The sequence below is a fragment of the Equus caballus genome, chromosome 2, assembly GCF_041296265.1.
Source record: "Equus caballus isolate H_3958 breed thoroughbred chromosome 2, TB-T2T, whole genome shotgun sequence".
NCBI lineage: Eukaryota > Metazoa > Chordata > Mammalia > Perissodactyla > Equidae > Equus > Equus caballus.
This window is the reverse complement of record NC_091685.1, coordinates 6,425,637-6,539,818: the sequence shown is the minus strand read 5'-3', so window position 1 is coordinate 6,539,818 and position 114,182 is coordinate 6,425,637. Positions and strand designations below refer to the sequence as shown.

Sequence of the window (114,182 nt, the reverse complement as noted above, 5' to 3'; positions counted from 1 at the left end):
GCAGCATTAGTATTTAGAGGCTATAGAAGTATTAATGAATGGGCACTGCAAATATCACCGTTTCACTAATACATAAACATGAGATTAGATGTGTTAGGGTTATAGGATTCTTACAAGTAGTTTTTTTATAATTTTGATAATAATTATTAGTTTTTCTTAATGTTTTATTGTCTGTCGAATAATTCACTTAGTAGTAACATGGTGTTACTATGAGCCGAACATACTGAGCAAGATAAATACCTCTGGGTCATATTTAACCAAACAAGTTGTCGAGCTGTGTTGTCTATAGCCATCACTTCAAAGAGAAAAAATGAGAGGCCTTCCTCCATTCTTCCCCCTCCCCCACCCTTTCTCATTTTCTGTTTTTATTATGTAGATTGGCCCAGTCTCTCTTGGTTAAATTCTTCCTTTCCTCCCGATTACCCTTCCATCTCCCGTTCCCCACTCTTAATCTGCATCAGAAGAGTCCAATGAACTGGTGTGACTAACTGCTTAACTCCTCAAATTGAGAGGAGGGGGGCAAATGACAGAAAACAGGAGCACTCATGTTAATCATTTTTATCTCTTGTAACTTAAGATTTTAATGCAGTCTCAAAATTCAGCTTTTACACAGGCTCCTATGAAAGAGCAAGTCACAGGATGGGCGTACCCCCACTGAATTCTTGGCTTCCAGAAGTCAGCCTTTGGATCAGGTTTGGGGAAATGACATCACTGGCCATATATTGCAGATGAATGGCTTACTCCCATGCATTCAGTAGGACATCTGTTTAAAATTGTCTTGCAGGAGCCAGCTGGGTGGCATAATGGTTAAGTTCACCTGCTCTGCTTCAGCAACCCAGGGTTCCCAGGTTTGGATCCCTGGCATGGCCCTAGGCACAACTCATTAAGCCATGCTATGGCAGCATCCCACATACAAAATAGAGGAAGACTGGCATAGATGTTAGCTCAGAGCCAATCTTCCTCACAAAAATAAAATGAAAGAAAAAAATGGATTAAAATTGTCTTGCAATGACTCAGTCAAGACCCAAGGACCGTCTCTAATGACTGAGTGTATCTCCTAGACTGGGATGTGAATATAAGAGCTAAGAACAAAAACCTTAGCTCTCCTGTCACTTTACATCAATACACATTATAAGAGGGACCATTTTCAATCACAGACCTGGAATGTGATTGTCATATTTGAATATGGAGATTCAGGAGTTACCAAACACATTTTCTGCCTGATTATCCTCTCATCAATTCAGTCTTAAAGCCCTTCAAAACTGCAAATATGAAGAATGAACCAAGTATTTTGTTCAATCTAACCTTCAAACACCTTGTAAGGGAAGATAATTATCCCCTATTTGACAGAGGAGGGGAAGCCTAATGAGGTCGGATGACTTGCCTCAAACCACACAGATAGTAAATAGAGGAATTTGTGGAGTAAACCTAGACACTGCTTTGACGCCAGCATCCCCACTCTTTGTACAACCTTTGCTGCTTTGTACAATCTCAGTAGTGATGTCTTTGAACCTGAAGACAAAGATATAATCAAAAGCCCTCCAAAACTGGCTCATGAAATAAATCACATTACTATTGTTTGTGGATACTAGCAGCGGATTTAAAGAGTCTTCTCCCTTAAAGACCTAGGGAAATAGATCAACTATAGTTTAGGATTTGGGGTCAATCAATTAGTGCTATGTGCCAAGTACTGTTGTAAGGGGTCTATAATTTCAACTACTGAAGCCAGGACCTAAAGGTTACTGTAGATATTCAATAAGAACAAGATTGCCTTTCAACATAGACCTAGATGAATCTGGTCAATTTGCTGTTTTCTTGTTTAATTTGAGGGGTCACTCAGGCGACTGGAGGATTCGTGAACTTATTTTGCAGAAGAAAGAGAATGCCTTTGGGGAGGTTGTGATCATCAGATGGCCAGCCCCCAGCAGCCGTTGAAGCCCAAAAGTCAGATCGATCAGGGGCTTATTGACCCTTTTGTTTCTCCAAAGCTCCTCCTGCCAGGCCCCTTAGCTCTATAAAAGTGCCTATTTTGGGGGCCAGCCCCGTGGCCGAGTGGTTAAGATTGTGCACCCTGCTTCGGTGGCCCAGGGTTTTGCAGGTTCAAATCCTGGGCACAGACACGGCACCGCTCATCAGGCCACGCTGAGGCGGCGTCGCACATGCCACAACTAAAAGGACTCAAAACTAAAAATACACAACTATGTACCGGGGGGCTTTGGGGAGAATAAGGAAAAATAAAATCTTTAAAAAACAAACAAAAAACCCCTGTTTTCTGCTCTGCTTAAGGTAGATTTGAGCAAACTCATGCTCCCACCTTCTTGTATTGGCCAATCCGAATAAACCTTTCTCCATCTTCAAGCACCCATGTCTCAGTGTTTGGCTTACTGCACATCAGGCACACAAATTTGAGATTAAGAGGTTTGGTATCAATACCACTCATTATTTGGTAGATTCCAATGGTTGACTTGGAATCCCAATGTAGCTGGAAAGTATATCAAGGCAAGCACTATGCTAAGCCGTTTTAAAGTTTATTTTTTCAGCTAAGCCTTGCAACAACCTTGAAAAGAAGATGATTATTCCACCTCATGGATAAGGAAATTTTGAGGTGTTAAATAACTTTGCTAAGGTCACAAGCTTTAGGCAGGTGTTAGAGTCACACAGAAGACTCAGGTCTGTTGGGCCTTGAAATCTATGCTCTTAATCCCTGTGCTATAAGGGAGAGAAGTCCAATCTAACCATTGCAGCCAAGCTCAAATCCGATTTAACCATTAAGGCCATTCCTATGCACCCTTTTGGCCTGTCTCAAAGAATTGAGCCCTCTGACAGCTTTCCAAGTTTATGATTGTCAACCTCACTAGCCCTCGGTGTTGTTATTGTAGTGGCTCCTACACTAAAACATGAGATTTTACACATTTGGGGAGAAAATTTCATCCCCAAAATATGGGGCTAAAGAGACCAACAACCCACCAAACTGATGTAGAGATTACTTCAATGTGAAAGCATCTGAGTTACAGAAGAAACAGAGAGAAACCTTATCTAAACATCCCTCATCCGACTATAATAGAGCTTTAAGAGAGCCAGCTGGCGCAAACCCTACCTCCAGGGAGGTCTCCAGCCAGGGAGACACTGACCTTGGGCACTAGAACATCTCTTATCCATGGTTTCACTTTCTGCAGTTTCAGTTACTTGCAGTCAACTGAGGTCTGAAAATATTAAATGGGAAATTTCAGAAATAAATTTTTTTTTTTTTGAGGAAGATTAGCCCTGAGCTAACTGCTACTAATCCTCCTCTTTCTGCTGAGGAAGACTGGCCCTGAGCTAACATCTGTGCCCATCTTCCTCTGCTTTATACATGAGACGCCTATCACAGCATGGGGCTTGCCAAGCGGTGACATGTCTGCACCTGGGATCTGAACTGGCGAACCCTGGGCTGCTGAAGCGGAACGTGCGAACTTAACCACTGCGCCATCGGGCCAGCCCCACTTAGCAGCCATCTTGATTATCAGATCCACTGTTGTGGTATCACAGGGCTCGTGTTCAGGTAACCCTTATTCTACTTAATAATGGCCCCCAAACACAAGTGTAGTTGTTACCAGTGCATTCCATAAGCAGCTGGAAGGCAGTTTAAAGGTGCTTCACATTCCCTCAAGAGTTTTTTTCAGAGCTCTGTCGGGAAGAGCTACCAGCATCAACCAGCCCGAACCAGATGGAGCCCCACTGCAAGAGCAGCATCTGCACAGACGACCTGAAGATGACCAGAAAATGCCTTTCGTCTCATCTTAATTCTGTAATCTCCGCCCTAGGAGCCTAGGACTTATTAGTATGACATGCAGTGTGTGTGAGAGCCTGTTTTCAGACTGCACCTGCACCAGCTAATACCCGCCTCTGCATGTGATGACAAAACTTCCCTTTTAAATATTCATTCCCCACCTGAAATAAAAGGACCTGCTTCCCTTTGTTCAGGGAGAGCCACGACTTTGGAAATGATTCCCCATGGTCTCCTATTTACTGCAAATATACTCTGGTTTATGTGACAACTATTTCTGGTAGAGAGCCTGATTTTAACTCACCAGGGAGTGAACTCATTTTATTTTGGTAGCAAAGTGATGCTGGCAATTCAGATATGCCAAAGAGAAGTTATTGTTGTTAATCTCTTATTGTGCCTAATTCATAAATAAACTTTATCATATGTATGTATGCGTTGGAAAAATCATCGTATACACAGGGTTCAGTACTATCGACAGTTTCAGGCATCCACTGGGGGCCTTGGAATGTATCCCCTGTGGCTAAGGGGGAACTACGGTATAAGCAACACTCAGCGGAACCTTCCATCCTTTGAAGCTCCCAAACACCTCTCTACCTTATTAAGTCAGTATATAAACCTTTATCCCCAGATGTTTTGGGAGCTACTCTCTCTATAGGATACTCCCATATATGTAATACATTTTTCTCCTGTTTATCTTCTGTCAGTTAATCCACAGTTAATTCACCAATTCCCCATCACTCCCACCAATTAGACCTAAGTTGGTAGTGGAGAAAGTTCATTAAAAAAAATTGTTAGGGGCTGGCCCCATGGCCTAGTGGTTAAGTTCAGTGCACTCCACTTTGGAGGCCCGGGTTTGGTTCCTGGGCGTGGACCTACACCACTCATCAGTGGCCATGTTGTGACAGCGACACACATATGAAATAGGGGGAGATTGGCAACAGCTGTTAGCTCAGGGCGAATCTTCCGCAGGTAAAAAAGAATGTTAACACCAATAAATAGGAAGACATAGTGTCAGAATAAAGGATAGTCCTTTAAATGGATGCATTTAGTTTTATAGGTATCTGCCCTTATTTTACTCATTTTCTGTCTACCTGTGATAACTTAAAAAAAGGAGAGCAAGAGTCTATGGATCAGCCTTAGAGAACCATTTCCCTAGTTAATTTGGGTCCCCAGGAGCAGTTTCTTTTTCTTCAATTTCACTACTTCAGTGCATCACCTCTTACTAATAATCTTCCAGGGAGACCTCTTAACTCCAGGCTGATCCTTTCCTGTTTAGGGCTGCTGACACTTTGTACTCCTCCTTTCTTTACTTCCTGGGGTGGTTCTTTCCATAATAAATATTTTACTGCCAATCACTACAATGAGAGAAATAAACCAAAGCTAATAGACATAGATATGTGTAAATCACAAATCTTAATAGCTGGTTTTTGTGTTTTTGATGCCCATGAAGAGATAAAGACTTGCTCAAAGTCACAGAGCATCACATGACTCTCCCTTAGAAAGCATCCTATCTTTTTGAGAAGAGAGAACTAACACATAGGGTGTTAGAAAATCTTGTAGTTTTTGAAATTCTGCCAGTTTGGTATTTATTTATCTCATTTTCCATAAAAGGAAAGTGAAGCTCGTAGGTTAAGCAACTGGCCAAAGGAGAGGTGGAGATGGAATTTGAATTCAGGCTTTTTTGACATCAAAGCTCGTGATCTTTCCCCTATTCTTCACAGTGACAAAACCTAAGAAATTTTACAAAGTTCTTAAAGAAATCCAAACATAATTTAAAGAGATCTTGACTATGGTTTTCTAATTTCATTTCAGAAGTTTAATTTCTTGAAACTTCTCAATTTATCTGTATCTGGACTATCTCTCCCCTACCCGTTCTTCAGAGTTCAAGGAAGGCAGGCGGTGTCCATGAAGGATTTCTAGAACAAGTGACATTTAAGTCAGATCTGAAGGATTAATAGGAATTACTTAGTAGGGGGAGGCAGAGTGAATGAGAATGAATGTGCAAAAGCACATTTCTAAAACTGAAACAATTTCAGTACATAATGGCCCAAGGAGAGGCTATAATGGGAATACTGATGGTTTAAATTAGAGAGGTAACCAGGAGCCGGGTCATGGAGGGCCATCTAAAACCATCCTAAGAAGTTTGGACTCCATTCTGAGGACAATGGGGAGCCATGGAAATGTTTTAAACTGGAGGGGAAAGTGATCAGATGTGTATTTTAGGTAGGGTGCTTACTGTAAGGGGATAAAGAACTGGAAAGGATGAGTCTGGTAACAGACCAATTGGGAGCATGGACTAAATCATCAGAAACTGTTAAATTGAAGAAGAAAACTGAAGAATAGGTAGGGATAGGCGTACAGGAGATCAGGGGAGGCCGGAGGAGAGGAGCAGTTATCACAAACTCGTCCCTCCGCAAACAGATGCCACCTTGCCTCTGATTTCAGAGAAACTTCCCTCTACAGCTACAACTCATTTTTTGCAGGTAGCCATTTCATGTATTTTTTCCAACAAATCTGGACTACCTTCTATAAGTTAGGCACTGTTCTAGGCCTACGGATACAAGAAAACAAAGTCCTTGCCCTCATGTGGCTTACATTTGTTCCTAGTAGGAGGAAGCGGAAAATAACAAAAATAAAAGACATACATAGCATGACAAATAGCGTTAAGTATGAAAGTAGAACGAAAGGGCCGAGAAGTTTGGGGAGGGTGTGGTGACAATGGTAAGGATTGCTATTTAATGTGGCACAGTTAGGGAAGTCTTAGTGATCAGGCAACATTTGAGCAAAAGCTTGAAGAAAGAGACTCAGCCGTGAGGGTAGCCAAGGTGAGAGAGACAGCCATGAGAACAGCAAGGTGGCCACTGGTGCTGGAGGGGAACACGCAAAGGGGAGAAAATGAGGTGAGAGAAGGGCATGGAGAGAATAGATTATGTAGAACCTTCTAGAGTACTACCCTTAAGATTTTTAAAATTCTGTGTGAGACGGGAAGCCACTGGAGGAAGTGGGGCAGAAAGGCGACATGACTGTTTAAAATGATCACTCTAGCTGCTGTGTTGAGAACAGATTTTAACGGAGCAAGGATGAAAGCTGGGAAAGCAGATAGGAGGACGTTGTAAAAATCCAAATGGGTTATGACAGGGGCTTGGACCAGTGTAGCAGTGGTGGAAGAGCTAAGACAGTTTGTTGATACATTTTGAAGATAGAGCCGACGAGATTTCCTAATGGGTAAGATATGGGATATAAGTATAAAGGAGGAGTTAAGAATGATTCCAAGTTTTTGTCATAAGCAACTGAAAGGAAGGAGTTACCATATACTTGTAGGGGAGGAAGACATTTCCTCTTCCCAAATGTGGGTTCGTCTGGCCTGAGAACGAATTAAATTCACATGAGACAGAACAGCAAGAGAAAATTAAACAAAGCTTTATGAGGAACCATGGCTTGGGGCCTTTCTTCTCGAAGGAAGAAAGGACACCGAAGAAGTGGGGTGCACATAGTGGTTATATACCCCCAAACGGGGTGTTTCACATGTGATTGAAATGTCCCTCCCACGATAGTCACAAGATTGCCCTGTCGGCACATTGCTTGATGGACACAGCAGGTAATGGTCTGCTATCTTGGTGGGCGTAGCAGGAGGCAAGTCTATTGTCTGGAGCTGGGCGGTCACAGGTGAGTGCAGCAATCAGTTCCTTCCCTAAGGAAAGATGCTTAATCCTTAAAGAAATGCCAACGTTGGGAGGGGGAGGGAAGTCAGTTACAGGAGGTTACCAGACTAGCATAATAAAATGCAGACTTAAGTCCTTGCCTTTGGTATTGACTAAGAGTTTCTAGAGAGAAGGTTATCGCCTTTCTTCTTCCTGGTACAGAGAGGGAGGCACCTTTACAGATAGAGATTTACCTTACAAACATAAATGTGTCCTAACAAAGGGCACGTTCCATTCCTCAGAGCCTCCTTCCCTGTCCCAGTTTATCAAAAGCAATCAGCCTCAAATAATGCTGATTCCAAAGAGACATATCTTGGGGTGGCCAATTCCAGGTCCCCACATACTGAAATGGGGAAGACCGATAGGAAACGCAGGTTAAAGAGAGGATATCAGGAGTTTGCTTTTGGACATGTTGAGGTGCATCCTGGAAGCCAAATGAAGAAAGTATTTTATTTTATTTTATTTTTAAAAATTTATTTATTTTAAAGATTGGCACCTGAGCTAATAACTGTTGCCAATCTTTCTTTTTTTTCTGCTTTTTCTCCCCAAATCCCCCAGTATATAGTTGTATATTTTAGTTGTGGGTCCTTCTAGTTGTAGTACGTGGGACGCTGCCTCAATGTGGCCTGATTGATGAGGATTTTAGGCTGGTTATTTTTAAAACTACAGATGAGAAGCAGGCTCTGAGGACTGGAATTTTGCTTGCCCTTTTGAGAGACATTTGCATTTGTGAAGGAAGGGGGGGATGAGCTCGTAGGGACATGAAATTGGCCACCCCAAGGTATGACTCTTTGGCATGGGGATTGTTTTGGGCTGATTGCTTTTGATGGGCTGGGACAGGGAAGGAGGCTCTGGGGAATGGAACCTGCCCTTGTTGGGACACATTTAAATCTCTATCTGTAAAAGGTGCCTCCCTCTCTGTACCAGGAAGAAAAAGAGAGATGACCTTATCCCTAGAAACTCTTAATGGGGAAGGCAAGAACTTAAGTTGGTTGCTGTCTGGCAATCTCATGTAACTGATTTAGGGTGGTGGCTTCTGACCTTTACTTAATCCGATTTGATTCTTGTCTAAAAGTCATGGGATCACCCAATGACCAGACCCCACCTGCACTGATACCATTTTAACTTTTTTTTGTTCTTTCCTTTGTCTTCGTAAAGAGATGACTCACATACCTATGCCTTAAATTTAGCCCTAACCCTCAACTTGGGGCAGCAGCAGAAGCAGCAGCAGCAGGAGCTCTGACTGCCCGTGGGTCTTGTCCCCAAGCACCAGCTCTGCCTGCCCATGGGTCCTGTCCCCATGCTATTCCACACTATTCTCTAAATAAAAGAGCACTCCTGCCAGATCTTGAGAGTCTAAGAAATCTTTCTTTCGACTCCTCGGCTCACCGACCCCGCATCATGATGAGCGGTGCCATGTCTGCACCCAGGATCCGAACCAGCGAAACCCTGGGCCGCCATAGTGGAGCACGCGAACTTAACCACTTGGCCACAGGGCCGGCCCCTAGAAAGAATTTTAGGGTAGAAGAAATTATCACTTGGGTCAAATGCTGTTAAACAGTCAAGATGAGGAATGAGAAGTGACCATTGAATTTAGCAACTTGGAACTTGACAAGAACGGTTTAGCGGAGTGGTAGGGGTGAAATAAGATGACAGGAGAAAAATAGGAGAAGCAAGGACAGACCATACGCTAGAGAGGTTTTACTGTAAAGGGTAGAAGAGATATAGCGGCAATACCTGCAGAGAGAAATTAGGTCAGAAGAAGCATTTTTGTTGTTGTTGTTGGTTTGTTTGTTTTTGAGGAAGATTAGTCCTGAACTAACATCTGCTGTGAATTCTCCTCTTTTTGCTGAGGAAGACTGGCCCTGAACTAACATCTGTGCCCATCTTCCTCTACTTTATATGCAGGACACCTGCCACATCATGGCGTGCCAAGCAGTGCCATGGCTGCACCAGGATCAGAACCGGCGAAGCCCAGGCCACCGAAGCGGAACGTGTAAACTTCACCACTGCGCCACCAGGCCAGCCCCAGTACTTTTTGTTTTTAATTATGGGAAAAGTATCAGCTTGTTTATGTGCTGTAGCAGTGATCTAAGAAAAAGGGAAACAATGAAAATACAAGAGGAAGAAGGGACTTTGCTGGATGATGTCTTTGAATAAACAAGAGGGAATGAGATCTAGTGCACAAGTGTAGGTGTTGGCCTTTTTTTCTTTTGGTGAGGAAGACTGGCCATAAGCTAACATCTGTTGCCAATCTTCCTCTTTTTGCTGAGGAAGATTGTTGCTGAGCTAACATCTGTGCCCATCTTCCTCCATTTTGTATGTGGGATATGGCCACAGCATGGCCTGATGAACGCTGCGTCTGTCTGCACCTGGGATTCAAACACACCAACCCCTGGCTACCCAAGCAGAGCACACAAACTTGACCCCTATGCCACTGATGAGGATCCAGGCCGCCCCAGGGAGAGAAGCCCAAGGCGTCCTGCCCTACCTAGCCATCTGTATCATCCTCTGGGAAGCATCAGACGTCCTGACCTGAGCCGACCTGATTGGTATTCAAAGTTATAGAACCACCCAGTAACCAGACCCCACCTGCGCTGATACCATTCTAACGACTTTTTTACATAACCTTTCCTTTGTCTTGTAAAGAAATAACTCACATACCTATGCCTTATAAATTTAGCCCTACTCTCAACCTATGTTTGCAGCCCTTCACTGCCCATGGGTCCTGTCCCCATGCTTTTCTCTGAATAAAGGAGCACTACAACCAGAACTTGAGAGTCCAAGAAATCTTTCTTTTGACTCCTTGGCTCGCCAAACCCTCGTCACCACTGCAAAGCGCCCCCACCACGCCCCCCAGGGCATGTTCTTTTCTCATTGCTTTTCTTTTCCCAGTGAAAGAGGAAGCTGAGAGTGTGGTTGGGGGAGGAGCTGTTGGACGTTTGAGGATAGAGAAGATAGGAAATCGTCCACTTAAAAAAAGAAGGATCTTGATCGGACATGGAGTCAGAAAGTTTGATTTTGACTCCCAGGTTTTCCACTCCTCAGGTGCGTAAAACTTAGCTTGTCTATCTAACCTCTCAGGTGTTCAGTTTCCTTTTGAGTAAAATGGAGATGATACCTACTGCTCAGGACCCTTTTTTTTTTTTTTGGTACGAGGATTAAATAAAAGAATAAATGTGAAAGGAAAGCATTTTGAAAGTTATTTGTACTTGAAAAATAATTTTAACATTTGAATCCACTTATCAAGTACTTGCTCTGTGCGGAGCATTGTGACATGCTTTACATACACTGTCTTACTTGATCCTTACATTAACCTTATGCGGAAACGCATTCTCATCCCATTTCACTGAGAGGAAGTCGAGCTTCCGAGAAATTAAGCATCTTGCCCCAAGGATCACAAGTTAGCAGATGGCTGAGCCGGGCTTCCTGGCCAGGACGTCATCCACGGCTCACACTCCCGAGAACTATCCTTTCCCAGGACCTATTTTCTCTTAAATTAACTCGTGTCCTAAGTTACTGCTCTCTCACGGCTTCTTTCTGGGCGCAGGTTATAAGGGTCTTGGCACTTTTTAGGTCACCGGAAAGCTGAGTTCATCTTGTGTAGTCGGGAGGTCAGAAGCGGTTTTGATCGACGTTTGATTCATTCCACGTCAGCGGGGGTTGAAACAGAGAGGACCGACACGAGAGGGGCCGTCGCGGGAGTTCTAGGAGAAAGGTCTTTTACTCGATTTCCCGACCCCACAGAGCTGGGCTGCGAGCCCGCCTCCGAGGGGCGACAGGAACGGGGTCGGTCCCCGAGGCGTGGGCCTGAGGGAGGCTGGTCTGGGGGCGGCGGCTGGGCAGGCGAAGGCGGGTCTCTGGGGCCCAGGGGGCGCCGAAGGACGACGGTTAGGTCCCGACGGGCGGAGGAGGGGTCGGCGGGGCGGGGCGGGGCGGGGCGGGGGCGGGGGCGGGCGCGTGCGCGTCGCCACGCCGGGCGTTTCAAAAGCTTCGCGGCGTGCGGTGCGAGCGCTGCGTGCGCGACCCGGTGCCCCGACGGCTGGCTCGGCTGAGTCTCGGCCCCACCTCTCGCGGGATCCGGGCTCCCGCTCAACGCCGGCTCTGTGCTCGACGCGCGGCCGGCGGGGGGTCGCCATGGTTCACTTCTTGCACCCGGCCTTGGCGCCCCGCAACATCGCCCTTCCCGACGCTGAGAAGGATGCCCAGGGCAGCTGCGTGGTGCAGGTGAGCCCCGGGGTGGCGTCGGGCGCGCGAACCCCGGCGGGACGTCCCGGCCCGGGCCGGCGCAGGCGGTCGTCGCGGGCTGTTTGGTCGCCGCGGGGGTAAAGTCTGGAGAGGCTGAGCCCCTGCCTGGCGCCCGTCGTCGCTGGGGAGGTGCCCGCCGGAGGAGAGTTTGCTGCCCCGGGTGGGACGCCCGGGGCCGAGCGCGCCGACCTCGCACCCGCGCCCGCCCGGGTCTCGGGTTCTGGCCTGCGCGTGGCGCGGGCGGCGGCTGCCTGGCAGGCGGCGTGGGTTAGGACGGGAGCGCCGGGCGCGACGCTAGCCGGGCCGGTGGTAGCCGTGGTGAACCCGAACGCCCCGGACCTCGAGCGTCCCCCGCGTGCGTCGCGGACGGGGTGCTCCCCGGAGGCCGCGACTCCCCGGGGCATTGGGCCGGGGGACCCTAACGGAGAGACCGCCCGGAGCCCGATTGTGGCAGCTGGAACCCCGAAGCCGGAAGTCCTGCAGTTGCACGTGTTGGTGACCCCCCTCCCCCCGCCATGCCAGTTAAACTAAACTGAGCAAAAGGCAAAGGTGCGTGTTGGCGCCTACTGTGTGTCGAGTAGAGCATCTCTAAGGTAATCCGCTCGTCTCGTCTTTCGCAGGCGTTGGTCATCTCCGTGTTTCTGGCGTGTAGTGAAGTTGAGAACTCTGCAAGTTAGTTAATTTGCCCGTGGACTTGACTTCGGGCGTTCTGGTGTCAGGCCGCGTTCCACGGCCCCCCAAGGGGCTGGCTCTTGGAACTCAGAATCTAGTGAAGGCTCAACCCGAAAGTAGTAAGGAGGACAGGCGGTGCTGACGGAGGCTGTGCTGCACAGACGAACGCCTCGTCGGGAGGCTTTTGTGCCCTGCAGAGATCTAGCCCGGACTCCTCCTACTCTTTCGGGCTCCCTTTTAAAAGCTGCTCTATAATTTGTAAATTTGTTTGTGAGCCGGGTTTTGAGTTATGTGCTATCACAGTGTCTCAAGCGCATTTTTTGTTGCCGTTGATTGGAATCGAAACAAGATTTTCTTAAGAAGAGTGATCACATCAGTCCATTCTGTCAGACTCCGCCGTGTACTATGCACACTCATTTTCCTTGTAAGATTTTGTTTCAATTAGTTGTTAAAATTACACGATGCATGAATACATTTTCCCCTATGATAGTTATTTTTACATTTATTTATGCTGTCTTTAATTTTACTTAGCAGTGTTTTGTAGTTTTTGGTGTAAAGATCTTATACGTATTTTGTTGAATTTATCCCTGTTTTTGATACTACTGTGAATATTTTTTAAAACTTCGTGTAAACTTTTTTCCTGGTATATTGATCTTGTATCCTACAGCCTTGCTAAAGTCACATATTTTCTCTAGTAGGTTTTATTTTTTTTGAAGATTTCTTAAGATTTTGTCATCTTGTCATCTGCAAGTATTTTTATATCCTTTTTTTCTTTTTCCATTTTGACCCAATGTTTGTCGTCCTTTTACAACATGTCATTTTTGGTTTAGAAACTGCTTGTGTTGTGATTAGTTTTCCAACGTTAACTCAAAAGCGTGTGAAATAAAATCCACCTACTCTATATAAACACCCAGTAACTGGCCCTTCACCCTCCCCCCACGTTGGGTAGGGGGAGGAAGGGAGGGCTTGGGCAACATTGAGGGACATGCAGGTGCTTTACGTGGGGAGTGGCCTAGCTCCTCGGTTCACACCCACACGGGTCCCCTGCGCTGTCCCCAACTACAACAGAAATGGTGTAGACCCAAGGCTGTATCCTTTTAGGTTGCGTTTTTTAGGGCCTTTTGTAGATTGTTAAAGAGAAGCGGTGAGAGTAGAAATCTTTATATTTTAGATCTTTCACCTTTAAGTGTGATACTGGCTGTAGGTTTTTCCATAGATGCCTTTATCAAATTAAGGGAGTTTTATTCTATTCTTAGTTTGCTGAGAGTTTTCTTTCTTTTTTTTTTTTTTTTAAAGATTTTATTCCCCCCCCCCCGCCCTTTTTCTCCCCAAAGCCGCCTGATACATAGCTGTATATTTTTAGTTGTGGATCCTTTTAGTTGTGGCATGTGGGATGCTGCCTTGGCATGGCTTGGTAAGCAGTGCCATGTCCGCGTCCAGGATCCGAACCAGCGAAACCCTGGGCCACTCAAGCAGAGCACATGAACTCAACCACTTGGCCAGGGGGCCAGCCCTGAGAGTTTTCTTTTTAAAATCATAAATGTGTATTGAATTTTGTGAAATGCTTTTTCAGCATTTATTAAGATTGTATGTTTTTATTCTGTTAATGTGGTGGATTTTATTGATTGCAAATTTAACTTTACATTTTGGGAATAAACCCCATTGGTCATGATGTATTATTATTATTATTATTTTCTTAAAGATTTTATTTTTATTTGTTTTCCTTTTTCTCCCAAAGCCCCCCAGTACACGGTTGTATATTCTTAGTTGTGGGTCCTTCTAGTTGTGGCGTGTGGGACACCACCTCAACGTGGCATGATGGGCAGTGCTGTGTCCCCACCCAGGAGGCAAACCGGTGAAACCCTGTGCCGCCGAAGCAGAGCGAGGGAACTTAACCACTCGGCCACGGGGCCGGCCTCCGTGATGTATTATTTTTATGTCTCGCAGGAGTCTATTTGCTAATATTTTGTTAAATATTTTTATGTCCATGTTTTATGAGGGAAATTACTCTCTAGAAATATTTTATCTAATTTTAGTATCCGGATAACGCTAACGTCAAAAAATGAATAGGAAAGTGAATTCCCTCAAAAAGTGAATAGGGAACACTTCTCTATTGAATTTTTTGAGTTTGTGGAGGATTGGTATTATTTCTTTATTAGATCTTTAGTGTAACTCACCAGTAAAGCCATTGAGACTTTAATTTCTTTGGGGAAGAGTTTTTATATGTTTCTTGGGTGAGGAATTTAATTATATAGAGCTGTTCATATATTTTATTTTATAGTTATAAAAGGGTCAGTTCGTCAAGAAGACATAACATCCCTAAATGTGTATGCACTTACTAACAGATTGTCAGTTTTTATAGTTTGTCATTCTAGGATTTGCCTATTTCATCTGAATTATCAAATTTATTGATGGTGGAAGTGGGCACACTTGTCTTGTTCCTGTTCTGAGAGGGATGGGTTTCAGTTTTTGTCCGTTGAGTATGATGTTGGCTGTGGGTTTGTCATATACGGCCTTTATTATGTTGAGGTACTTTCCTTCTATACCTATTTTATTGAGGGTTTTTATCATAAATGGATGTTGGATCTTGTCGAATGCTTTCTCTGCATCTATTGAGATGATCATGTGTTTTTTGTTTCTCATATTGTTAATGTAGTGTATCACGTTGATTGACTTGAGGACGTTGAACCATCCCTGTGTCCCTGGTATAAATCCCATTTGATGATGGTGTATAATCTTTTTGATATATTGCTGTATTCAGTTTGCCAAAATTTTGTTGAGGATTTTTGCATCTGTGTTCATCAGTGATATTGGCCTGTAGTTTTCCTTCTTTGTGTTGTCCTTGTCAGGTTTGGGGATCAGGGTGATGTTGGCTTCATAGAATGTATTACGGAGTGCTCCATCTTCCTCTATTTTCTGGAACAGTTTGGGAAGGATAGGTATTAAATCTTCTTTGAATGTTTGGTAGAATTCTCCAGAGAAGCCGTCTGGTCCTGGACTGTTATTTTTGGGGAGGTTTTTGATTGCTGTTTCTATTTCTTTGCTTGTGATTGTTCTATTCAGATTCTCTATTTCTTCCTGATTCAGTTTGGGTAGGTTGTGTGAGTCTAGGAATTTATTCATTTCATCTAGGTTGTTCAATTTGTTGGCATATAGTTTTTCATAGTATTCTCTTATGATCCTTTGTATTTCTTCAGTATCTGTTGTGATTTCTCCTCTCTCGTTTCTAATTTTATTTATTTGAGACTTCTCTCTTTTTTTTTTTAGTGAGTCTTGCTAAGGGTTTGTCAATTTTGTTAATTTTTTCGAAGAACCAACTCTTTGTTTCATTGATCCTTTCTACTGTCTTTTTTGTTTCAATATCATTTATTTCTGCTCTAATTCTTATTATTTCCCTCCTTCTGCTGACTGTGGGCTTTGTTTGTTCTTCTTTTTCTAATTCCGTTAGGTGTCGTTTGAGGTTGTTTATGTAAGATTTTTCTTGCTTATTGAGGTGAGCCTGTATTTCAATGAATTTTCCTCTTAGGACTGCCTTTGCTGAGTCCCAAATAATTTGGTACGGTGTGTTTTCATTTTTTTTTTATTATTTTTTTTATTGAGTTATTGATAGGTTACAATCTTGTGAAATTTCAGTTGTACATTAATGTTTGTCAGTCATGTTGTAGGTGCACCACTTCACCCTTTGTGCCCACGCCCCACCCCACCTTTCCCCTGGTATCCACTAGAGATGGCAAGACATTCCATGTACATGGATTGGAAGAATAAACATAGTTAAAATGTCCATTCTACCTAAAGCAGTCTACAGATTCAGCGCCATCCCAATCAGAATCCCAATGACATTCTTTACAGAATTAGAACAAAGAATCCTAAAATTCATATGGGGCAACAAAAGACCCGGAATTTCTAAAGCAGTCCTGAGAAAAAAGAACAAAACGGGAGGCATCACAATCCCTGACTTCAAAACATACTACAAAGCTACAGTAATCAAAACAGCATGGTACTGGTACAAAAACAGGTGCACAGATCAATGGAACAGAATTGAAAGCCCAGAAATAAAACCGCACATCTATGGACAGCTTATCTTTGACAAAGGAGCTGAGGGCATACAATGGAGAAAAGAAAGTCTTTTCAACAAATGGTGCTGGGAAAACTGGAAAGCCACATGTAAAAGAATGAAAATTGACCATTCTTTTTCACCATTCACCAAAATAAACTCAAAATGGGTCAAAGACCTAAAGGTGAGACCTGAAACCATAAGGCTTCTGGAAGAAAACGTAGGCAGTACACTCTTTGACATCGGTGTGTTTTCATTTTCATTTGTCTCCCGATAATATTTGATTTCGTCTTTAATTTCTTCAATAATCCATTGTTTGTTCAGTAGCATGTTGTTTAGTCTCCACATTTTTGGCCCTTTCCCAGCTTTATTCTTGTAGTTGATTTCTAGTTTCATAGCATTGTGATCAGAAAAGATGATTGATATTATTTCAACCCTCTTGAACTTATTGATGCTTGCTTTGTTTCCCAAGATATGGCCTGTCCTTGAGAATGTTCCATGCATGCTTGAGAAGTATGTGTAACCTGCTGTTTTTGGATGAAGTGTTCTATATATATCTATTAGGTCCATCTGATCTAATTTTTCATTTAATTCTGTAATTTTCTTGTTGATTTTCTGTCTGGATGACCTGTCCATTGGTGTTAATGGGGTGTTGAGGTCCCCTACTATTATTGTATTACTGTTGATGTCTCCTTTTAGTTTTGTTAAGAGTTTCTTCACGAATTTTGGTGCTCCTGTGTTAGGTGCGTATATATTTATGACTGTTATGTCATCTTGGTGGAGCGTCCCTTTTATCATTATATACTGCCCCTTTTTGTCTTTCGTTACCTGTTTTGCTTTGAAGTCTACTTTGTCTAATATAAGTATGGCAACACCTGCTTTCCTTTGTTCATTATTAGCTTGGAGTATTGTCTTCCACCCCTTCACTCTGAGTCTGTGTTTGTCTTTGGGGCTGAGGTGTGTTTCCTGGAGGCAGCATATTGTTGGATCTTGTTGTTTGATCCATCCTGCCACTCTGTGCCTTTTGATTGGAGAGTTCAATCCATTCACGTTTAGTGTGATTATTGAAACGTGGGGGCCTACTGTTGCCATTTTATCACTTGCTTTCCGGTTCTTTTGCATTTTGTCCTGATGGAGAGTTGTTACTTTGTGTTATTGTCCTTCTGCTTATCTCCTATGTTCTGGATTTTGTAACCCCTTTCCTTTTTTTGATTTTTCAAGAATGAGCTTCTTCCTGAGCAATTCTTGAAGAGGAGGTTTTGTGGTGATGAACTCCCTTAACTTTTGTTTATCTGGGAAAGTTGTTACTTCTCCATCGTATTTGAAGGATATTTTTGCTGGGTAGAGTATTCTTGGCTGCAAGTTTTTATCCTTCAGAGTTTTGAATATTTCATTCCAATCTCTTCTAGCCTGTAAGGTCTCTCCTGAGAAATCTGCTGATAGCCTTATGGGGTTTCCTTTGTAAGTTATTTTCTTCTGCCTGGCTGCCCTTAGTATTTTCTCTTTGTCATTGAGTTTTGCTAGTTTCACTACTATATGTCTTGGGGTTGGTCTTCTTGTGTTAATAAAGTTTGGAGATCTGTTGGCTTCTGTGACATGAGGTTCCATCTCTCTTCCCAAGTTTGGAAAGTTCTCAGCTATTACTTCTTTGAACAGGCCTTCTGCCCCCTTCTCCTTCTCTTCTCCCTCTGGTATACCTATAATCCTTATGTTGCATCTAATTGAGTCGGATAATTCTCGGAGAGTTTCTTTATTTCTTTTTAGTCTTAGTTCTCTCTCCTCCTCTGCCTGCAGCATTTCTATATTCCTATTCTCCAAGTTGCTAATTCTGTCCTCCATATTATCGACCCTACTGTTCAGAGAGTCTAGATTTTTCTTAATCTCCTCCATTGTGTTCTTCTTCTCCAGTATTTCTAATTGGTTCTTCTTTATGGTGTCAAGCTCTTTTGTGACATAGCTCCTGAACTCATTGAGTTGTCTATCTGAATTCTCTTTTAGGTCGTTGAGTTTTTTCATAATGGCAGTTTTGAAATCGTCATCATTTAGGTTGTAGATTTCATTGTCTTTGGGATTGTTTTCTGGATGCTTATCATTTTCCTTCTGTTCTGGAGATTTAATATATTTTTTCATACTGCTTGATGGCGTGGGTTTGTGCCTCCGCATACAGATAGAGTTTAGTTGCTGCTTCTACTTGTTGCAGTTGGTATGTGTGTGGGGGCAGCTGTTTAGACTGCCCCAACCAGGAACCCTGTCAGCTGTTACTGACTGGGTCTGGACCCCTCCTCTTAGTCACAGTGGTCCTGTGGGGTCCCTCGTTGGTTGTGCGGGCTGTCGCAAGGGGACCTAAGGCTGCTGGTGCCTACTGCTGCAACCCACCTAGACGCACTCCCTCCTTGTGGTCTGCAGCAGTGTTGTGGGCTTTCCCATCAGCCAGGAGCAGGATCACCTATAATCTCCGATTTGTCCCTAACAGAGCCCACCAGATCACACTTGTCCACTATAGGTCCCAGCAGAGCTATGGGTATATTCTGCAGTCTGTCATTAGCTCACTTAGCTGTGCTGCTTTTGCCCCAGGGCCTTCCCGCCTTGCGATTGCCAGTCGGGACCTCTCCACTAGTGCTGTACAGAGGCTTTCACTGAGGCTGCTGTAAGAACCTGAAGTTCCCCCCTGGGCTACGTAGTCGTTTCACCGGAGCTCTACTCTGCCCCACTTTACTCTCACAGGATCTCTGGGAGCCACTTGCCTCGGCTGGGACACGGCCAGAGTCCGTAGGCCTGGTGGTGGCTTGTAAGCTGCTGCCTTGTGGGGAATTCTGCTCTAGGGAGCTTCCTGGTGTTCCAAATGCTGTGCGGAGCCTCCCTGCCAATGGCAAGCAGAGGCCCTCCCTGCTGGGGGGCTGTGGGACCCTGGAGCCTCAGCATGGCTTGCCAGGCGGTGCCATGTCTGCACCCAGGATCCTAACCAGCGAACCATGGGCTGCCAAAGCAAAATGTGCACACTTAACCACTGCACCACCAGGCCGGTCCCTGGACATTTTTTTTTTAAGAAAGCCCTAAAATTTGTTTTATTATTGTTTCTACCCAGTGAATTAACTTTGTAATTCAGTAAATATTAAATTACAAAACAATTTCCTGTAATCCAAGTATAGCATATTGTCCTTGTCGACCATTGTTTCTTTCTTTTAAATTTTAAATTATTAGTTTTTTTTTGAGGAAGATTAGCCCTGAGCTAACATGTGCTGCCAGTCCTCTTTTTTGTTGCTGAGGAAGACTGGTCCTAAGCTAACATCTGTGCCCACCTTCCTCTACTTTTGTATATGGGACGCCTGCCACAGCATGGCTTGCCAAGCAGTGCCATGTCCACACCCGGGATCCAAACTGGTGAATCCCCCGCCGAAGCAGAGCATGCGAACTTAACTGCTGTGCCACCAGGCTGCTCAGACCATTGTTTCTTAAAATATTTTTTCTCCCCAATATCTCCTCTCTTCTGGAGGGTTTTTTTTCATTTTTTAAAGATGTTACTTTTTTCTTTTTCTTCCCAAAGCGCCCCGGTACATAGTTGTGTATTCTTCGTTGTGGGTCCTTCTAGTTGTGGCATGTGAGATGCCACCTCAGCGTGGTTTGTTGAGTAGTGCCATGTCCGCGCCCAGGATTCGAACAGACGAAACACTGGGCTGCCTGCAGGGGAGCACATGAACTTAACCACTTGGCCACGGGGCCAGCCCCTGGAGGTTTAATTACACATTTATATTAGACTGCTTAAGATTGTCCCTTGGGACTCTATTCTTCATTTTTTTTCCCAGCCTTTTTCTGCTGTAGTTTTTATTGCACTATCTTCAATTTCACTGATCTCTAATTTTATAGTGTCTAGTCTGTTGATACTCTTCTCTAATGTATTATTTATTTATTAAAGATTTTACTTTTCTTTTTTCTCCCCAAAGCCCCCTGGTACATAGTCGTACATTTTTAGTTGTGGGTCCTTCTAGCTGTGGCATGTGGGACACCGCCTCAGCATTGCCTGATGAGTGCTGCCATGTCTGTGCCCAGGGTCCGAACTGGGGAAACTCTGGGCCGCCAAAGCAGAGTGCACAAACTTAACCACTGGGCCACGGGGCTGGCCCCGTATTATTTATTTTTCCACTCTAGAAGTTCCCTTTGCAGCTTGTTCAGATCTTCCATTTCTCTGTTGAGATTCCATATTTATTCTATCATTATGTTTATGTTTTGCTTTATATCAATGAATTGTAATATCTGTTTTAAAGTCTTTGCTAATTATGTCATTTCAATTATTTCTGGATTTGTTTCTACTATTATTTTTTTTCTCTTGCTGCTTACCATGTCTGATATGTTATTGTAAGGTGGACTTTATGGATGCTACTTTGAGTACCTAGATTTTTGTTATCTTCTTGGGTAGGGCCTATATTTGATGTTTTTAAAAGGCTATTGTAAATTTTTAAAATTTAGTTTTCCAGTTATTGGTTGCGTATAGAAATACAGTTTTTTGTTTATTTTGCTTTTTTACTTTGTACGCATTAAAACATGTTAGGAGAGTTATATAGTACAGTTTATATTTTAGAAATGATGAGTCTAGACTCCAAGTAGAGATGGGTTAGAAAAGGATTAGGAGCAAAGTGGAGAAGCTTATTTGGAGTTTTTCAGTGTTCTTAGTTGGATGGTAGTGACTTGTGTTAGAAATTGGTCATGGAGCTAGAAAGAAGAGGATGAACTAGATATTTATTTGGGAGATTTAACATCATACTGGCAGCAGGAAGAGATGACACACTCAGAATAGGGGTACGTCAATAAGAGTGTCATTAAAGGAGTACTTCCAAAGATAGTAAGAGTGAGGTGTGGAAAACCACAATAATGCACTGCTCTGTGTCTAGTAACAGCAGCTGTTGCCACCCCTCGCCCTGTGGACCTCCTAAAAGGAGTGGCTTAGTCCATTTGGGTTTCTGTAACAAAAATAGCATAGACTTGGGTGATTTATGAATGACAGAAATTTGTTTCTCACAGTTCTGGAGGCTAGGAGGTCCAAGATCAAGGTGCTGGCAGATTTGGTGTCTGGTGAGAGCCCGCTTCCTGGTTCATAGACATCTTTTTGCTGTGTTCTCACATGGCAGAAGGGGCAAGGGGGCTTTCTGGGCTCTCTTTTACAAGGGTGCTGATTCCATTCATGAGGGCTCTACCATGTGGTCTGATCACTTCCCAAAGGTTCATACTTCCAAATACCATAAAATTGGGGTTAAATTTTGACATAAGAATTTTGGAGGAACACAAGCATTCAGTCTATAGCGAGGAGAGAGAGCTGATTTTCAAGGAGTGATTGGGGGGATACAGCCAGTCCAAGGCAACCTTAAAGTGAGCTGGGGAAATAATCTGTAGTGGGTTGAATTATGTTCCCGTAAAACTTGTCTAAGTCCTGACCCCTGGAACCTGTGAATTTGACCTTATTTGGAGATAGGGTCTTTGCAAGTATAGGTAAGTGGATGATATTGAGATCATCTGGATTTAGGGTCCACCTAAAATTTAGGGTGGACTGTTGCTGTTGTTGCCTCATCCTTTCATGTTTTTGTTTTAGAACTTTGGTCTCATATTAGTGAAGTTTTACAGAAATATATATACACTATAAATATATAATATATGTTATTATATATTATATATGTATTGACTCAGGGTCCAGCCTAGATAAAGAGACAGGGAGGGAGATTTGAGACATAGAGACACAGGGAACAAGGCCATGTGAAGATGGAGGCAGAGATTAGGGTTAGGCTGCCACAAGCTGAGGAAAGCCAGGAGCCACCAGAAGCTGGTAAGGAATTCTTCTCTGGAGCCTTCAGAGGGCGAATGGCCCTGCTTCCGTCTTAATTTTTGGACTTCTGTACTCCAGAACTGTGAGAGAATGAATTTCTGTTGTATTTAGCCACCAATTTTGTGGTAATTTGTTATAGCAACTCTAAGAAACTAATACACATTCTATTGTAACTTCATTCTCCTCCCTCCCGACTTTTTTGAGAGCTTCATGTTGTCAGAACTAAACTGACAACGAGAGGGCAAGGGGGCCTATTCATAGGATCCACACAGTTCATCTCCAGGAGTAGAGAGCAGGGTGGAGAAGGTTAAAGAGTGGATCCGGGTGGGGGGTAGGTGACAAATGTGTGTTTGTGTGGGGTGTTGCTTAATGACAAGGAAGTGTCAGTAAAGATTAAGCAACTGAATAGATGTGATGCCATTTACTGAGTGGGGAAACACTGGGGAAGTACAGTTTTGTACCTGGTGAGTTTGAGGTGTTTGTGACACAGTTAAATAGATATGTCAGGGAGGCACGTGAATGAATATCTAAGACGATGGCTTAAAGAGAGATCTGACCTGGAGATAATAATCCAGAATTCCCTGGGGTTATAGTTGATACTTAGAGTCACATAATCAGTAGACAAATATTAACGAGGCAGAGTCATTACTGGTCTTTGTTGGGGTTGGAAACCAGATAGAGTGATTTGAAGAATGAATGGCATAGGATAGATCTCTAAAACATACTACTGATTCATAAAACAAAAACAAGTAGCAGAATATTACAGTAAAATTTATATAAAGTTCAGAAACATGCATAACTAATCAATATTTAGGATAACGGTAATCTCTGGGTGAAGGGATGAGAAATAGCGTCAGGGCGGGGTACATAAGGGATTCCAAAATATGGGTATATTCATCAAGCGGTGTGGTTAATACAGAGTATTTTTAAAATGTTTATATTTCATATTCTATTATTTAAATATTTTGCGCGTTTTAAATATCTTTTATGTGAATTTAATCTTTAATATGCTATATGTTTTAAACGGGGCGACTATGTCCAATGATATGGCAAATAATATAAAGTCTTCAAACTATTCTGGATAAAATGTAACAAACACTTTCACACGCAAAGTAAAGGAGATCTCTAGCACTCCCACCCAATTCAGAGAAGCTGGAAGTCAGCTCTGTGTTCAGGCCCTGAAGCTTTGACAAAAACCAGTGTTAACCAGGGATTAGAGCCTGGGTAGCTGCCAAAACCAGGTGGGGAGTTTGAATGGAGACTACGAACTTTATCTCTATATAAAATATATCACTAATACGGGTGAACAAAGGCTGACTATACTTCAGTGAAATGATAGATCTAAAAAAATCTGCTTCTGAGAAAGGGAAACAGAAACAGGGAAGCTTGTCAGTTTTGGCTTGGATTTTGAGTGAGAAAAATATATTCTAAAAATTTGCTATCACAGGCCTGTCCTCACACAAATTTAGAGTTTTAACTGACATTTCTTGCTTGGTTCAGGAAATCTATAGCTGGGAAATTATCAAAGTGATCCCAGTAATGCTCCTGGGGTAACTAGCATTTAGCAGAGTCTCTCTGATGTAGCATGTCTTCTACCCAGGCCTCACAGCAGTCTTACAAATAAAATCTCACTAAAGACCAGCTCACAATTTTAATTCACAAAACATGGGCCTTCATCAGTAGGAATCAACAGAATCAACAACTAACAGAATTAGATTTCCAGACACTTCAGGAAATGGAATTATTGATGCATTATAAAATAAATATATTTAAAATTTACATCAAATAAATTACAGATAGGGGGTCACCCTGTGTCTGAGTGGTTTAAGTTCATGTGCTCTGTTTTGGTGGCCTGGGGTTCACCAGTTTGGATCCTGGGCGTGGACCTAGGCTCCACTCATCAAGCCATGCTGTGGCGACATCCCACATAGAGGAACTAAAATGACCTATAGCTAGTATATACAACTATATACTGGGGCTTTGGGGAGAAAAAAAAATGAAAGATTGGCAACAGATAGTAGCTCAGGGCCAATCTTCCTCACCAAAAAAAAAAAAAAAAAAGAGAGAGAGAGAGAAATTAAAGATAAAATAAAAAATGAAAAAATTACAGTGTACAATTAGACTGTGAAGAAGCAAACAGCACTGAATAGAGAAATAGTGACCTGGAAGATACATCTATAGAAATTACCCACAGGAACCATAATCTCCATTTTCCCAGGGGCGTATGAACCAATTCTGGCTTTTGAGACCCAAGTAGAAGTCTGCTGAGACTGTTTCAGGGAATTCTTTTGCTTCCCTGCCTCTTTTATGACATGAATTCTGACGTGGTGAGGATTTGGAGCAACTGAAACTCTCCTGAATTCTTCTGGGAATGCAGAATGGTACAGCCACTTTCCAAGAACAGGCTGGCACTTTCTTACGTAAAGTTAAACACATACATATAGGAGGTATGGAATTCCAGGGACCCAGGAGTCCCGTTCCTAGGTAACTGCCCAAGAAGAATAAGAACTATGTTCACACAAACCGTTACATGAATATTTATAGCAGCTTTATTTCACATTGTCAGAAACTTTAAACACTCAAAATGCCCTTCACTTGGTGAATAAAGCAGCTGTAGCGCATGCAGTGGAGCGCTTCTCAGGTGCACAGGGGAGTGAACGACAGAAACAGGCAGCAGCGTGCGATCTGAGGTGCACTGTGTGAAGGGAAAGCAGCCAGATTTGAAAGGCCTGCATACTGTATGACTCTATATGACATTTTGGAAAAGGCAGGACTCTGGGGACTGAACACAGAGAGGTGGTTGTGTAGGGTTAGTGGGAGCAGTTCTCTACAAAGGGACACTAGGGGATTTTTGAGTCATGAAACTGTTTACAATGGTGGTGGTACACGACTATGCATTCATCGAAACTCGTACAACTTAGTATACACCAAAATAATTTTTTTCTGCTACTGTAATGTAAGTTATACTTCAATTAAAAACAAAAATGAAGAGGAGGAAAGTGATTATTACAGCATGTAGAGTAAACATCAGAGAAGTTTAGTTATGAAGAGTAATTGAAGAGGATGTGGGGGTCAACAGAGAGTTTCTTTAAGGCAAATAATTGAGCATGAATTGTTTGTTAAGAATGACACATTTGAGAGGGCCAGCCCCCTGGCTGAGTCATTAAGTTCGAGCATTCTGCTGCGGTGGACAGGGTTTCACTGGCTCGAATCCTGGGCGCGGACATGGCACCGCTGATCAAGCCACGCTGAGGCGGCATCCCACATGCCACAACTAGAAGGACCCGTGACGAAAAATACACAACTATGTACTGTGGGGCTTTGGGGAGAAAAAGGAAAAATAAAATCTTTAAAACAAAAACAAAAGCAAAAGAGAATGACACTTTTGAGAAGGAAAGTTTGAAGATGTATATATGAATGAAGAAATAACAGGAGAGAGGCCAAGGCAAGAGGGATGAAATCCAGCCAGCACATATGGAAGTGTTGGTCCTTGCAAGGAGATACACATTTTCCACATAAGAGAATAAGGGAAAGATGCATGCAGTTTCCAGCTAAATTTGCTGGTGACTTGGCTTCGTTTTTCTCAGTGAAGTGAGATCAGCATAAAATGGGTCTGAAGAACAAGTAGACTGCGTGAAGTAATTCTTGCCCAGTGGTGGAGAGTGCCCTGTCTGAAGAGACGTGACAGGATTTCCAGCTACTCAGGGCTCATTTGAAGTTCCTGATTATGAATTTGCCGTGACATGCTATGTTGGGTGAATCCTCCCCCTCTCCATAGATGATTAGCTGCTGGGTGTTGACACAAAAAATGTGGATAGTGAAGTTCTTCCAGAAATGGAGTTTTGTCTCGAGAGTGTCAGGGAGGAGGGAACAAGGAGTTGAGGGTATTTGCAGAGGAGTAATTTATACTTTATTTTCTACAGTAAATTATACTGAGCCATCCCTGGTGGTCTAGCGCTTAAGATATTGGCGTGCTCATCATGGTGGCCATACCACCATCTCTCAGTCGTCATACTGTGGTGGCTGTGTGTTGCTGTGATGCTGAAAGCTGTCCCACCAGTATTTCAAATACCATCAGGGTCACCCATGGTGGACAGGTTTCACCGGAATTTCCAGCCTAGGCAAACTCGGAAGGACCTGGCCACCCACTTCTGAAAAAAAAACTGGCTATGAAAACCCTATGAATAGCAGTGGAGTCTTGTCTGATGTGGCACTGGAAGGTGAGAGAATGGAGCAAAAAGACTGGGCAGGGTTCCACTCTCCGGTGCACAGGGGTGCTAGGAGTCAGGATTGACTTGAAAGTACTAACAATAAAATTTACACTTGGGACCGTGGAGGGAATTTAATCAATTGAAAGTAATGTGGAGGTCAATGAATTAATTGCATGTTGAAGCATTTGACAAAGATAGCAATCAGTCTCTGGCTTATCACTTTCTATTCATGTCTAATATGGTGCCATGCCTTTCAAATATCTGTTGAATGAACAAATGCCAGTCCCTCTTAGAGGAGAAATAGGCCTTTACAGTCTCACCTCCCTGTCACTTCCTACTCTTCCGCAGTGCTCTGGGTGTGGCAACCCTTTACCTCCTGAATGCTTTGAAGGTGAGAGTAGGCAGGCCTTATCCTCTGGCACACAGTAATCACTGAAGAGATGTTTGTTGAATGATTGACCATTGATCTCTGCTTGAACAGTTCTTTGTGTTGTATTGAAATTGTCAGATTTCTTGGTTGTATTCCCCACTAAGCTGTTAACTCCAAAAGGATTAAAACTGTATCTTACTCATCCCTGTACTTTTAGTGGCTGGCACAGAACAGGCGATAAGTGAGGGATTGGAATAACTTAAATTTCTTCAAAATACAACAGAAGCTACAACAGATCAAATCTTCCCTTCAGGTAACAGTTGGAATAAGGTGGTTTATTACGTGTGAATCATTAGTTGAGTGAGGAGAATGTACCTTCAGGCGGCCTCATCAAGTAGTTTGATATATGGCATGCCCACTTTTATGTTGAGTTTTTGTAGATATATGCTAACTAAGTTTATTTGGGGGTTTGTTTGCTAGGAGGAGGCATCTCCCTACTCTTTGGTCAACATCTGCCTGGACTTCCTGATTGCTAACCTGGAGAAATTGTGTTCTGAAAGGTCTGATGGGACCCTGTGCCTTCCGGAGCATTGGAGTTTCCCTCAGGAAGTAGCTGATCGATTCCTTGGAGTGATGACGTGGCAAGGTAATGATAAGGCTCCTTTATAGCATACTCTTATAACACGTTACTATCTGAAAAGCCCTTTCACATACAATTCCTGTTTTGCTCCTCACAATAACTTGGTGGGAAATATAGAAATTATTCCCTTTTTTGTTTTTAAGGAAGATTAGCCCTTAGCTAACATCTGCTGCCAATCCTCCTCCTTTTGCTGAGGAAGACTGGCCCTGAGCTAACATCCATGCCCATCTTCCCCTACTTTATATGTGGGACGCCTACCACAGCATGGCTTGCCAAGCAGTGTGTAGGTCTGCACCCGCGATCTGAACCAGCAAACCCCGGGCCACCAAAGTGGAATATGCGAACTTAACTGCTGCAGCACTGGGCCGGCCCCAAAATTCTTCTCATTTTATTTGTGTGGAGGTTGAATCTCAGAGTTCTTCTGGGATCTGTTGATGGTAACTGTCTTGCTTCTAGGCTTGCCCTGCTGTTGGCTTAGCAGAGTGACCATAGTGGAGAACTAAGTCAAGCTATCGCTCATCTATCTGCTGTCTAGCTTCTGAAATGCTGTTGGCTGTAGTCTCATCTCCCATTCTTTTCGTTGTGAATATAAAGCTTTAACATTTTTTCTTTTACCTCCCATTGAGGTTTAAGGGTCTAGCTTCATTCTTTCGCATGTGGCTCTTTAGTTGTCCAAGTGCTATTTGTTGAAAAGGCTCTTCTTTCCCCACTGAGTGGTCTTGGCACTCTTGTTGAAAATCAGTTGACTGTAGATTCGTGGGTTTATTTCTTTACTCTCAGTTCTGTTGTATTGATTGATATGTCTGTCCTTATGTCAGTACCACAGTGTCTTGATTACTGTTGTCTTGTAGTGAGTTTTGAAATTGGAAAGTGTGAGTCTTCCAGCTTTATTCTTTTTCGGGATTGTTTTGGCTACTCTGGATTCCTTACATTTCCATATGAATTTTCAAATCAACTTGGCAGTTTCTGCAAAGAATCCAGCTGGGATTCCAATGGGGATTGCATCAAATATGTGTATCAATTTGGGGGAATATTGCCGTATTCTCAGAATTAAGTCTTCTGACCCATGATCATGATGTCTTTCTGTTTATTTGGATCATCTTTAATTATTTTCACCAATGTTTTGCCATCTTATCAGTCTGGAATCTTTCATTCATAAGCGTGGGATGTCTTTCTCTTTATTTAAAATAGACCTTTAATTTCTTTCAACAATGTTTTCTAGTTTATAAGTTTGACACTTTTGTTTATTTCTAAGTGTTTTCTTTTGGTATTATTATACATAGAATTGCTTTCTTTTTTTTTTTCAGGAAGATTAGCCCTGAGCTAACTACTGCCAGTCCTCCTCTTTTTGCTGGGGAAGACTGGCCCTGAGCTAACATCCATGCCCATCTTCCTCTACTTTATATGTGGGACACCTACCACAGCATGCCTTGCCAAGCAGTGCCATGTCGGCACCCAGGATCCGAACCGGCGAACCCTGGCTGCCAAAGCAGAGCTCGTGAACTTAACCACTATGCCACTGGGCCAGCCCCTAGGATTGATTTTTTTTGATGGTCATATATCCTAAAAAACTTTCTGAACTCATTTTTTACTTCTAATAATTGTTTAGTGGATTCTTTAGAATTTTCTATATACAATATCATGTCATCTGCAAATGGGGATAGTTTTACTTCTTCCTTTCCACTTCGGAGGCCTTTTATTTCATTTTCTTGTGCAGTTTCGCTGGTTAGAACCTCCAATCCAGTATTGAGGTATTGAACACTGAAGTTGAAGTATTGAAGCAGACGTCCTTGTGTTTTCCTGATCTTAGGGGGAAAGCCTCTAGTCTTTCACCATTCAGTGATGTTAGCTTTGGGTTTTTTGTAGCGGCCTTTAATAGGCTGAGGAGGTTCCCTTCTATTTCACTTTGTTGAGTGTTTTCATCAGGAAAAGGGTGTTGGATTGTTCTGCCTCTGTTGAAATGCTCCTGTGGGTTTTATTTTTTATTCATTAATATGGTGTGGATTACATTGCTTTTTGGATGTTAATCCAACATTGTTTTCCTGGGATAAATCTCACTTGGTCGTGGTGTGTAATTCTTTTCATATGTTGCTAGGTTAGATTTGCTGGTATTTTGATAAGAACTTACGCATCCATTATTTTAAGGGATATCAGGGTAATACTGGCCTCAAGGAGTTGGGAGGTGTTTCCTCTTTTCTGTTTTTTCGAAGAGTTTATGAAAAATTGGTGTATATTCTTTAAATGTTTGGTAGAATTCACTAGTGCAGCCCTCTTGGCTTCTTTGGGTAGTGTTTTGGTGGTGAGTTCAGTCTGTTTACTAGTTATAGGTCTATTCATATCGTCTATTTCTTCTTGGGTAGTTTTGGTAGTTTGTTATTCTTTTTTTTTTTTTTAATTTTTTTTTTTTTAAATTATTCCTTTTTCTCCCCAAAGCCCCCCGGTACATAGTTGTGTATTTTTAGTTGTGGGCCCTTCCAGTTGTGGCATGTGGGATGCTGCCTCAGCATGGCTTGATGAGCGGTGCTGTGTCCGCGCCCAGGATTCAAACTGGCGAAAGCCTGGGCCGCCAGAAGTGGAGCGTTCCAACTTAACCACTCGGCCACGGGTCCGGCCCCATGTGTTGTTCTATAAATTTGTGCATTTCATTTACATTATGTAGTTTATCAGCATACAGTTGTTCATAGTATCCCTTTATAATCCATTTTATTTCTGCAAGATCAGTAGTTGTATCTCTTCTTTCATTTCTCATCCTAGTAATTTGAGTTCTTGCTTTTTTTCTTCGTCAGTGGAGCCAAAGGTTTGTCAAAGGTTTGTTGAGCTTTTGAAAGAACCAGCGTTTGGTTTCATTGATCTCCGTCCTCCCCCCCACTTTATTGTCTTGTCTTTCTGCCGTTTCATTTATTTCTACTCTAGTCTTCATCATTTCCTTCTTCCTGCTCACTTCGTTTCGTTTGGTTTTGTTTTTCCTGTGTCTTAAGGTAGAAGTTTAGGTTATTGATTTGAGATTTTCTTTTTTCTTTTCGTTCTTTTTTTTTTTTTTTGAGGAAGATTAGCCCTGAGCTAACATCTGCTGCCAATCCTCCTCCTTTTGCTGAGGAAGACTGGCCCTGAGCTAACATCCATGCCCATCTTCCTCTACTTTATATGTGGGCCGCCTACCACAGCATGGCTTGCCAAGCAGTGCCATGTCCGCACCCGGGATCCGAACTGGCGAAAGCCAGGCTGCCAAAGTGGAACGTGCGAACTTAACCACTGTGCCACCGGGCCAGCCCCAAGATTTTCTTTTTTAAATATTTGCAATCAGAGCTATAAATGTCCCTCAAGCACTGCTTGAGCTGCATCCCATAAGTTTTTGTATGTTTTCATTTTTCATTCATCTCAAATTATTTTCCAGTTTCCCTTTTGATTTCTTTGACCCATTGTTTTTTTAGGAGTGTATTGTTTAATTTCCACATACTTGTGATGTTCCCAAATTTCTTCGTTATTAATTTTTCATTTCATTTCATTGTAGTTGGAGAACATACTTTATTTTAATTCTTTGAAATTTATTGGGATCTGTTTTGTGGGCTAATATATAGGGCCTTCTGTAGAGAATGTTCATGTGCTCTCGAGGAGAATGTATATTCTGCTGTTATTCGATGACTTCTGTAGATTTCTGTTGGATCTAGTTGGCTTATGCTAATCCGCTTCCTTATCGATTTTTTGCCTAGTTCTATATTGAAAGAGTTTTTGAATCCTCTTTGTTGTTCATGCTAAATAGGATATAGCTGTACTCTTAAGAAATTTAACAGGAAAGAAGAGAAAAAGGAGGTGGTAACTTTTTATGAAGGTGCTGGTGGGGGAAGGGATAGCACGGACCCTTCTGAATGTATGGAGAAAGGGAAAAGCCAATGAGGAGGGAAACATTAAAAATATAAGAGCTTGGGGCCGGCCCAGTGGCGCAGTGGTTAAGTGCGCACATTCCACTTTGGCAGCCTGGAGTTTGCCGGTTCGGATCCTGGGTGCGGACATGGCACCGCTTGGCAAGCCATGCTGTCGTAGGCGGCCCACATATAAAGTAGAGGAAGATGGGTACGGATGTTACCTCAGGGCCAGCCTTCCTCAGCAAAAAGAGGAGGATTGGCAGCAGATGTTAGCTCAGGGCTAATCTTCCTCAAAAAAAAAAAAAGGAGCTGAAAATTGATGACCCAAAGTACTGGAGGTAACTGAAGGAGTAGAATCATAAGCCTGGTTGAATAGGATTTGCCTCAGAAGGAAGAAATGACAGATAACTGAACAAAAACAGGAAAGAAAGTAGTGAGGGTGGGAGAAGAGCTGTCTTTGGTGTTGGTGGGGAGGAAAGTCATTCTGAAGGATTCTGGGTTATTTGCTGTCTGAGTGGAGGTGATAAAGAGAAGGAAATGAGATTTATTTTTTCCAGTTGGGGTTGGAGATAAGTACTTTGCAGAGTCAATGTTTATTGACTCAAGAGTTGATTTGTGGCAGAGGCAGAGTAGGTTTGGTGTTTGAGAGTCCTTAGGATAACCTCACAGGGGTGAAGCTCCTGGAGATTTGGTGACTGAGGCTGAGATTGGGAACTTTTGCTCTGTGGTTTAGTTGATAGGTAACTAAGAACAAAAACCTAAGAAAACATCAATTTTTCCCGGTTGAGGAGAGGAGCAATGTCTCAGTCATATGTTATTTAAGTTTCTATAATTATAAGGCCATTGAAGTTATAATGGCTAACAATTTGGCAGACACTGTACCAAGAGCTTTACATACATATTATCCCTTTCTACAGATGAAGACACTGAGGATCAGAGAAATTAAGTAAATTTTTGTCCGAGATCATGTATCTCAGAAGTGACAGGCTTTGCACCCAGGCACTCTGGCTCTAGAGACTTGTTTTTAACCGCCATGCTGTGCTTTAATATGTTCACTTAATGTGCTGAATTGTTTAGCCAGAATTTTGTGGGCTATTTGATAACCTTTTATGAGACCTATGGCAAATTTCTTAGAAATAGCTATCGGCTTGTGGGTGTTTTCATTTCTTATTTGTCAGGTCTCTCCTACTCAGCAGACAGTGTGCTCGGGGCTAAGGCCATGAAAATAAACCCTTGGCTCTGCTGCCCTTAAAGAACCCCTGAGACTGCTACCTTGTGTTTAGTTTCCCCCCAGGTTTTTCATATTCAGCTTTAATCTAAAGATGCTATATATCACCAGCTAAATAAATTTTCACAAATATTAAGTAGAAGAAGATGCATTATGTGCTTGTGACTTTTACCCTTGGAGTACCATGTATTTTTCAGAGTGAAGGCATAGAGTTTAGGGAGAGAGGAAGATAAATTTATTAAACCTTCTAATCTCTCTATAGATTTGACTTTTAAAAATTATTGTAAATATTTTTAAATATACAAAACTAGAGAAACTAAATAATCCTTAAGATATTCAGCTTCAACACTTATCAGCTCATGGCCAGTTGTTTTTTTTGTTGCTGAGGGAGATTTGCCCTCAGCTAGCATGGCCACTGATGAACGAGTGCTGTAGGTTCATGCGCGGGAACTGCACCTGGGCTGCCAAAGTAGAACACGCTGCACTTAACCCCTAGACTACTGAGGCTAGCCCTCATGGCCAGTCTCTTTTTGAAGAAGATTAGCCCTGAGCTAACATCTGCTGCCAATCCTCCTCCTTTTGCTGAGGAAGACCGGCCCCGAGCTAACGTCCATGCCCATCTTCCTCCACTTTCTATGTGGGATGCCTGCCACACATGGCTTGCCAAGCAGTGCCATGTCCGCACCCGGGATCCGAACCGGTGAACCCCGGGGCCGCTGAAGTGGAACATGCGCACTCAACCACTGTGCCACCGGGCTGGCCCTTCATGGCCAGTCTTGTATCATCCATACTTCTACCCACCCTTCCCCTGCCCCCAGATATTTTGAAGTAAATCCCAGATAGATCATTTCAACTGTACATGTAGCTGGGTAGGGGAGACTTTTAAAATATATCTAAGACAATTTTAATTTCACACTTAAAGTTTTTAATGTTAATTTTTAAAAAAAATTTCTCACAGCTTTATTTATTATTTATTTATTTTAAAAAATGTTTTATTTATTTTATTTCTTTTACTTTTTCTACCCAAATCCCCCCAGTACATAGTTGTGTGCTTTAGTTGTGGATCCTTCTAGTTGTGGCATGTGGGATGCCACCTCAATGTGGCCTGATGAGCAGTGCCATATCCACGCCCAGGATCTGAACTGGTGAAACCCTGGGCCATCAAAGTGGGGCATGTGAACTTAACCACTCAGCCACGGAGCTGGCCCCTGGACTTTGGGTGATTATGATGCCACAGTGTAGGGTCATCCTTGATAAAAAATGTACCACTCCGATGTGATGTCGATAATGAGGGAGGCTGTGCCTGTGTAGGGGCAGGATTATTGAGAAATCTCTACCTCCCTCTCAGTTGTCTTGTCAACCTAAAACTGCTTTAAAAAAAAGTAGTCTTTAGGGGCTGGCCCCAGGGCACTTTACTGCAGCAGCCTTGGTTCACGGGTTCAGATCCCAGGCCAGACCTCCACTACTCATCAATCCACATTGTGGCGGAACCCACATAGAAGATAGAGGAAGAATGGCACAGATATTAGTTCAGAGCTAATCTTCAAGCAAAAGAAAAAAAAGAGGAAGATTGGCAACAGATGTTAGCTCAGAGCGAATCTTTCTCAACAAAAAAATAAAGTGTTTAAAAAAATACACACAAAGATACAGATACACCCACAACATATATATTGCAAAATAATACAAGAGATAGAGGAGAAGCCTATAGATAAGCTTATCAACCAATCACAATTACATGGGCCTCATCTGGATACTAATTCAAACAAAGATCTTTGACAGTTCTAAGACAGTCAGTCAAAATGAACACTGACTGGATATTTGATAATATTAAGAAATTAATGTTGGGGCCGGCCCTGTGGCCGAGTGGTTAAGTTCACGCACTCTGCTTTGGTGGCCCAGGGTTTCGCCAGTTCGGATCCTGGATGTGGATGTGGCACCACTCATTAGGCCATGTTGAGGCGGTGTCCCACATGCCACAACTAGAAGGACCCACAACTAAAATATACAACTATGTACTGGAGGGATTTGGGCAGAAAAAGGAAAAATAAAATCCTTAAAAAAAAAAATCACCCGAAGTCCGTAATTTACCTTAGGATTCACTCTTGATGTGCATTCTATGGGTTTGGACAAAAGTATGATGATATATCTCCTTCCTTATAATATACAGAGTATTTTCACTGCCCTAAAAATCCTCTGTGCTCTGCCTGTGCATCTCTCTCTATTCCTGGCAACCGCTGATCTTTTTACTGTCCCCGTAGTGTTGTGTAGTTGGAATCATACAGCACGTAGTCTTTTCAGATTGGCTTCTGGCACTCAGTAATAAGCATTTAAGGTTCCTGCATGTCTTTTTTTTGATAGCTCATTTCTTTTTAGTACTGGAAAATAGTCCATTGTCTGGATGTACCACAGTTTATTCGTTCACCAACAGAAAGACATCTTGGCTCTTTCCAGGTTTTTGCAATTGTGAATAAAGCTGCTGTAAACATCTTTGTGCAGGTTTTTGTGTGGACGTAAGCCTTACTCCTATGAGTAAATAACAAGGAATGTGATTGCTAGATCATATGGTGAGAATACGTTTAGTTTTGTAAGAAACTGCCAAACTGTCTTCCAAAATGGCTATCCTATTTTGCCTTTCCACCAGCAGTGTCGGAGAGTTCCTGTTGCTCCACATCCTCTCCAGCTTTTGGTTCTATCAGTGTTCGTGATTTTGGCCATTCTGGGAGGTGTGTAGTGGTCTCTCATTGCTGTCTTAATTTGCATTTCCTTGACAACATATGGTGTGGAGCATCTTTCCATATGCTTATTTGCCATCAGTATATCTTCTGTGGTGAGACGTTTGTTAAGATCTTTGGCCTATTTTTTAGTTGAGGTGTTTGTTTTCTTATTGGTGAGTTTTAAGAGTTCTTTGTGTATTGGGGATAAGTCCTTTATCAGATAAGTCTTTTGCAATTATTTTCTACCAGCCTGGCTTGTGGTTTAATTCTCTTGACATTGTCTTTCACAGAGCAGAAGTTTTTTTTTTTTTTTTTTTTTTTAAGATCTTATGTTTTCCTTTTTCTCCCCAAAGCCCCCCGGTACATAGTTGTGTATTCTTCGTTGTGGGTTCTTCTAGTTGTGGCATGTGGGACGCTGCCTCAGCGTGGTCTGATGAGCAGTGCCATGTCCGCGCCCAGGATTCGAACTAACGAAACACTGGGCCGCCTGCAGTGGAGCGCGCGAACTTAACCACTCGGCCACGGGGCCAGCCCCCACAGAGCAGAAGTTTTTAATTCTAATAAAGTCTAGCTTATTGATTAATTCTTTCATGGAGTGTGTCTTTGGTGCTGTATCTAAAAAGACATCACTGTACCCAAGATCATCTAGGTTTTCTCCTATGTTATCTTCTAGGAGTTTTGTAGTTTTGGGTTTCCATTTTTTTTCTTTAAGATTTTGTTTATTTATTTAGTTTTTAAATTTTTCCTTCTTCTCCCTGAAGCCCTACAGTACATAGTTGTATATTTTATTTGTGGGTCCTTTTAGTTGTGGCATGTGGGGCACCGCCTCAGCAATACTTGATGAGCAGTGCCGTGTTCGAGCCCAGGATCTGAACTGGCAAAACCCTGGGCCGCCAAAGCAATGCACGCAAACTTAACCACTCGGCCATGGGGCCAGACCTTGTATGATCCATTTTGATCCTTTTTGTGAAGGGTGTAAGGTCTTTGTCTAGGTGAGTTTTTTTTTCATGTGGATGTCCAGTTGTTCCAGCACTATTTGTTGAAGAAACTGTCTTTGCTCCATTGAATTGCCTTTGCTCCTTTGTCAAATATCAGTTGAATGTATTTATATGGGTCTATTTCTGGGCTCTTCATTCTGTCCCATTCATGTATTTGTCTGTTCTTTCACCAGTACCACCCTGTCTTGATTACTCTAGCTTTATAAAGTCATGTCTGGAAGTCAGGTAGTGTCAGCCCTCCAGTTTTGTTCTTTTCTTTCAATGTTGTGTTGGCTAGTCTTGGTTTTTTGCCTTTCTGTATAAACTTCAGAATCAGTTTATCTATATCCACAAAATAACTTGCTGGAATTTTTTTTTTAAACATTTTATTTTTTCCTTTTTCTCCCCAAAGCCCCCCAGTGCGTAGTTGTATATTCTTCGTTGTGGGTCCTTCTAGTTGTGGCATGTGGGACGCTGCCTCAGCGTGGTTTGATGAGTAGTGCCATGTCCACGCCCAGGATTTGAACCCACGAAACCCTGGGCCGCATGCAGCGGAGCACACGAACTTAACCACTCGGCCACGGAGCTAGCCGCTTGATGTAATTTTTATTGGGATTGCATTGACTCTGCAGATCAAGTTGGGAAAAACTGATATCTTGACAATATCGAGTCTTCCTATTTGTGAATACGGAATCTGTCTCCATTTATTTAGTTATTCTTTCATTTTTTTTCAGAGCTTTATAGTTTTCCTCTTAGATCTTGTACACATTTTTTGTTAGATTTATATCTAAGTATTTTGATGTTTTGGGGTGCTAATGTAAACGGTAATGTGTTTTTAATTTCAAATTCCTCTTTTCATTGTTGGTATATAGGAAAGTGATTGACTTTTGTATTATTTCCCTTTCTTGTCTTGTTGCATTAGCAAGGACTTCCAGTACAACGTTTAAAAGGAGTGGTGAGAGGACATATCCTTGCCTTATACCATTATCCCTTGGTATCTGTGGGAGATTATTTACTAGATCCCCTCGCAAATACTGAAATCCAAGGATGCTCAAGTCCCTTAGATAAGATGGCATAGTATTTGCATCCACTGTATAATGTAAGTCATCTCTAGATTACTTATAATACCTAATACAATGTAAATGCTATGTGAAAAGTTGTTATACTGTATTGTTTAGGGAATAATGACGAGAAAAAAGTCTGTACATGTTCAGTACAGACATAGCCAGTGTTGGCCTTTTCATCCATAGTTGGTTGAGTCCACAGAGGCAGAAGATGCAGACACAGAGGGTTGACGGTACCTGATCTTAGTGGGAAAGCTTTAAGTTTCTCACGCTTGGATATGGTATTAACTGTAGATTCTTTTATAGATAGTCTTTATCAAGTTGAGGAAGTTCCCCTCTATTTGTAGTTTACTGAGAATTTTTATTATGATCAGGTATTGGATTCGTCAAATGCTGTGGGGCTTTTTTGCATCTATTGATCTGTGATTTTTTTTTTTTTTAAAGATTTTATTTTATTTTTCCTTTTTCTCCCCAAAGCCTCCAGGTACATAGCTGTGTATTCTTAGTTGTGGGTCCTTCTAATTGTGGTATGCAGGACACCGCCTCAGCGTGGCTCGATGAGCGGTGCCATGTCCACGCCCAGGATTCGAACTGGCACTAACTTAACCACTCAGCCACGGGGCCGGCCCCTTCATCTGTGATTTTTGATGTGATGGATTACATTAATTGATTTTTGAATGTTGGACCAGCCTTGCACACTTGGGATAAATCCCAGTTGGTCGTGGTGTATAATTCTTTTTCTACATTGTTAAATTAGATTTGCTAATATTTTGTTGAGGATTTTTACATCTGTGCTTATGAGAGAGATTGGTCTGTAGTTTTCTTTTGTAATATCTGTGTGGTTTTGGTGTTGGTGTAATGCTGGCCTCAAAGAATGAGTTAGGAAGTATTCCCTCTGCTTCTATCTTCTGAAAGAAATTGTAGAGAATTGCTATAATTTCTTCCTTAAGTATTTGGTAGAATTCACTAGTGAACTCATCTGGGCCTGGTGCTTTCTGTTTTGGAAGATTATTAATTATTGATTAAATTTATCTATTAAGCCCATTCAGATAATTATTTCTTCTTATGTGAGTTTTGGTAGATTGTGTCTTTCTAGGAGTTGGTCCATTTCATCAACGATATCAAATATGTGGGCGTCAAGTTGTTCTTGGTATTCCTTTCATGTCCATGGGATCTGTAGTGATGTCCTCTCTTTCATTTCTGATATTAGTAATTTGTCTCCTTTCTTCTTAGTTAGCCTGGCTAAAGGCTTAGTGATTTTATTGATCTTTTCAAAGAACCAGCTTTTGTTTTTGTTGGCTTTTCTCAATTGATTTCAGATTTTCAATTTCATTGATTTCTTCTTTCTTTTTTCTTTTTTGAGGAAGATTAGCCCTGAGCTAACATCCACCCCCAATCCTCCTCTTTTTGTTGAGGAAGATTGACCCTGAGCTAACCTCTGTGGCCATCTTCCTTTATTTTATGTGTGGGACGCCTCCACAGCATGGCTTGATAAGTGGTGCATAGGTCCATACCCGGAATCTGAACTGGTGAACTGTGGGCTGCCAAAGCGGAGCGTGCAAACTTAACTGCTGCGTCACTGGGCCGGCCCCCTCTTCTGCTTACTTTTGATTTGATTTATGCTGCTTTTTCTACTTTCTTAAGGTAGAAATTTAGATTGTTGATTTTAGATCTTTATTTTCTAATATATGCATTTAGTGCTGTAACTTTCCCTCTAAGCACTGCTCTCACAAATTTCGATAAATTGTGTTTTCATTTTCATTTAGTTCAAAATATTTTAAGACTTTTCTTAAGATTCCTTCTTTGACTCCTGTTGTTTAGAAGTGTTGTTTAATCTACATCTGTCTTGGGATTTTCCACTTACTTTATATTTTTTAAAGAAACTGTGGTTATTTGTTGTGTAGAGTTTCCCACAGTGTGGATTTTGCCATTGTTTGTGCTGTAATTTTGACATGTTCCTTCTGATCCCTGTAACCCTGTAAATTGGAAGTTAGAGGTAGAGGTTTGATTAGTTCAGGTTTGACTTTTTTTTGTAGTGCCCTTGACTTCCGTAAGGGGGTTAATAAAGTCTGGTTGTCTGGTTGGTTTTATGATTTTGGTGGCCATAGATGACCATTGCCTAGATTAATTAAATCATTAGGTGTCCTTGTAGGTTTGACTTTTGGTATTGATTACTCTAGGCCTTCCTGGCTTAGAGTACTTTTTCTTTCTTGTATTCTTGGTTACTCTTCCACAATTTCCTTTGTATACTTCTATTTCTCTGTATGCACCTTAAATGTTTTATGTTCTTTAAGGTTCCATCACCCTTCTCACTTTGTACACTTCCTGGGTAATTTTCTTTGGTTTAGCTACCACTTGTATTCTGATTCTGGAGAGTTCTCAGCTCAGGACTTTATTCTCAGCTCCAGAACCACTATCTAGGATGCCTCCTGGGTGTCCTCTAACTCTTCTCTGGGCTGCTGAGTCATCATATTCTTCTAGTTTTCTTTCTACCTCAGTGGCTGCTGCTTATCTGTCTCCTTATCCAGCTCCCCTTGAAATGCAGTGCAGATTAAAGGTTAGGAGCTCTGACTCTGGTGCTAGACTCTTTGGGTTTGTATACTGTCATGGCTAGTAGGTAAGTTTCCTTGGGCCAGTTACTTAACTCCTTATGCCTCGTCTCATCTGTAAAGTGTGACTAATAATAATACCTATCTCATTGGATTTTATGAGGATTTAGAGAGTTAATATATCTAAAATGTTTAGAATATTCAGTAACTGTTAGTTGTTATCATGACTACTCCTCATTCTACTATCTGACCTTAAATGTAGATGCTTTCAGTGCTTGGTCCTTCCTCCTTTACTTGTTACAGGTCATTCATTCCCATGGTTTTGAATACTGTCTATGCCGTTTAATTCCAAATGTTTGTGCTGCATTGTAGACTTAAAATATATAGTATCTAGTAGACCTTGGCTGATCTTGTGGGGTGTCCTGAAGGTAGAATAACTACTCCAATCTGTGTTGAGTTGAGGTGTGAGGGCTGGATTTTTTTTTTTTCTTTCTTTTTTAAGATTGGCACCTGAGCTGACAACTGTGGCCAATCTTTTTTTTTTTTTCTGCTTTATCTCCCCAGATCCCCCCTGGTACATAGTTGTGTATCTTAATTGCAGGTCCTTCTAGTTGTGGCATATGGGACACCGCCTCATCGTGGCCTGACAAGCAGTGCTATGTCCGCGCCCAGGATCCGAACCAGTGAAACCCTGGGCCGCCAGAGCGGAGAACGTGAACTTAACCACTCGGCCATGGAGCTGGCCCCTGGATTTTTTTTTTTTTAAAGATTGGCACCTAAGCTAACAACTGTTGCCAATCTTCTTTTTTTCTTTCTTTCTTTTTTTTAGTTGCTGCTTCTCCCTAAATTCCCCCAGTACATAGTTGTATATTTTAGTTATGGGTCCTTCTAGTTGTGGCATGCGGTACGCCTCCTCAACATGGCCTGATGAGTGGTGCCATGTCCACGCCCAGGATCCGAAGCAGCGAAACCCTGGCCTGCCGAAGTGGAGCACATGAACTTAACCAGTCGGCCATGGGGCCAGCCCCAGGGCTGGATCTTTATACTGCCCAACTCGGTCTTTGGATGCAGGTCTCCATGGGCAAGTGGTGTCACTTTGGGTGAGGCAACTCTTTTCAGCTGATATGGTCCCCATAGAGGATGGCTGTCATCTGGAGGCACTTCCCTCAGCTCAAGTAGTATGTCCTTTATTCCTAAAGGGGATCTGGGTGTCACATCACAGCACCCACTCTGCTACCATTTCCCCCATCTCCAAAATGGCTTGATCATCTACCTGATTGTTCAATGACTTAGGAGTCATTTTTCATTCTTCCTCCCTCTTCCCTTGATTCTGTTGAAACGTTTTCTACCTTCAAAATACTTAACTCAAACATTCTTTTCCTCCTAGTCCATCAGTGACACCTTTTTTCTTTCCTGTCACCTGGTCTCTCAAGTGGTTCACTTTTGCCCTTCACCAAAATCTGCTACACAGCAGAGAACAGTTCTCTTTTATCTTAATCAGATCTGGCCACTCTTCTGTCACTCTTCAAAGACGTCTCTTGTACTTAGGATAAAATGCCACTCACTTACCCTGGCCTGCAAGATCTGACTCTTGCCTCTGTCTCTAGGCTGTCAGCTGCGGGTATCCCCTCACCAGCTGTGTTCAGCCACACTGATTTTCTCTCATTTCACAGAAAAAGCCAAGCTGGTCCCCCATCAGGATTTTAGCTCTTCTCTCTATCTGGAATGACAGCTACCTTTGCTTTCACATCTTTTAAGTGTAAACTTAAGTGTTAGCACCTCAAACCCAGAGAGAGACAGAAGATTCTTGTCCTCCTCCTCCCTTTTCCCATCCCTGTATTATGTTTTCATTTGTTTCCTTTAGAACACTTACTACATTTTTAACGTTGGTAGCATTCTGCTTGTTCTGTATTCCCTTATATCTGTATTCTCCCTCTAGAGTGTAAGTAAACTCCATGATGGCAGGAGCCATGTCTGTGTCATTCACCATTCTTGGCATCTAGCATAGCACTTCGCATACAGTGAGCACTTGATGTTTGTTGAATAACTGTATAAGTGAGTGCACTAAGTTCTTCCTCAAAGCCTGAGGTATGGGGGCTTCCTTCTCCTGCTTTAGTAGCCCAGCCCGACTCAAAGTGGGCATCAGTTGATACACCTTTTCCCTCAGCCCTTTCCCCCAGTCTGTTTAGCCACATGTTCTGTCAGCCTTAGTTTAAATTTTCATCTCTCATCATTAAAATCATTAATAATCTCTTGCCCCATCTCACTCCCATCAAACACTATGCTAATTCCTTTACACTGTTACATATTTGGACTTTCTAAAAATATAGTTATGACCATTCATTTTTTGCTTAAAAATTTTGAGTCGTTCTCCATAGGGTAAAAGTCTGAGTTTCCTGGCTGGGTGTACAGGCCCCATCTGCCCTCTAGCTTTCCCTCCACTCATTTCCAGCCATGCCTCACTTGTACACTGGGTTCCAATAGTGCTGGTCTACTTAGGGTTGTTTCCACTAATCTGCTGTCACGTGCCTCCATGTCTTTGACATGTTCTTCCACCCTTCACCTTCCCCCTGCAAACTGATAGTCTTCAGAACCTTCCCCAAGGTTAATCTCATCTGTACTAATTGAGTACCTGGTGTGTACAAATCACTGCTGCATGTAATGTACTATTGTAATCATTTATTTATGTAACCTGTCTTCCTAGACATAATTGCTAGTGAATTCCTTGTGGTCACAGGTGTTTAATTACCTTGTGTGCCCGTTACTTAACGTGGATCTCACACATAGAAGATGCATTTCTAAATCTTGCTCAGTGAAATCTAGTACAACCCACTTGTTTTAAAGATGAGAATGAGTCCTGGAGAGGTAAGTGACTGGTCATATATAGTAGTGTTATTTGCATATTATATATCTCGTACTTATTCATTTTCTTTTTTTTAATGCGAACAAGGTTACTATGGATAAAACCGAACTCTGGAGTCAAACTGGCTTTGATTTCTGATTCTGTCACATAGTTTCACCTTGAGCAAGTTCCTTAACCTCTTTAAACTTCAGTTTCCTCAGCTATAAGATAGTAGTAATAATAGTTCAGTCATAGTATTATTGCAAAGAGTAATGAGATGATCTGAGTAAAGGGTTTAGAACAATGCGTGACACGGAGTAAGCAGTAAACGCAGTCATTGTTATTGTTAGCATCTGTCGTAGTTAATTGGCCACAGTGCCTCCTGGAAAAGGTGTGAGATTTAGTTGTTATTACAAGATGGTTTTGGTTCTCTTACAGGCAAGCTGACTGATAGAACAGCGAGCATTTTCCGGGGCAACCAAATGAAACTGAAGCTGGTCAATATTCAGAAAGCTAAAATCTCTACAGCTGCATTCGTAAAAGCCTTCTGCCATCACAGACTCATTGAACTGGATGCTACTGCAGTGCACGCTGACCTCCCAATCCCAGACATCATAAGTGGACTCTGCGGCAATAGCTGGATCCAGCAAAACCTCCGGTGTCTCCTGTTGGACTCAGCAAGCATCCCTCGAGATTCACGATTGCTCTCCTTTGGTCAGCTCACTGGTCTGCGCATTTTAAGTGTTTTCAATGTTAGTTTTCATAGTGAAGACCTGGCTGATGTTTCTCAGCTACCAAAACTGGAAAGCTTGGATATCTCCAATACTCTAGTCACTAACATCTCTGCCCTCCTTACCTGTAAGGATCGACTCAAATCTCTCACAATGCACTATCTGAAATGCCTAACTATGAGCAAATCACAAATTCTTGCAGTCATTAGAGAACTTAAATGTCTGCTTCACCTTGATATTTCTGATCACAGGCAACTCAAATCAGATCTGGCTTTTTATTTGCTACAGCAGAAGGATATTCTGCCTAATATTGTGTCACTGGATATTTCGGGTGGCAGTTACATCACCGATGGAGCTGTAGAACTGTTTATACGGCAACGACCTGCGATGCAATTTGTGGGACTATTGGCTACGGATGCTGGTTATTCTGACTTCTTTACTACAAAGCAAGGCTTGAGGGTTTGTTCTTATCTGAAATGTTTGTTTCCTGTGTTCAGAATGTTGTTAAGCTTTTGTTGTATATCAGAATATGAGGTGTTAAGGTTACAAAGACAGATAAAAAGTCCTTAAGGAGCTTAACAATAATTATTGTGTAGCTACTGTGTGGTAGGTTGTGAAAATATAACCTTAAACAGGATACATTCCTGGCCTTGACGACTTCTAATGTAGCTTGATAATGATAAGTACAGCCATTTATACATGGCCTCCTATGTGCCAGAGGCCATGTTGTGCACATGGTTTTCTACTTTAATCCTCCCATTTTACAGATGAGGATATGGGCGCTCAGGGAGGGTACGCCACTTATCCATAATCATAGAACTAATTATTAAATGGTAGAGTCAGGACTTATACCCAAGTCTTTGTGACTCTAAAACTTGTGTTTTTTTATCTCTATTAACAGCTAAATATAATTAATAAGGCAGATGATCAACATGGCTAACATCATTTTTGGTTAATGTATGACAAAATGTTTTAAGAAAAAGCCTTAAGAAAAGAATTTTGAGCATCACCAGAATAAATTTGTAGCCTCTTAGTGGTCCCTCTTTTTTTTTTTCTTTGCTGAGGAAGATTCATCCTGAGCTAACATCTGTTGCCAATCTTCCTCTTTTTTTTAAGGAGAAATAGCCCTGAGCTAACATCTGTGCCAGTCTTCCTCTCTTTTGTATGTGGGACACCACCACAGCATGGCTGACATGTGGTGTAGGTCTGCATCTGGGATCTGAACCTGTGAACCCAGGCCACTGAAGTAGAACCAAACTTAACCACTAGGCCTTAGGGCTGGCCCATTGGTGCTATTTTTAAAGTAGCATATATTTAAATATTCTAGAATATTTCTTTTTTAAGACAGTGATTCTCTACTTTAGTTATACATTGTAGTCACTTTAGAAGTGTTAAAATATGCTGATACCTATGTCCGTCCCCCAGAGGTTCTGATTTAACTGGGCTGGGACTTGGCCTGGGCATCAGGATTTTAAAAACTCCCAGGTAATTCTAATGTGTAGTTGAGGTTAAGAACCACTGCTCTAAAAGAACCCTGTCTCTATAATTATACCATATGTAAGTCTTCCTAGAGCAAGAGAGTAAAGTGATTTGCAAGCATTACTTGTTTTTACATTTTATTCTTTTGCTTTGAAAACAGCAATTATATTTTAAAAGCCCTTTTAATTCCAGCATCTCTAATGAAGGTAGAAGCCATCAGTTACATCATTAGGCTTGACATAGAGACACAATTTGAACTTTCAGATTCAATATGTGTAGTAGAGAATTGTTTACCAGGAATGTACACCTGCGCCTGTTTCAGATTAATAGCATTTAATGTCACATGAGCAAAAGACCACAGTGATTAAAAAAAAAAGACTTTAGCACAAACTCTTGGTATATACAATAATATGGGACAAGTGCTGGAGTATTCTTTAGAGGGATTATACATGTAGTTAAGATACTATCAAAGCAGGTACACCAAAAGAAAATGAGAAGTTTTGTTTCAGTAAACTTGGCCTAGTGTACATGTAAGTTTAGTTTCTTTTGAAATTTTAAAATTATGCATTATATAGTGTTGGATATTGTGGGGATGGAGAGGAGAGACCACAATCTTCCTAGTATTAAGAAACCATAAAGATTGGGGCTGACCCCGTGGCCCAGTGGTTAAGTTCGTGCGCTCCACTGCAGGTGGCCCGGTGTTTCGTCACTTCGAATCCTGGGTGCGGACATGGCACTGCTCATTAAGCCACGCTGAGGCAGCGTCCCACATACCACAACTAGAAGGATCCACAATGAAGACTATACAACTATGTACCGAGGGGCTTTGGGGAGAAAAAGGAAAAAAAATAAATCTTTAAAAAAAAAAAAAAAGTAAAGATCTTAAACCAGCTTTATGTGGAGTGTAAGGGATAGTAAGCTTAAAAGGTGTGTTTCCAGAAACCTTTTATTTAATAGGAATATGTGTATATTTTCAAATCAGATGCAAAATATACTAAGTATCTTTATTCTTTGGGTTGATCAAAAATTTGCTTACATTAAAATGGATAAAATTGGGGCCTGGCCCCATGGCCAAGTGGTTAAGTTTGTGCACTCCACTTCTGCCTCCCAGGGTTTCGCCAGTTCAGATCCTGGGGGCAGACCTGGCACCGCTCATCAAGCCATGCTGAGGTGGCATCCCACATAGCACAACCAGAAAGACCTACAACTAGAATATACAATTATGTGCTGGGGGGCTTTGGGGAGAAAAAGAAGAAAAAAGAAGATTGGCAACAGATGTTAGCTCAGGTGCCAATCTTTAAAAAAAAAAAGTAAAATTAAATGTTAGTGAAAACCTTCAAACACAACCAATGTAAGTTATTTCTTGCACCTCAATTTGGAATGGGTGACAATACCTTTTAAATGGGTGGAAAGGGCACCCACCATTAGTATTAAAAATAGCCATGCAACGTTTTTCATTTGCTAGGAAATCCTGTTGGTCCACTGGCGGGGTGTAGTGAGTATCCCTTATGAGGACTGTTTTTTAATGGCATCTGCAGGAAGCCATGGAGAAAAAGGGTGATGCAAACAGCTATCTGGTCTTCTTGGTCTTGCTGTGGCTTATTCTTTGTTTCTCTTTCAGCCCTTTCATCTGGATGATCACAAAACTTTTTTAAACTCTAGAATATATCCATTGCTTAGATTCTTAACAATGTGTAGGTCCTTGGGCAATTGATCCACGTATAGTACTTAAAGAATTGTTTTGAAATGATTTTTAACTTGCAGATTACTAATTTTAAAAATTTTGCCACATTTGTTTTATCATATCCTCTGTCTACACACACAAATTTTTTCTAAACCGTTTGAAAGTAGGATGCATACATCATGCTCCTCTATACCTCTTAATACTTGAGTTTTTATTTCCTAAGAGCAAGAAATTCTCCTTAATGACCACAGTGCAGTTATCAAATTTCAGGAAATTTAACATTGATGCAATGCTTTTATATAATCTACTCTACATATTTCCAGTGTTGCTTATCCCAATAATGCCCTTTAAAAAATATTTTTCCTTTTAATCCAGGATCATTTTTGCTTTCAGTTGTCATGTCTCTTTATAATTTAACCTGGAAGAGTTCCTTAGTCCTTGTCTTTTGAGATGATAATGTTTTTGAAGAAGACAGATCAGCTTTGTTTTGTTGGCTTTCTGGAAGAATGTTCATCGTTTTTGGTTTGTCTGCTGTTTCCTCATGATTACATTTAGGTTCTTCATCTCTGACTGGAATACCATATAAAGGATGTTGTGTCCTCCTTAAGATCACATTCTGCAGCATACGGTCGCCCTCATTAGCCATGTCACTATTCATCACGTGGTCACATTCAGATACTAGATAAAATATCCAGCTAGAGATAAAGTGTGATCTATATAGTATTGTATTGTTTCTATACTATATAGATGATATTTTTCCCTTGCACCTAATAAGCAGTATATAAGATAATTGAAGATTATGCACATATCCTGGTCCTCGTCAAACTTTCTGATCTAGATTTAGCATCCATTGATGATTCTTACCTGAACCAATCTCTTTTTTAAAAAGTTATTTTATTGAAATCATAACGGATTATAACGTTGTGTAGTTTTAGGTGTTCATTATTATATATCAGTTTCCATATAGACTACACCATGCTCACCACCAATAGTCTAGTTTTTAGTGGTCAAAATACGTATGTGCCCTTTTACCCCTTTCACCTGCCTCCCCCTTCCCCTTTCCCCTCTGGTAACTGCTAATCTGTTCTCTTTATCCATGTGTTTGTTTTTCTTCCACATATAAGTGAAATCATATGGTGTTTGTCTTTCTCTGTCTGGCTTATTTGGCTTAACTTAATACCCTCAAGGTCCATCCATGTTGTTGCAAATGGGACAATTTTGTCTTTTTTATGGCTGAGTAGTATTCCATTGTACATATATACCACATCTTTATCCATTCATCTATTGGTGGGCGCTTGGGTTGCTCCCACATCTTGGCTATTCTGAATAATGCAGTGAGCATAGGGTTGCATAAGTCTCTTTGAATTGTTGATTTCAAGTTCTTTGGATGAATACCCAGTAGTGGGATAGCTGGATCGTATGGCATTTCTATTTTTAATTTTCTCAGAGATCTCCATATTGTTTTATGTAGTGGCTGCATCAGTTTGCCTTCCTACCAGCTGTGTATGAGGGTTCCCTTTTCTCCACATTCTTTCCAACATTTGTTAATTTTTTTTTATTAAAGATTTTATTTTTTTCCTTTTTCTCCCCAAAGCTCCCCGGTACATAGTTGTGTATTCTTCGTTGTGGGTCCTTCTAGTTGTGGTACATGGGACGCTGCCTCAGCATGGTTTGATGAGCAGTGCCATGTCCGCGCCCAGGATTCAAACCAATGAAACACTGGGCTGCCTGCAGTGGGGTGCACAAGCTTAACCACTCGGCCATGGGGCCAGCCCCTCCAACATTTGTTAATTTTTATCTTCTTAATTATAGCCGTTCTGACTGGTGTAACATTAATATCTCATTGTAGTTTTGATTTGCAGTTCCCTAATAATTAGTGATGTTGAACACCTTTTCATGTGCCTGTTGGCCATCTGTATATCTTCTTTCAAAACATGTCCTTTCATATCCTCTCCCAATTTTTTGATTGGGTTGTTTCTCTTTTTGTTGTTGAGTTGTATGAGTTCTTTATATATTTTGGAGATTAACCCCTTGTTAGATATATGATTTGTAAATATTTTCTCCCAGTTGGTGGCTTGTCTTTTCTTTTTGTTCATGATTTCCTTTGTCTCATAGAAGCTTTTTAGTCTGATGTAGTTCTATTTGTTTATTTTTTCTCTTCTTTCCCTTGCCTGAGTAGACATGGTATTTGAAAAGATGCTACTGAGACCGATGGCAAAGAGTGTACTACCTGTATTTTCTTCTAGGAGTTTTATGGTTTCAGGTCTTACATTCAAGTCTTTGATCCATTTTGAGTTAATTTTTGTGTATGGTGTAAGATAATGGTCTACTTTCATTCTTTTGCATGTGGCTGTCCAGTTTTCCCAACAACATTTATTGAAGAGACATTCCTTTCTCCATTCTATGTTCTTGGCTCATTTGTCTGAGATTTGCTGTCCATAGATGTGTGGTTTTATTTCTGGGCTCTTGATTCTGTTCCATTGATCTGTGTGTCTGTTTTTGTACCAGTACCATGCTGTTTTAATTGCTGTAGCTTTGTAGTATATTTTGAAGTCCAGGATTGTGATGCCTCCAGCATTATTCTTTTTTCTATAGATTGCTTCAGCTAGTCAGGGTCTTTTTTCATTCCATATAAATTTTAGAATTCTTTGTTCTATTTGTGTGAAGAATGTTACTGGGATTCTGACTGGGATTGCATTGAATCTGTAGATTGCTTTAGGAAGTATGGACATTTTAACTATGTTTATTCTTCCAATCCTTGAGCATGGAATGTCTTTCCATTTCTTTGTCTTCTTCAGTTTCTTTCAATAATGTCTTATATTTTTATTGTCATATTAGTTTTCAGTGTGGCTGAGTTTCTTGCTAGATGTTTTATTCTTTTTGCTGCAATTGTAAATGGGATTTTATTCTCGACTTCTCTTTCTGCTAGTTCGTTATTAGTGTATAGAAATGCAGCTGGTTTTTGTGTATTGACTTTGTACCCTGCAACTTTACTGTATTTGTTTATTATAAAAGTTTTTTGGTGGATTTTTTTTGGATTTTCTATATATAAAATCATGTCATCCACAAATAGTGACAATTTTCCTTCCTTTACAATTTGGATGACTTTTATTCCTTTTTTTTTGCCAAATTGCTCTGGCTGGGACTTCTAATACTATGTTGAATAAGAGTGGCAAAAGAGGACATCTTTGTCTTGTTCTTGATCTTGGAAGGATAACCTTCAGTGTTTCACTGCTGTGTATGAAGCGAGCTATGGGTTTGTCATATAAGACCTTTATTATGTTTAGATACATTCCTTCTTTTTTAGTCATACATAGATGTTGAGCCTTGTTAAATGCTTTTTCTGCATCTATTGAGATGATCATATGATTTTTAATTTTTATTGAGTTTATGATAGGTTACAACCTTGTGAAATTTCAGTTGTACATTCTTTGTCAGTCATGTTGTAGGTGGACCGCTTCACCATTTGTGCCCACCCTTCAACCCCCATTTCCCCTGGTAGCCACTAATCTGTTCTCTTTGTTTACATGTTTAACTTCCACATGTGAATGAAGTCATACAGAGATTGTCTTTCTCTGGTTTATTTCACTTAACGTAATTCCCTCAAGGTCCATCCATGTTGTGAATAGGACGATTTTATTCTTTTTTATGGCTGAGTAGTAGTCCATTGTATATATATACCATATCTTCTTTATCCAGTTATCTGATGGGTGCTTAGGTTGCTTCCACGTCTTGGCTAGTGTAAATAATGCTGTGATGAACATTGGGGTACATGGGACTTTTGGAATTGCTGATTACAAGCTCTTTGGTTAGGTACCCAGTAGTGGGATGGCTGGGTCATATGGTATCTCTGTTTTTAATTTTTTGAGAAATCTCCATACTGTTTTCCATAGTGGCTGCACCAGTTTGCATTCCCACCAGCAGTGTATGAGGGATCCTTTTTCTCCACAACTTCTCCAACATTTGTCACTTTTTGTTTTGGTTATTTTTGCCATTCTAATGGATGTAGGGTGGTATCTTAGTGTACATTTCATTTGCATTTCCCTGATGATCAGTGATGATGAGCAGCTTTTTATGTGATTATTGGCCATCCGTATATCTTCTTTGGAGAAATGTCTGTTCATGTCTCCTGCCCATTTTTTGATCAGCCGCTTTGATTTTTTTTGTTGTTGAGTTGTGTGAGTTCCTTACATATGATGGAGATTAACCCTTTGTCGGATATATGATTTGCAAATATCTTTTCCCAATCAGTGGGTTGTTTTTTTGTTTCAACCCTTTTTTCCTTTTTCTTGAAGAAGCTCTTTAGTCTGATGAAGTCCAACTTGTTTATTCTTACCTTGTTTCTCTTCTGTGAGAAGACATGGTGTCCAAAAAGATCCTTTTATTACTGATCTCAAAGAGTGTACTGCCTATATTTTCTTCTAGAAGCCTTATGGTTTCAGGTCTTACCTTTAGGTCTTTGATCCATTTTGAGTTTATTTTTGTGAATGGTGAAAAAGAAGATTCGTTCTTTTACATATGGCTTTCCAGTTTTCCCAGCACCATTTGTCGAAAAGACTTTCTTTTCTCCGTTGTAACTTCTCCTTTTCATTTCTGATTTTATTTGAACCTTCTCCCTTTTTTTCTTAGTGAGTCTAGCTAAAGATTTGTCAATTCTAGGGGCCAGCCTGGTAGCGCAGTGGTCAAGTTCACACGTTCTGCTTCTCGGTGGCCCAGGGTTCACCAGTTCCTATTCTGGGTACAGACATGGCACCACTTGACAAAAGACATGCTGTGGTAGGGTCCCACGTATAAAGTAGACGAAGATGGGCACAGATGTTAGCTCAGGGCCAGTCTTCCTCAGTAAAAAGAGAAGGATTGGCAGTAGTTAGCTCAGGGCTAATCTTCCTCAAAAAAAAAAAAAAAGATTTTGTCAATTCTGTTTATCTTTTCAAAGAACCAGCTCTTAGTTACAGTGATCTTCTCTGTTGTCTTTTTAGTCTCTATTTCATTTATTTTCACTCTGATTTTTATTATTTCCTTCCTTCTGCTGCCTTTGGGCTTCATTTGTTCCTTTTTTCTAGTTCCTCTAGGTGTAATGTTAGATTGCTTGAGATTTTTCTTGTTTTTTGAGATAGGCCTGTATTGCTCTAAATTTTCTTGTTATTACTGCTTTTGCTGCATCTCATAGATTTTGGTATGTCATATTTCCATTTTCATTTGTTTTCAGGTAATGTTTGATTTCTCCTTTGATTTCTTTGGTAACCCAGTAATTGTTAAGTAGCACGTTGTTTAGACTCCACATAGTTGTGATTTTTCCAGCTTTCTTCTTGTAGTTGATTTCTAGTTTCATACTATTGTGGTTGGAAAAGATGCTTGATATGATTTCACTTTTCTTAAATTTATTGAAACTTGTTTTGTGTCTCATCATATGGTCTATCTTTGAGAATGTTCCATGTGCACTTTAGAAGAAATTATTCTGCTTTTGGATGGAATATTCTATATATATCTGTTAATTCCATCTGGCCTACCATTTCATTTAAGGCTAATGTTGACTTTCTTTCTGAACGATCTATCCATTGACATAAATAGATGTTAAAGTCCCATACTTTTATTGTATTGCTGTCAATTTCTCCCTTTAGGTCTGTTAATAATTGCTGTATATATTTTAGTGCTCCTATGTTAGGTCCATATATATTAATAAATGTTATGTCTTGATAGATTGTCTCCTTTATTCTTATATATAACTTTTATCTTTGTCTCTTTGTACTGTTTTTTGGCTTTAAGTCTATTTTGTCTGATGAGTATGGTTACACCTGCTCTCTTTTGGCTGCCATTTTCTTGGGGTATCATCTTCTACCCCTTGACTTTGATCTTGTGTTTATCTTTAGAGCTGACATGAATCTCCTGGAGGCAGCATATAGTTGGGTCTTGTTTTATAATCCATCCGGTCACTTTGTGTCTCTTGATTGGTGAATTCAGTCCATTTACATTAGGGTGATTGTTGATATATGAGGACCTCCTCCTGCCATTTTATCTTTTTTGTTTGTTGGTTGTTCTGTATCTCCATTGTTTTTTTTTCCTTGTGTTTCTGTCTGCCATTTCAGTTTAGTTGTTGTCTATGATGTTTTTCTTAGTTTCCTTTTTTTTATGTTTTGTTTCTGCTCTAGATATTTGTTTTGTGATTACCACGAGGTTTATATAAAACGTCTCAGATAAAATAGTCCTTTTTCTGCTCATAGCATCTCATCTCCATTTGCTTATACAGGTTCCATCCTTTTTCCCTTCCCTTTTTACGTTTTTGTTGTCACAATTTATCCCTTTTTGTGTTTTGACTTCAATACCATGTTGAAGTAGCTGTAGTTATTTTTAATGCTTTTCCCCCCCTTTAACCTTTATGCTATAATTGTTTAACAACCTGTTCTGATATAGAATTGCAATTTTTCTGATTCTGTCTATTTATCACCTTACTCAAAATTTTGTGTACTTTTCCCTTTTTGTTTCTGGTAGGAGAGCTCTTTTCAGGATTTCTTGTAAGGCAGATCTAGTTGTGTTGAACTCCCTCAGCTTTTGTTTGCATATGAAAGCCTTTATTTCTCCTTTATAACTTGAAAGATAACTTTGCTGGATAGAGTATTCTTTGCTGGCAGTTGTTTTCTTTCAGTATTTTGAGTATGTCATTCCAGTCTGTCCTGGCCTGTAGAGTTTCTGCTAAGAAATCTGCTGATAGCCCAGTGGAAGTTCCATTTTAGGTTACTGTCTTTGTTTCCCTGGCTGCCTTTAAAATTCTTTTGATATCATTGACATTTTACAGTTTTTATATAATGTGTCTTGGAGAAGGTCTTTTGTGGTGTGATAATTAGATGTTCTGTTGCTTTTGTGGACTTGTATATCCATTTCAATTCCCAGGTTTGGGAAGTTCTCCACTATCTCTCTTTAAATAAGTTCTCTTTTCCCTTGTCCGTCTCTTTTCTTCTTCTGGGATACCCATTATCCATATGTTGCCCTTTCCAGTGGTGTAGGATAGTTCCCTTAGAGTTTCTTCATTTTTCAAAAGTCTTAGTTCTCTCTCCTCTTCTACCTGAATGATTTCTAGGTTTCTGTATTTGAGTTTGCTGATTCTCTCTTCTAAATGGTCTGCTCTATTTCTGGTGCTTTCTAAGGCATTCTTCATCTCATTTATTGAGTTATCCCACTCCGAATTTTTGTTTATTTGGTAGAGTTTTAATCTCTTTAGTGAAGTATTCTTTCTATTCATTAATTTTATTCCTAAGCTCATTGTGCTGCCTTTATGAGTTTTCTTGTAACTTGGTGAGTTTTTTCATGACATCTATTTTGAATTCTCTATCAGTTAAATCCCAGCCTTCCATGACTTTAAGTTTGGTTTCTGGAAAATTGTCATTTTCTTTTTGTGATACTATATTACCGTGGTTTGTTTGTGGTGCTTGCTGGTTGTTCCTCTGCCACCGCATTTGACATAGCAAACACCTTTCTTATTTAGGTAAACCTTTGTTTACTTCAATTCTAAAAGTTCAATAGATTGGTAATTTGAGGCCTTCTTTTCTTTTTCAGTACATAAGTCTATAGCACAAGGTTCTGGCTCTTCTTACCTGAACTGCCTCTGGCTGTATTTGAGAGTGCACTTTCCACCCTCCCCCACCTCTGCAAGAGATGTCACCAGTGCCCTTATCTGTGCTTGTGCCTCCAGGGTTGCCAGTGCCTTGCTGCAGTTATTAGCATCGCCACTGGGGACACTGGAATGGTGGGTGCCTCTGCCACGGTGGGGGGAGGGGAAGAATTGGTATGAAGCTGGAGTCACTTGTATCTCTACTGTGTCCAGGTTTTTTGGGTTTCTGGGTGCCACCATAGCTGGAGGGACCAGAGTTGCAACCTCCACTGCTGCTGCCGCCCAGTTACCTGTGGCTGTTGGTGTCACTGTGACAGGGAGGCCACAGTTGCGTGTACCACCTCTGCTGCTGCAGAGTTGCCTGGGGCTGCGAGCTCAGCTGCCATGGCAGGGGAAGGAGGATCGTGGGCATGGTTTGTACTGTTTCCCCAGTTCCCCCATCCTCTATGTTCCAGTCCGCCCACCTTCAGATGTGTAAATGTGTGGATCTCTGCAGTGTCCTGTTGTGTTGGGCAAAGGAACCAGTGTTGTGTTGCTGATGTTTTACTAGTTGTGGATCGAAGGGGAGAGAAAAAGGGAGCATCTCATGCTGTATGGTGCTGTTGTCACCCCTGGGTTCTTTCGGCATATACTGAAAAGTGGAATTGCTGACTCATATGGTAATTTTGTTAGTTCTTTGAGGAACTGCCATACTGTGTTTTCCAAAGCACCTATGTAATTTTACATTACCAACAACAGTACACAAGCATTCTAAATTTTCACATCCTCATCAACACTTATCATTTTCTGTTTTTTTTAAATAGTAGCCATCCTAATGGCCGTGAGGTGATATCTCATTGAAGTTTTGATTTGCAATTTCCATACTAATCAGTGACATAGAGCGTGTTTTCATGAGCTTATTAGCCATTCATATGTCATCTTTGTAGAAATATTTATTCAAGTACTTTGCCTACTTTTGAATCGAATTATTTGTTGTTGAGTTATAGAAGTTCTCTGTATATTCTGGATATTAATCTTATCAGATATGTGATATACTTGTTTTTTCCATTCTATGGGTTCCTTTTTTTCATCTGTTGGTAACTGTCTTTTGATGCAGAAATTTAAAAAATTTTTCTTAAGTCTGAATTGTCTATTTTTTTTGTGGCATGTGTCTGTGGTGTCATATCCAATAAGTCATTGCCAAATCCAATGTTGTGAAGTTTTTGTACTATGTTTTCTTGTAAGAGTTTTATAGTTTTAGGTCTTTGATCCATTTTATGTTAATTTTTGTATATGGTATTAAGTACAGGTCCACAACTTCATTCTTATTGCATGTGGATATCCACTTTTCTCAGCATGATTTTTTGAAAAGACTGTCTTTTCCCCCACTGAATGATCTTGGCACTCTTGCCAAAAATCATTTGATCATATATGCAAGGGATATTTTTTGGCTTCCTGTTCTATTTCATTGGTCTATATGTCTTTCTTTATGCTAGTACCACACTGTTTTGATTCCTGTAGCTTTGCAGTAAGTTTTGAAATCAGGAAGTGTGAGTCTTCCAGTGTTGTTCTTTTTCAAGATTGTTTTGTGTATTTGGCATCCCTTGGGATTTTGTAAGAATTTAGGATGGGTTTTTCTATCTCTCTCTTTTTTTTTTCCACTTTTCATTGGGATTATGATAGTTTACAACCTTGTGAAATTTCAGTTGTACATTATTGTTTGTCCGTCATGTTATAGGTGCACCACTTCACCCTTTGTGCCAACCCCCCTTTCCCTTGGTAACCACTAATTTGTTCTCTCTGTCTACCTGTTTAACTTCAATGTATGAGTGGAGTCATACAGAGATTGTCTTTCTCTATCTAGCTTATTTCACTTAACATAATACCCTCAAGATCCATCCATGTTGTAAATGGGACGATTTTACCCTTTTTTATGGCTGAGTAGTGTTCTATCATGTATATATATACCACATCTTCTTTATCCAATCATCAGTTGATGGGCACTTAGGTTGCTTCCACGTCTTGGCTATTGTAAATAATGCTGCAATGAACATTGGGGTACATGGGACTTTTGGAATTGCTGATTTCAAGCTCTTTGGTTAGGTACCCAGTAGTGGGATGGCTGGGTCATATGGTATTTCTATTTGTAATTTTTTGAGAAGTCTCCATACTGTTTTCCACAGTGGCTGCACCAGTTTGCATTCCCACCAGCAGTGTATGAGGGATCCTTTCTCTCCACAACCTCTCCAACATTTGTCACTTTTTGTTTTGGTTATTTTTGGCATTCTAATGGGTGTAAGATGATATCTTAGTGTACATTGATTTGCATTTCCCTGATGATCAGTGATGATGAACATCTTTTCATGTGCTTATTGGCCATCCATATATCTTCTTTGGAGAAATGTCTGTTCATGTCTCCTGCCCATTTTTTGATCAGCCTGTTTGATTTTTTTTGTTGTTGAGTTGTGTGAGTTCTTTAAATAGTATGGAGATTAACCCTTTGTCGGATATATGATTTGCAAATATTTTTTCCCAATTAGTGGGGGTTTTTTTGGTTTCAATCCTGTTTTCCCTTGCCTTGAAGAAGCTCTTTAGTCTGATGAAGTCCCATTTGTTTATTCTTCCTGTTGTTTCCCTTGTCTGAGAAATAAAGATCTTTTAAAAATTTTTCGTTCTTCTCCCTAAAGCCCGCCAGTACACAGTTGTATATTTTAATTGTGGGTTCTTCCAGTTGTGGCATGTGGGATGCCACCTCAGCGTGGCCTGATGAGCAGCACTAGGTCCGCTCCAAGGATCTGAACTGCCGAAACCCTGGGCCACCGAAGCAGAGCTCGCAAACTTAACCACTTGGCCACAGGGCCAGCCTCTGGGTTTTTCTATTCCTGCAAAAAACATCACTGGGTGTTTGGTAGAGATTGCATTAAATAATATAGATCAATTTGAGTAGTTTTGGCATCTTAAGTCTTTTAATACATGACCATGTGTTTCTGTTAATTTATGTCTCCTTTCATTTCTTTCAGCAGTGTTTTATAGTTTTCACTGTACAAGTCTTTAACCCCCTTGGTTAATTCCTAAGTACTTTATTATTGTAAATGAAATTGTTTCATAATTTCCTTTTCAGGTTGTTCATTGTCACTGTGTAGAAGTTCAACTTATTTTTATATTCTGCAACTTGGCTGAATTCATTTATTTCTTCTAACAGGTTTTTGTGTGTGTGGAATCTCTAGAGTTTTTTCTTTTTTTTAAGATTTTATTTTTCTTTTTTCTCCCCAAAGTCCCCTGGTCCATAGTTGTATATCTTTAGTTGTGAGTCCTTCTAGTTGTGGCATGTGGGATGTCACCTCACCATGGCTTGCTGAGCAGTGCCATGTCCGCATCCAGGATTTGAACCAGTGAAACCCTGGGCCGCCGAAGGGGACTGCGTGAACTTAACCACTCAGCTATGGGGGCGGCCCCCCGACTTCCATTTTTGTTAAACTTTGAGAAGGCTTGGTATTAATTCCTTAACTATTTGGCAGAATTTACTAGTGAAGCCATCAAATCCAAGGCTTTTCTTTGTTGGGGGATTTTTGATTCCTGATCCAGTCTCCTTACTAGCAACGGATCTATTTAAGTTTTCTATTTCTTCATAATTTAGTCTTGTTAGGTCTTATGTTTCCAGAAATTTGTCCATTTCACCTAGGTCATCTAATGTGTTGGGGTATAATTGTTAATAATACTCTCTTAGAATTCTTTTTTTTTCTTTTCGGGGCCGGCCCGGTGGCTCAGCAGCTAAATGCACATGTTCTGCTTCGGCGGCCCGTGGTTCACTGGTTTGGATCCTGGTGCGGATGTTGCACCACTTGGCAAGCCATGCTGTGGCAGGCATCTCACATGTAAAATAGAGGAAGATGGGCACAGATGCTAGCTCAAGGCCAGTCTTCCTCAGCAAAAAGAGGAGGATTGGCAGATGTTAGCTCAGGGCTAGTCTTCCAGAAAAAAAAAAAGTGTTCCTTTTTTGTCTTTCTGTAGAATTGGTATAATGTCCCCAGTTTCATTCCAGGTTTTAATATTTTGAGTCCTCTTTTTATTTTTCTTTATTCTATCTAGATAAAGGTTTGTTAATTTTGTTGATTTGTTCAAAGAACCAACTTTTGGTTTCGTTAATTTTCTCTATTATTTTTCTGTTTCATCAATCTCTGTTCTAATCATTATTTCCTTCTTTCTGCTAGCTTTGGGTTTAGTTTGTTCAGTTTTTCTTCTTTAAGTAGTAAAGATAAGTGTTGATTTGAGATCTTTTTTGTTGTTGTTGAGGAAGATTTGCCCTGTGCTAACATCTGTTGTCAACCTTCCTCTTTTTTTGCTTGAGGAAGATTCGCTGTGAACTAACCACTGTGCTAATCACTCTCTTTTGTATGTGGGTTGCTGCCACAACATGGCCACCAATGAGTGGTGTAGGTCCACACCCAGTAACCGAACCTGGGTCGCTGAAATGGAGCATGCCATTTTAACCACTAGGACATGGGGCTAGCCTCTCTGAGATCTTTTCTTTTAATGTAAGCTTTTATAGCTATAAATTTACCCCTTAGCACTGCTTTCACTGTATCCCTCAAGTTTTGTTAGGTTGTCTTTTTATTTTCATTCATCTGTAAATATTTTGTAGTGTCCGTTGTGACTACTTCTTTGATCCTTTGATTGAGTATGTTGTTTGACTTCCATACATTTGTGAATTCTCTAGTTTTACTTCTGCTATTTCTAACTTCATCTCATAGTGTAAAAAAAGAATACTTTGCATGATATCTGTCTTTTTAAGTCTATTGAGACTTCATTTGTGGCCTGACATATGGTCTGTCCTAGAAAATGTCCCATGGTATACTTGAAAAAATGTGTGCTGTTACTGTTGTCTATGTTTGTAGATCTCGTTGTTTTATTGTGTTATTTTAAGTCAGCTGTTTCCTTACTTGTGTCTGGTTGTTCTAGCCATTATTGAGAGTGGGTTATTCAAGTCTCCATTATTGTAGAAATGTCTGTTTCTCTCTTCAATTCTGTCAGTTTTTGCATCATATATTTTGATGGTCTGTCAATTGGTACATAAGTGTTTGTAGTTATTTTATCTTCTTACTGTACTGAACCTTTTAGTAATACATAACGCCCTACTTTGTGTCTTGTAACCTCTTTTGATTAAAGTCTATTTTGTTTGATATTAGTGTAGTTATATCTGCTCTTTTCGTTACGTTTGCATGGAATCTCTTTTCCATCCTTCCTTTTACTTTCCATATAGCTGTATCTTTGGATCTAAAGTAATTCCTGTAGGCACAATATATAGGTGATTCATGTGTTTTTATTCGTTCTTCCAGTCTTTGTCTTTAAATTGTAGAGTTTAATCCCTTTCCATTTAAAGTGATTACCAATAAGGGCAACTTCTGTCATTTTGCTCTTTGGTTTCTGTGTGCTTTGTAGCTTTTTCCCTCTCATTTCCTGCATTACTATTTTATTTTTTTGTTTAGCTGATTCTTTTGTAGTGAAATGTTTAAATTCTTTTATTTATTTTTGTGTATATTCTGTAGGTAATCTCTTTGTGGTTACCGTGGGGATTACGTCTCACATCCTGAAGTTATAACACTCCAATTTGAATTTATAGCAGTTTAACTTTGATAACAAAAAATTGTTCCTTTACATCTCTGACCCCACCCCTTTTAATTGATCGTGTCCCAAAAGTACATCATTATACATTGTCGGCCTCAAAGCATAAAGTAATAATTCTTTTTAAAGCATTTGTCCCTTACTTTATGTAGAAAACAAAATTTGGAGTTACACACCAGAGTTATAAAAACACTAGCTTTTTATAGTAATAATTTTTCTTAATGTATTACTTAAATCATGTAGAAAACAAAAAGTGGAGTTACAAACCAATTTTAAAATATCACTAGCTTTTGTAATTTCTCATGCGCTCACCTTTATTGAGACCATTGTTTCGTCATGGCTTCTTGTTGCTGTCTAGTGCTGCTTCACTTCACCCTGCAGGACTCCTTTGAGCATTTCTTGAGGGGCAGGTCTAGTGGTAGTAAATTTCCTCAGCTTTTGTTTATCTGGGAATGTCTTGATTTCTCCAGCACTTCCCCCCCCCCCCCCAAAGTTTTCTCCTTTCTTGGGGGTGGAGGGGAAGATTAGCCCTAAGCTAACATCTGCTGCCAATCCTCCTCTTTTTGCTGAGGAAGATTGGCCCTGAGCCAACATCCATGCCCATCTTCCTCTACTTTATATGTGTGACGCCTACCTACAGCATGGCTTGCCAAGCAGTGGCATGTCTGCAGCCAGCATCCAAACTGGTGAAACCTGGGCTGCCGAAGCATGACGTGCACACTTAACCACTATGCCACTGGGCTGGCCCCTCTCCAGCAGTTTTGAAGGATGATTTTGCTGGATATAGGATTCTTGGTTTAAGTTTTCTTCTTTTAACACTTTGAATGTATTGGCACATATGTCTTCTGGCCTGTGAAGTTTCTCATGGGAAATCTGCATATAATCTTATTGAGGATGCGTTGTATGTGATGATTTAGTTCTCTCTCGCTGCTTCCGTGATTCTGTCTTTGTCTTTGGCCTTTGAAAGTCTCTTGGTGTGAGTCTTCTGAGTTCGTCTTAATTGGAGTTCTTTGATTTCCTTGGATGTCTATATTCACATCTTTCATCAAATTTGAGAAATTCTTGGTCATTTTTTCTTCAAATATTCTCTCTGCCCCTTTCTCTCTCAGTGTGTGTGTTGGTTTTCTTAATGGTATCCCACAGGCTCCTTAGACTCTGTTCACTTCTTTTCAGTGTTTTGTTTTCCATTCCTCTACTCCATAAAATCCTTTGTCCTATCGTCATGTCCATTGATTCTTTCTTCTGCCTGTTCACATCTGCCTTTGAATCCCTGTAGTGAATTTTCTTTTTTCTTTTTTTTTTTTTTTTAAGATTTTATTTTTTTCCTTTTTCTCCCCAAAGCCCCCTGGTACATAGCTGTATATTCTTCTTTGTGGGTCCTTCTAGTTGTGGCATGTGGGATGCTGTCTCAGCGTGGTTGGATGAGCAGTGCCATGTCCGCACCCAGGATTCGAAGCAACGAAACACTGGGCCGCCTGCAGCAGAGTGCGCGAACTTAACCACTCGGCCACGGGGCCAGCCTCTCTAGGGAATTTTCAATTTAACTTATGCTTCTTAGCTCCAGAATTTCTTTGGATTTTTTTAGGTTTTCTGTCTTTATTTTTCTCTTTGTTCATACATTGTTTTCTTGACTTGATGTCTTCCTTTAGTTCTCTGAACATCTTTAAGACAGTTCTTTTGAAGTCTTTGTCTAGTAGATCTGCCATGAGGTCTTTTACAGGGACACTTTCTCTTGCTCCCCCCCCCCCACCCCCAATAATGGGCCATACTTTGCTATTCCTTTGTATGCTTTGTGATTTTTTTGTTGAAAACTGGACATTTGAAACCAATAATTTGGCAACTCTGGAAATCATATTCTCTCCCTTCTGTAGGGTTTGCTGTTTTGGTTTTTTGATCTGTGCTGAGGATGAGCCTGAGGTATGAACTTTAATGTCTTTTTGGGCCTTTTCTGAGCCTTTTTGGGGGCATGTGCAGTTGCTGTGGAATTTTCTGTGTATATGCAGTTGTTTTGCATGTCTTAGTTTTTAATGTCTGGCTCCTCAAATGGGAAAAAGAGTAAAATGAAGATGGGAGGTGAGGTGGGGAGGGACGCTGGTCCTTTAAATCCACTGGAAGTTACTTTAGCTGGAGGGAGAGGAGCTTTGAACAATTGGAGAGGTGCAACAACAGTGGCTGCCCACCTCTTTGTCTGCACCTGGCATCAGAAGCAGCAATTAGGGATGAGAATACAGATCCCCTGTATTTGTAGGAGAGAGTCTTTGTCTCCACCATGGCTCCCACAAGCTAAGTGCAAGCTGATCTAGGAGCACATGCTAGTTGCTGGGGGTTGGGAGGTGGATGGCTGCTATGTGCTAAGAGTTGAAATTGATGGAAGTGAACCACAATTTACTGTCCAAGCTTTCCCCTGGAAATTGCAAGGCTTTAGTAAACTCCAATTAATAAACTGTATTTCAACATAGTTGCATTAGACAGATTCTCCAAGTTGCTTATTGTCTAGGTTGGGAGAAAGATCTGTAATTAAATACATTAAATGCTCACTGTCTGTTGTCAAAGTTTCTCCAGTTCTCTCGTGATTGTATGAAACTTATCCTCCAGTAGATTTTTCAGGAAGGGGACTTGTATCCATATTCTCTAAGTTCTTATTATTCAATCTTTTATAACTTTGATATTTGAAGTATAGCTTGGCTGCATATAAACTCCTTTGTTTACCCTTTTCTTTCCCTGTTTCTTGAAAATGCGTCTCCACGGTTGCCTTTATTTGTATATTGCTTATTAAGTCTGATGACAATCTAATTCTCTGTGTCACTTATTTGGTTTCGTTATGTGGGGGCCCTGAAGGTTTTTTCTTTAGATTCACTCCTTGTGCTGTGATGTGTCTCAGACTTGATCTGGGGCAGTTGTCCCAGGTCTTGGGTGAAGTCTTTCAGTGTCGTGATTTAAGGCTTTTTTTATTTCCGGAAAGTTTTCCTTTGATTGTAATTTTATTTTTCCCCCAGAAACTTCAAATATATGTATGTTGGATCTCTGTCTTTTTCCATATCATCACTTGATCCAGATCCTTTTTACTTTCTTTTTTTAAGTTTCCTTCTCTTGTTTCTTTTCTTGCATTTATTCCCCTTACTAAATTATTATTCAAATCTTTCCTTCCCTGGGTACCTTATAAATTAGTTTTTATATTTGATATGATTTTTTCTTTGAGTTTAATCACCCCTTGTTTCATCTTTTTGTTGAAGGTATTTTTGCATATCCCAAAATGCTTGTTGAAAATATTTAATGTGTTTTAAAGTGCTGTATTACAATTTTCTTCTGATTTGTTGTTGGTTTATAGGAAGAATTTTTCTCAGCTGAAATGTGTAGATTTACTTTTTAAAAAAATTTCTTATAATAGGTTTATCTGGACTCAGTTTGAATCTTTTTATTTCTTGGCATTTAATTGACAGGGTTCTTGAATCAAAAGCACTCTCCTATCAATGCAGTCTTGTGAGATTTCTTTAGTGCACGGTGGATCATGTTACTAGTCAGGGCGGAGTGGAGAAGGGGTTGGTTTTTTTTTTTTTTTCATTTTTCAAGATCTTGTGTTTTCCCCCTTTATTTCCTTCTTTTCCTTCATTGGCCAGGAATGCTAAAAAGTGGTTAGATTTAGTTTTATTTACATTCCTTGTTGATTTTATTGTTTGGATCAGGAGGGTACCATTATCTTCCAGACTCCAAGTCTATATATAGACTTTGAAATTAGTACTTCCAGCAGTAGCAAGGAAGAATTATATTAATATTAAACCAATAATAAAATACTATTACTGGAAAAGATCAACTGCTTTTTCTTTCATTTTAGTTAGTTTGTGGCCCTTTCCTGTCTTTTATTGCCACATTTATCCTGCATGAGTACTTAGAAGACATATACATTTATGGTTATTCATTGTTTAAAAATTTACGTATTTTCCAATTTTAGTTGAGGTCTTATCTGTAATATAGTTGTAGGGACATGGTATTTGAATTTGCCTCCACCTCTTTCTTGGTTTGCCACTTCTCCTCTCCAGACCCATTGTAAAAATGAGGTTGAGGAGAACATTTTCCTGTTAGAATTATGATTGAATGAGAACAACTTTGTAAAGCACCTGAAACATTTACTTGAACACCTACTATTGTTTCAAACACTTAAGACCCCACCCTGTTGGTAACAACGTCTTTGTTTTTTAGGTTGCTGGAGGAGTCAGTATGAGTCAGATTTCAGAAGCACTGAGCCGATACAAGAATAGGTCATGTTTTATGCAGGAGGCCCTCTACAGGCTCTTCACGGAGACGTTTTCAATGCAGGTAACCATGCCTGCTCTTTTAAAGGTAATCACTCCTCAGAAGGGTGGGTTTTATTATTACTTTCTTACTTGGTTCAGTTAAAGTTGTTCATCAAACACACTGAATACAATAACTCACATGCCTTATTCTACAGTGAGAATAACTGCCCTCATGAAGAATGGAAAACAGTGCTAGTTCGGCGTAACTGCTAGATTCTCTCTCATTGTGAGCATCTGAATCAGTTTAAGTGATCTGATTATTTGAATTTGGTCTGAGATGGGGATAATAGGACCATTGCATTATTTTGCCTAAAACAGGACTTAGTAATCTATAAACGTGAATTCACTTTGCTGTAAATGTTTCTTGTTTATTCATTTACTCTTTAAAATCTGACATCTGGTTTTCTGAAGGAAAACAACAATGTTGTCCATAATCAGAACAGAACAAAATAACAATAATTGAAGTTGCCAAATTTACCATTTAAAGTATTTTGTGAATAAAGTAAAATTACCGGTATTGATGAGGCTAAACTTTGGTTTACAGAAGGATGAATTTATTTTAACTGTAATTGGAAGTATTAAGTGGTTTGAGAAAAGAAAATTATGATTATATAAAATTAAATATAACGTGAAACTGAAGTCTTAAAGTCACCTTGTCTTTATTATTTGTAATTCTTTCCAGTTCCTTAAAAATATCGCTATTTCCAGGCCAGCCCTGTGGCCGAGTGGTTAAGTTCATGCGCTCTGCTTCGGCAGCTCAGGGTTTCGCCGGTTCGGATTCTGGGTGTATATGTGGCACCCCTCATCAGGCCATACTGAGTGTCCTCCCACATAGCACAACCAGAAGGACCTACAACTAGAATATACAACTATATACTAGGGGGCTTTGGGGAGAAGAAGAGAGGAAAAAAAACGATTGGCAACAGATGTTAGCTCAGGTGCCAATCTTTAAAATATATATATATATATATATATATATATATATATATATATAGCTATTTTTATGCCATAGGTAATTAGGTTGATTGATTGATTTCTGCTTTATCTCCCCACATCCCGTCTGGTACATAGTTGTATATCTTAGTTGCAGGTCCTTCTAGTTGTGGCATGTGGGACGCTGCCTCAACGTGACCTGATGAGCGGTGCCATGTCTGTGCCTGGGATCCGAACCAGCGAAACCCTGGGCCGCCACAGCAGAGTGGGCGAACTTAACCACTCAGCCACGGGGCCAGCCCCAGGTTTATTCATAACTTAAAAGCAAATACTGTAGAGAGGGGCCAGCCCGGTGGCGCAGTGGTTAAGTGTGCACGTTCCGCTTCAGTGGCCGGGGTTCGCCTGTTTGGATACTAGGTGCGGACATGGCACCGCTTGGCAAGCCATGCTGTGGTAGGCGTCCCACATATAAAGTAGAGGAAGATGGGACGGATGTTAGCTCAGGGCCAGTCTTCCTCAGCAAAAAGAGGAGGATTGGCAGCAGTTAGCTCAGGGCTAATCTTCCTCAAAAAAAAAAAAAAAAACTACATAGAGAAAAAACTCTGGACCTTTGTTTCCCATCTGTAATGAGGAGATTAAATTAGATGTCCTGAAAAATCCTTTCATTTCTTAAGAGTCTGTAATTTTTGAAAATCATGTTTTTTTTAGTTTCAGCATTTTAAGTTGTGGATGATGGCGATCCAGTGAAATCCTAAGAGCAGTTTAGCAAGAAAGGAAAAGTCATTTTGCATGGTAGAAGTCTCTTAGGTCTTTGTTTAGGCTCCATGAATTCATGCACCTGTCAGAGTGAGGGACTTAAAATCACAGCTCATGCGAGTGTCAGCTGACTGGTGTCTGAGGTCGGTAAGCATGGTTATTCCTATTTGATAGAACAAATCACATCGCCCCTTAATGTTAGGGGAGATGTAGTCTCAGCTAGTATAATACCTTCATTTTATATTTGTGTTCTAGGTCTTCCATAGTCTGTCTTTTAATTACCTTTCTAATGTTATATTCTCCCACTTTTCATATTCTTTCAAATTCAGATTTTTCCCTCTTCTTTGGCTGGATTCATCCCATCCTTTTGTCCACCTGATGTGTTTTTCCTTATCACATTTCCCTTCCCTAGGAATCCCCTCTTCATTCCACCTCCACCTCCTTCTGTCTATATCCTATCTGAGACCCTGCCTAAATGAGCTCTGAATGAAGCCTTTTGATTCCATACTAGAAATGATTGCTTCCTCCGTAACTTCTTTAGGCAGCACTTTGTTTATACCTTTTTATGGTGCTTTTTTCCATTTCCATGTTTTGACATCCCTCACAATGTTACTTGTTTACATACCTTATTTCTCTCTCAAGGCTTTATGCTAAGGAATAGGGTGCAGGTAACTCACGTTTGTGTCCTCTCCAGTGCTTATCACAGTGCCTCCTGTGGAGTGAGGCTCACTAAATGATTATGAAATCACAGATGAGGAAACGGAGGTCCAGAGAAGGGAAATGACTTGCCTAGTCTCACAGCTAGTCAATGGCAACATTTGGATTGGAAGGTATTGCCGATATACTAAAATATATGCTGAGGATAGGGAAAATATTTTATTTTCTGACCCAGAGCAAAATATTTTTCTAACTAACACAAAAATAAGATGGTATAAAGAATGCTGATGTTGTCATATGCCACTAAAAACAAGTTCATCTTCAGCTTGTGGCTATAGGAATGAGGAATCATCCATTGGATCTGCCAGTGCAGTTCACAGCCAGTGCATGCGCCCTCAACCTAACCCGCCAAGGCCTGGCCAGGGGGATGCCTGTTCGTCTGTTGTCAGAGGTCACCTGTCTACTTTTCAAGGCTCTGAAAAATTTCCCCCATTGTCAGCAGGTAATTTGAACACTTGACTGTGCTTCTTACTTCAGGCCAAATATATGCAAAATATGTATTATTTAGTTCTGATTTTACATTCTACCTGAGAGAGAAAAAGAGAAGGAGAGAGACAATAGATACAGAAGTCATGTTTGTTGTAGAAAAAATAGGAAATATGATGAGCAATAGGGTTTACATTTTTTAAAATTTCTCAGAAGCCAGTTGCCTAGAAACATCTGCTATTAGCACTTTGGTACATCTCTGTAGTCTTAACATCTTATGTGAAAATTGTGTTGAATGATAGTTCTAAATATAAAAGCTAAGTCCGTAAAACTTGTGGAAGAAAAATAGAAAAAAATGTTTGTGACCTCCAGGTAGCACAGTTCCTTAGGATGCTAAAAGCATACATCATAAAAGAAAAATGGTAAAGTAGAGTTCATCAAAATTGAAAGCTTCTGCTCACAAACACACATAGACAAAAACATTAAAAAATGAAAAGGTAAACCATGGGCTGGGAAAAATGTTCATTTTCTATATGCGACAGAGGACTTTTATCGAGAATATAAAGAACTCTTCACTCAGTAAGCCAAGACAAACCAATTTTTTAAAAAGGCAAAAGATTTGAATAGACATTTCACCAGAGAAAATATGCAGATGACAGATGAGCACACGACAAGATGCTCAGTATCTTTAGTCTTCAGGGAAATGCAAATTAAAATCTCAGTGAGGTACCACTGCATACCTAGATACCACTATACACCCCCTAGATTGGTTGAAATTAAAAGACTGACAATACCAAGTGTTGACAAGTGTGTGGAGCAACTGAAATTCTCATATCTTGATATTAAGAATGTAAAATGATAAAATCACCAGTTCAACAGTCTAGTAGTCTTAAAGAAACTTAAAGCTAAACTTAAAGTTTCTTAAAGTTAGACATATACCTTCCATGCTACCCAGTCATTCTAGTCTTAGAGAAATGAAATCATATGTCCATATAGAGACTAATATATGAATGTTCATAATATCTTACATAATCCCCCCAAACTGAAAACTTCCCAGAAGTCCAACAATAGGTAAATAGATAAATTGATATATTCATGTAAGGAAATGCCCTCTGGCAATACAAGGAATGAAGTACTGATAGATGCAATGTGGATGAATCTCAAACACATGTGCTGAGTGAAATAAGCCAGACACAAAAGAGTAGATGTTGTATGATGCCATTTATGTGAAACCTTAGAAAAGACTATTCTGTAAGGACAGTGTCATTTTCTGGGGCTCTAGTTTGCAAGGTCAGGATTGACTGGAAGGGGATGCAGTAGAACTCTTTGGTGGGATGATGGAAGTATCTTTTATCTTGATTGTGGCGATGGTGAGTGGTAGTGGTTATACAACTGTATAAATTTGTCAAATCTAATTTAAGTGTGTACTTAGAATGGAAATTGATTTTAAAAAATACAGTAAGGAAGGGACTGGCCCCATGGCATAGTGGTTAAGTTTGGTGCGCTCTGCTTCAGCAGCCTGGGTTCGCATGTTTGGATCCTGGGCATGCACCTACACCACTTGTCAGCCATGCCGTGGTGGTGACCCATATAGAAAAAAATAGAGGAAGACTGGCACAGATGTTAGCTCAGGGGTAATCTTCTTCAAGGACAAAAAAAAGAAGAGGAAGATTGGCAACAGATACTAGCTCAGGGCAAACCTTTCTCAACAACAACAAAAAATACAATAAAGAAGGTGATCCTCATTTAAAAAAAATTATACTTCCACTTTCTCTTGAAAAGTTGGAAGATCATTCTCAGTTCAGTCTTAATTCCTACATGGCAATTGTCAGTTGGAGCTAACAACTCCTCCAATAAAAGGGCATGAATTCTTCAGCCTGCCATGATTCCTACTACTCTCCTGTTGTTTCATACTCAGCTCTCTTCACTTGTTTATGTTACTGCCTAATTCCTGTTGGCATTTGCTGCCCCTGCCTCATATAGTATACTTTTGTCTTACTGGTTTACTCATCGCCTTTCAAAGAGGTATTGTATTTTCTATTCCCCTGGCTTTCCCAGGAGCCCTTCTCTCTTTCTTTACTATCTGTAAAGGACCTGTTCAACTCCTGCCAATCTTAGGTAGACTGTAGAAGCTCTGTCACAGAGTTAGTTACGAGATACCTGTTAAGGACGTTTGTCTTTCACTGTATGGGCTTCAGCTGATTGACTTGGACTGACATACTGGCCAGCTACTCTCCACAAAGATCCTTCTAGGATTCAGGGGCAGGAGACCTGCTCTTTGCCAAAAAAGGGGAAGATTTTTCTTTAGGGAAAAGTGAATGTGACAGAGTTTATTACTAAGATTACTAAGATTAAGTGAAGAACTTGGAGAGGGCCATGTATACAGTGAGATTTCAATAAGAAAAGTTTATTGGTAGCACCTTCCAAATGCTTAGAACCTTTATTTAGAATGGAGTATACATTTACTGAAAATTGTTTTTCTTTATTCCCTTAAAGTTACAGAAGAATTGTCTTCTCTCCTTAACCAATTCGAGGATTCTTGTGGATGTCCCATTTGACAGGCAAGTATGAAACTTGGTCATCTGGTTTTGGAGTCTTGATCAGTGTTACTCTGAGCATTGTTAGTTTTTGGGTATTAGGTTGGCAAGGGTTTGATTAAGGCTGGGGTAGGGTGTTTGGGGAGAATGCTCTGTTGAGCCTCTTCCAGAAATGTGATTGCAAGTGGGTGCTCAGAACATGGGCTCCAGAGTCAAACATTAAACTTAGATTCCAGTTCTAGCCTTCCCATTATCTTTGTGCATAAATTTTCTTATTTGTAAAATAGTGACTTTTAGGAGATTAGATATGATAATGTTAGTAAAGTACTTATCAGTGCCCAGCTTAAGAAGTCAAGGCTGTTCTAAACATTAGTCATTCTTTTTATTATTTTATTGATTGTAATTTAAAAAAAATCATTATCCTAGACTCCAGAGGGATTCCTCTTAGATGCCTTTGTAACTCCCTAATTCATGAGTTTAAAACATTTATCATAGTTGCTGACATGAGCACAGGCTGACATGAACAAAGGCTGTGATTTGTGGGTGCAGGGTTGTAGGCCAAGCCATTCTCAAATCTAATTGAATTGTGTATTTAAAATGGGAGTTGACTTTTATTTTATTTATTTATTTTTAAAGATTTTATTTTTTCCTTTTTCTCCCTAAAACCCCCCAGTACATAGTTGTGTATTTTTAGTTGTGGGTCCTTCTAGTTGTGACATGTGGGACGCCACCTCAGCATGGCTTGATGAACCATGCCATGTCCATGCCCAGGATCCGAACCGGCAAAACCCTAGGCCAGCAGAGCATGAGAACTTAACCACTCGGCCACGGGGCTAGCCCCGGGAGTTGACTTTTAAAAACACAGTGAGAAGGTGGTCTTCCTTATTTAAAGAGATGTATATTTCCACCTTCTCTTGAAAAGTAGGAGGGTCTTTCTCAGTTCAATCTTCATTCCTGCATAGTGATCATGAGTTGGAGCTGAGTAACTGACCCTATAAAAGGTCGTGAGTTCTCTCTAGCTAAGTGATTTGTTTGCTGTGGCATTTTAGCACTAACTACAATTCAGATTACAACTTACCTCTCTCTCAGGGAGCTTCTTTCCTTTTTCAGACCCATCATAGTAGAAACTGAATGCTAAAAAAGTAAGTCTTTCTTAAATCTGTCCATCTTTCTTTGAATCCTGCGCATTTTGCTCACGTTGTTTGCATGTTCTCTTCTTCAGATCGTCTCTTTTGCCAGATGCTCTTGGCTTTCATAGCTGAGGCTTCTAGTCCAAGACTGTTTTCGTTACAGGATTTGTTGGGGAGGCTAAGTGACTTCTCTCCTCATATACAATTTCACAAACTTTATTGTGAGAAAAATACTGCTTTTCAGGTACGATGCTGCAAAGTTTGTTATGAGATGGCTCTGTAAGCATGAGAACCCCAAAATGCAGACAATGGCGGTGAGCGTCATCTCAATTCTAGCCCTGCAGGTATGTGATTGCTGAGGCAAGGTGTCTCCCTCCTTGGTCTTGCTGGGGCCGTGATGGAGGCCTAACATTGCACCCTTGCCTGTTTGTTTACAGCTCTCTCCCGAGGAAGCCACACAACTTCAGGAAGAGCTCTTCATAGCAGTGAAAGTAGGTTCATCATCACTTTTATAACCTTTCTTTTCCTGCTTTTTTTTTTTTTCTCGCCAAATCTCCCCCCCCTCCCCCTTACATAGTTGTGTATTTTAGTTGTGGCTCCTTCTAGTTGTGGCATGTGGGACGCTGCCTCAGCATGGCTTGATGAGCGGTGCCGTGTCCGCACCCAGGATCTGAACCGGAGTGGGAGAACTTAACCACTCAGCCACAGGGCCAGCCCTATAACCTTTCTTTTAAATAAAAGTAGGTTATGAACCTAGTTAAGAAAATCAAATCATTCTAAAAGGCCTGTAAAATGAAAAATCTGTAAGACCTGCTCCCCAGAAGGAACTACTTTCTACTCTTGCAGCTGTTTCTTCTGGTATTTACCTCCACATCTCTGAATAAAATGCTTATAACTGCGATTTCTTGATTTATCAGTTTTAGATGTCTGGTGATTCTGCTGCTGTGGTAAATAAGAACCTGGCTCTCCTTCATATATCTCTACAGATTGTCTCCTTCTCCAACCCCTAGCTGATTATCACAATTTTTAATAAATCAGTAATCAGTATTTACATTATGATTATGCTAACATTGCTTACTGAAAAATGTACATCGTTTTATTTTGCACTTGTCTTATTTTGAGAGAAGACTTGAGCCATCCTTTTTTTTTTTTTTTTTTAAAGATTTTATTTTTTTCCTTTTTCTCCCCAAAGTCCCCCGGTACATAGTTGTATATTCTTCATTGTGGGTCCTTCTAGTTGTGGCATGTGGGACGCTGCCTCAGCGTGGTTTGATGAGCAGTGCCATGTCCGCGCCCAGGATTCAAACCAACGAAACACTGGGCCGCCTGCAGCAGAGCACACAAACTTAACCACTCGGCCACGGGGCCAGCCCTTGAGCCATCCTTTCTTTTAAAGAATCATTTATATTTTCTGTGAGAATATTTTGGCCTTTACATGTTTTTCTTTTGGGTTGCTGGCTTTTTTCTAATTTATAAGATTTTTTTAATATATTAAGGAAATGAGCCTTTGACCATGATATGAGATGCATGTATTTTTCCCCAATTGTCTGTTTTTACTTTGTTTACGGAATGTTTTGCTGTGCAGTAATTTTTTAATTTTTATATGGTTGAAGTTATTTTCTTTTGTGCCTCTAGGATTGATGGCACACTTTGAAAGTATCTCCCTACTCCATGGAGTATTTTTTTTAAATTTCTCAATTTTTTTTTTTTACCCTTGGTTTCCTTTTTCTTTCTTTTAACATGTAAGTATTTGGTTTACTTGGGGTTTTTTTGGTTTGGTTTTGTTTTGAGATTTCGGGGTCTTTTTTTTCCCTCAGTGTCTGCTCAGTTGCCTCTTTCCTATTATTGAATGATTTATCTTTTCTCTACTGTTATGCATTGCCACCTTTATCATATATTGAATTCACATATATAATTGCATCTATTTCTGGACTTTATTCTCTTCCATGAATTTGTATGTCTATTTACATGCTGTCACACTTTTTATTTATTGACTTTATAAATCCTTTAATAGTTAAGACCTTTCCTTGGATTTTTTTCAGTTTTTTTGTCTGTTTGGTTTTTCTGTGTGAACACAGAAAGCCCTGTTTTCTTTGGGAGTATGTTAAATTTATAGATTGGCTTAGAAGAATTGACATCTCTGTGATGTTGATTTTTCCTATCTGAGAAGAGCATATGTTATTCCATTTATTCAGTCTTTCCTGTCCCCCAGAAGTATGTAGATGTTTTCTTCATGTTGATATTGTACACTTCTTACATTTATTCTTAAGGCTTTTACCTTTTGCATGTTGTTATAAGTGGAATCTTATGAGTATTTGGTCTTGAGCCAGTAGGTTTAGAGGGTAAAAATCGAGAGTGAATTTGAATGTGTTAATTTCTGAGATGCTTGAGATATCAAGTAGACAACTTGATATCAGAGGAGTGGACAGGGCTAGAGAGATCATTTGAGTCACTAGTTCTGATATGGGACGCAAACACTTGGAAAATGTGGAGTATATATAGAGAGAAGAAAAGGGCTACAATACTATGTGGGAAGAGAAAGAGGAGACAGGAAAGGAGATAGGGAAGGAACATCCAAAACGAGTTAGAAAATCAAGCGAGACTGGTGTCTTAGAATCCAAGAGAAATATTTGAGAGAAATTGGGCAGTCATGTGAGATGCTATTGAGTGATTGAGATGAGTGGTTTTGAGTGTGTTAACCACTAGATTTGGCAAGATGGAAATCATTAGTCATCTTATGTTATCATAGTAGAGTAGTGGGACAAAACCTGGTTGGAGTACAAAGATGAGCAAATGGGAGGTGAGAAATGGAGATAACTTTTTGATATATTTTATTTATTTGTTTGTTTGTTTGTTTCTTCTCCCCAAAGCCCCCTAGTACATAGTTGTATATTCTAGTTGTAGATCCTTCTAGTTCTGCTGTGTGGGATGCCGTCTCAGCATGGCTTTGAGTGCTGCTAGGTCTGTGCTCAGTATCCTAACTGGCGAAACCCTGGGCCGCCGAAGCCGAGTGTGCAAACCTAACCACTCGGCCACCGGGCTGGCCCCTGATGAGTAGGCAGAGAAATAAAGCTATTATGTGGAGCCAGTAGTTTATTTTTCCAAGTGGGTTACATTAAGATGTGTTTTATGGCCATGAAAATAATTCTGAAACAGGAAAAAGTGATGGCATAGACAAGACAGAGGGACGTAATTTTGGTGCCATATCTTTGTGTGTGTACAGGAATTGTCTATAGAATAGAAGTAAAGATGTTTGCTTTTGATTGGAGCAGAAAGGAAGGCAAAGTACAATGATGCAAGTGCGAGCAGGTTGGTAGATTTTGTTAGGAAGAATAGCTATAGTTCTCAGTGAAAAATTAGATGAAGTCATTAAATGAGAGGAGTAAAAAGATGGCAGCTAAAGTTTGAGGAGAGAGAATTGTGAAATAGTAGACTTTGGAGCAAATTCCTTGAGCTATAATACAGTAGGATTGCCAGGTATGGTTGAATGCCCCTTTGAGATTTTTGGCAGATATTGGAAGTGCGACTCGAGCACAGCCTTTAGGAGTATTCAGATGTTTGGGGGTGGTCATGAAGTGTGGTTTAGGTAAGGGAGGAGTTTTGCCAAGATGATGTGGTGGAGGAACATTGAAGTTGCTGGGAACGATAGCAGGAGTACGTGGAGAGAGAGAGAGATTGATATTGGTATAGAGACCAGGTACTGAAAATACATGGAGGACAGAGTAGCACACTGTAGTCCTTGGAGAAACAGTTTTAGCTAGTGGTACCAAAAGTTCAGGGTTTCGATTAAAACAACAGGTTCAACCACTAGCCGTAAGACCTTAGATACTTTACTTATCTCTTCTCTGCCTCAGACTCTTCATCTGAAACGCTGGTATCTCCTGGAAAACACACCGCTGTCAGAGGAGTAATATTTGTTTGGCAGTTACATTGAGTGTCATTAAGATAAAATATGTAAAGCCTCTGACCATGGGTCTGGCCAGAGTCATCGTTACTTTCAGGGTCTGCCTCACTTCCTCTGCTCCCTCCCTTGTCTTGCCACCACACACCTATTGGCTGTCTGGATGATTGTTACAGTGTTGTGTGCCACTTTTATATTCTCCTCTTGGTTTTCACAGCTATATTTTTGTGATGAATTCTCTTGATACGTTCTCTCTTGGTTGGGTAAAATATTTGAGGTGGTCTCGTTCCTCCTGAAGCCAGGCCTGGTGGTCTAGTAGTTAAGATTTGGTGTTCTCACTGCTGTGGTCTGGGTTCATTTCTCAGTCAGGAAACCATAGCATCTGTCTATCTGTTGTCACATTGTGGCAGCTGCTTGAAAGCTATCTGCCAGTCTTGTAAATACCAGCAGGGTCACCCTTGGCGGCAGGTTTCAGCAGAGCGTCTAGACTAAGACAGACCAAGAAGAAAGACCTGGCCCCACCCACTTCTGAAAAAATTGGCCATGAAAACCCTATGAATACCATGGTCTGATATAGCACTGGAATGTGAGAAGATGGCACAAAAATACTGAGCAGGGTCCTGCTCCGCTGTTCGCAGGGTCACTAGGAGTCAGAATGGAGTTGAGGGCACTGACAACAGCGTTCTTCCTGAAAATAGATGTAGTCTGATTTGTTTAGTGCTGATATGTTTTATGTATCTTTTCATTAGCTGGTTCAGTGAAAATTGGCTATCTTTTACCTCCTACATGTCAGTCTAATATGCTTGAGAGAAGGCATAAACACTGGCTTAACTTGTGTTAATATGTGAAGTATTCTGATCTGAAATAGTATGTTGGAATCTCTGTTAAAATGAGCCAGTGGTTTCTTTAAGCTGTTAGGACATAAGGTTATAATACTAGCGTTATCCTCTGGCTATACGGACCTGCTCAAAGGCCCAGAACAGCAAACTTTTTCTTTGCCTGGCAAATCCCCTCTCTCCCCCCACTTTCTTGCTTTGCTGGCTTACCCTCCTTTTCTTCTGGTCCCCGTTTACAAACTAACTTTGTATGGAGGTTTCTCTCTCCCGCCTTTTCTAGAGTAAATTCTTAGGCTTTTATTTGTTTCCTTCAGAACATTTACTAAAACTTAAAATTGTTTTATTATAGTTCAGAAAAACCAACTGTCTTTTTTTTATCTTCTGTCTGTTTTCCCTCAATAAGTGCCTGACTTCCAAAAAGTGTTGAGTAAACATTCTCAATAAATGAATAATGAAATAGCTAATAGGTACTTGATTATGAGGTTTACTAACAAGCACCAATAACTCTAAGTGCTCATTAAACTTTTAATTTTCTTTTTTCATGTAATCCTCATAAAAACCCTAGGAGATAGGTGCAACTCATTCTATAAAGAGAAAATGGGTCACAAACCTATTAAGTGGTGGAACTTGGGTTTAGAACCCAGGTTTGATTCTGAAGCTTTTTTTAACTATTGCTTTCCTTGTGTTGGAATTGAGTCAGTCATCAGGACATCTAACTCCCTGTCTCTTTGGTTTTTAGGAACTTCTAGCAATAGTAAAACAAAAGACTACTGAGAACTTAGATGATGTCACCCTCTTGTTTACTTTGAAAGCACTTTGGAATCTTACAGATGAGTCTCCAGCCGCCTGCAAGCACTTTATTGAAAATCAAGGACTGGCAATCTTCATCCACGTCTTGGAGGTGGGAAGACAGGATTGAGTTTATATGTAAAGTTCTTTTCTTTATGGTAAAGTAACCTGTATATTCTTTTGACAGACTTTTTCAGAGTCAGCAATACAAAGCAAAGTACTTGGTCTTTTGGTAAGGTGAATTGTTTTGAGTTAATTCTAAATACTTAGAAAAAATAAGAAAACTAACACTTACGTAGTACCTACTATATGCTAGGCACTCTTGGAAGCAATTTGCATGTATTAGCTCGTTTAATCTTCACATCATCCCTGTGAAGTAAATACTATTATATAGCAGTCATCTATTGCTGTGAACAGTTACAGCTTAAAACAGCAGCCATTTTATTTACTTAGGAATCTGTGAGTCAACAGTTTGAACTGAGCTCAGCTGTGGAGTTCTGCTGCTGGTCTCCTGTGGAGTTCCTCACGTAGCTGCAGCCATCTGGTGGCTCACATGGGGTTGGGTGCTCTAAGGTGGCCTGACTCGCTTATGTCATGGTTCATACAGGTTGTTAGCTGGGCCTTGAGTCTTGGTGGGCTTCTTCACTTGGCAGTTTCAGGGCAGCAATAGAAGGCAAGTCTCACTGTACAGGTAGCTTCTAAAACTCTACTTATGTCACATTTTCTAATGTCTTGTTGGCCAAAGCAGGTGATATGGTCTAGGGTGTTTTCCAACAACCACTTCTCTAACTCGGCAACGCCAGCTTGGTGTCCTGCAATTCAGTTCAATTCAGTTCTGACACTGACTACCCAGAGTTAGCATCAGACCCCCCCAAGTTAAAGAGCTTAGTCCCAGTAGACTGTGCCCCCACTTTAATTGCCAGTCATAAATCCTGGGCCACCTGTACTTCTGACTCACTGGCTATAAATTGGGGGTTTCCATGACCCCCTTTCTCAGGTTGATAATTTGCTAGAATGGCTCACTGAACTCTGGAAGGCACTTTACTTGCTGTTATCAGTTTATTATAAAGGCTACAACTCAGAAACGGTCCAGTGGAAGAGATGGGTAGGGCAAGGAAGGAGGGGTGTGCACAGAGCCTTCTTGCCATCACTGGGCACACCCCCCTCTAGCACCTTGATGTGTTCACCAACTCAGAAGTTCTCCAAACCCCATCGTTTAGGAGTTTTTATGGGGTCATCACATAGGATCAATTATTAATTCAATCTTCAGCCCCTCCCACCTCCCCCCACAGGTTGGGGAGAGGGGCTGAAAGTTTCTGGCTTGTAATCAAGGTTTGCTGTTTCTGGCAACCAGCTCCCTTCCTGAAGCTATCTAGGTGCCTGCCAAGAGTCGCCTGATTAGAACAAAGATGCTCCTATCACTCCAGAAATTCCAAGGGATTTAAAAGCTCTGTGTCAGGAACTGGGGACGAGGGCCAAATATATATATTACTTACTATGCCCATGGTTAAGCCCAGATTAAAGGAGTTGTCCATCCCTTGATGGGAGAAGCAGCAAAGTCACATTGCTAAGGGGTGTATACACAGGGATAGGAAAAATTGTGTTAGATTCTATACTTGACCACGAATGGTCATCTACATTTTATAGACATAGAATCTGGGGCACAGAAGTGCCTTTTACCCTGTGTCACCTAGGTAGTAAGAGGCAGAATCAGAATTCAAACTCAGGCAGTCTGGCTCCAGAGGTTCTAACACTAACCACTTTGCTATACTTCCTCTTTAACAAGGCAATCAGGTTTTTAGAAATTTGTTGTTTATACTTCTATATACTACCTCTCAATCAGGATGTTCATTATTGAGAAATTCCTTTGTTTCCTAAAGATAAAGGTGAAAATTTGCAAAAAGTAATGAAAACATACTTGAAGGCCCTGCAGTTTGCCATGCTGTTGCTATGGGCGATGCAGATGCATGAAATCCATCAAGCTGATGGTGCTCGTAACATTGGGGATGTGGTGGTGGACATGCATACGGAGAGTTCTCTAGTTGAAGATTGACTATATGCTAAGTACTGGAAAAAAGGCACAAAGTCCAGAGGGAACCTTTGATTCTAGATCATGAACTCCTTGACATTAGGTACTATGTCTTTTCCTTTGTCTCCCTAGCACATATAGGACTTGAAACACAGAGGAATACATGATAATATTGGAAATCTGGAAGGTAGAGAAAAGTAGAAGGAAGGGACAAAAGAAGTAGGGGATAAAGGTTATTTTTGGCTAGGGAAGATGAGAAAGTGTAATCATTTGAGGGACACTGTAATACAGACTGAAATTTTCAGAGAAGGTGGGAAGAAGAAAAGCAATGGGAAATGAGGCCAGGAAGGTGGATTGACACCTCATACATCCTGTATAGTGCTGAGTATCCTCCTAGCTGACCTGGGAGATCCTTAACTTTCCGTCCTTCTGAGGGCCTCTCAGAATGCTGAGGGTCTATGAGGTTGCCCGTTTTGCTTTCTTTCTCTGAATGAAGAGGACTCACTTTCTCCTGTGGCTCCCATCTTCTCAACATTTTGTTCCGTAGACTCTTGGAAAGAAAATGCTAATAGAAAAGTAGCCTCTGCCAAGCTTAGAAGAGAAGTCTTGGGACTCACCTGAGGTGTCTCTGTTGTGCTGAGGAAGCTGTGTATCATGTTGCCTCTCCTTGTTTGGGGCTGCCGTCTGATGGACGTACTGCTGAAATCGTGCTGTTGATGAAGCACACAGCTGGCCCTGGGGAAACTGCGGGAATCTCAGAACAGTGCAGGTTTTGCTGAAATCATGCTATTGACACGAGGGATATAGCTGGTCTTTGGAAACACTGTTGTGGGGTGGAGTGGATCTCAAAACGGTCCAGTTGTCTGTGTAGTGGCCATGTGCTTTTTTCAGAATACTAGTCTACAGGGTGTACTTTCTGAAAGCTGCTTCAAGAGGAGCAGTAAACGCTGTCTTCACTTTGACTGTGTGTTTCACCTCTAAACCTTTGTTTATTCATCTGTGTGGTAGACAGATGATCCTAAATTGGCCCCCAGTGATTTCAGTCTCTTGCTGTCCATGTCTTTGTGAATTGCCCTTCCCTCGAGTGTGGGCAGGGCCTATGACTTGCTTCTAAGCAATAGATATGGCAAAGATGATAGGATATATATCACTCTTGTGATTATATTACAATATAGATTTAATTTCATCTTGCTAGCAGACACTCTAGAGAGACTTTCTTGCTGCTTTGAAGAAGCAAGCTGCCCTGAAGTAAGTGCTTGGAGAAGGGAGAAGCCTGCATGGCAGGAACTGTGGATAGCTTCTAGGAGCTCAGGGTGTCTTCCAGCAAGAAACTGAAACCCTCAGTCTTGCAGCCACAAGGAAATGAATTCTGCCAAGAGTCTGAGTGGGCTTTGAAGTAGATTCCCCCCACTGGAGCCTCCAGATGAGAATGCAGCCCAGCCAGCACTTTGATTTCAGCCTGGTGAGACCTCACAGTAGAGGACTCACTAAGTCATGCCTGGACTCCTGACCCACAGAAACTGTGAGAGAAAAAATGTATGTTGCTTTAAGCCACTGAGTTTGTGGTAATTTGTTACACAGCATAGAAGACTAATACAAAATATAAAATAAAGAAAACACTACCTGCCCTTCATTGTTACTGTTAACCTTCGAGCTAATGGGTCATGTAGTAGGTCCCAGGAACGTGGAGTATTTGAGTCGGGCCTGGATTTGTCTTCTGGTTCAACTAGTCATTAGCAGTGTGAATCTGACGAGTCAGTCTTACTGAGTGGCACATTTTTTGTTTGACTATTTCAAAGATTAAACGAGATAAGGCAGATAAAAAGACATTTTTGTTTAGTATAGTGCCTGGCACTTAGTAAGTGCTTCCTCAATGCTTTGTTGTTACTGATCATCCTCATTATCAAGGGGTGGAATTGTGGGTGTTAGCTGGTAGAGAGGGAGGAGGCTGGGACCAAGCGTTCGGAATGTATCTGACCTGGTAAGAGCAGAGGGAGAGGAACCAATTCCTGATGCTCCCCTCCTTTCCTCTCCCTGATATTCTCTGCTCCATCTGACCTGTAGAACAACGTGGCTGAAGTCAGAGCTCTCTCCTCTGAGCTGATGGCAGAGGGTGTGGTGAAGCATGTCAGCAGCTTGCTCCAGAGCAAAGAAATGGAAGTCAGCTATTTTGCAGCAGGTGTCATAGCCCACCTGACGTCTGACAGCCAGCCCTGGAGATCCCGTGGCCTTCAGAGGAGCGCTCTTCTCCAGGATCTGGTATGAGAACTGTTCCTCTTGACAAAATCCAGAGTACTCTCTTCTTGCAGAAAACTTATTTTTCTAGATGATAAGAATATTAGAAATATGTCTTCATTGTAGAAAATGGGAAACATATAGAAAAGTCTGAAGAAAATATGTAAAAGCTGTATACCCTCCCACCCAAAGCTAACCTCTAGGTAACGTTTTGTTGCATTTCTTCTGATATTTTTCTTTCATAAAAGTTCTACATGCCAACAGTTGTTTATGGCTTATTGCAATTCTCTTTCCCACTTTTAGCTCTTTTTAAAGCTGTTTCTTTTGGTATTTACCTCCACGTCTCTAAATAACTACTGTTGCTACTGCTTGACTTTTCAGTTTAAGGCATTATCTACCAATTCATTTTCCCACTCTGAGAAATGAAGATTCTTTTTCTCACTGTTCCTGTGCACCCCTTCCCTATGCTTCAAGTATAAATCTCCTTTCAGCTCATTCAGACATAGTCTGTCCACTCAGCTTCCCAGAGACTTCTTTCCTAGAGCCTCTGTCTTTCTTCCATCTGGTCTGCTTTGTCTGTACCTCTACTAAACTGTCATCAAGAATATTCCTTTACTGACATCTTGGGGATTTTGTGCCTCTCTTGTGTGGGATTCCTTGTTTCCTGGGTTTGCATGCCTTCTTGGTTTTTGGTGTACTCCTTCATTCTGTTGGATCATATCCTCTGATAGCTTCCTAAGAAGTGAAGCATGAAGGAGAAAATTTGAGACACTATCTATTTGAAAAAGCCTTTATTTCACCTTCACATTTAGTTGATCAAATGGCTGGGTATAAAATTTTAGTTTTGAAATATTTTCCCTTCAGAATTTTTAAATCAGTGCTCTGTTGTCGTCTCAGTATCACTGTTGAGAAGTCCTGTGCTATTTTTCTTTGGAAGATTTCCGATCTTTGTCCCTAGTGTTTGGAAATCACAGTGATGTGCTTTGATGTTGACGTGAATTTATTTTCATCTGTTATGTTAGCTACTTAGTGCTCTGGAAGCTCCTAACCTTCACTTCTGGGGAATTTTTTCTCCCTCTCTCCCTACGCTAACTTCCCTCCCTCTTTCCCTCCAGAAGAAGGGAGGGAGGGGACAAGAAAGGAGGAAATGTTGGCCTTTTTTCTGGGATGTTGGCCCTCATAGACTTATCTTTTCTGATCTATTTCTTATTTGTCTTTTTAAAAATCGTTTTCACCTTCCATTCCTTCTGTTGGATTTTGCATTTCTGCTATTATATTTTTAATTTCCAAGAACTCCTTTTTTTTTTTTCTTCTCTGAATGTATCTTTTTTATACAGTATCTTTTTCTTGTTTCATGGTTGGTGTATCTATCACCTCTTTAAAGATATTAATGATAATTTGGGAGTTTTGTTTTGTTTCAGGTTTTCCTCTTTCTCCAGGGTCTGTTTCCTGCAAGTTGCTTTTTTTTCCTATTCGTTTTGTTCTTTTATGTTACAGACTTTCTTGAAGTGCATGGTAATCCTCAGTTGTCCATTCATATGTTCATATGTAAGAGTGGGGCTGTTTGGAAGCTGTGCACATAGGTGGAACTTGTCGACTGTGGGCTTCCTTAGAGAGTGAGTGGTCTGGATTAGTTGTTCCTCAATGTCAGTGTTGTTAGATCTTTTGTCGTTACTGGTTGGAATGTACCTAAAGAAGAATCTTCTGTTCTCCTGATTGAAAACTATCAGCTTGGCTACCAACAGTCTGAAAGCCCAACAGAGGAAGAGATATATGGACAGAGGAGTCTCAGCATTTGGTATTTAGGTTTTCACTTCAGCCCTCTGTTTTTAGCATGGTACTCCCACCCTCAGTTGTTCACGGGGTTGGCCAATTCAGAAATTTTTGTTAGGGGTGGGAGACGAGATCTGGAGTCTTGATTCTTTGGCACTTTGGACCAATCCTCCTGTTTTCAACCCCACCTCTAATCTTACTTCCTGAAGTACCTTGTGTGCTGAATTTTTTGTCTCTTGGGGGTTCTGTTCAAAAACTTTTTTTCCCCTAACCTTCCCCAGTAGTAGATCTAGTAAATCAGTTACCATTTCCCTTCCCCTTTGTTCTTTGCATGTTTGCTTTCTTTTATTTTAAACCATTTATACTATTCTGTTATGGGATTTAGCAAAGGAGTAGATGCATGCTCAGTCCTTCATCTTTATTTTATTTTATTTTTTTCTTTTGAGGAAGATTAGCCCTGAGCTAATATCTGCTGCCAGTCCTCCTCTTTTTTGCTGAGGAAGCCTGGCCCTGAGCTAGTATCCTTGCCCATCTTCTTCTTCTTTATATGTGGGACACCTACCACGGCATGGCATGCCAGGCGGTGCCATGTCTGCACCCGGGCACTGAACCAGCGAACCGTGGGCCACTGAAGCAGAACATGGGCATTTAACCACTATGCCACTGGGCCGGCCCCAAATCCTTCATCTTTAAACATAAGCCCCTTTTTATTGTGTTGTTTTCCACATGACTTTGTTCATATTCTACGCATATACTGGTTATCTAATTGATATTTTGGCAGGTAGATCTACCTCGGTTTGGGTAATCATTCCCGTATTTTGAAAATTTATGTTGTTTCACATGTATATATGTAGGAATATATATATGAATGTATATATATGTAATAGTCTATTATGACTTTTTGAAAATGATAGAATACAATACTAGAATCCTGGTTTCTTTTTTTGTACAGTATGCAACCGTCCAGAATTGGCCAAGTTCAACTTGTAAGATGATGGCGTTGGTGACCTACAGGTACTTTCGTGATGGTGTAGTGCTTTTCTTAAAGCTTGGCCTCAGTCTACCCACCATGTAGAGGCCTTGGTACATGATAAGATATTAGAGTCAAATAGCCTGTGTTCAAATCTTGTTTCTTTGTGATATTGGGAAAATCACTTTTAGACAATCTCTGAGATTCAGTTTAGTTTATCTGTAAAATGAGGCTGACAGTGTGCAGGATTGAGGATGAAATGAGATATTGAATGTATAGAGTGTCTAACAGAATGCAATTTCTTAAATGCTCGTTCCCATTATATGCTCAACAATATGTCTGTCTCACTGAGGGAATGTTGAAAATTATTATTACATCCCTGACATTAGCCTAAGTTCTGAATCTTCCTTGTACCTTTTTAGATCCTTCAAGGCATTTTTCCCACTCCTTGGCAACTTCTCTCAACCAGAGGTTCAGCTCTGGGCACTATGGGCCATGTATCATGTCTGCAGTAAAAACCGTATGTATTTGAAACATAATCGTTTTCCAGCTGTGTTTCTGTGTAATGATTAAGTTCAAGATGGAAGTTTTAGAAATTGTTCATCTGTGTCCTGAATTTAACTCTTTTTAAAAAGAAACTGAAAAAAATGGTTGTATTAGTTTAGAAAATGCTGCAGAATTATAATCTCTTTGGGGGTGATGTCAGGGAGCATAGTGAGTACAAGTTGGCTCCCACTCCTGCTCCCTCCTGGCGAGCACGGTTAATAATTTGATAACTAACTACCCTTCCAGATGCTTCTCTGTATACATGCATACCATAGCTAGTATATACTGTATATGAATGTGATAGTGTTTTTAAATAAAATGGTCTCGTTCTGTGCATGCTATTCTAGAATTTGCCCCCTTCACCTCAGCAGTTTGTCATGAATGCCCTTCCTGTAGTGATACATAGATCTGCCTCTTTGTAATGGTCTGTGGGAGACCGGGGCCAGGAGTCAGGAGTTCTTTTGCAGCCAGATTAAAGGTTTTTCCATGTTTTGCTGTTTTAAATTACCCTTTGAGAATTTTTGGCCTATACCCTTTGCTAAGGATTACTGTTGAAGTTTTGCTTTTATTATAAAAGAAATATAAGCTATAATTTTATACTAGAGTTAATTACCAATTTGCATTCCCATCAGCAGTGTATGAGGGCTTGCCAGATTCCTTACATTCTTGCAAAAACAGCATTTAATTGAACGTCTTGATTTTGCCAATCTCAGGTGAAAGTGATAGTCTCATTTGACATGTACGTTAAGTGAGATTACCATCTTTTCTTCTATTCAAGAGTCCTCTCCTTTCCTTGAATTGTCTGTCATTCACTTTCTGTCTACTGTTGGTCTTTTTATAATTTTTTTTTGAGGAAGATTAGCCCTGAGCTAACATCTGCTGCCAATCCTCCTCTTTTTGCTGAGGAAGACTGGCCCTGAGTGACAATCTGTGCCCATCTTCCTCTACTTTATATGTGGAACACCTGCCACAGCATGGCTTGGCTAGCGGTGTTGTATCCGCACCCGGGATCCGAACTGGCAAACCCCGGGCTGCCAAAGCAGAATGTGCGCACTTAACCACTGCGCCACCAGGCCAGACCCTGATCTTTTTCTTTTGAATTTGAAGGCCTTCTTGCAATATTTTTTCCCAGTTTATTGTCTTCATTTTGTTCATTGTGTTTACAAGTCAGGTTTTCACTGTATGGCCTCTGGATTTCAAATCATGGTTATACTTCCTAAAATTGATGAAAATTCTCAGCCATTTCTTTTAAAATAATAACCTTCCCCTATTCTGTCTGTTGTTTTCTGTGGAACATCTATCAGAAGTATCCTGTACCTCCTCTCATTCTGTCCTACACGTCTTGTAACCCTTTTAAAAAAAAATAGTTTCCATGTCTTTGTTTCTTTGTGCTCTACTTTTGGTGATAGCCTGAGATGTGTTTTGGGATTTTCTCTTTGTGTCTAATGGTTTAAGAGAATCCTTTTTAGACTGAATTGTGGACATGTTCCTTCAGCACAGTCTTGTGTTTGCTTCTGTCAAGTGTTGTAGAGGTTTCTCTGGGATTGGACTAATATTTATATTAGTTTCTCAGCTCAGGAGTTCCCAGAACATGTAGGCGTGGTGTAAATTGAAACCCTGTACCTGTTTGGGACTGTGGTTATGAATTCTCAGGAAAGACTTCTCTTCACTCCTATACACCCACCTAGAGCCCAAGCCAAGATAAAGATGTTTCATTGTCTTATTCCTTCTTTTGTCTAGCCCTTTGACGGACCAGCTTTATGCACTGATTTTGCTTCTAACTTGCTAACCTAAAATCTCAATTCCTAGATTATTGAAACTGACAGTCCCTTTCTGCCCCAGGATAGCTCGAGGTTAGCTCACATGAGCTTAGGTGCTTTCTGCTCTTTGTGTCTCGCTCTTGGACACTTCCTTTACTCTGTACACTCAACTGTGCATTTAAAATTTTTTTAGTTACATTTTGTCTAGCATCTGGTATTTTCAGGTTATCTAGCTCAACATACTGCCTAAACTTGAAATGTGTATTATTTTTGTGATAGAAGATATTCGAAGCATAGAGTTGTCTGGAAGTAAACATACTAAAATAATCATCTCTTCTCACTACACAAGGCAAGCATTATTTAAGTTTTGAACTGACTCATTTTATCTGTTAAATCCTGTGTCAAAGAGCTTTCAACCTTTGTGCTCTTTCTTTAAAAAAGTGAATGAGTGTTGGGGATATTTAAAATGTTGATTTCTTCATCAAGTTTCTTTGCCTGACTTTCTTTCAGCCAGCAAATACTGCAAAATGTTAGTGGAAGAAGAAGGATTGCAGCTTTTGTGTGACGTCCGGGAGCGCAGTGGAGCAGATCCCCAAGCACAGCAGATTGCGGCCTCCATTCTAGATGACTTCAGAATGCATTTTCTGAATTATCGGAGCCCCCCTCTGTGTTGAAGGCCCTTCTTAACCTAAGGGCCTTCAGAGATGCTCTGTTCCTCAGCGTCAGGTTTGCCCTGTCAGCAAGTGAATCTTGAAACCAGTTCTCATTGGAATTTGTGAGTTGGCCACCTCATTGGCCTTTTATTGTTAATTTTCTTCACGTTACAAAAGGTTAGATTTGTATGTTAGCCATAATCTCAAATCAAGTTGGAATCATTCTAGGAGCATCTCTTCCACAGTTTTGCAAAATCAAGCCCTAGACTCATGGGAAGACCTGTGAGCTTGTGTTGGAACAGCCGTGCCAGTTACTTTTCTCTAGCCCTGGCCAATTTCTTAACTCTGGGAGTTTGTCAGAGAAAGGGGTAAAGAAAGACCTACAGGGAGACCTCAGTATTTATGTTAAATTTCATGTTTGAAAGACTCTCTTGAGTTGTTATTCCTGCTTATGTGAAACCACTGGAAAAGAAGTACATGAAAAAGCTCTGGGAAATTTATACTTATAAATGTCTTGTTTGGAAAGCAGAACTTCTGTTGGAGGGGAGGAAAAAGAAAATTTTTCTTTAATAGATACCAAAGAACCTTCTACTCATGGAGTGGAGGGAAGAGAAATATATTTTTTACAATTTCGGATATTCTACCTTTGGCCTTTTTTCTTCTAGCTTTACTCATTAGACTGAGCATAACATTCTGTGTAATGGGTGTACTGGTGGGGCAAGGTGGGACTTCTGACTGAGCATAGTGTTTAATGAAAGATTACTTGGGAACTGTAATCTCAGTCCCTCAAATTTTTAATTTGACTTGCAACTGTGATCAAAACTGAGAGGAAGAGGAAGGGCCAGAGAAGGATTTTGCCAAAGATTTTAAGAGGTGCTCCTGGGCTGGCACCGTGGTCTAGTGGTTAAATTTGGCATGCTCCACTTCAGCAGCCAGGGTTCAATTCCTGTGTGTGGACCTATACCACTCATTGCGGCCATGCTGTCATGGTGACCCACTTACAAAAGAGGAAGATGGGCACAGATGTTAGCTCAGGGTGAATCTTCCTCAGCAAAAAAAACAAACAAACAAACAAAAAGAGGTACTCTTAATCTAGCATGGAGATAAGAAAAATATGAGCTCTTCTGAGAACCGGCTCAACCACAACGTAGACCATCAGAAGCTTTTGTCTGTGCCCTCTGCAAACCTCCTCTGTGGAATCGAGTATGAACTCCTTTCTTGTCTTATTTTTGACAACTAATGAAAACATTTGCCATTCATCTGTTTGTTTTTTAAAGATTTTTTTTCATTTTTCCTTTTTCTCCCGAAAGCCCCCTGGTACACAGTTGTGTATTTGTAGTTATGGGTCCTTCTACTTGTGGCATGTCGGATGCTGCGTCAGCATGGCTTGCTGAGCAGTGCCAAGTCCACGCCCAGGATTCAAACCGGCGAAACCCTGGGCCGCTGAAGCAGAGCACAGGAACTTAACCACTCGGCCACGGGGCCGGCCCCTGTTTAACTTTTTCAAAGAACATTAGTAGCATATTCTAAGAGTAGATTTCTGTGCTTTTAGCTAGCCAGACTCTTAACTGGAGTGTTATGTACCATCTTTTGGAATCAAATGAGGCTTGTTTTTATTCTAAACCATATTCCAAACTGTTGCTCACCAGTGTCCCACTGAATAAGGGGAATTTGTAACCTGCCTCCTTCTACAGTCCTGAAACTCTGCTCTGTTTTCTCCCATTCACTCTTCATGATTCCGAAAGGCTGTCTTAGTTTCCTGCCCTGGGTTCTGGTACTTTGGAACATTCTGTTAGCAGATACTAGCCTTTGCTAATGTGAGGATGTGGTGGGAACTAGTGCCTGTTAAGGTCCAGGTCTACGCTAGGCACCTCTCCAAGCTTTGTGTCGTTCCCAACAGTCCTCTGGGGTAGGTAAGTTTGATTCTCCCCATTTAACAGATAAGGAAAAGGAAGTTCAGTAAGGTACTTTCCTGGATAGTGATAGTGATAGCTCGTGCAGCTGGTGCTGACTCTAGAGCCTGGGCTCTTCTGTGTTACTCTCCCTTCCAGGAAGTGAGCACAACCGTGGGGCACGTTTCCATTTAGCAGCAAATCAGCAATGTTGTTGTTATGTATCCATCCCCATGGCTTAGTGACTCTAGGCCAGGTGTAGGCTCAGCAAACTCAGGCAGAGCTCAGATCAGTTAAAGAATGACTGCAAGGCTACAGCTTCAGATGTAGCCTTCTCTTCTGCTGCCTTGGTACAGGAGCAGGGCTACTGAGACTAGTGTGCGCATGTGCATGTCAGCCCTGCTTGGTTTCTCAGTATGTCATCCCCTTGCTCACTTTTGCTCATGCTGTTGCCCTCGACCTTCCTCTTCTTTGCCTCAAATGCCTATTAATCCTTTAGGTTTCAGCTCTAATGTTACCTGCCCAATTCCTGACCTTCCACTCTCTCCATTGGTTAATCGCTCCCTTCTTAGTGCTCCTGAAGGGTACTTAATGTGACTGTCAAAGATTTACCCTCTAGTTTATAAAAGGTTTTCACAGCGATGATTTTGTTTAATTATGAGAAGAATACTACATTAATAATAATGCTTATTGAACATAAGGTGTTTTATTTATTTTCTTTTAATCTTCACAACAGTTCATTTTGCAGATGAGGAAGCTGAGGCACACCGTGAGTAACTGGCAGAGAGCCGGGATCTGCAGTCTGATTCCTGACACCTGCCCAGCCACCAGGGTTCCCTTGTTAGCTCTGTTACAGAGGGAGGAACTAGGGGGTCCTTACAACCTCTTGCCATCTCTGGTGAGCACCTGATAACTGAGAGGCAGAGGTCGGGCTGAAAAGCCAACAGGACAAAAGCCCAGAGGGGTCTATTTTAATCCTTAGTTTATCGTTTGAGTAGGGAGAGGCAGGTCTGCTCCAAGCAAACCCGACTGCAGTGACTATCTAGACAGGGTGAGGAATAATGAACAGTAGGTGGCATGGTCAGCACATTAATACCAGGCCCATGCCAATTATTTTATATCCATCATTGTCCTTGTGTGGAAACTGAATCCCAAAGAGGCAAAATGATGAAGGCAGTCACAGTGCAAATTTTCCTTCTGGATCCTGCCCTTGAAAGCGTGCATCTCCCGTGCTTAAGGTTAAATGGGAGTCACTTGCCAACAAATTTGGGAGGCCGCTTCTCCCTGAAGGCTGCCATGCCCTCTAGCCGGTCCTGGGTGGGGATGTTCTGAAACAACATGCAGAGTATTAGTTTCAGGGGAGAAGGACCAGAGACTAATAAAGACTTCCTTAAGCTTGTCCAGCCCATGGCAAGGGCAGACTCCGAGTCTTTCCATTGTTTCTGGACTTGTGTTGGGCCATGCAAAGGTTTGGGCCTCACTGGCTCCTTGGTCTCCAGGGGAAGGCAGGCCACCTCTCTGTCATCCGTGGCCTGTCACGTTAGCCTCTACTTGCATACTGTTTACATTCCTCCAGAGAGCTCGCAGTCTCTTGCAGCAGTCTGATATGAAGCTGCTCAGTAGAGAAGAAAGATTGGGCTTTGCAGTGAGATGTGGCCCTGAATTCTTGTGTGTTGCTAGTTCACACTGGGTCCTGTAAGTCCCAGACCCCCGTTCAGGAGTATTTTGGATATTTGTTAACCTGGAGATCAATATTTTTGACTCAGTGAGGAGGCAGGGGCCAAATAGGTCAGCCCCAGGTTTACTGCCCCACCATCGAACATACACGGCCTGCAAGCTATAACCAAGGCCTTGACATCCCAACTCCAGCCTGGCCTCTCCAGCGGCCACTGGTACAGAGACAGCAGAAGCCATTCTTCCTCTCTATCAAATGTGATTCTCTGGGCACTAAGTGGGCCAGGATGCACCACCATTAGATGGCTGAGGAAACAGTCCCAGAGAGAAGCAATGTGGTTCCCTTGGGATCGCCTCAGGCTAATTGTGAGGAGGAGGTGGCATAGAGTCTGACTCTTAAGGTTGGGAGGAACCTACTAAATTGGTCACATATTGCTCAAGATCCCCCACTCTGACCCAGCCTCTGCTTACAAGCAGGCAGGGACTGGAGCAGCCACGTACCTGGGCATAGCATATCCCTTCAATGGCCATCCCTGATGCAATGTCCACCTGCAAGAAAGAGGTGCCTGGATCAGCCTGACCTTGTCCAAGTGCATTTGCACTGGGAAGCAGCCCGCCCTACTGCCTACACCTTTCTTTAGTGTTCATGGATTCCTCCAGCAAAGAGTTACGGAAGTTTACTGTATGCCAGTCCGCACGAACCGAGATGAATATGATAAGGAGTCTCTACCTGGAGAGGGAACACCATTCGAAGCAGCGATGAAATAGCGCTGGCACGAATGGGGCTGTGAGAACAATGGGGAGGGTTGCACACAGCCTGTAGAGCCAAGGAGAGCGGGCATGAGCTGTGCTTGCACAGCCTGGGTTCCCACCTCCCCATCTGGCTGCCTCAGTGTGCCTCCTGTCACCCCTGTTAGTGAACTTCGCAGGCTTCCCTTACCCTCAGGAATAAGATCCTGGGCCTTTTATGACCTGGCCCCTGGCAGCATGCCAGCCTCCACTGCCCAGTGCTTACTATTACTACCACTTGTAAGCACTGTTCCAAGAGAAGTACCGTGTGTGTCAAACTCACTCACTTTGCACAACAAGGGTTATTATCTCTACTATACAGCTGAGAAATCTGAGGCGTAGAAAGGAAGGTGAAATGATTTGTCTAAGGTCATAGGAGCATGTGGAAAAGCAGGTCTTTGAACCCAGACAGGTCAGCACCAGAGCCCATGCCCCTAACCTCCATGTCACGTTGTCTCAGTCACCTCTTCCTCCCATTCACTTGAGTGGCTTATTTATATACCTCTGTGCTATTGCTCTTACTTTTCCCTTTGTTTTGGAATTCTCATTCTTTTCAAGGCCCAACTCTAGAATACATTCTCTGACCCAGCACTGCCCAGTAATACCATAGCCATACATACAGTGCAGCTCCAACCTCTTCAGGGTGTCTGCTTGGTACCCTTAACCTTTTATTAGTGATTTGTGTCTGTACCTGCCCCCCTCCCCACCTTGGGAGCCGTGACCATATTTGACTCATCTCTGTGTCCCAGTTCACGGCTCAGGTTTAGATTCAGTGTGTGGTGACTGAATCGATGAGTGAGTTGATGTCTAGGGATAGATTTGTTGCACCCAAGGCACCCTGAGCCCTGTCCTTGAGGCCACATTACTGACCACAAGCACAAATGCAAGAGCCAGTCAGACCTGAGTTCTTATTACTCACTGGCTCTGTGACCCTGGATTCTGATCCTCAGTTTCCTTCTCTCTCCGAGACAGAGAGATGAGGATAAAATGTAATTCGGGATGTCACCTGGTCAAACTTTACATTTTGTAGATAGGTAAACTAAGGTACAAAAAGAGAAGTCAGACTCAAAGTCTGTTGGAGTCCAGTTCCTGAGTGCTTTCCAGCTGTGCTGTCAGTCTGAGCTGTGGAAGCACTGCCTCGGCCACCCCACTGACTTTAGTGGACTCCAGTCTTGACCCAGAGCCCTCTCACCTCCATTCCTCGGTCGATGGCTACTTTGCTCAGCCGCACAGCGATGGGGGCCTAGGAAAAAGGAAAAGCTTGGTTGAGGAGGGGATCAATGCTGATAGGGCTTTGAAATACAGAGGCACATAGCTCCTTGGTGGGGGAGAATCTGGACAGGGAGGCAGAGGTCTGGGTTGAGTTCCAGCTGTTCTGCTGACAAGTGTTGTGTTGCATTAGCATTAGTACCTACTGCTTCTCAGTTGATGTTCGTTTTCTCTAACCAAGGAAACCTGACTCTCTGGGGTTCTTGGCAGTTAATCCATCCCTCCAACATGCACAACATACTGCAGTTGGCGAAGTATTTCCCACTCACAGGTTTGTCTGATGGTGCTACCCACCCTTCCAGGATGGTGCCATCTTTAACTGAACCTCAGGGAGGTGAAGGCCACACTGATCCAGTGAGTCAGTGGTGAAGCTTGGATGTGATTTGCAGTCACTTTTCGCACTGCTTTTCCATTCCTGTGCCCCTTTCATCTCAGCAATTGCCAGCCTCCCCTGCAAGCAGGTTTCACCCACGCAGAGGAATGAAAGGTCAAGATTAGGAACTTGGGCTTTGCAGTCTGACAGGCCTGGGCTGAAATCCCAAGGGGGCATTTTGCACGACCGCTTGGAAGCAAGGGAATCAAAGTGGCTCTCTTTGCTTCACTGGGCTGACTTCCAGTTCACTCGCACCACAGCAGACCTGGCGCCCCAGCCCCACTTCCAGGCAAGGAATGTGTTTAGTTCCTACACCATTTATGTGGTATTATTTGAAGTTTTTCTAAGTAAGGCTTTATCAGAAAGATAATTTTTTTTCTTTTTCTCCCCAAAGCCCCCCAGTACGTAGTTGTATGTTCTAGTTGTGGGTCCGTCTGGCTCTGCTGTGTGGGACGCAGCCTCAGCGTGGCCTGATGAGCAGTGCTAGGTCCGCGCCCGGGATGCTGAGGTGGCGTCCCACATAGCAGAGCCAGACGGACCTACAGCTAGAATATACAACTACGTACTGGGGGCTTGGGGGAGAAGGTAAAAAAAAAAAAAAGCTGGGAAAATATATTTGTGATACTTAAGACAGGTGAATTTCCTTGATTTACAGAAAACTGGTATAATTTTTTAACAAAAATTCACAAAGGTGAAAAGATGATTCACAGAAAAAGAAACACAAGGGGTGTTCAGCTTTACTCTTAAAGAAATGCAAATCAAAACAGTGAGGGGCCCCTTTTTACCTCAGATGGTAAACAGTAAAATGTTGGTAATGCCCAGTGTTGCTGAGATTCAGGAAACAGGTCCAATCATGTGCCACATGAGGACATTTTGGTCAACAATGCACCACATATATGACGGTGGTCCCGTAAGATTAGTACCACACAGCCTAGGTGTGTCGTAGGCTGTACCATCTAGCTTTGTGTGAGTGCACTGATGTTCACACACAACCACAACAGAATTTCCTGATGACACACTTCTCAGAACATACCCCCATGGCGAAGTGACGCAGGACTGTATTTGCCTACATTATTGATAGAGTAAATTGGTACAGTGCTTCGGGAACGTAATTTGGCAAGAACTGGCAAATGTTAGATTTAGATGTGTTTGCTCTTTTTTTTTTTTTTCTGAGGACGATTAACCCTGAGCTAAGATCTGCTGCTAATCCCCCGCTTTTTGCTGAGGAAGACTGGCCCTGAGCTAACATGCGTGCCCATCTTCCTCTACTTTATATGTGGGACGGCTGCCACAGCATGGCCTGTCAAGCGGTGCCGTGTCTGCACCCGGGATCCGAACTGGCGAGCCCCAGGCCGCCAAAGCAGAACATGCGAACTTAACTGCTGCACTACCAGGCCGGCCCCAATGTGTTTGCTCTTTGATGTTGCAACTCCGTGTAGGAATCTACCCTACAGGTATACGTCTAGAAGTATGCTAAGAGGTACCGAGTTTTTCACTCCAGCTATTTTGCAGTAGCAAAAAGATGTAAGCAACGTAAGTGTTTGTCGTTAGAGTGCTGGTTAGTAATGACGGCACGTGCGCGCCACAAATGGAGAAGTGTGTGGTTGTTTAATAGAGCGAGGTCGATAAGTGTTTGCTGAAATGGGGCACTCTCCAAGTAGTAGGTGAAAAAGCGAGGTGCATACTAGTCTGTATATTATCATTCCATTGTGTGAAAGGTGTTAGTATGACACACCTTTGGGGAGAAGGGTCAGGAAAATGAGAACTTTACTTGTTTTCTATTTTCCCATACTGTTTGAATTCCCCATGCATATTTTAATGTCGTGTTTTTAAATGTCTTAGAACTGGATTAGACTCTACAGTGTTCCTCGTCCCCTAAACCGTCCTTAAAAGGAATTGAGTTACTTAGATACGTGAGTACAAGGGGTCCCCCACTATCTGAAAGTTCGCTTTATGCCACTTCACTTTTACCAGACCTACATTAGTACCTGTTTTCACTAACTGAAAGGAATCTGAAGAGGATTTTAGCTTTTCCGATAAAAGGTGAAAAACGAGAGTGTTCAGCGTTTATCTTGCAGCGAGCTGCTGCAGACGCTAAGCAGTCGAGCACACTGTGCTATTTCAAGCCTCCGCGTCAGCCCAGCAGATGACAAACCTTGACCAAGGCCAGCAGACACAGAAGGTGTGGCCGTTAATGCCCTGCCTGTGCCGATGGATTGAGATGTTACTAGATGCCCCCTTCCTGCCTCGCCCCCATCCCAGTCTCCTGTACCTCCCACCACCCTGACCTCAGATGAGTCAGTGTAACCCAGCATCACCACTACCACCTCCTCCCAGGCCTCCAGTGTGTACCGTCTTCCCGACTCTGGTAAGAGAAACTACACTACATACATGCGTTATTTCTACTTTAGACAGGCCGTATATTTGTCATCATTCTGGCTTTCACCACATGTTAGCGTAATTTTAGGTATTATGTGTTATTTGGCATGATTTGGTAGGTTATTTTCTGGGTATGGGAACACTCGGAAATTTTTCTCACATAAATTAATGGTCATTGCTTCTTTGCTTTACGCCATTTCAGTTTATGAAAGGTTTCATAGGAATGCTCTACTTTTGGATAGTGGAGAAAACCTGTATATGTACATAATTTGTATTCTTATATATGCAATGAAAATTTCTGGAAGAGTATGCAAACTGTTAACAGTGGTCATCTCTGGGGAGCGGGACTGGGGAATTGAGAGGTGTTGGGTGACCAGCAGTCCCAGTTTGCCAGTGATGAAGGGCTATCAGGACATGGTACTTCACTGTCAACTGGGACGGCCGCAGGCAAATAGGGTCACTTGCATTATGCTGCTTTTGATGTTTGCCTTATATATATATATATTTTTTTCTTTTAATACCAAACACTTTATTTATTTATTTTGGTGAGGAAGATTCACCCTGAGCCAACATCTGTGCCGCTCTTCCTCTATTTTGTATGTGGGACGCCTCCACAGTGTGACTGATGAGTGGAGTTGGTCTGCGCTCAGGATCCAGACCCGCGAACCCAGGCCGCTGAAGTGGAGTGTGAGGAACTGTAACCATTGAGCCGCGGGGCCGGCCCCCGCCTTATGTTCTTAGTCTTCTATGCTCTTTGATTTCCTTGTCATGAATAAGTACTACTAGTATTTAGATAACTACCTAATAAACTGACTTCTCACCAAAGAAGATTAAAAACTATATAGATATGTTTTCTGTGTGTTGAAAACATACATATTTGTATGGATATATATATGAGAATTATTAGGAATATGATTGATAATTTCATGTTATTTGGAAATGAGAACAGTATGTTCCCTCCCTTTCTTGTTCAAGTAGAAAACATAGCCAAATCCATATTCAAAGGATAATGGATATTTACTATTTAAGGGGGAAATTTGAGTGTCAAGTTGCAGACCTTGCGTTTATTGACAATCTTTTTGGGGTTCTAATCTCTGGACCCGTTTGCTTTCCTAGTCTTGGTGGTTTGTCACTAGGGGGCAGCCATCTACCACACCATCCCTGGCACTCACCCCATCTGGGAACCTTCTCATCCTGGGCACCTAGTGACTCGGCTGGAATTGAAGGTTTGTTTTTCAGGTTGCATCAGAATGTCCCACCATCGGGATTAGTGATGGTAGTACTAGGTTTTGGTATGCTAAGCTACATTTAAGTACTGTAATACTACTAATTACATTAGTGGAATACAGTTATTGCAGTATATTAAAAAATCTGAAATCTGAGTCGTCTTGAGATCAAGCTCAAAGACCCAGTTGTTAAGTTTCTGCAAAAAGACAAACCCTCCAGTCTACAAGTCTTGCTAGGTAGGCCACCTCTGTGGAAGTGCCATCAGCCACTGCCTGAGTCACTCAGCTGTATGTCACTTCAGAGGCTTTCTGAGCAAGTGTAGTAGAAACCTGACAGCAGGAGGCCGTCCAGGTAGCAGCATCGTACTCTCCATTTCTATGTGATGAAATCAAAAAACCAGGAAGACACAACAAATACTTTCTTTTAAACCAAACTATCAGGTTTTAAAAGTTACAGTCCCTGCTCTCAAAGACCTCAAAGTTATAAAAAGAGGTAGGATTATTTAAATTTAAGGGAGACAGAAATTTTTTCCAAAGTAAAATACTTATTTTTATGATTAATTCAAGTAGTTTTATCTGTTAATAATATTAAAATGATAATACATGGTTAACATTTTTATAGACTTATGTTTTAACTTTGTTTTGTAACATGTTTGTAAATTTTTATATTTGAAATACATTAAATATTGAGTTTTACCGTTTTTAAAATTTTGTACATATTCTGCACTCTTTATAATAAAGGACCAGTTCTTATTTGTATTCTGTATTATTGCAGTCACTTTTTGTGACCTTGATAAGCAAGTCACTTAACCTTTTTGGGTCTCTTATTTCACAAATATAACAGGGATAATCAACTCTACTGGATTGTTCTAGTAGTTGAGACGCTAGTAAAGTACCTAGGATTGTGTCTGGTGGATGGGCAGTGCTCCATATGGGCTAAGTCAGTCAGTATTTATTATAAATTAGTAAAATCTAGTGCCATTTCAGCTGCTTTCATATCTCCTTTTTGCAGGGGAAGATTCACCCTAAGCTAACATCTGTTGCCAGTCTTCTTCCTTTTTCCCCCAGAAGCCCCAGTACATAGTTGTGTGTAATTGTGAGTTCTTCTGGTTCTTCTTTGTGAGCTGCTGCCACAACGTGGCTACTGACAGTTGAGTGGTGTGGTTCTGAGCCTGGGAACTGAACCCGTGCTGCCAGCGTGGAGCGTGCTGCACTTTAACAGCTATGTCATCAGGGCTGGCTCTGCTCTCATATCTTTCTGGGAATTCAGGACTTCCCTCTGGTCCTCTTAAGGTAGTGAGAGGCCGGCAGAGCCTTGGAGACCCCCTCAGCCCAGATCCTGGGTGTCCTGCTGAAAGCTTTGGGCTGGCAGCTGGTGGAATTACACCTAAGCAGAGCCTAAACCCACTCCCTGGGTCTGTAAACCTTTTGGGAGACTATACGCAGAGGCTGTTGGAGATTTTTAATAAATAATGGGTCCTGGGACTGAGTGGTTAAGTTCCCGCGCTCTGCTTCAGCGGTGCAGGGTTTTGCCGGTTCAGATCCTGGGTGCAGACCTAGCACTGCTCCTCAGGCCATGCTGAGGTGGTGCCCCACAGAGCAGAACTAGGAGGACCCACAATTAGAATATACAACTATGTACTGGGAGGCTTTGGGGAGAAAAGAAAAAAAAAGGAAGATGATTGGCAACAGATGTTAGCTAGGGCCAGTCTTTTAAAAAACAAACGAATGAACAGAAATAATGGGTCTTAACACATGAGCTACATGACGTATTTCGAGCATTTCTTCACCGTGCAGTATGGTTGGAAGGATGGGCTGGTAGTTCTTGATCTGCTTTTGAATCTTGCTTTGTGTGTTTTGGGAACATTTTAATGCAGTACCATCCAGTACAGTAGCCACTAGCCCTCTGTGGCTGTTAGCGTTTGAAATGTGGGGAGTGTAACGGAGAAACTAAATTTTGTGTGTGTGTGAGGAAGACTGTCCCTGAGTTAACATTTGTGCCGTCTGCCTCGACTTTGTCTGTGGGACACTGCCACAGCATGGCCTGACAAACCATGTGTAGGTCCACTCCCGGGATCTGAACCCGTGAACCCCAGGCTGCCGAAGGGGAGCCTGCCACCACTACACCACCGGGCTGGCCCTGAGAATCGAAATTTTTAAATGTAAATAACTACATGTAGCTAGTGGCATGGACAGCACAGGTATAGAACGTTTCCATCATCTCAGAGTTCTATTGGACAGTGCTGTTCTGAGGACTTGCAAGCCCATTTGAGTCCAGTCCCTCAGAATTCAATTTTCACTTTAACTTAAAATTTGAATTAATTTAGGGTACAGGATGGCTGAATAGATGCAAAAACTCCAGAGAGGATTAATTTTATAAGTCTGGGTAAATGGATCTCATCCAGCCCCACAGGACACCTGCCCCCCAGGCTCCCCACACACGCATCCCTCCTGGCACAGGCCCTCCCTCTGGGGCTGGGCTACCACCGTACCTGGGGCAGGATCTCCTGGGCCAGTGCTCGTGCCCTGTGGTAGGCGGCGTTGCCCTCTTCATTCTGGACCACGGCATGATTCACCAGCCCCAGGACCTGGGCCTGTGTCCCACTCAGTCTTCGGCCTGTGAAGATGAGCTCCTTTGCCAGGGCCACCCCCAGGCATCGAGGCAGCCTCTGAGTCCCTCCTGCCAGGATGGAGTCGGGATGGTGAATCCATGCAGGAAATGGGAACCCAGAGAAGGCCCAGCCTGGGAGTCAGCCAAGACTTCTCACGGGAGCAGATCCTGAGTTAGGACGGAGAGGCATAGCCCAGAACACAACGGCAAAAGAGGAGAGCAGGGATGTACCCTAGAGTGGAACTGAGCAAGTAGCGAAGGATGGGTGCTATGCATGAGGTTACCTGCTCCTGGGAGAAGCCCTCGGGTGGTCTCGATCAGCCCCATGACAGCCGTGGAAGCTGCTTAAACAGAACAGAGTGAAGCCCTGCCCCTGTCCTCCAGCGCTAGTCCCCGCGGAGAAGAGACACCCACCTCTGGGCTCTGCTTACCCCTCCAGCCAACTCCTTCCCTTGTGGTCTGGCCACAGCCAGACCTGTCCAGACTCTGCTTTTGGAAGAGCCTTAGCCTGCAAGTCAGGAGGCCCAGGCCCTCATCCTGCCTCCCCTACTGGTGGGGGTGTGTGTCCCCAGGAAAGGCTCTGAGCCTCACAGGTGGAAAAAATGATTACCCTTCTGCCTGCTTTGGAGGGCTGCTAAGGATTACATGAAGCAATGGTTCTTGGAACAAGGAAGGGGTTTCTTTCTGGAAGGTTCCCAATACCTTTGTCGGTTAATGTATTCTCTGTCTCATGCACCCCTAGCTCTGGCCTGGCCAAGAGTGTCAGTGACGCCTGCGCCCATCACAGTTATTCCTCCCAGCTTTTCATCAGCCTGAAATTTCCCTGTGTTCCATTCTGCATCCTCCTTCCGAGTTCTGCTTCCTCTGAGTTCCCACCCCAAAGGCTTCTCTCCTGAATTTCCTCAGCACAGGCCATCTGAGCTGTGCATTGTGGGCAGGAGTGAATGGCCATTACTCCTGCGGCTGAGGGGTTTACAGTCACTCTCTCCTCCACCAAACCCTGCAAGTTAGTTGCCCTAAACATGGGCAGTGAGAAGCAGAGTTGCAGCTATGGCCTGGCCTGCCCTGCCCTGGTATTTTGATAGTTTCTCTCTGACGTGTATCGTGTAGATAGAAGCTCCCTCCATGCTTGGATTTATACCTTTTTGAATATTCTTCCTGGGATGGCAGGAGAAAGCAGTGAAGGGAACAGAGTAGCACCATGATGGCACTCAGACTTTTTGTAACTGCCTCCGGGAAGGGTGCACCTAACCACCAAGTCGGTAAGGTTCAACAGTGGTCAATTATCTCCATCCTCTCCCTCCACTCTTCAAAGCTCAATTGCTCTGAACAAGTAACGCAAACCTTGGCTGGTGCCAGTGACCCAGAGGACAATGTTCCTGCCTGGGCGTGTTTGTGCTGGGCTGGGCTGGTGACTGATGGCCCCCATGGCTCACCTTTGTTCAAAACATAATATGTGAAGCTGGCTTGGACAGAACCAGAGCTTGCACAGTTAACCTTTGCCCTTCTCAGCCTTCCCCCTCTGTGCTCTCTTTTCTGTCCTGTCAGCACTTTCTCTGGGGTTGGTAGGAGCCTCCCTGAGATGAGGGAAACCGTTCTGAGAGGTGATGGGTACTACAGCCGTGGATGGCTGGGCCAGGAGGGGAACCAGCATCCGCCTGAACTCCCTCTGTGTACCCCACCTTGCCTTTAGTTCTGCTGTTGAGCTAAACCAAGAAAGCCAAGGGCAGTGGCTGACTTTTTGCAGAATCCCCAGACTTAACCCTGTTTTACTCACCCTTCCCTCCCCGCTGTATCCCGCCTCTCCCCCTGCCCAGTACCTGCCACTCGGAGGTCACAGGCAAGGGCAAGCTCCAGGCCTCCGCCCAAGGCAAACCCATCCAGAGCTGCAATTGTGGGTGCAGGGAAGGCTGCTGTGGAGGTGAAGAAGGGCTCAGCCTGCAAGGCCCTGGCAGGACCAGGACAGGGGCTCAAGGTTGGGGAGGGGCTAGCTGGTTGGGACAGAGGGCCTCATTGGTTCCAGGTTTGGGGACCTCATGTGGTACCTCTGCCAGGTTATCTTAGAAGTCACTTTTCCCATCTGGGAAAGTTTGGGGTCAGCTGGGGAACTGTAGTGGGGAGATGGGCTGAATGATCCCTGCTCATGCCAACTTTCCTGCTCTCCTCCCTGGGACTGACCTTTCTGTTCTCCCTTCTTGTTCTGTGTGCCAAGCCGTGTGCTGGGTGCTGGGAACACAGAATTGAATCAGACATGGGGAAGGCAGACATGTAAACAGGCAGTGATGACCCATGGTGATCAGTGCTCTGATACTGGAAGCTAGGGTGATGGGTCAGGGAAGGTTTCCTGGAGGAGGCGGCACTGGTGGTCTTAAAGGATGAGTAAAAAGTTCAAGTAGGGGGCTGGCCCGTGGCTGAGTGGTTAAGTTTGCGCGCTCTGCTTCGGCGGCCCAGGGTTTCGCCGGTTTGGATCCTGGGCACGGACATGGCACTGCTCATCAGGCCATGCTGAGGTGGTGGCCCACATGTCACAACTAGAAGGACCCACAACTAAAATATACAGCTATGTACTGGGGGTCTTTGGAGAGAACAAGGAGAGAAAAATTTAAAAAGTTCAAGTGGTCAAGAAGAATATTCTAGGCAAAAGGAACAGCAGTTGTCAAAGCCTGAAAGCACGCTTGGTGAAACTTGACTCCTCTGGGATAGCCAGGTTTGAACCTTGAGGGCACAGGCGTCGGGGGTTAGAACTAGAAGGGTACAAAAACTGAAGAGCCAGAACTCCCTGTTGGAGAAATGCTCTCTGAACTCTCTTGTCACCCTCCTCCTTGTAGAACCCTTGTGCCCATCCCTCTTGGGAGAGTCATCTGTCTCTCTCAGAGCTCACAACAGAAACTGTCCTCTCCTAGAGTAGAGGATGGTGGGTGCAGTGGGGCTGGGGTCAGCAGTGCCCCTGAATGCCCTCTGCCCCGCTCCAGGGCCCTCACCAATCTCAGTCATCATGCCTCGGAGTCGCTGGACAAAGACCTCCACCTCCGCCTCACTCATCTGCTCCCGCTCCTTCAGATCCGCACCTGCAGATGGGGAGGGGTTGGTGATAGCCCTTGGGGAATGACCCAGTCCTGAATCCCAGGCTGTTAAAGGATCCACAGCAAAGGAGACTTGAGAAGCAGCCAGAGAGGAAGAAGAAATACCAGGAAAGCTCGGTCACGGAAGCCAGGGAGGAAAAGGGAAGGTGAGGGGTCAAAAAAACGGGAGATGCAACCACGACAAAAAGATAAATGGGACATCATCAAAATTAAAGACTTTGGTGCATCAAAGGACACTATCAAGAGAGTGAAAGGACAGCCCACAGAATGGAAGAGGATATTGGCAAATCACATATCTGATAAGGGATTAATATCTAGGATTTATAAAGACCTCCTATGACTCAAAAGAAAAACCCACTGAGGACAAAGGACTTGAATGGACACTTCTCCAAAAAAGATGCATAGATGGCCAATAAGCACATGAAAAGATGGCCATCAGCATTAGTCATTAGGGAAATGCAAATCAAAACAGCAATGAGATACCACATCACACCCATTAGGATGGCTATCCACAAACAATAGAAAACAAGTGTTGGCATGGAAGTCGAGAACCCTGGTACGCTGCTGGTGGGAATGTAAAATGATGCAGCCACTGTGGAAACCATTTTGGCAGTTCCTGAAAAAGTTAAACAATTAGTATATGATCCAGCAATTCCACTCCTAAGTATATACCCAAAAGAATTGAAAGCAAAGATTCAAATAGATACTCCACACCAATGTTTCTAGCAGTATTATTCACAGTAGCAAAAGATGTAAACAACCAGTGTCCATCAGCAGATAGTTGGATAAACAAAGTACAATGGAATATTGTTCAGCCATCAAAAGGAAGTTAGTTCTGATATATGCTACACTATGGATGAACCTTGAGGACACGCTATGTGAAATAAGCCAGACACAAAAGAACAAATGTATGATTCCACTTGTATGAGGTACCTAGAATGGGCAAATTCATGGAGACAGAAAGCAGAACAGAGGTTACCAGGGCCTGAGGGGGCAGTGGGGTGTTGCTTAATGGATACAGAGTTTGTTCGGGATGATGAAAAATTTCTGGAAATGGATAGTGATAGTTGCACAGCCTTCTGAATATATTTAATACCACTTAATTTTATACTTCAAAAGGGTTAAAATGTGAATTTTTTGAAATGTATATATTTACCACAGGTTTTTTTGGGTGAGGAAGATTGACCCTAAGCTAACATCTGTTGCCAGTCTTCCTCCTTTTGCTTGAGGAAGATTGTCCCTGAGCTAACATCTGTGCCAGTCTTCCTGTATTTCGTACGTGGGACACTGCCACAGCATGGCTTGATGAGCAAGGTGTAGGTCCATACCTGGATCTGAACCCGTGAAGCCCAAGGCCACCAAAGCAGAGTGCACAAACGTAACCAGTACTTCACCAGACCAGCCCCCCAGTTTTTAGAATATTTAAAATAAGGGGCCAGCTCAGAGGTGCAGCGCTTAAACGTTCTGCTTCCGTGGCCCGTGGTTCGCAGGTTCAGATCCCGGGCGCGGACATGGCACCACTTGTCAAGCCATGCTGTGGCAGGTGTCCCATATATAAAGTGGAGGAAGATGGGCACGGATGTTAGCTGAGGGCCAATCTTCCTCAGCAAAAAGAGGAGGATTGGGGGTGGATGTTAGCTCAGGGCTAATCTTCCTCCAAAAATAAATAAAAATAAAATAAAATAACATTTTTTTCCAGTTTTATTGAGAAATAATTGATGTACATCACTGTATAATTGATTATTTTTTAAAAGGTGGGGTCACTGGGGTCCAAGGAGGCTGAGAGGGCAAATAAGATGAGAACTGAGAAGCAAGCACAGGATACAGTTGCATGGAGGTGGGCAAGGACCTTGGTGAAAGTAGTGACCATGGTGGGATCATCAAAGGGCAGACAGCAGGGGCCTGAGGAGGGACTAGGGGGTGAATATAGTCCCTTCAAGTCCTAGACTATAGGAAGTCAAAGCTGGGAGAGCTTTTGGAAGTCTGATTAGTTGCAGCCCCTCAGTGACAGATAAGGAAACTGAGGCCCAGAGAGGGGCCGGGAGTAGCCCAGGATTCCAGAGCAAGTCAAAGGCAGACCCAGACCTCCTGTAGCCCCCCTACTTCCCCGTGCTTGGCTGGGATAGTGAGGAGTGGAGCTAACATGGCTTGAAGTGACCTTGATAGAGGAGGTCGGACAGAAATGGAGCCAAAGGAAGAGGCCAGGGCAGGGCGCATTGTCAGTCTGGGCAACTGGGTTGGGCAGGCCTCAAGCCGGCCTCCGTGATCCCAACAGCTCAGACCTAGAGACCGAGCCACAGCCCCTTGAAAACGCCTCAAAACCATGCTCCTCGCCTACCCTCCACGCTCCTCCTGCCTCCCCAGTGACCCTGCTGCCCCTCCCCAGCCGCCCCAGAGCTGGTTCTTAGCTCAGCCCAGCTCTCGTTGACTGGCTTCTCTTTGTGGGCCTGGGATGTGGCATTGCTCATCTTTGAAGTGGAAATTCATGGCGCTTGTCCTGTTGGGAGGACAAATGGTGCAGGGCAGTGGAGAGCTTTGGTGACAGGGACCAAGATCTTGTCAGGGGGACAAAGGGGCACAGACCCCCATTTTGGCCGCTGACCTTGTGAACATCTTTGGACTCAGTTTCTTCATTTCCTCAGTGAAGGGTCAGTATAGAGCATGGTGTAGCAGAAAGAACAAAGATTTGGGGGTCAGAGAGGCCAAGTTCAAATAGCGTTCTATTCTACTTCTTACAAACTGTGTAAGCCTAGGTAAGGAATTTTACCTCTGAGTCTTTGGGTTCACATCTGTAAAATGGGAAGAGTGAGTCCCAAGCTAAAGCTGCCCTAAGTTCTCCCCCAACGCCTGCAGGCTGCTGGGAGCCCTGCTGGGCCCTGGGCGGCCAGGGGAGGACACCCACCTGCACAGAACACACCCTTCACTGCACTTCTGAAGAGCAGGACACGCACTTGCCGGTCCTCCCGCAGCTGGGCCAGAGCTTCCAGCAGCTGCAGAGGAGACCCAGTCAGATGGAGCCCAGCCCAGCCCAGCCCACCTGGTGCCTGCCCTTTCTCACCTCTCTGACGAAGACGTTCCCCAGGGCGTTGCGGGCGCGCGGTCTGTTCATCAGAATCTCCGTGATTCCTGCAGGGGACAAGGCTGCCTTGGGTGAGCCAGCTGGCCTGCTCACCCCTGGGCTGGGGGCCTGGAGACAGGAGGCCTGAGTTCTGGACAGCCTCTACCCTTGAGCAGTGTGACTTGGGGCAAGTCACACACGCCCAGGGCTCAGTTTTCCCAACCATAAAATGGAGAGAGTAACCTTTACCCTCTCTGTCTCAGAAGAAGTGGAAGGGCTTGTGAACCGTGGAGTAACATGGGCAGAGGGACAAGAATGACCACCGCAGTGGTTCCTGCCTGCTTCTGCCACTGTTGGACACCCACACCTTCAGTTTCACGGCTCCCTCCATTATTCACTTCGCAGCCAGGCTTCTTCCTCTGGATGAGTTATATAACAAGTTCAATGAGTTCGAGAACAAGGCAAACGCCCTGGTAGCCACCACCTGGAAATCGTGCATGCTCGCACTCAACCATAGCTCCCCTTTCCCCGAGTAACAGCTGCTGACTTGTATGGTAAGCACTTCCATGCATTTATTTACAATTTATCACCCAAATGTTACCCCTAGATGTAGTTTACAGTTGCTAATTTTAAAAAATTTGATGTGCCTTTTAAAAGCTCATTAAAATCCCCAGGTTCTGCCTCTACCTGTGTCTTGCCCTCAAAAGTTACTTATTAAGGAATCTGGGCATTTGACCTGTAGGGCTTCCTGCTGCCTGGATTTTTCTAATTGCACACTCATGGGGCAAGTCAGCCAGGTTCCTCTGTCCGGGAATTTAGCCACTAAATCCAGAGGCTTGAGCACACTCGTGTTCTGTCCCCTTTGGCAAGAAGATAATGCCTGCCTGCCCTGCGTGATGTCCTTTCACCAGCAACCGCCAACCTTGTTGAAGGGGTTTTCTGTGCTCATTTAATCACTGTCTTGCCTTCCATTCACTGAAACCTGCTGCAGTCTAGCTCCCATCCCCATCACTCAGTGGAAACGGTTCTCGCCAAAGTGACCAATGCAACCACATCACTGACCAAGGAGCATGCTTCCATCCAGGTCCTAGCCTCGGAAACAGTCAACTCTGCTGACCGCACACATGCTCCTCCTCGGACAACTCTCTGCCTTGGCCTTTTTTTTAAATAGACAAATTTTTTAGAGCAATTTTTGGTTCACAGCAAAACTGATAAGAAAGTACAGAGAATTCCCTGCCCACCCCCATGCATAGCCTCCCCCAGTATCGACATCCGGCACCAGAGTCGTACATTGTTATGATAGATGAACCTACACAGATGTGTCATTATCGCCCAACATCCATAGTTTACATGGGTTCACTCTCAGTGTTGTACATTCGACGAGTTTTGACAATGACTAATAACACGTATCTGCCTTGTGGCCCCACGTCCTCCTGGCCTTCCTCCTACGTCTCAGCTGATACCTCTGCATTTCTTTTTTAGGTTTTCTTATACCCATTTTTAAAAATTCTTAATTCATTTATTCAACATATATCTATAATAAGTCCTGGGGATGTAATGTACAGCCTGGTACTTTAGTTAATGATACTGGATTGTGTATTTGAAAGTTGCTAAGAGAGTAGATCTTAGAAGTCCTCATCACAAGGAAAAAAATTTGTAACTTTGTGTGGTGATGGTATTAACTAGAGACATTGTGCTGATCGTTTTGCAGTAGATACAAATATTGAATCATGTTGTATACCTGAAACTAATATAATGTTATATGTCATTTATACCTCAATTAAAAAACCCAACTCTTGCAAAAGTAAGATAACACAAAAAGATATACAAATGGCCAATAAGCACATAAAAAGATGTTTAATTTTAGTATCAAATGAGAGTTTTAAAAAAGCGTAATGAGGTAAGACCACACACTCAGTACAATGACTAAAATGCCCGAAAATAAAAACCAAGTGTTGGTGGGGTTGGCCCCGTGGCCAAGTGGTTAAGTTCGCGTGCTCCGCTGCAGGCGGCCCAGTGTTTCATTGGTTCGAATCCTGGGCGCGGACATGGCACTGCTCATCAAACCACGCTGAGGCAGTGTCCCACATGCCACAACTAGAAGGACCCACAACAAAGAATATACAACTATGTACTAGGGAGCTTTGGGGAGAAAAAGGAAAAAAATAAATAAAATCTTAAAAAAAAAAAAAAGTGTTGGTGGTGAAAAAAATAAAAACTCTACATATCTATCGAACAGGTCTAATATATAATAAATTGTGAGCGTTATGAGTTATGTAACAGTGTGGCCCTCAGGGTGCTTACAGCTGAATACGATTAAATTATAATACAAGGCCATGGGTGAGGTAAGTACGTGAAGTACCACACGATTACAGATGGCAGCTCATGGACCGAAACATTTGAGCAAGGTGAGAATTAGGTGAAAATTTTCATTGGAGGAGTGAGGTATGGTGGGAAAAATACTACAGGTAAGGGACCACGCAATTTTTTAATGTCAAAGTTCCTGAAAGCTCAATCCAGTATCTCTTTATTCAGTTATTTGTACAATCGTGTATTTGACACATGCTGGCCTCTGTACTAGACTCTGAGCCAGAGACCAGGGCAGACGCGGTCCCTGTCCTCAGAACCTACAGTCTAGCAGAGAAGACAGATATTTAACAAATAATCACTGTCTGTGATGAGAGCACAGAAAAAAAGGACAAGAAGGTGGGAGCTATAGATGGGCAAAGGGTGTCCCCTGGTATAGAAGGTCAGCGACTTCTGGAGGGGGAAGTGATCTGTAAGCTGAGAGTTCAGGTGAGTAGGAGTCAGCTAGGCAAAAGTTTGTGTGTGTGTATGAGTGTGTGTTGGGGAGGGCAAGCCCGCCCCAGGCAGAGGGAGCAGCACCGATGAGGGCCCTGAGTGTGACCGGGCGGGGAACCGTAGGACGGCTCTACAAGATTTGTAGAGCGGGGCCACTTAGGGTTTTTCGGCTGGACCTGAGAATTAAACTGATATAAAACAGACTAACAGGAGAAAAGCATACGAATTCATGTAAGTTTTACATGACACGGCAGCCCTCATAAGGGGATGAAAACGCCCCAGAAATGGTGGAACCTACATGCTTTTATAATGGGTTGATCACGAGAGGCAACTGTGGAAACTCAGTAAACTGCAGGGGAGGCTGAAGGAAGACAAGGATTATTCTAGCAACGTCTGTACAGGGTTCTCTTGGCTTCGATTTCCTATCGAAGAATGTTTCCTTTCTCCTGGTACCAGGAGGGCATCTTTCACATGGGAGTTTTTATCTCGTTTTCAGGAATAAAAGGGGAGATTAGAATGCCGGTCGTTCATCTGCTGTGTTTTCAAGTGCCTTAGCTCAAAATAATCCTTACACCAAAGTGGTATATTCTGAGGTGGCCATATATTCTGCCACCTTTCAGTGCCTTCTGGAACTGGAGTTCAGAGCAAAGGGAGAGCCGCATGAGGTGGAGCAGAGTCAGGAGGGCCTGCACTGCTCGTCTGCCCCTGCCGCTCCTCCCATGCGCTGTTTGCCTCCTGTGTCCCTACAACTGCCCTGCCTACCTGGCCAGCCCAGAATTCTCTGCGCTCCAAGCCTGAATGTCCAGCCGTGCACTTGACTTCTCAACAGCGTGTCCAGACATGATCAGTCTCTCCTGCTCCCTTGGCGAGGGAATGACCTGTCACCCCAGAAGTCTGTCCTATTGCCTCCCACTTCCTCACCCCCTGAGGCCTGCCAAGTCAACCTCTGAAATAGATCTCAGATCTTTCAGCTCATATCCCTCTGTGCAGCCACTAACCTGCTGCTGGCTCTTTCCTCTATTACGTGGGTCACCCGACTGGCCCTCTTGGACGCAGTCACGCTCCCCCTCCTCCCTCCACTTTCATTCCTGCATTTGAGTCAGAGTCATCTTTCTAGCCCAAATGTGACCAGGTCTCTCCTCTCTCCTTTTCATCAAAATAAAGGCCAATCCTTAATGCCACCCACAAGGCCCTCCACAATCTGGCCCTTGTGCCCCGCTCTGGCCTCAACTCACTCCCCTAATCTGGGCCAGGTCCTGGGGAAGAGACACCAGCTCTGGGCAGGGGCTCAAATACTTCTATCCTTTCTCAGCCGTTTCTCCTCCTCTAAAATGTCGGGGGTGGACTAGAATAGTATTTATCAGTCCTTCTGCCTTCAAAGGCCCCTCACTATTTTCTCCCAGAGTCCTCAGCTTTGTCTGTGGAACAAGCAGTATTTATTAAGATGGCATTCTCAATGTGAGTTGATCTGAGACACAGAGAAGGGCGAACGAAATTTCAGGGCTCTGAAGGGACGAGTTTTCAGCCAGGAATCAGAACTCTGGTCCAGGACAGAGAACTGTAACAGTCAGGCTGGGTGGGCTTCCTTGGCCTCCCCAGAAACCTTCACAGAGCTCTTTGAGCCCAGCAGGCCTAGAGGTCCCACAGAGGAACTGTCCCCAAGGTCTCTTCCAGCTCTGGTGCTCCAGAAGAGACAATGCTGCAACTCTGGGGAGGAGAACCTGGCAGATACAGAGAAACCACAGCAGGGGTTTATGGAAACGGTCCCGGTCCAAGGTCACTGTGGCAGCAGACCCTAGAGCGGCCCCCAGGTTCAATCCTGGATAATCCCCTTCCCTTGAGTGGGTAGGACCTGTGAATTGCTTCTTACCATCAGAATACAGCTAAGGTTGTAAAATGTCACTTCCAAGATTAGGTTCAATTCTACGGTGTGATGACGTGTTACCTCAGTGATTAGGTTACCATATAAAGACTGTCTTGCTAGTGCACACTAGAGAAACTAGTGGACCTATGGAGAAGGTCATGTGGCAAGAAACTGGGCAGCCCCTAGGAGTTGAGTGGCCTTCTGGCCAATGGTCAGCAAGAAAAGAGGACTTCAGTCCTACAAACACAGGAGGTGAATTCTGTCAATAACGTGAAGAGCTTGGAAGATCTCTCCCCAGTCAGGCCTGTGATGAGACCACAGCCCCAGCCAACTCCTCAATTGCAGCCTGGTAAGACCCTGAAGCAGAGAACCCAGCTAGGTTGGGCCTGGACTTCTGACCTACAGAAACTCAGATAATCTGTGTGTTATTTTAAACAACAAAGTTTGTGGTAATTTGCTATGTGGCAATAGAAAACTAATACAGTCATGACGTCCTGGGATTGACAGAAACTTTCCTCTCCTCTTTGCTTTCCTCTTCTGTCTTTCCTTTCTGACTTACTCTCTCCCATCTTTAATCTTTATCTCCCTCTCTCAGAATACTAGCTGCCAAATCTTAAGGTGCTTGGCTTAAACTACAGCTCAGTTACACACCAGCTCCATGGCCTTGGCAAATTACTTTACCCTTCTGCCCTTCAATTTCCTAGTCAGTAAATAGAAATAATAAGAAAGTTGTTCTGAGGATTAAAAGAGATAATACACATAAGTGCTTAGCCAGAGTTTGTAGGTACAGCGAGCAGGGAAAATGCGCAGATGCTGGGGAAAGTCTAGACCCAAAACAAGGTATGAACTCCACGCTGGAAGCCCTGAGGAGCCAGGCAGGGCGTCTTTGGCTTTCATTCATTCTTCTGACAACATTCAATTTGCACTACCACATGTCGGGCCCTGGAGAAACAGAAGGTCTCAGCCATGGGCCCTGACTTCTTAGTTGAGCCTTGATTCTCAGAACATCGCCCTTTCTGCGCCCCAGCAGTGGGGCTGGGTCTGCACTGCAACCTCCCCACTCTTACCAAACCCACCATGCCACTGGCTGATGCTTTCCTTAGCAGCTGACCTAGGGTGAGTTCCGTCTGGATGGCCTGGATCACGGGCTAGGTGATGTGTGTTTAACAAGCTCTTACTACATGGAAGGGAAACTGAAGCCCAGAAGAGAAGAGAATTTACCCAAGTCAACAGCTGATCCCAGCTAGCAATCCTCACCCTCAAAGACCTAACAACCCATGAGGGAGACAAGTCCAGACATGTGGAAAGTAAAGGGACAGGAGGGGATGGTAATTCCAGCAGGATTTCCATAGGGAGAGAGGAAAGGAGACGACCCAAGTCAGGGCATGGCTAGAAAAAAACACACAGCTGGGACAGCTTAAAAGAACCCGTTGGTAGAAGAAATAAAATGGAAAGTTCAGGTTGTGGTGGAGAACCTCGAACGCCCTGCCAAGGAGTGGAGTCGAGCCATAAAGAAGAGTGCAGAGTGGTTAACAAGCCAATCCCATTTTCAAGGAAAACAGGTAACATGTGACATTGCTCTGGTGCCATCAGCCCAAGTGGAAGGCAGAACCTGTGGCTTCTAACATGAACATCAAATGACCCCGAATCATTTTGGGGAGGTGGGGGAGGCATCTCCTGCCTGAGTCTCCTCCCTGCTTCTGCTTGGTTTCCTCATTTCCTTCTCTCGATGACTTTCTCCTGCCTTCTGTATGCCCTCTGGCAGGGGCAGAGGCTTAACCTGTTGATCCTTGTTATTTCTGGATAAAACATTCTGCTGTTTTTAACTGAGCCCTAAGGTCTATGACCCGTGATGCTTTTTTTCGCTGATGTACAAGTCTGTGTTTTGAGTAAATGAATCACAGAAGAGGCAGTGATGACATGATGTCTGAGAACACAGGTTTTGAAATCAGACCTTGGTTCAGATTGCATAACTTCACTGTGCCTGTTTGTTAATCTATAAAGCGGGGCGAATAACTGTCTCAAGGCAAGTGCTGTTGCCAGTTTGGCAATGAACTAAGCATGAGATTAAGAGGTATTCTCTAAGACCCAGCAATCACACATGGCCAGAGAAATTCTCAAGTGATGTAGCTGGACGCTGGCAGCCCCTATGTGTCCATCAAAAGTGGGGAGGCAGGGGCCGCCCGGTGGCGCTGCGGTTAAGCTCGCACGTTCTGCTTCGGCAGCCCGGGTTGGCCAGTTCGGATCCAGGGTGCGGACATGGCACCCCTTGGCTCACTATGCTGTGGTAGGCGTCCCACGTATAAAGTAGAGGAAGATGGTCATGGATGTTAGCTCAGGGCCAGTCTTTCTCAGCAAAAAGAGGAGGATTGGCAGCAGTTAGCTCAGGGCTAGTCTTCCCCCCCCCCCCAAAAAAAGTGGGGATGCACACTAGAGCCTAGTATGCAATAGCAGGGAGCAAGGAACTAGATTTATATGGCAAAGCTGCTCTTCAAAACTTAGTATCAAGCAGGGAAAAGGAAGAAATAGGAGCTGTATAGTACACTGCCGGCTGTGACAATTAAAACTTCTACACAAACAAAGCTACATCAAGCGCAGGGAGGAGGGGTTGGGACTGGGGAGAAAAGAAAGACGAGAGAAGGGCTTTGCCCTAATGGCAACGTGCAGCGGACTGAGGAGCGTGTGCAACCCCATCAAATGCACTTGTCCAAAAAAAATCCACCACCACCACGATGCGCAATCGAAAGTGTTTTCTGCGTGTGACCCGTGCGAACTTTGCCCTTTGAGTCAGCGGGAGGCAAAAGTCAGCAGCCGCAGGGCCGGCGCGCACGGTGGAGCGCCCCGCCCCCCCCCCCTCGCCCCCCCCCCTCCGCGGCCCTGCACAGCGAGTCGGATTGGCTCCGCCGCCTCGGCCCCCCTGGAAGCCTGCCCGGACCCTTGGCCCAGGAGAGAAATCGGCCTTTCAGAGCTCCTGCTGGGGGATGGGGGGCGCTAGTACCTACTCCTACCCCTGAGCGACTCTTCTCCCCTTCCTCACAGCCCCAGGCCACCGAGTGGGGAACTGACGGGACCAATATTGACAGTCTCACCCCAACTAGGGTCGGGGCGGTCAGTAGGTGGTCACCCACCTTTCGGGCCTTAGGGAGTCTTGGAGAGCCTAGACTGGGATGCAGGAGATCTGGGATCAAATCCTCAAGCGCACTGAGCGACCCGCCTTCCCCCTGCTGGTCTCAGTCTTCCCGCGGGCAGTGGGCGCGCTGGCCACCTCTCCGGCCCGGCAGCGGCGCCCGGCGGGCCCTGCTCAGCGCGCCCGCGCTCGTCCCAGCGCTTCCTGGGCGCACTTACCTTGGTCCGGACCCTCCAGGGCGCGCACTTGGATCTCCCGGCCCCTGGCCGCCCCATCGGAGGCGCAGCCGCGGGTCTGAAGGGGCTTCCAAGGGCGTAGGAGGCGCAGGGCGCTGGTCAGGGGGCGCAGCATCGGGGCGCAGGCTGGAAAGAGGCCGCTCGGCCACTTCCCTCCGGCTGAAAGTTCGCAGCTCGGCCGCGAGGCCTTCGCAAACTGCTCCACCTATGGGCCGAGAGGCCCACGCCGCTCTCTGCGCCTCCTGGAGACCGGGAGATCGGGGTAGAGGAAAGCCCAGCTCTGCTGTGTGGTTTGTGTCAACCTCTCTGAGCGTCAGTGTTTTAATCTGTAAAGCGGGGCTAATAGTAGTGGCTACTGTCAAAGATAACGAAAGCCGGACCTGAACTCAGCTCGGATTTGTACACAGGTGACTGGGGGTTTTAAAGGGAGAATGAGGGGATAGAGAGGTGGATGAGTGGGAACTGTAGAGTCGAGGGAGTGAAAACTTCCAAAAAGTGGGAAGCGGGGCGGGGTGGGGGTTAGTCCGCGTGAAACCCATCTGGGTTTGCTGATTGGTGCTTCTCCAACCTTAGGCTCCCAGAGAGATTAGGAGGTCTCAGCCAGCGGTTGGCTGGAACAAACAGTCAATTCTTTTGGCATCCTGGAGTTTTCTCAGGTGGGCACTTTAATTGGGACTAGGGTCATCGTAAGGATGTGGCCTTGAGCTGTTAGAATTATGTTCGTGTTTAAGCCAAGGTTGAGGCCTAGTAGAGAAGACGGCTCAGAGGGGCCTGGCTAGAGTTTGGTGAAGGAGAGAATCTTTGTTACTATGTCATGGTGGTATTGAATGGAGTGTGTGAACCTTGCTGACACATATACCCAATAAATGTTATCTCATTTTTAAAATGTCATTTCATTCATTCTAGCATTGTCTGCGTTCACAGACTTCACTGCCTCACCTCCCATTCGCTCCTCAACTCATCCCAATTTTCTGCTCACTAATTGGATCGCAAAAATGTTTGTGAGTGTGAACCCTTAGCTTCCGCCCCACTGTCCACCCAGACTGCTTTTGTGGAGGTCTTAGGTGGCCCTCTTTAGTTCGTTCTGGGCCAATCAATAAAGAGTGTTCAGTGAACACAATCTCCTCCCCCACCTTCCACTTGTTGTAGACCCCAAGGCCACTAACAATCCTGGCCTACAACCAATAGCTGCAGTGTTAGGCAATCTAGAAATAAAATTCTCTCTTTTGAAAGTCGTTGGTGCTTGCTGGGGTCATCGCTATGTCCAATAAGGTTTGGAAAAAAAAATGGGCTCTAACTTCCTTCCTGGGTCTGGTGGGAAACTCTAAGTTCCTCTCTGTGCCCATCAAGATTAATTGAGATTTATATCAGTCCTGGTCATTTCTGACCCCTCACTCTTGCTTCCAATGAATTAATTCAGGTTATGGATCATCTGGCCATCCCTCCATGTCCCTTTTCTATATATTACCGGATACAACTCCAATTCCTTCTCTCCTTAAAGAATCACAGAGACAAGACTGTAGGAGAAAGATTTGTCAGAAGGTTGGGGAGCAACTGTGGGACTTCACCTCTCATAGTTAGAGAGGTTAATGCTAACTGTTACGGACCGAACTATGTCTCTCCAAACTTCACGTGTTGAAGTCCTACCTCCCAGGACCTCGCAATGGACTGTATTTGGAGATAGGGTCTTTAAAGAGGTAATTA

General features: G+C 42.5%; 2 protein-coding genes and 1 long non-coding RNA gene across 16 annotated transcripts; 1 reads left to right on the top strand and 2 right to left on the bottom strand.

Annotated features, from left to right (window-relative positions):
- The first annotated feature begins 10,297 nt into the window (after nucleotides 1-10,297).
- ZYG11A (zyg-11 family member A, cell cycle regulator) lies at nucleotides 10,298-88,687 on the top strand. 6 transcript variants are annotated; one of them, XM_023629875.2, is made up of 16 exons: nucleotides 10,298-10,515; nucleotides 11,044-11,185; nucleotides 27,052-27,147; nucleotides 27,315-27,480; nucleotides 43,150-43,901; nucleotides 64,010-64,150; nucleotides 66,776-66,952; nucleotides 69,433-69,497; nucleotides 70,848-70,947; nucleotides 71,041-71,094; nucleotides 76,080-76,241; nucleotides 76,317-76,361; nucleotides 80,223-80,417; nucleotides 83,119-83,180; nucleotides 83,559-83,656; nucleotides 85,953-88,687. In XM_023629875.2, exons 4-16 carry the CDS (start codon nucleotides 27,468-27,470, stop codon nucleotides 86,114-86,116), a joined length of 2,028 nt encoding a protein of 675 aa, XP_023485643.1. In that variant the 5' UTR covers nucleotides 10,298-10,515; nucleotides 11,044-11,185; nucleotides 27,052-27,147; nucleotides 27,315-27,467; the 3' UTR covers nucleotides 86,117-88,687. The 6 variants fall into 6 exon arrangements, with proteins under 6 accessions (XP_023485643.1, XP_023485634.1, XP_023485644.1 ...); XM_023629866.2 differs by lacking the exons at nucleotides 10,298-10,515; nucleotides 11,044-11,185; nucleotides 27,052-27,147 and adding an exon at nucleotides 11,436-11,694; XM_070259955.1 differs by lacking the exons at nucleotides 10,298-10,515; nucleotides 11,044-11,185; nucleotides 27,052-27,147 and adding an exon at nucleotides 12,384-12,811.
- LOC138923141 (uncharacterized) lies at nucleotides 76,124-80,482 on the bottom strand. 2 transcript variants are annotated; one of them, XR_011436347.1, is made up of 6 exons: nucleotides 80,352-80,482; nucleotides 80,137-80,216; nucleotides 79,782-79,946; nucleotides 78,776-79,678; nucleotides 77,626-77,696; nucleotides 76,462-76,941 (listed from the first exon to the last, which is right to left on the bottom strand). It is a non-coding gene; the product is annotated as an uncharacterized lncRNA (long non-coding RNA). The 2 variants fall into 2 exon arrangements; XR_011436348.1 differs by lacking the exon at nucleotides 77,626-77,696 and having other exon boundaries at nucleotides 76,124-76,941.
- ECHDC2 (enoyl-CoA hydratase domain containing 2) lies at nucleotides 88,675-113,019 on the bottom strand. 8 transcript variants are annotated; one of them, XM_005607046.4, is made up of 11 exons: nucleotides 112,461-113,019; nucleotides 104,450-104,517; nucleotides 104,294-104,381; nucleotides 101,290-101,376; nucleotides 100,487-100,534; nucleotides 100,129-100,221; nucleotides 98,593-98,649; nucleotides 98,190-98,377; nucleotides 91,643-91,693; nucleotides 90,163-90,210; nucleotides 88,675-89,315 (listed from the first exon to the last, which is right to left on the bottom strand). In XM_005607046.4, the coding sequence occupies exons 1-11, from the start codon at nucleotides 112,591-112,593 to the stop codon at nucleotides 89,238-89,240; spliced, it is 939 nt and encodes a 312-aa protein (XP_005607103.1). In that variant the 5' UTR covers nucleotides 112,594-113,019; the 3' UTR covers nucleotides 88,675-89,237. The 8 variants fall into 8 exon arrangements, with proteins under 8 accessions (XP_005607103.1, XP_005607102.1, XP_001493430.2 ...); XM_005607045.4 differs by having other exon boundaries at nucleotides 104,450-104,532; nucleotides 112,461-112,694; XM_001493380.5 differs by lacking the exon at nucleotides 100,487-100,534.
- Nucleotides 113,020-114,182: the final 1,163 nt, after the last annotated feature.

Coding starts and splice junctions, on each gene's coding strand:
- ZYG11A (XM_070259953.1), top strand. CDS start 16,164: ATGTCCATTCTACCTAAAGCAGTCTACAGATTCAGCGCCATCCCAATC. Junction 76,362..80,222: donor GCAAAGTACTTGGTCTTTTG/GTAAGGTGAATT, acceptor TCTGACCTGTAG/AACAACGTGGCTGAAGTCAG. Junction 83,181..83,558: donor ATGGCGTTGGTGACCTACAG/GTACTTTCGTGA, acceptor GTACCTTTTTAG/ATCCTTCAAGGCATTTTTCC.
- ECHDC2 (XM_005607045.4), bottom strand. CDS start 112,593: ATGCTGCGCCCCCTGACCAGCGCCCTGCGCCTCCTACGCCCTTGGAAG. Junction 104,382..104,449: donor GGAACGTCTTCGTCAGAGAG/GTGAGAAAGGGC, acceptor TCTCCTCTGCAG/CTGCTGGAAGCTCTGGCCCA. Junction 90,211..91,642: donor CCATCGACCGAGGAATGGAG/GTGAGAGGGCTC, acceptor TCTTTCTTGCAG/GTGGACATTGCATCAGGGAT.